General features: G+C 41.8%; 3 protein-coding genes across 3 annotated transcripts; all 3 read right to left on the bottom strand.

Moving 5' to 3' along the window:
* Positions 1-6,118: 6,118 nt before the first annotated feature.
* Positions 6,119-110,240, bottom strand: COLEC12 (collectin subfamily member 12). The gene is made up of 10 exons (XM_059466965.1): positions 110,064-110,240; positions 89,521-89,571; positions 25,254-25,376; positions 18,997-19,095; positions 15,461-16,507; positions 13,563-14,051; positions 13,316-13,452; positions 12,483-12,592; positions 10,654-10,799; positions 6,119-9,463 (listed from the first exon to the last, which is right to left on the bottom strand). Exons 1-10 carry the CDS (start codon positions 110,068-110,070, stop codon positions 9,444-9,446), a joined length of 2,229 nt encoding a protein of 742 aa, XP_059322948.1. The 5' UTR covers positions 110,071-110,240; the 3' UTR covers positions 6,119-9,443.
* LOC132087301 (uncharacterized) lies at positions 98,836-107,908 on the bottom strand. The gene is made up of 2 exons (XM_059493348.1): positions 106,560-107,908; positions 98,836-103,333 (listed from the first exon to the last, which is right to left on the bottom strand). The coding sequence occupies exon 2, from the start codon at positions 102,942-102,944 to the stop codon at positions 100,869-100,871; it is 2,076 nt and encodes a 691-aa protein (XP_059349331.1). The 5' UTR covers positions 102,945-103,333; positions 106,560-107,908; the 3' UTR covers positions 98,836-100,868.
* Positions 103,765-106,699, bottom strand: LOC132087307 (uncharacterized). Its single transcript, XM_059493363.1, has 2 exons — positions 106,087-106,699; positions 103,765-105,988 (listed from the first exon to the last, which is right to left on the bottom strand). The coding sequence occupies exon 2, from the start codon at positions 105,781-105,783 to the stop codon at positions 104,164-104,166; it is 1,620 nt and encodes a 539-aa protein (XP_059349346.1). The 5' UTR covers positions 105,784-105,988; positions 106,087-106,699; the 3' UTR covers positions 103,765-104,163.
* Positions 110,241-121,896: the final 11,656 nt, after the last annotated feature.

Raw genomic sequence — 121,896 nt, 5'->3', positions numbered from 1 at the left:
TGTTGCCAGGCTATAAGAGTTTTTAAAACACAGAGCAAATTCCACCTGATTTCCTGGAAGAACATTGAGATACCTCTAATTTCTGTTGCCTAAACTACAATGGCATTCAGATAGGGGCATGAGACAGTCTATTTTAAATCTCACAACCATGGTATGAGCACTACTAGAAAAAACTGCTGCTCCATTAAATTCAAATTCTGAAGTTAAGTGTTATACTCACCACAATGCTCTCCAAGATTTTTCCTTCTCTCTCTGGATGGTGTGTAAATGATAATTTACATGAGAATTTGCTCTGATATAAATTTGCTATGCAACTATATATAGTAGCAGGATTAGAAGGCAACTCAAAATATCCTTTAGCTGATGCTTCAATTAATATATAATTTCAAGTGCACACACTTCATGCTCTAGAATTTCATGTTTGTGCCATTATATAGTTGTTATTATATGAACCACACCAAATGACATCCAGGCTGTACGTGGTGCTGGATGGCATTAGGGACGTGTTTGGTGAGCCCTCTCTGCTGTCACCTAATGGTGCCACAGGTTCTGTGGGGTGGCTGAGATGTTCACACAGGATGACATATCTGACACAGCTGGCAACCATGCCCTTGGCAGTGGGAGAAGATAGCCCTGAGCAGTAAAGCACCAAGGAGTAAATGTCTGAATAAATCCCTTCCTCTTGGTTTTTCATTCTCAGGCAGCAATCCCTTTTGAACAGAAGCAATGGGTCTGATTCTGTCCTCCCACAGGTATTATACACCGTCTTCTCCGGTGTGTCATCTCATGTGAAGGAGAAGCATGTGGTGTGCACTCCCTCCCAGTGCCTGACAGCCCAGGTCACACTGACAATAAATTGCAACAAATACTTTGTTTTCTCTAATCTCTACTTATCACATATTTTAGCTAATGATAAAACAATTTACCTGTTCTAGGTTTGGTGTAGTTTCTATTTTTGTTTTTGTTTTCCCAGCAGAACTTCATCTTCTTCACCTCATTTCTTCAACTTCTTTTTCAAAATGTTCAAAATTAGGTCTGTACCTTGCAAGATGCTGTATGTGCATTGGAAAGAAGCTGACCCAGTGTTATCTGGGGTCCTTGAGCATGGGAACACCTCTGGCTGCAGCATCAGCAGTGAAGGGGGAGAGCTGCCTCCATCCACTGTGGTACAAGAGCCATGTACTTCTCAAATGGTGACTGAAGTGTCAAAACAAGGCTTGCCTGGGCTCCAGGAAGCTCGTTCTCCATGTGGAAGTACTGTCATTCCTCCTCCCATACTCATGGCGTGAGTAGCCCAGAGCATGGCCAGAGTGCTGTGGGAGCCAGTTCCAGATGGATTTGTGCAGCCTATTACATGGTGTACACTCATTTTCACTGTCTATCTGTGCTTGGAAAGAGAGCAGTATTCCTGGCTCTTTTTCCTGCTTTCACAGCCGCATATTCATACAAAGTTTTTACCCTGGCTGGTATGATCACAAAGGAAATAGCGCAGTAGCCTCTCAGATTAAGGGAAAAGAGCAAATCAAAACACATCAGTCTCCTGAGCCAGAGTCCCAACCAGAGGGTTGGGAAAAATGCCATGCACGTGATTTTGCTGCATGCTAAAATAAAGGGAAGGGAAATGAAAAAATATATCACCATGTCCTTTAAAAAATTGTACCTACAGAGTTGAAGCAACCACAAACTATGCTGTACAGATGGTTTTTCTCTTGCCAGGGAGAAGTGCAGTGAGGCCAGAGTCTTTTAATCTGTCATATATATAACTGAAGATTTGCAGTTGGAATCAGACTTGAAAATGTAAATGGCTTTTCAATTGCAGAGTCTGGTCCTTCATAATGGCTTTAATTCAAAGCTTTGTCTGGGTAGAACAACAGCTGTTCTGCCTGTGGTTTTCCTTGCCTTATTTTATTTTTAGAATTTCCTCATATGTAAGATGCCACAAAATGGATGCAGACTGGGAGACCTCCTAAGACCTGAAATAAATAAAGTGCTCTCCTTCTCCACAAAAAGAGTTAATTCACCTAGTGGAGAGTCCTGACCTGGACTTTTGACCACCTTCCCTCTCCTAACATGGCTAATCTGGATAAAATGGTATCCAGAGATCCAATCTGCCTTTGAAATTAGGGTTTTTTTCCATTAAATCATCAGCCGGTGACTGCTGAGAGTCCCCAACTTTTGCATCTTAAATTTAAAAATTGGGGAAAGTCAGTGATTGGTCATTTAAAAATGCTACCATTAAAGCAAATTCAAGGGTATTTAGAATTGAAGTGTCTCTGGTGTTCAAATTCAGCAACTGTCTGTTTTTAAAAATGAAGGTACCTCCTCTTTGTATCCCCTTTTTCAGCATGTGTACATTTCTGCAGCTCTTGTTTATTAAAGATCCATGTTTGATTTCATAAAGTGCACCTGTTCAAATGTTGATACCAATGAGAATTTAGTATAAAAATGGGAGCTGCAAGTCCAAATACTGCTGTGGACATATTTTCCACTGCAGACAGTGTTTTGTTGCTTGGAGACCTACTGTAGGTTCTTGCTTTTGTTCTTTCTTCCAAAGTTGAGTTTTGTACTTCTAATACAGATGGAAAACTAGAAAATATTCTGTGTTTCAAAACTTGTGTAGGAGGAAAAGGACACGTAGGAAAAACCAACTAATCACCAAAACAAAAGCCTCAACCCAGCTCCCAGAAGACCTGGAGCCACCAGGAATTTTTGTTTGTGCTGGGAAAGTATGACATGACTTCAGGCACCAACTGAATGACATGCCTCTCTTGCAAGGCAGGGATGTGTTCTTTTCACAGCTGAGAATGGGAATTACGAGAACCATGACACTGCCCCTGTTATGTTGTTTCTGAGAAGAGAGCTCCTCTGTGGTTGATCTTACTAGAAACCACAATCAGGGCTCATTATGCTCCTCAATCATTCTCTGTATTTTTTTTTCTTCCACTCCCTGAGCTGTCCCTTTCTATTTTTCTCTGTTCCCCTTCTGTCGTCAGCTCTTCTCACTTGACCTTTTCTCTTTCTTATCTCCTGCAGTTTCTTTGAAGCACAGCAGGAAAGCAGGGTTGCCCCAGTCTGTCAGATGATGGACCAGTGACAAGGCTGTGCCTGTAGGTAAGTTTGCTTCTGCCAGCAGATAGCATGAAGCTGTCTGTTGTTCAGATAGCAGTTTGTGCTGTTCTCACAGGCAATAATCCAGGAACATTATTTGCCTGCTACAGTGGAATACTGCAGTGCCAAGGATGCTTTGTCTGATTTTAATTTCCAGGCTTTTATTTTGGCATAATAAACCAAAGTGGATAAAAATACATTGTTGCCATTCAGAAAAATGATTCATCATCTGTTTTATATGAGTGTGGGTAATAGAGATGGAATTAAAGAAATGTCATCTTTGCAATATGCCCAGACTTCTGAATGAGAAGGATTCCTAAACAAAATCCTTCCAAAGTCACATTTCAGAATTGTAGCTTCCATCAGCAGGATCTCTGGCAGGGCTGACAGGAGCATGACTGCAAACATGGGAAGTTTGGAAGCAATCCTTTGAGCCTGACACTGATGCCTGAGCTGGGGATCTGTGCCTTGGCAGGACAGATAGAAAAAGTAGAAGTCACACGCTAATCTCTGAATTGGAGATTTTAATCTGTTGAAGAACAAGGACCTAGGTATCACTTGAACTTAGATTCTGCTCTGGTGTAAACCCAGAATAAGTGTGCTTAAGCTCAGATACACAGACTGATCTTTCAAATGCCTTATAAAATGTGTTACTGCCTTATAAAAAGCCAGGCACTTGTAACCTGCTCTAATTCAGTGGGAAACCACCCTTCATACCCGTGTTGTTTCTCTCTGCTCTCCTGCAACACTAACAAAAATGAGTATGGAAACTTCCACCATTCATCAAGACGCCCAGAGTGTCCTCAGATAATCCCTTGTGGGGCTGGGTGGTGGGATCAGAGCCAGGCTCTGTCATCAGGGCTCCCCAGCTGGTCAGAGGGATGGGTTTGTTCCCAACCACCCCTTACTGTGTCTCGAGATGAATGGCTCCACACTGACCACTACAATTACTTGACAGTCCCAGGAGAGATGCTGTTTAAGCTGAAGGACAGCACTGGAACCAGAACAAATGTGTCTAAACTGGACATAATTGCATTCACACTGGTTATTAAAAGAAGATTCCTAATAAAGTTTTTGGAGAGCAGCCAAAATTATTAAAGGGATAAAGCAACCCATAATTATTTTTAAAATATAAGTTGGTATGATTTTGGGAAGATTTATTGAAGTTGCAGAGGAGTCAGAGGTCTCAGCAGTCCTTTAACCTTCTTGTTTCTGACTAAGGGGTCTCTTGGTAATTTAGTGTCTGGTGTTAACTCTTACCCACACAGGACATTGCTCTGCTGCTATTCTTCTGCTGTGATCACACTGAGCTCTGCTCTCCAAAACAGCCCCAGAAATTGCTGCCTCCCGTGTGCAGGATGGTGGGGGAACGACAACCCTCTGTTTAATTTAGCATTGAAAAGCCCACTCCCCTTACTAAGGTGTATGAAAAATAATTTGCTGTGTGTCAATGTTGGTTTCACTGGAAAAAGTCAGTTCTAAAAACCACCTACCTGATAAACAAAACCAAAATCTCTAAAATGAGACCTCAAAATGAATCACATTCTTGAAAATCTCCTTTTTCTTCCAGTCACAAAATGGGGCTGGCAATACTTACATGCCTCTGGGAAGTTCCCCGGGTAAGAAAATCATCATGGCATGCAAGATCTTCTCCAAAAAGGGCATTATTTGCCTGGTAATTTGCTTTTATTGTTTTGGTCTAAAAAAATCCCAAAACATCTCCACACAAACTTCATAGTGTTACACTGAGTTTATTTTGAAAAAGAAATCAAAGAATGTTTTTTCATCTCTGAGCCAGATGGGAAGAAAAAACAAACGTATTCCACCATATGAAAGAAAACAGATGAGAACTTTAAAAAAAAATTTAGCCAAGTTTTTTAGAATTTTTTTTCCAGTAAACAACATGGAAAAAATGCAGTGGAGATGGTGAATGAACAAATAGGCTCTGGTTTTAGGAAGGCCTGGTTTCTGGCGAGCAAGGGTTTTGTCTGTAAGGCAGTTTACTGTCCCATTTATAGGTGCCCAAGGTATCCCTGAGTGTGGGTAAGCACTGGGAACTTCCTCCTCCAGCTCCTGCCCAGGCCCTGGGGAGCCCATGGTGTCCCAGCTGGGGGCAGTGCCAGGCATGGGCCGCTGTCCCACTGCTGGCCTCTCACCTGGGTGAGCCCCAGCACCTGCACAGGGCAGTGCAGAGCCTGCTCTGGGGACCGCTCGTGGAAGAGCCATGGAAGAGCTCTGGGGAACACAGGCACCCACAGAAGTGAGGGAGGAAAAGCAAAGCAAGGCTGGAGACTGCGTGTTCCCTTTGGATGCTACAGATGTGTGAGCTGCTGTGCTCTTGGGCAAGGAGCCTGCACTGGGGAAAAGTGGTTTTGTTTTCTCACATGTGAATGGACTCAGCCGCCCTGCTCCTTGCAGATCAGTTTGCTCCCACAGCCAGTGGCTGCCCTCTGACCAGCTCCTTGCCTTGCCACTGACCAGACACCAGTTCCTGCTACTTGTTAAAAGCAGGGTAGCTACTTGCCAGGAACAGAAAATTAAAAGAGGAGGTCAGCTGTCTGAGAGAGAGAGGAATAGCAAGACCAGATCAGCCATTATAAACAGATAATTTAAGCCATCATAATGGCTAATGTGGGGGCTGATGTGACTTAGTTCAGGACATCCCTCACCTGGAGGCTCATATGAGGTGTTTGGTGTGCTAGGACAGTAAGCAGCAAAGGGCTTCAGCCCTTCTTAAAGGTCTTATTCAGATTAGGCCTTCCAAACCATGTTCCTATCCCCTATGTGCTGCAAGAACAAGGCAGTAAACCTGCAATTGCAGGATAAGATAGCCCCAGACATGCTCAGAACCAGGGTGGTGTAAGTGAAAAAGAAGGCTTTAATGGAAAAAAGCTTCATCAGTTTGATTTTTAATACCTGTGAATGCTCTGGGTCCACATCCCTCTGATTTCCACATCCCTCTGATTTCCACATCCCTCTTGGTAACACACACATGCACAGAGTTAACAACTTTAATTTCTGTGTTTTCACTTAGTGATTCCTTTATTGGAACATTTGCAAGTATTAATTATAGACAACAAAGGAAATGAGACTTGAGATTTATAAGCTCTAATCAGCTGAAGGCATTTCCAAATAAATTAATGAAACAAGTCAGAAATGACATTAAGAAATCCAGAACTTAATGTAAATCACAATGACTTTGTACCTTCTCTGACTTTCCCTCTTTTTCTTCCAACAGTCCAGTGCTTGCCAGGGTATATGAACTTGTATTTAATTTTTATGTAAAACAAGAAGGATGATGGGAATGTGTGCTCAGTATGACAAGTTACAATACTTATGTGTAAGAAGGAAAGCAAAACTCAAGCTGGGGCATAAAAATTTGCTATCACTCAAAAATTTCTATAAAATCTGCATTATTACTGAAACCATACAGAAAGATTTGATGAAGATGTTTTCCCATTAAGGAGTGGCAGTGGCTTTCATGACAATTTCTTGGCCCATTCTGGTGTCCTGCTTGTGCTCCTGCCAATCTGTCCTTTCTGTGATGTGTTCCTGAGCTGTCTTAACACTCTTGGTCCTCTCAGTGATTTCAGTTCTTGCTGCCATTAGACACCTCTGTTTCCTTCCTGCAGGAATACTAGGTCAAAAGGATGGTCTGTCTCAGCACGCCTGGCTGCTCAGGCCATGTTTTAAGGATGACCGGCCACGTCAGGCACGCAACTGCAGCATCCCTCTTCATCCAGTTTTGTCTAACAGCTGCAGTGTTTGATTCAAGTGTGTGAACAGAGGGTGTGAGCCCAGTCACGTCTCATTTCTCAGTGTCCTCAGCTTGTCATTCCTCTGGCTGGGGAACACTAGATAACTCTTGGATAATCTGATCTCGTGTATGTACCATCACTGCTGTTGCTGAAGGAAGAGAAGGATGAAAACTGGGCAAGGAAGCAATACAGCTTGGGCTTAAACAGACATTTCTCATTCACTTCTTTTGGTGACAGAAGTCTGTGACATCAATAGAAAGCATAAGGAATGTAATTTAATGTGGTAGATGCTCAAAACAGGCTTATTTCACCCAAATAAGACAACATTCAAAACAAAGGTAGCAGTCCTTCCACTTCAGTGTGGCTCTTCAAGGCTCCATTCACCAGGGTTTGTGAGGCTCTCTGGGCACACAAAATACTGGTTTTGTACCCCGTTATCCAAAAATAGCAGTTTAACATTATCTCCACAGACAATGTGTAAATATATATGTAAACACTGCAGCATGTATCTACACACAACTCCTTGGTACAGCATGACAGTGCATGGCAGAATCAAGTTGTATTCAAAACCTTGTGAAAAAGAAAAGGGTCACAAAATCCAGACAAGCCCTGCCTCCACGATGGTGACACAGGGTTTCTGCAGCTGCAATACATAAACCTTTTTATGTAATACATATACCAATTTTCGCGTTGTTCCTGTCTCATATCTAATTTGTAGTCACAGGACAGTTTCCCAAATGTATAATTTTGTGTATTTTGAAAAAAAATTATAATTGAAATTTAAAACACTTGAGGGAGTGAGAGATGTAGGGAAACAGCAGTCTTTAATTGATTGATCTTAGGAGCAGTATTTGAAAATCTGAAGTACGGAATCTTGTCTCTGTTTCCAACAGAGCTGGAGTATTTCAACAAACATATCTGCATTCAGCCAAGGTAAATGGCAGGTCAGGAGGCAATGGAAAAACAGCTCTCCTTCCCAAGAAGCCAAAACAACTTCCTTCATTGTAGAGCATGTGGCCATGAGAAGGGTATAAAAATTGGAAACCAATACCAAGGTTTCTGCTAATGAATTAACCTGCTAATTTTTAAAATTCCTAATAAGCTGCCTAGACAATGGCTCATGGTACTGTGGAAGAAACTGGCTGGGTAATGATATAATCTCTTTCTGCTTTGCAGCATATTTTCTGTTTTGTTTGGGAGAGAAGTACCAGTCCAAGAAAACAGACAGATTGATTTACAAAGCACTTTGGAGAAGTGCAAGTTTATTAGATTTTTCTGAGTATGGCATGTTTTTCTCACCAAATCTTGAAATCTGTCTTAAAAACAAACATATTTCAGTGTGTGCAGCTTCTTTGTTTCTCTTTTCATAAAGTCTCTCATCTGGGCTTGACCTGCAGTATGTGTGGCAACTACTGGGGTAGAATTCCTTACAAGAAGGGAGAAGGAATGAAAACATTTCAAAATGATTATTAAAAATTGGAGATTTACTTCCATGGAATTTTCTCCTAAGAGGGAGGGAGGGAGGAAGGAAGGAAGGAAGGAAGGAAGGAAGGAAGGAAGGAAGGAAGGAAGGAAGGAAGGAAGGAAGGAAGGAAGGAAGGAAGGAAGGAAGGAAGGAAGGAAGGAAGGAAGGAAGGAAGGAAGGAAGGAAGGAAGGAAGGAAGGAAGGAAGGAAGGAAGGAAGGAAGGAAGGAAGGAAGGGCAGGCTTTTATTAAAATGGTCTTTCCATAGTACCCCAATGAAACACTGGCTGTGATCAGAGCTATAATGAGTATCTAGTCCTTAGTCAACTTAATTGTTACACATGCAGACTAGACTGCTTACAGTAAGGAAAACACTATCTAAAATCTGCTTTAAAAGTTATTTAACCAGAACAAATCATCTGGGAAAGTAAAAATATTTCTAGCTGGAAAAATATTTCTCTATAGCTGAGCTAGGCCTGATAGCAAACCTTAATGAATTATTAGTACCTTTATTGTTTTCTTTGGCCCCTGTGCACTATATTTGTAAAAAAAGTCAGTAAAAAAGAGAACAACTGTAAAAAGCAAATATTTTGTACAAAAATACAAAGTTTTAAAAGCTCTTAAAAGTATATTCCATATTACTGATAAGAGTTGGACTATATATATATATTTATATAAAATCTATATATTCGTGTATCTGTATAATTTTCCTACATTTGGGATTTTAGCAAATTAAGCAACCGTTTACACAGTTGCTTTATATGTTTTTCTATGTGAGTGACCAACAGTCTTACTCAGATTTATAGAATGTCTTTTCTCAGAAGACACAAGCTGGTTATGGATGTGGTTACTGGTTGAGAAGAAAATCTAGAACAGAATTAGTCCAACAGTATTTCCTGATGCTGAGGGTCGAAAGGCCTTAAATAATTACAGGATGCTGGAGAAGAGTTATTGCTGCATTCCTTGATGCTTTTAAATCAGTTTTCAGTGCTTGCTTTTTTTCTGTTTTCATTTTTTTTTTAATTTTGGAAGTCAGTGTTGCTCTTTCCCATGATTTTCTTCTTCTTTACATAAATTTCCTTAATATGAAGGTATCTGTAAAGTTACAGCCTATTACACTCCAAGAATTTGCCCTACAGTATGAGAGAAAACAAGAAAAACAAAGAGAAAATGAAATGCTGTAAAAAGCCTGTGAAGATTAAACAAATTTCAAAAGAGAAAACTTACAGAGATCAAGGTATGGAAAAAATTTGAGCGGACTCATACTCAGATCCTGAAAGTCCTGGAGTATAAATATTTGTAAACCTTTAAGTTTTCTTAAAATAACAAATGTATGTAGGAAAACCAGGGTAAATCTTATTGTTACTTACACATGGTCCTTCACTCTGGACATCTAAACAGAATTATACATACAAAGCTTGTTCAGCACTTAGTTGTGTCTTAGGGGACCATGGATGGGATGTAATTTTGGCTCTGGCTAACATTTATGTCTGCCTTCACTGAAATCCAACCAACACGTTTCCATTTGGAGGAGCCAGGCACCCTTGGCAGAGCAATGTTTAAACAGGTTGTATGGAGGAGATAATGTTTCAGGCAGAGCCCCAGCATGAACACAAACACTTTTGTGCCACGTTTGACCACATTCTATGGCGATGGGGCCGGGCTCTAAGCGGCCATGGGAACCACCTGCCCTCTGCTCCTGCAGAAATGCCTGTGTCAACAGAGAGAGATGCCCTGTGGCAAACACCTGGCTGTCTGCTGGCCACACCAGCAGCTTATGAGCCCTTCACTCCAGCTGCAACGGATGAGCTGCTGATGGCCTATGGACCCAGCTTCTCAGTCCCATGGGACATCTCCTGGCAGTGACGGGAATTTTAAGATCTCCTCAGCAGTCACCAAGTTTGTGCCTCCTATTGCACAAACTTTCAAAAGAAATATTTTCTGGTTTTTGAAGACTGACTCCTGAGCCACTCTAAGGCCAGCTTTCCCTGTTGTGTGGCCACTGAGCCTATAAAGGCAGCTTCCAGCATGGGTAGGATCTGGAGTATGCGCCAAATCATGCCCAAAATTTTAGGCATGTGTAAAGCCTACAGGAAATGGTCAAGATTCTGGGCATTCCATGGCTATAGCCAGCTTCGAGGCTGCTTTTTCCAAGTGCAATAAATCCAGCACTTGCATCTGGATCTGAGTAGAAGTGCCTCACATGTGATTCCCCCTCTTCCTCAACAGGGCACTGCTGTAGCATTTAGCGAAGATCTCACCTCTAGCTGCGGGACATTTACTATGGGCAAGATGGAATAATCAAACCAAGGGCCTTGCTTACCTTTGTCCATGTCTTTTTCACAAATGAAATTGTTAGCATCTTCACAGTGGAAGTCATTCCAGAGTCCAGCATAGATCAACCCAGCACAATCTTCCCCTGGCCCGTGATTGTGATCCCAGTTATCAGGCTGCCCAGGTTTCCAGTTTCTTTCCACAAAAAAGCAAGAGATATGATTGCACAACACAGCACACATGGCAGGTTTTCACCACAAGAAATTAACGAAAACATCATGAGATCTGTTCTGAACGGGAAACACACATTGAAACAAACAATACATAACTCTTGCTGAAAATGGAAAACAGATGTATTACAGAGAAGGGAATCTATTCGGCCTCAGGCTGCCAAAACTCAGAGACCTAAATTTAGACCAATGAACTTTATTTTAGTTTCTGAGCGTACATGCACACACAGTGGGAGTGCTCCGTGCTCCAAGTGCATTGCTCCAAGCCTGTGAAACCTGCACAGCGCATTCCCGCTGGCAGATGGGGCTCAGAAGAGCCCACGGGCTCAGAGGTAATGCCAAGATGGCATCAGCCTGCCCTCACTCACTGCAAAGCTCTCTGACTGCACCAAAGGTGGGCATCTTGGGAGGAACAGCGAAGATCCATGTGTTTTAGGGACACGTGCTCAGATGGGAAGGGAATTCTATTGAGTTTTAAGAAATCCACACACAGTATATTTACACACATCTTTTGAGATCGTTAGCTTTGATGGTGAAATTGAAGGTAGCAAGTAAAAAATCTTGCAGCAAGTGTTTCCTCATCCTGTTTTTGTTTAACAAGTGAGAAATGCTTCCAAACTCAGGATTTAAAAGCTCGGTTTTCCTGCAGAAACAGGTTGTTGAAGGGAGCTTGTGATTGCTGGCTGACACAGTCCATGCTCAGCTAAAAACATGCCTGCCTGACATAGAGCATCCAACCAGGCATCTGGGAGGACACACAGCTTTCCAGAAGTAATGAAATACTCCAAAAACCTGTAACCAACAGCTCTGAGGTTATGACAGAGCACCTAAAACCATGGTGCAGTGGAAATCTACTAAAAGCAGCACCTTAAGTAGAATCAGTCACAGTGCTGCCATGAAGAGAAAGAAAGATGAAAATGGGAAAGGAGAAAAAGGGGAAAATATTACGGCTCATTTGAAATGAATGTGACTTTTGCCATGTTTTTCATCTAAATGAACACCAATGAGATCATAGCTAATCATTTCGTAACATCTGACTGACTGTGTAGCCTGTTTTTCTGAAGCACAGCATGTTAACATCTATAAACTCTTTAGTCTACTTCTCAGTATTAAAAATTTGGGTGGTTGCAATCTGTTCCATTTAGGACAAATTAGGTGTAGCCCTAGGATTCCTGGAAAGCTGCCAATTCAGTTCTCAGCTGGCCAAAGCATAGACACCCTCATTTCATGCATTTTCCTTATGCTGAATACTTTCCACTTGGATTTAGGCTTTATCTAAAGACTGGTCATTTTTTATTAGAACGAGTACTCTATTTATAGCCACTTGTAATGCAAATAAGGAAAATTCAAACCAAAACAGTAAAACTGTGCTTTCCATCTCAACTTTGTAATAAAAGTCAGAAGCAAAAGTTTTGGCAAGAAACACTGGGCTGCATAGTTATGTGATTCTTTCATTCAACATTCAGTTTTCTTTCTGGCAAGGAAAGGAATCCTTGTGCATGGAGAAGGCAGAGAGAAAAAACCCCAGCATCCTCAGTAACAAATTAAATTATTGGCATCTACAACCATCTGGATTCATTAGATAATGTCTAGATGCTGCTTTTAGAAGTATCAGCAAGAGCGACAGCATTGCTTTCTATTTACGTACGTGTAAACTGGTAAAGATCCATCCAACCATCTCCATTCATTTTCCTTCTCTGTATCTGTTAGTCCAATCCAGAAGCTGCCTTTCCCAATAATCTGCCTTTTTATCCATTGCTGTGAAAGAAAGAGCTTAGTCCATAACAAGGACAATGGTTTTTGGCACCAATAAACTACACTGGTTTCATAAGCCTCTTGTTATGACAACACAGTGGGCCAGAGAATTTTTTCTTAGCTGAAGATATGTGTCAGGAGTTGGCCTTGAGACCCCTTGCCCAGATTAGAATCCCTTTCATTGTTTGCAATGAGGTAGAGAGAACTAGGCATGAAAATTGGGTTGACATAAAGCCACAGCTAATATCTTACAGACACAAATTGAAAAAAACCCTAAGAGTAAGGAATTGTATCTTGACATCTCCACTGCCATGTTGAATAGTATTTAAAATATAGTTAGATTAAAGATACTTTTGGGTCATACTAGTCTTAGGCTGCATGTATTAAATCAGATAATTTAAAATTACATTATATTCACTGTCGTGAAAAATACTTTGATAGTACACAAGGCATAATGGATTCCATCTTTAAAGGTTCAAAACTCCTACAGTTCTCAGCAGCTTTTCTGACTGCTCTGTCCCCACCACCTTCTGCTCACACTACCCTTCTGCACAGGGAGAAGCTGCTGATCAGGCACAAGAGGGTGGACTAAAATTCTAATGAGTCAATGTGTTTATTTCTACTACATGAATTCATGGTGCTCTCAGCTTCCCACTATCTTGTGGTTTCTGCATGTTAAACAGCTTCAAACTTCCTCCTTGAAAACCTGCAAGAGAGGGTAATTACCTGCTCTTCTTTGTCATTGATGATAACCAAGCGTGATGCTTTCTCTTCACAGAATAACTTTGCGTCTTCAAAAATTTCTCTTTCAGTTGAAAAGTAGTAGCACTTTTCTGTATAGTTCTTCCAGTGGGGGGAACAACCTGTGATGTGAATTTTTTTTGTGTTAAGCCTGTTATTGGTAACTCAAGGGAGCAGTGATAAATGGAGGAACCCATGCCCCTGCACAGCATGCAGTGTGGTGATGGCTTACCATTAGCCTCGGGCACGGGCGTAGGCTGGCTCTGTAGCGCCATTGGCATCCCTGGGCCTGGCGGCCCCGGTGGGCCAGGCGGGCCCTTCGGACCAGGCAGCCCAGGGACCCCAGGGAGCCCAGTTATTCCTCGTGGTCCTGGTAACCCTGGGCTTCCCACCGTTCCTTGCAGGCCTTGAAATCCAGGTGGGCCTTGGGGCCCTGGTGGACCATCCTTGCCTGGTGGCCCTGGTGGCCCTGGGTCTCCATTTGGTCCAGGCAGACCGGTCTTGCCAGGAGAACCTCTCTGACCTTTGGAGCCAGGCGATCCTCTTGAACCTTTCCCTCCTTTTTCTCCTGGTGGCCCGGCTGGCCCAGGTGGGCCCTTCTCACCTGCAGGTCCTGGTGGTCCAGGCTCTCCTTTCTCTCCTTTTTGTCCTTTTAGGCCAGCGGGGCCAAGAGGACCAGGAGGGCCTCTGTCACCTTTAGGTCCCCTTGGACCAGGAGGGCCTGAAACAATGCAAGTGTACAAAGTGGGGATATGCACAGAAAACAAAACAAAAAGCCCACGTGGGGTAGGCTTGTTTAATACATCTCAGACCAACGCCACTGGATATTTAAAAAAACAGAAACTGGGCTAACAGCTGCTTTCATCAGTGCTTGTAATAGTGCAGCTGCTTTCCAGGTCCTGTATACTGTTGTCCTTTCCTTGACCTCCACAAAATACAAGATACAGAAAATACTCTGATACACCCAGCCATGTGAACGGGACAGTGACACCGCGCCCCAGGTGACCAGGCAAGGTGCCAGTCTCTGCAAAACTCTGTGCACTTGTCTATACTGGTTTATGCACTAGTGCTGTGTGTTGTTGGTCCTGTTCCCTCACTCTGCCATGCTCCCTTCTCCTTCTATTCTCATCACTCTGCTCTTAGTCCCAGGACTCTTTCTCCTGATCCTCATTGTTTGTCTGTCAATAACAGGGTGTCAAAAAGAGACAAAATGATGGATAGTGAGCAAAAGGCCAACTATGGAAAAGACCGGAAGTTGCAAATTGGCCAGCTCTAACAAGACAGGGGACGATAACTCACAACAGGAAATGGCAATATTGTGACAGCAATAAACAACAAAACAGTTTGGGATTCTGTTCATGGATGAGCAAATCCCTTGTCACTACCTTCCCACCCCCGGCACTAATCTACATAATTCAAACTCCTCCAGAGATAGATCACCAAGCTGGAATCATTTAGGCCTGGTTGAAATGAGAATGGTTAAGGTTACTGACATGTAATCTTGGCTCTAATGCAGCCTTAGTTTATTTGGAGCAATGGATTTATATTTGTGATTAGAGGTTTAGGCTGATTCACATCTGATTGGAAATATGAGTGTTCTTTTCATTTGGGATAATATTTGGCTGGGAAAAACCTTTTAAACCTGATGCTATTTATTTCTGGAGAAAATAAAGTATCCCAGGATTAAAAACTAAGCAAAGTAGGATGTTTTCTGGCAGACTAACAACTGGCTTAAAGTGAAATAGTAACTTGTTTTTCAGTAAGGGTGGACCTTTCTGGGAATAGTCCAACATATATTTTTTAGCCATTTCCTCCTTACTGAGGATTTGTTTCTTGATGTTCCACACCTTCACTCACTTATTTTAGAAACTAAATCAAAAGCAGATCCAGTCAGTCAGTCAGTCAGACAGAATAAAATTCTGCTAAGTCAGAACCTTCTTTCATAACATCCCCATTTTAGCTAGAAAAATTAGTACGGAAAATTCAAGCTACATGTTCATTTCCAAAGTTTAGGATTAGATAATGGAAAACTTCAGGACTCTGTACCAGCACACACTAACTTCCACAGAACTAAAGAAGTAATGCAAGCAGGAATTCAGCACACACACCATCATTAGGGAAGCTGCATACCTTGTAGGATAGTGAAATTCTTGATGAGCTGGCCATGTTTGGAATCCACCAGCTTCATTTCTTCCATGATTACTGACAAATTAGCAACTTCAACATCTAATCTTGACCTCATCAAATCCTGTTGCACCTTGAGAGATGCAGAGTCTATGCGAATATTGGCTAGTGTGCTGTTCATAAAAATCAGCTCATCCGAGTGTTTACTTAAGGTGTCCGTACAAGTTGTCCTGACCTCATTGAGATTGCTCGTCAGTGTCCGTAGGTGATGAGCAGTGTAGCTGATGTTGTTGATGATATTGACTATATCAGTCTCAAAGACCTGGAACCTTTCTTCTAGATTGGTGAATTTGGCAGCAGTTCTGTTTTCATCTCCTTTATGCTGTTCCTGGAGATCCTTTAGACTTTGTTCATTGGCTTGGGCAATTGTGGTGATGTTCTCCATTTGCCCACTGAAGGAGCTGAGCTGACTGTTCATGTCTTCAAGTGTATCATTGTTGGCTTTTGCCATTGCTGAGTTGTTGGCAGCCAAGGCCTGTAAATTGTGCACTTTCTCCTTAAGCCAGTCAGTGTCCTTCCGGGCCTGAAGGACAACCTGCTGCAGATTTTGAAAGTCATTCTTGATTCTTAGAATAGCCGAGCTTGTATCTTCCATTGACTTCTGTAAGACACTGATAAGATTTCTTTGCTGTATTTGAGTCAGGTTTAAGTTGTTAAGGCTCATGATGACCACACTGTGAGAATGCTCTTGGCTTTGCAGGGTTGCTTGTATATTACTTGTGTCTTGTTGGAGATTGTTGATATAGCCAGTATATGCCTGAAGTGTCTTATTGACACTGATGATCGTGAAAGTGTTACTATCTAAGGCACTTTTCATTTGGTTCTGCCTATCATCTAATACATTTCCAGACTCTTGCAGCTTCTCCAGTGTGTCTTTGTTTCTGCTAGTTTTCTCTGCAATGTCATGAAGTTGCTGACGAAGAGCCAGAATGTCAGATCTGAAGCTGGACAGTTCAGTGTTAGTATTCAAGGCTTTTTGTCCAGCTTGGTCATCTGTTGTACAGGAAAAAACAAAAAAAAAAAAGGAAAGGCTTTAGTTTTTTTTTTTAACACAGTATGAAACAACACAGTGTTCTTTAAGAACAGTCAGGTTGTCAAACTATTCAGTAGGATTTTTATGCTATCTTTTCCAGAAAAGAGAAACGACTAAACAAAGTTCTGCCGCTAGACAGAGAAAACAAGCAAAGAGGAATTGATGGAGACCTTGTGTCTTGCTGAGGAGAACAAAATGGTGATTCTGTCATCACAAATGGGAAAAACTATGGTTAGAAACTGATGAGTATATGCAGTCAAGAATGCTGTGTTCTGAATGAAAACTGAATTGGAAACAGAATTCAAAACATTAAACAGGTACCAGCAAGTGGAGGTTTTGAAGTTACAACTGGATTTTGCTGAAAGACCAGGAGTTTATTTTATCTGTTCATGTTTTCTTCTTTCTTTTCATTGCAAGTGGAATACCTTCATTGTGATTTAGTACATAGAATTCTAATTTTTAAAATCTTGGGTTTAGTTTTCACTAAGTTCTCGTACTTATTTTAAAGCAATCTGGATTAGAGACAAAACTTTGCCAGCAGGCTACTTCAGATATGTCAGGATAAGATATATTTCTGGTTTTCTCTCTAATACATTACTATTGCTTTTAATGGCATTTATTTTGCCATTATTGTTGCCTCATGTTCTGAGTTTGAGGAAGGCAAAACCTTTAATCTTTGAGGAACATCTCTGCCTGTGCTTACATTGCCCTATGGAATACTTCTGGAAGCTTGTCCAAGTATGATGAAGCATTTGAGACTGCACAGCCTATCATCCAGGACATAGAAACCAAGGAAATATAGCAGTCAACACTTGCTCTCAGGGAAGACTCCCTTGCTTGACCTCAATCACTTCACTATCCTGCTCACAGTCCATATATTTTTGTCCTCATCTACATGTAGCTATATTTATGAATTAGATAGTCTCAAGTCCATTATTTCAGATGATGCCAAGAGAAAGCAGTATGGTTTTCATAAATTGCAGTGAATACAGCTGTGTATGGTGCTTTTGTCTGGTGTGATTGAATGAGTCATGATGCAAATGTCAAAGGATGGCTTGTGAGACTTCAGCCTGAAGTGTTTATGGAGTCTTTTGTGGATGGATATCTTCCTGAGCACAGTTCCTCTCCCTGCCATTTCTCTCACTCCCAGATCTTCTCAGCTCTGACTCCATGTTTACCTCTTGGCTGTAGCTCAAATTATACAGTGTTCCTCACACAGCTCTGACAGCTGCCAGGTCCTCATACAGCTAATCCCTGAAGGCCTGTCTTCCATTCACCACATGCTTTTATCCTTCTGGCCCTACAGCACTTCTCTTACTTTTATGTCTCCTACTCAAACTGCTCCAGAACTTTCCTAACTTCCTCCATGGCAAGGCCACCTAAATGTGAATGGATGATCCTGAGCATCTCACTGAGCATCCATCCAGCAGTGTGCAAAAATGTGTCGCCATGAAAGAAGCAAAGGTGCTCCAAGTCATGAAAATTTAATCAGCATAATATAATAACCCAAATAGAATCCAGAAGGTTGCACAAGCAACCTTTACAGAAGTGTAATATTTACTTCTGTAGATGTGTCAGTAAAAGAACACCTCACTGAATTACCCCATATTTTTGAACTAAATGTAGTGTACAAATACTTTAGAAGCCAGCTCCTTTTTGAGAGAAAAAAGTTGTAAAAATTTACAATCAAGCTGCAAGCAGAGAAGTTTTCCTAGAAATACATGTCTCAATATATGATTTACAAAGCTAGACCAAATTTATCTCAAGAATCACATGCATGTATATGTCTATTAATACTTCTACAATAAAAACTGTATGTATAGGAAGAAAAGTAAAAATGTACACTTAGAGAGTAGAATTTTTATCCATGATTTTTTTTTTTGCATCTTCCTGAAAATTGAGAACTTTGATAGTGCTTGGGATACCCAAACACATAGCAATCTTACCTCCTGTATTCCCTGAGATGATCAAGAAATAATTTATGGAAGTAATACACTTGCCTCAGACATAAGAATTTTGAATAGCTGATTATTGTGTACCTTGCAAAATGAATCTTAATTGCTAAGCAGCTTCAAGATGAGTGGGTGACAGGTGCTCATTTTATGTAGAGGCTTTTGTGCTGTAGAACAACTTCTGTTATGTTTTAGATCTCTACCTCAGAGAAGATTCTCTCCTGAGGACAACATTTAAGTGTCTGTTTATTTAAATATAAATGCTTTCAGAGTGACTTCAGTGGGAACTGTAAATTTTGAAGTATTCTTAAAATGCTTTTCTAAGTAGAGCTGATCTGAACTATTTCTAAGTACTTTCCCAAGTACTTGAGAAACTGGAATGGAAGTGCTGTATCTTGTCATAGGCAGAGATTTTTCAGACAAATTTCCTGTCTCAATCTGCCAGGAGAACACCCCAGGTCCATAATACAAAGGGGCTTTGCTTGTGGGTAGATTACCTAATTTCTTCAGATCACTCTCCACTTCTGTGAGCTTTTCTGTGTATCTTCTGTGGGATGTTTCCAGGCCACCTGTCACATTGTCCATTTTTTCTACAACTAGGGGAGAGAGAACAGTGTGTTATGAAAAGAAGAAAAGGGAAATTATGAAAAAAGACTAGTAAACAATAAAGCAAACAAAACCCCATACCATTATCACCAAACAGTAAAAAAAGAAAACATCTTAAAATTGCCTTGCTTGCCATTACACACTGCTGTTGCTCTGTGAAATCTCGGAAGGATGAGCTCCTATTTGCTGGTGGACCCAGAATTCTTCTACTTCTTCAGTCTTCCAGCAGTCCCTAATGATTTTTTTTGCCCATGAGAAATCTCTCTCCTGAATGAGGAAATCCCTCTCTGTGGGTTTTCCTCACAAACAAAGTAATTTTCTTTTAACAGTATTTCCATGCTTCCAGCACAGTACTGTGTAGCAAAGGAAAATTGATTGCTAAAGGCTCAGATGTGTGAATGAATCTTCCTTTAATTTTCCTACGAGGCATTTCTCCTTAAAAAGAATTCTTTTTTTTTCTTCTGCCTTTTCATCAGTAAAAGGCACCACCTGGATAGTAAACTTAGGACTGAGATAGGAATTACTAAATGTTTTGGGGGGTTTAAACATATTGATAATGGTACAGATCACTCAAAGCAATCTTGAAATGATTCTGCCTCATTAAGATTGAAAGGATGGTCATTCAGGTCATTCAGATTTATGACTGATGTGCCCTTTATTTTGTAATGCCAGAGTACTTTTATTGTCACTGAGATATTCAATTATTTGATGAAATTAATATGGGAATGGAAAAAGCAGAGCAACAAATAAACAGCCCGGGGTAGCCTCCAGTGGCAAAAATGTGAAATTCTTGCAAGGCTAGAGGTAGCCAACAGATTTCACAGTAGACTTTGTCTAACAGCCTTTTGCATTCAAGCCACAACTAGGAGTAGAAATTGCTTCTCATCATGAGATTATTTCATCCTTTTGCTACACTGAGAGCAGAATGGGTCTGTAATAACCCTTGGAGAGGCTACACAAGTTATTGTGCCAGCTCCTTTTTTTCAAACAGGAGAAATAAAGTGTTTCCCATCTTTTGAGGTTCTGTAAACATGTGTGGGATAGAGGTACCTCTAACTCTTTCTGTCTGTGAAATGATCTGCAGCTAGGAAAGAGTCTCATAAAAATGTTGCTATGTAAAGGTTTGGGTTTTCCCAAGAAGTGAAATTTAGCAATCTTTTGCTGCTCATGAGCAACCACGCGAATCCCAGACCTTTAAAGTGTAGTCCATCAGATGCTCCTTCTTTATTAGCATTTACATTTGTTTTTCTGATTCTGGGTACCACAGTTACACTGGAGGCTTTTACTGCTTCCCCAAAACCAACATAAGAAAAACAGATCAAGACTATCTGATGGAACATCACTGAGTTACAACAGAGAAAAAGTCTCAGGGTCTTCAGAGAGACCATACAGCCTTTGGTGAATTACTTGCCTGCTCCTTTCTAGGCTGCTAAAAAGCCAGTAAAAGAGAGACTCTACTGCTTGTGCAGAGTGTGGCTTTCTGTATTTGAGATGATGACAGATTGCTTGCTAAACACCAGACCCAGACTACAATAAAGGCTTTGCTTTTTCAGAGAGACAGTTGCTCAATATCTTCAGCTTTAGAAAGCATTTTTCTCCCCATTATAGCACTAATTTTTCACTGGTTCTTCTGCCCATTAAAGTTGTCAAAATGCTATATGCCATTTTTCCTAAATGAAACCAGAGTTGATTCTCTGTTTGTCCTGCCCTGCTGTCTTCCAGGCTGGAGCCCAGATCAACAAAGGTCCTTCAGCTACTTCTGACACTCCACTGATGCATGTATATGCCTATGCATCACATACAGAGGGGGTGAGGACTTGGCTTTTCCTTCTGGCTCCTTGTTCAGTCTGTGGTGTTCTCCTTTGTCTACAGAGAGTCACTGCCAGGGCATGGCTCACTCTGGGCACTTAGAGGGACCTTATGAAATCATCTGTATTTAAAAAGCAGGCCTAATTCAAGTGTTTCTGCTGAAACTGTGCCTTGACTAGCAATGTCACATCGCCTATGGTTCTTGTTAATTCAGTTTTAGTGTAATATTCAACTGTTTCCCCAGTTATACAACACACTTGGAGTAGGAAAATGAAGATATATTATCAGTAATTAAAAGAAAAATGTAATTTCTTCCTTTTGCTGTCCAAATGAATGCTAGTTTTGATGTAGAAAAATGTAATTTCTTCCTTTTGCTGTTCAAATGAATGCTAGATCTGAAGTTTGTAAAACTAAACTATCATATAACAAGTATGTTTTCATGGCTGAATGAAATCTAACACTGGAAGCTTGAGTTAAAATTTAACCCTGAAGAGTCCAAAGCAAATGTAAACAAAACAGTAGTAATCCTATCAATAAGTAGTTGTCTGGCAGTTAAATGAGACTGAACAGAAGTAATTATACAACAGCATATGCTATTTTCATTGTTCAAAGTGAAAAAACCCGAAGCCACTGAACTCCAACAGCAGAAACAAATCTGCTGGTCTCTGCAAATCTGACTGCAGGGCTAGCTCAAGGGCTAAGCTGCCATCCCATAGATAAACCAATGCATGTATTTGCTTTATATTGGGGTGGGATCTTATGGTCAAATAAATCATGGGTTTGGGGAATTTGATCCCCTGCCCAAACTCCTTCCCAAAGCAAGTTGTAGCTTATTTGCTTTTCTTGCTATTGCCCTGCAAGCGGAAAGGATGAATTTGGGAGAGTAGTGAGTAGCGAGAGGCCAGTGTTGTGTTTTTTTGTTCTTGGTGTCAAAAGAGGTCATGTGGACTAAAGGTCCTGTTACTGGGAATGTCTTTCCTTCCCTGGTAGTAACTCCCACTATCATCTCTGGATGGAGTCTTCAGTGATATGTGAGTGTGTGGAACACTCTTAGAAGTGGAAGTCAGCCTCTAGTGAGTGTCCCAGACTTGAACAGCCACTTTCCACCTTCTCCAGAAAAAGGCAAACAGGCAGAACAGCCGTAATATCCCACACAAAAGGCCACTCTGCTGCTCCCAACAATCTGCCCGCTCTTAAAAAGGCAAAGCTGTGTATGTCTTAACTTGCTTTTGGTTAACTTCACCTTAATTCACAGCTTGGTTTCTCTGCATTGTCATCTCAATTCCTGACAAGATCACAGTGGAAAATGTGGCAAAGATCCTCTAAAGGAAGCCAAAATTTCAAGTAGTTGCTGACCAGAACAGTGAGGAGTGTCTGCAACTAAGCCACCATGACAAAATGTGCCATTTCACCAGGATGTGTTGGCCCCAGGTAATGGCAGGCAAACTATGTCTGGGAGACAGATAAAAGAAGCAGATGAAAGTCATGGTGGGCGTTACTCAAGAAACTTAAAAACAAGGACTGACTAGAGAATAAAAACTACCAGAAATTCAGCCTGCAAGCATTCTCTTACTAGAACAAGCCACAGGAAGATCATTCATCTTCAATAGACTAATCTGACACCAGCTGGTGCCAGAAAAATTATAACTTTGTATTTTTAATTTAATTTAATAAAGTATGCACAAAAATTGCAGGTTGCTTTATTAGTGTTTTAAACAACAATTTGTCTTCTCAAAGCAGAAGAATACTAAACTTGACTAGTTATTCCTTCATGGTTTGTTTCCTTGTTATTCATTCATGTTTTGGTTTCAGGGTTCTCCAACATACTATATAATTTTTACCACTAGTTTGGAGGTTTGTTCTGTGTTGACTTTGCCTCCCATTGAGTTATTTTTTTGCTTGCCATATTTAATCCACTGATTAGTAGTTTTAATGTTTTAAATCACAAAGGATATTTAAATGCAATGTAGGAAATGAAAGTTTTAAAAGTAGTTTTGGGCTTTATAAACATAAGTGTGGGAGGCAAATTTAATGGAAACTTAGCTAAGAGACTGAAAGAATCCCTGATGCCAGCAGAATTCCTTCTTCCAGTGTAATGTTGCAGTAAAGAAGAGAAGCCAAATTCTGATACGGAGAGGCGAGTTCGAGAACAATATACTTTTATTCTGAATTTTGTTCTTCCTTTAAGGCCTAATCCTTTCTCAACAATAAAAACTGTTGCAGTAATTAATTTGAATGTGTACTTTCAGCTGGGGTTTTATCTACCTTATGTTTATCTAACTTATGTTTTCTGCAAATTACCATGTAGGTACACTGAAGACAAAGCTCTGAAACTGCAGGTACAAAGGGCAGAATTAATGTCTGACATATGACCATTTGCTGCATGGTGTTACAGAAGAATGCTTGGATTCAACAAGACTTTTGTCTCTTTTTCTCTTTTCCTTGGCATTCAAATATTGCAATCACCAAGTTGGTGAGCAGTGGTCACCAAAATGTCTTAGGGTCTGCGAGCAAGATATGCATTATCCACCCTCCTACAATCCCTTTTCCATTTATTTTTTGAAGAGGGAATTCTTTTGTCCTTGTCCTGGATAGCTGTGATTTGGTACTGCTGTGGCAGAAAGACTCATCCCTGATGAGTGACTGCTCATTCAAAGAAGTAAGTTTAGAAATGAGTGAAGCAAAGTTTGGGCCTCAAGTAAAGAGCAAAGCCTGGGGAAAAGATGGTGCTAGCAGCCCCCACAGATAAATAAGCTTGAAAACTAGATTGAAATGAGGAAGACAAAATCTTTCTCCCAAAGTCTGCTGGACAGTTTCCTTATTGATTCTGCCTCCTCCACACATGTAAATCATTTGCCAAAGCAAGATAAAGAACAGTAGTTTCTCCAACTTGATATGCTGCATCTGATGCTGAGTGAGGGCTCTGAGAAGCCCCAGAAATGATAGTTTTATGTAAAACTCTTGAGGGAAATTCTGCTAAATTCCAGTCGTTTAGTGGCTGGGTTAAGTTGGGAGAGACCCCATTCTCATCTGATGTAAGCAGATTTCTGCAGATTTATATCTGCAAAAGGCCTCCCCTAATCCATTTGACCAAATCATCTTAGATCAATAATAAATTTTTGAATCCTGGAAGGCTTTTTGTCCCTCAAAATCTGACTTCCAGAGACCAGTTACTTCAGGAGATGTATCCACATAGATGTACTGCATTTTTTTTTTTTTACATTTGATGTTAATTTACCACCTTTTGTCTGGTTTATCATGAAACAAGATTACCTAAGTCTCTCTATCTGTTCCTCACATTCTCTCTTTTCCCTGGATAAATCTTCCATCTAAACAAAACAGTTTTAATTTTCTCCCACTCAAAACTGTGCCAAATCCTCTTAAATAATTATTTATCCTTTCTATTTCTACAATTTCCTTTTCTTTCCCTGGCAAAGGACCAGAGGTGATGTCAGCTCTGCTATGAGTGCAGCTGTTGGCAGCACAGGACACACTGCATGCTAATCACATGAATATTTACTCAGCTCCTTGGAGGGGTTTTGAAGCTACTCTCAGAGCCATGCTCAGACAGGTAATTTAGAACTAGCTTGGTTTTCTCTGCAACAAGCTGTGAAGCCCTGTTATAATGCTCACAATGATGTTGTTCACTTTCCTTTCCATGCCAGAAATTCACATCTTATTTATTTAACTTATTATAGATGTAACTGCACAGTAAGCAGGTGTTTACATCAAAACATTTTTATAAATGCCCAAGTGGCTGCAGTTAATTCGTGATAAGGATTTATGGGAATTTTAAGCCATGTTTCCCAGTGTGCCCAACCAATGACTTGCATAAATGAAATTCTCTCCATTACTGGGTTGCTCAACTACCAGAATCTTTGAAATTACTGTTAAAAGCATCTAAGTGTCTTTGTTCATCACAATTATTGTGAATAGTCAATACACTGGTACCTCCTGGTTTAATTTTTCTTCTTCTAGATATTTCAAACTAATATTTATACTACATTTTGTTCCTGTGATAAATATTATATTAGTAAGATATTCCTGGCTGTTGCACATGTTACACAGCTTTGTGTCTTCTGGTACTCCTTCTTGGTGGAGGAATGATCATTTTGTTTCAACTTCCCTTTCAAATCTCTAATCTGGTTTCAAAAATTCACAGTTATTTGAAAGTCAAATTCTAATGTTGCAGTTTGTTGTTATGTACATACAAAAAGCCAACACTGCCCAAGTACTGATATTTAGGCTAAAATGTGACAAATTGCCTGGCTAGCTAATAAGTGACAACGTGTTTGGACACTTGTCTGAAAGTGAAATGTTGGTCTCAATGCATACATACCTTTGTATCCCAGAATGGCTACTGTGATTGTTAACAGGGCACACAAAATGTATAATAAGATGATGGAGAACTTCAGTGCCCAGTTATTTTTACACTTGGTACATTGGCTCCCCTCCTGAATACCTGCAACAGAAAATTTAAAGAAATTTAAAACAATGGCAAAGAACACATTGCTGGGTTTCTCTCCTCATCTCCTTTCCTCTGTTTTCTAAAGAGCAAATTATTTATCTCAGCAGGTGATGTTTACATATGGGGTACCTATTTGCCTGTGCTGCCAGGATAAAAAATCACAGTGGTTAGAAGATCTGCTCTGTGAAACAATCACTTTGGGATTTTAGCATGTGTAAGAAAAGTAGGTTCTGCTTCACTGGACAACCTCTGGCTTTCCTGTGAAGGTGGCTATTTTCTGATTGTGCTAACAAGATTCTGGTGAGTTTTGGAAATAAAACCTTTATTAGCATCTCCTCTGTCAGGCATCACACTGCAGCAGCTCTTTCTTAGCATTAGGTATCCCTATGGGGGCAATAGGACACAATAAATGTTCTGGCAGAAAAAAACCACAGGAAAAAAAGAGCATTGTGAAAGACTGGTAGGAGTAGTTCTGCTTTGTGACAATCACCACAGACAGTTACCATGCAAACACTTTCTTTCCACAATGAGACTTCTTGCATATTTTTGGGGGGTTTTGGAGAACACTATTTCCACAGAAAGAAGAGATGCTTTACTGATACAGTGATCTGTTCATCCACAGAAAAAGTGCTGGTGAATTTCTCTTTATGGACAAGTTAAGAAAAATGGCCTCAAACTGATGAAAGAAAACAGAGCTATACTAGTCTATATTTAAACTTTTTTCCAGAACAGCTTGGTATCTTTGAGTCTATTATGGAAGCAATTTTCCTATTTTCCTCTTTTGTGGTCCTTGGGAATAGCTCAAGATTGTTGGGAGCATGGGTTATTAATCAGAAGCACAAATGTGTAAAAACCTGAAAACTGGAGCGATGTGCTGGAAGAAACAGACGGGATTTATCCATCTTTCCAAGGTGCACTAAGCAGGCCAGGATTAACCTAACGTTCTGTGTCTGTCAGAAAATGCATTTCTTTGATATTCACTCTATTTGTGTACTATTAGGGGAGTCCCACAGGAAAGCTATAAGCTCTAATAAATTCTATGTACCAGATTACTTAACTAATCAAAACTTGCTCTGCAGCTTTTTATGAATAACTTTTATTTCCCCCAAGGCCTAACACACAGATGATTTTACTTTTCCAAACTCATAACCTTCTACAGAGTGGTTTTTTCTTTTTCTTTTTTTTTTTTTTTTTTTTTTTTTTTTAAGAGAAAAGCACAGGCCACTTCCCCTGGGTTCAAGAAGGATGGGTGACCAACATGAGTTAGGTCAACTGCATTTCTCTCTCCAATGACATTTTCCAATGGCTTCCTTTAAAGCTAAGGTACTTGAAGAAGGAAGGATTACCATATTGGAGCAACTGAGGAAGAGGATTTACACAAATTTATTTGACAAGGCATTTTCTTCAATCTTCTCTGCACATATATACTCGCTGTGGTTAAGGTGGAAATGCATCTTTTTCAGGTTTTTTCCACATTACATCATCACATGTTTTTTCTAAACTTTTCAGGTGTGACATCACATTCTGTTGCCATGTGATGAAAGTGATGCCATGATTTGGGCTCCTTGTGGCTTAGGCATAAGACCAGCTGGGAACATCTGGTTCTTTTTTCAGGAACATTATGGGAAAATGAGACAAAGGCTTGTAAGCATAAACTCAAGAACAGAAATTCCAGAGGGTTAAGGCTTCTCTTCTGCGTGTGGGGTGAGAAGGGAGGGAGCTGGCACAGAGACAGGCAGCTCCATAGCCCACTTATTGGTGACTTGGATTTGGAAGGGGGGTAACTCCTGCACCACAAAAGAAAAGGTGAAGGGTCCATATTTCAGTAGTCAGGTTTGCTTATGGATCCTGATGCACGGGCTGACTTGCTTGCTTTGGTCTCAAGGAGTTTGCCGGTGAGGAAGCTCTAGCTGCTGAAAAAGCAGGAAAGGGAAAGTGCAGTTTTCTAAAGGTTTGCAATAGGTATTTAGAGACTGAAATGATCTCACAGTGGGAACTTGGTGGTGTCTGGAGCACCATATTGCTGGTCTTAGCCAGTACTAATGGGCTCATTGAACCCCTGTGCCCTAAATGCAAGGCACCTTCTCATGGAAGGATTTAAAATTCCAATCTAGTTGTCTTTAAGAGTCCACATATCCAAAAACAAGTTTGGGGCAAAACTCACATCACATTCACTTTCTAAATACTCAGACAAACAGAAAGCTTGATCCTCCTTATTTTAATGTTAATTGAAGCAGGCCTAGATACTAATCTGGGAAAAATGATGGACTGCAGAGGTACAAAACACAGAGAAAGGCAGAAGTAAAAACAAAGCCTTTGGCAGCAATTGCCAATGAAAAGTTTCACTTGATAAGTGTCTCATAGTCAGATGACTCATTTTATGACATGACCTGCTTTCTGTCATTGTACTCCGGCTTCCTGGGTAGTGTAATGAGCTGAAACTTCACCGATGTCACTGGGTGTATTGCAGTTCAGCATCAAGCATCATCTATGTTCCAGTGCTTCACAGGGATCCAGTTTCACTTGTCTCAACCCACTCTACCTCTGGTTCAATAAAACAGCACTTCAGCTTTTCATAACTTTTTGTTTCTGTGTGTTTCAAACTGACACCAGAACAGCACCACAACAAAAGCCAGACCTCTCCATCCTTTTACAGCCCAGCACGGTTGGTATCAATAACACAGGCACATCATACTTAAACAATCATACAGGCTGGAGTGATTCCATTAACTAACTGGCCTGGAACTCTGCACTGCATTCCTTACTGGGGCTTTCTGCCTGTCAGCCTAAAACTACTTCTGATTGCCAATGAACCCCTGCTACCCTCATCTAACATGACCCAGGTCCAGGGCTGGAGTGAAAAGCCAGGGAGCTATAACAGGGTCTTTCGTTTTCTTTTACCTGGGATACAGTAAAGTCTTTCAGATAAATTATATTTGCTCTTTATTACAAACATGTAGTGCTTAACTCTGCTGCTAGTTTACTAAACATAAAAACTACCGCAAAAATACCATATATAGGTACCCCTTGAAGAAGAGATTTGGAAGACTCATTCTGATGTCTTTCTGAGCAATTAAATACATCAGGCTACATGCAAAAGCCATGAATGCAACCCTCTCTGAGTAGGGATGAACTCCAGTATAATCAGACCTCCCCAAATTCCCAAGCACACACCCTGACTTCAGCTTGCCCTATTTTTTATCCCCACTACCTCACTTAAGAATCATGCCCAAATAAGATTGTTTTGATATAGGAGATGCATTTAGTTCATGTTGTGAAGACACATTTTTATTCAAAGGTGGTTCTCAAAAGATGTAATAGCCAAAATATTAAGCAACAACAAATGTGAGTCAATTAAAAATGCTTACTGTGATTACACAAAACCCAGCAGGCTGGCATAACATCATGCAGGTTTACCACAAAAGCTGTGAGTTGAGCCTTGAAGGATCCCATGCTTGGGCTTTTATTTGGCAGAAGTTCCCCAGTTTTATCCACTAGACTGCTTGCTGTTATGACTGACAGATAAAAATGCAGAATTCTTCCAGGAGATGTATCACATTCCATCTAGAAAGCTGCAGACTAAATGGAAAGGGAAAGGCCCTACACACACATCCCATTGACAGAACAAATGTAAACCTGCAAAAGGGCGTTCTCAGCTCAAGTGAGCTCTTCTCCATCTGTTAGTGATGCTCCTAGTGCAGCACACTCCTCTCTGTGTCCTGCACACGTGTTTTCAATGCTGCTCTGCTCCCAGACATTTGTCACTGCCTTCCAAACCCAGGGAGCTGGGGTCACTTCCGCATGACGTGCATTTCTCACTGCTGATTTGATCAATGTTTAATAAATATCAGATGGGACACAATGTGCCTCGTTTCACTGGACATATGCTTTTTTCCATTCCTTTCTCTGACTTATTTTAATAAGAGCTCTGGTTTTTCTGCCTCACTGTTGGGAAGACATCTGGCCAAACAGACAGCAACCTAGTACAAAGAGATCCTGCTGGCTCACATGCTTTGGGGACCCCCTTCTCTGCAAACCAAAATGCTCACAAAAAAATATGCAAGTGAGACATCCCCCTGTTACCAGGCTTTGTAGTATTTGTTTTTATAGCATTGCATTCCAGGGACTGAAGACTTTGTTCTCACGCAGGGGGTATACATCTGCAGATTCCTTTTGGGCTCCAAGAAGAGGTTTTGCTGAAGGAGGACCTGGGTTTTTTGGGTTTTATTTGTTTGGGGGATTTTTGTTGTTGTTGTTGTTGTTGTTTTGTTCCATGGTTTCAATGAGACACTAGATAGCTTTGCTCTTTGTAACCACCTTACAAAATACCTGACTCCTCAACTGTATTACACTTCAGGAGCACATCTTTGAACACTGGAATAAGACATGCACACACTTTTTAAAAAATTTTCTGAATAATTCTCTTACAAGTATTTGCCTCTCTGCTCTTTTCTTGGCTCTGGCTGCAGGATCATAAGTGGCCTCATAATATTTCTGCTAGCAAATCAATTTTGACAAAGATGCAAGGTTTCCTTCATAACCCCGACAAGAAATGAGAATAATAATGATAAGATAAAGAAATGCAGTGCAGGAAATGAAAATACATTAGTTCGGAGGGGGCTTCCCCTGTGTGATTCACTGAAAAGAGATAACAAAAGGAAGACTGCAAGCCTACTTTGCAGCCTTCAAATGATTGTTTTCTCAAAGTCAATGTTTTCAAAACAGCAGTGGATCTAATACCTATATTTAAAGGGACCTGAGCAAACTATATACTTCTAATTCAGGACTCCTGCCCTAGAAGGTGGCACTGCTCATGGCAGGGAGGCAGAAACTACATGATTTTGGGTTACCTTCCAGCATGAACCATTCTGTGTTTCAGTGTGTAACTAGGAGTCAAATACTGAGATGTAATTAACGTTGCAGAGTTGCAACATGCTCCCAGTGGTGTCTATCTCATAGCAAAAAGTAGGTGATCCCATGAGGAATCCATCTCTAGGTTTACATACCTAAATGTTTTGAAAAACCTGGTTTAAAGTGCTTAAATTCAGGCACCCAAGTGTAAAATGGTAGGTGTTTACTAATATGCATGACTAGCAATTATGAAAGGAAGTTTGTCTCACAGGACAGAGAGGATTTTAAGTTCAGGCATATAAGTGTTTTCATATTTACATACACATAAACATAATTATGTTCAAATATATGGAAAAATGAGTGTATTTTTTTTACAGAGAAGCTTTGGTAATGATAAAACCCCAGCATATTATATCAGCACACTAAGAAAAAGCAGGCAACAGCATCTTTGACAATAATAACTTTGTATAGGTTTGAGACTACGGGATCCAGCCAGCCACAAAATTCACAGCGACATTTTTGTCTTCTCTTTTGTACTGTGTCACAGGTTATTAACCTACCCCTCACAAAAACAATTCCCGTGATCCTTCAGGAATGGTTTTGTTGGAGTGAACAAAACTGATGGTTTGATAGTTCCATATGCTGGCCTACTTCAGAAAACAATTGTTCTTTATAACGGCAAAAATTGAAACTGCTTCATGCCTTTTAAAATTATTCCTTTGAGATAAAACTAATTTCTTCAGTTTAGAGTCTATTCTCACACTGTAAATGCTGTAATTTGAGCTACATGTAAATAGATGTCCTATATATTTCCTAGCTAATGTGTAAAGATCCACACCTCCTCCCGTTCCACAGTTTTGGCAAGCCCTGTCTCCACAATGGCAGTGGTCCTGCTCACCCAAATAGTGCAGTGCTGGCTTGTGGCCAGGTGGATTGCAACAGCCTGCTTAACTTAATCATCAGATTTTTACAATGCCATTGGAAAAAATATCTAGCACAAACATGCTGTCATTTGTTCCGGAATTTGCTAGTTTTGCTTCTGGTTTTATAATCAAATAGGGATAAATGCAAGCATGCTTGCTTTGAAAAAGTTTCTGGTTATTTATTAGGAAGCAATTAAAGCAGCTAAACTTGAAATCCAAGCAGTGGGTATGTACCCACCTAACTCGTGCCAGTTTTCCTATGCCAGGTGGAAAATTATGAAGCATGGCAGCAAGACACAGGCTGAAACAGCCACTCTATATTCCAAGTAAACACTGCAAGACACAGAGCTTCTTTCTTCCAAAATGAATAAATAAATGGACCCAACCCAAACCACTCCATCTCCACAGGTTTCTACAGCATTCAGCATAATCTGATTGCCCTGCTACACAGCTGGCAGCTGTGCCAATAACCTCTGGAGAGAAGAAAGCACACCTCAAAAGCCTGGTCTGAGAATTTGTGCCTTGTGAGGCTGTACAATCCCTGCCACAGACAGTGGTACCAGTTCCTATGATTATATCCTGAACTTCACATTTGAGATTTCCTATTCACCTGGTGCCCCTTTCTTTCCAAGTACAAGGTTGGGGCAATCCCTGGTATCACTATAGGTTGGGGCATGAACAGATCAAGAGCAGCACTGCCAAGAAGGACTTGGGGATGCTGGTGTACAAAAGCTGGACATGGGTTGGCAATGTGCTCTTGCAGCCCAGAAAGCCAAACATATCCTGGGCTGTGTCAAAAGCAGTGTGGCCAGCAGAGGAAGGACGCAATCTGCCCTTCTATTCTGCTCTGGTGAGACCCCACCTGTGTACAGTTCTGGGGTCCCCAGCACAGAAAAGACATGGACCTGCTGGGGTGGGTCCAGGGGAGGAACATGAAGATCAGAAGTGCTGGAGCATCTCTTCTATGAAGACAGGATGACTGAGTTGGGACTGAGTTCAACCTGGAGAAGAGAAGGCTTCAAAGGAACTTTATTGTGGCCTTTCAGTACTTAAAGGGGGCTGCTAAGAAAGATGAGGACAAACTTTTTAGCAGGCTTCTTGTCCTAACAAGAGGAAATGGCTTTAAACCAAAAGAAGGTAGATTCAGATTAAATAAAATGAAGATTTTTACAATGAGTGTGGTGAAACAGGAACAGGTTGCTCATAGAGGTGATAGATACCCCATCCCTGGTAACATTCAAGGTCAGGGTGAGCAGGGCTCTGAGCAAACTGATCTTGATGAACATGTCCTTGATCACGGCAGAGCATTTGGACTAGATGACTAACTTTTAGGGTCCCTTGCAACCCAAACTGTTCTATGATTCTTGTAGCTATGTAATTATGTGGGACTTTCAGCTTGCATTCTAGAACAGATTCCCAGACTCCTAAAAAATAGAAGTGGGGAGGAGTTGTTCATTAATGCTTAAGAGAATCAAAGACTCCACCAGGACTTTCATAATTCCACCTCTTCAGAGGAACTCTCAACACTGAGGGTGCAATGCTGGGGCTGGGGCTGGCAGGGCTCACCCTGTCCCTGCACCCCCTGAAGTGGAAGGGGTGCATTTTTCCCAAAAGCCCAGGGTATTTCAGTAAACATGAGGGATTTCCTTCTCTGGGACACTTTGGGAAAACCCAGCCCTTAATGATCAGCACACTGCAGCCCAAAGCTCTGCACAAAGGGGCCATCAAGCAAATTCTCCTCCACACAGCAGACTGAGCCTGTTGGAGGCAGCGGCCACTTCCCATAAATCAGAATCCCACATCTGACATAACAAAGAGTCTCAGAGGGCCAACACTATTATCTCTGGAAAGCTTTCAGCCTAAGAAATACTTTATTCTATGTAATGTACACAAACCCTTTCATTAAAGGAGGGGAGAACCCTCATTTTCAGCCTGACCATCATCTCTCACTTATTTATATAACCCAGGCAGCATTTTCTCTCTGGCTTTGTTCTTCTTTGCAGCAGTCCAGAGAATCACAATGAATTGTCAGAAATCCTAATTATACACTTCAACAACCACCACCATTTAATTATATAGTATTACCAAACAATGTCCTACTGTGATTAAACACTAAATATTTTAATTGAAAGGATACAAAAAGCCCAACCACAACACAGGGTAAGCAAAGACTGCTGCGTATCCAAACTGTATGTTAGGCAAATATTACAAACAGAGCTGAAGAACCAGTGTGGTAAATTTTATGAAAAATCACGGATTTGCAATAGCTTAAGGTCCAGCCATAACAATGTGGTAAGAATATCACACCAGCAGAGGGTCCAGCATCCCTCAGGCTATTAGATTTAAAGACAAACTCAAACCAGAACAAACCTCAGAAAGTGCTGGTGCTTTTAAATAACTGTCTGGAATAAGAGAGATGTGTCTGTCCTCAGTTATGGAAAATCAAGTAACGGATCACTCAGTGCATGTCTCTGGAACTAAACCCAGAAATCTAATTAGGCTGTTCAAAAGATGAGAGAAAAACTAAAACAGTTAAAGGAAGATAAAAATTATGTATGAATTAAAGACCTGTTCAATGACAGGCAAGACAGCCATGACACATGACAATAAAGAGCCTCTCTCAAACTCTGTCTCAATACAGGAGAATGTAGACTGACTGGCAAGAAGAAATATAGCCAGACCTATAAGGAGATCAAAGCCAGGTTTTTTGTTTGTGAAGCAGTTTCCTAAGACAACCTGAAGATATTCCATTCAATGATTTAAATAAAACCAGAGGTAACAAAGCATTAGCAAAGTCAAGGACGGGATCCCTCCCTCAGAGTTGTGCCAGATGGCACAGTAATGCCATTTTTGTCAAAGTCCAAGCCTTCCATTCTGAAATAAATATGCTTCCTAATGAAATATAGATCCTAATTAAGATTATATAATTTGATGACTAATGTAACTGATTTTCCACCCTAATTCAATTTACATTCAACTGAAAGATGAAAAGAAGTAACATATAATATACACCCAAAGTGTGTATTTTCCTTAAGATTCTCTAATTTTATAACACAGTATTTAGGTGTTAGTGACCCTAGTAATGGTGCTAAATGGTAGGCAGAAAAGTGGTTAATTCCACGCTTTGTGGCTTTTAATACATTTCTTGAGGGGGGCAACATGATCCCCTCTATGGCTGGGTGTGGTAGGTACCAAAACCATGGCAGTGCCACCTGTGCTGCAGGGCCACTCACCAAGGACATGATGAAGACATCCAGGGCACAGATGCAAAGATGATGCTCTTCACAGAAAGCTTTCACCTGTTCTTTTACCAGTTCTGCAACTTCTAAATTTAAGGGCAATGCTAAAAACATTGGATCACTGTTATAAAGAACAAGAAACAATGGGAACTCCAGCCATGCACAACAAAGCAACATTTCTGTATCCACTGATGTTGCCACAAAAGCTATTCCATTTAACTAGAGAAATTAAATTTTTTATGTGCCTTCACAAGTTAAGTGGAAGTATTTGGCAGCCATCTGTTCCATGTAAGTTTCTGTGCACACACGCACCCCTGACATGGCTGAGGCAGGTCATTCATTTAAGAGCATTGTAAAATACCATGTGTTATAGCAAAGTGTGTTTTAAACTCTTGTAGCTCATACGAATCTAAACCAATTTTCACTCAGTAGTCAGAAGAACAACCAGCATGCCCTCCTCATCAAGATTTTTTCTCTCATCTACTACCTGGTGGAACTGAACAAAACAGAGTTTCAATCATATTTGATGGCATAAAACCCATATTTACATTTTTCTGTTAGGGAAAAATGCAGATATACTTTTGATGAGGTTTTCAGCGGGGAAAAAATTGTTGCCTGAGACTGAACAAGTATACCCAGAAAATCTAACCTGCAGATGTATCTGTAACTACAGGTTTTGTTATGTTCCATCTGAAATGTTGCAATAAATGCTGACATTAACAGGATTGAAAAAAATTAACCAAGATATGATGCCTCAAATTAATATATATACCTTTATACACTCTTTTCTGGATTTAGTGGTAATGGTCCTGTTGCCTTCTTTAAGGACAATTCTAATATAAAAATCACCTCTTTTCCAAATGAAAAGTTTCTCTGAGGACATTATTTGAAATTTAAAAGATTCATGTGCATGAAAAAAGAAGAGGTAAAAGTTTTTCTGTCCATGCTGGGTACTTAGCAGTTTCATAGAACTGTTACTTGGAAGGTGACCCCAAAAACGAAGAGGGCCACAAGGAAGAATGCAGTAGGACCCAAAAAAAAAAAAAAAAAAAAAAAAAAGTGAGTTCAGAAAACAGTAGGTATAAAGAAGCCTGCTCTACTCTTTTAATTATGCAAATTGCCACTTCTGATTAGCCTTTTCCCTGTGATATCCAGAATCCTTGGCTGAGGTACCAATACTGAATTGAGAAGAAAGGATCCCCATAGGCACTGCACTGAACATAGCTCATGGTCACAAATCCACTGGCTGTAAATTCATTCCTAATCTCCTGAGGCTACATGCTCAACTACAGGAGAGAAATTATGTCGAGGTATAAGCACTGTTCCTCTACAAGTGTGCTGCCTTACTCCCCTCAGCTGAATTGAGACTCTGCATTAAATCACCTCCAAAGGAGAGGAGCTGTCAGGGCCTGGATTTATTTTCCACCTCACTGCCCTTCTAAAACCACTTTCTAAAGGTAGAGCTTTTTCTACAGAAATATTGCAGGCTTGATGGCAGACACAATAAATCTTGTTTCCACCCTCCAATATAACCAACCTCCCCCTCTGCCTCCTTTTCCAGAATCTTATATTTTCAAAGTGGAAGTTTTCCCCTGTGAAGCTGGATCTCTAAGTTAAGGAATGATTATTTCTCAATGCAGCTCCCATCTTTCAGTTTTCTCTCTCTGTTCTTCCCTTTCCCCCCTCTCCTGTCTCCTTGTGTCCTGTAGATTCTCCGACCTCTGAGGTCTCCCTAACCCTGGTTCATTCACACCTCACTAGCATCCAATTTCCTGGATAAAAAGCAGACTTAGAATGAATTCCTCAGGCAACCAGAACAGTTTTTTAAAACGCCTGTGCCAATGTGTAATGACTGCGCAATGAAAGGAACAAACAGCCCTGATAAATGGATTTTTTCCACCTAATATCATCACAATTTCTGGGATTTTTCCCTGGTTAATATTCACTCTTATCTAGAGAGGAAATTTTTATTCTGTGAACTACTACAAGAAATTTTCTGTACAGAGGTGGGGGCGTGGTTGAACAGAATTTGTGTTTTCCCTCCTAATAAAACACCAAGCAAATCTGCACTTTCTTGACAAATGCTGGGAAATGATGCATTAAATCTGCTTGTTACAAGTGAGGAAAAGCCCTGCAGAAGGACATCCAGAGCACTGCAGTCAGAAAGATAACGAATTAGCCAACAATTAGACAACAAGCATATTACCTGCCTACATAGCACCCACCCTGCTGTGAATGCAATCACTGTGGTAAGGAGGTGAAAACTACTGCAATCACGAAAATACAGAAGCTGACAAATCCATTAAACATGAAAAATTTGCTACACTTTCAACAGCAACAACAATAATAATACTTGCAAAAGTAATCATCTTCCTGAAACATACATTCCTTGCTATAATCCTTTCCCTGATAGCTTATGAAATCATGGAGAACCAAGTCTTTGCAAAATATTATTTAACAAAGCCTGGCAGTTTTAGGATCCCTGTCTTCAGAGCAGTACAAGGGGAAGGCTGTTGCCATGAGGCCAGGCTCTCCTGAGATTCCACATCTGCAGATGGAGCACTAAGAATCTCAGAATCACAGAATCATTTTGGTTGGAAAAAACCTCCAAATTCATTAAGTCCAGCCTTTGACCATCTCCACTTTGTCACCTACACCATGGCACTGAGTGCCACATCCAGTTGTTTCTTGAGGACCTCCAGGGATGGTGACTCCACCACCTCCCTTGGCTGTTCATTCCAATACTTGACAATCCTTTCCATGTAGAAATTTCTCCTGATGTTCAGTCTAAACCTTCCTTGGCAGGGGACATATCTTGAGGCTTTGTCTTCTTTTCCTGTCACTTCTTGCCAGTCAGAAAAGGCCAACCACCAGCAGGCTCCAGCTACTTTCAGGTGGTTTTAGAGAGCGATAAGGTCACTCCTGAGCCTCCTTTTCTCCAGGATAAACAACTCCAGCTCCCTCAGCCATGCCTCATAGGACTTACAAGTCTTTTAAGTTTGATTTAAAGTCTGACTTAAGTCAAGACTTAAGTACAACTTGCTAGTCTTCAGTCTGGTAAGACTCAAATCTCACCATGCATTTCAGGCTCATTTCTACAAGCCTTATCAGGGGATTTAGGCTGACAGTAAAAGGCTTAAATTGAACAAAATAATTTTCTTACCCAAAAGACTAAATGAAAAACTTAGAACTTTTCACTATAAAATATGTGTTCTTTAATGGAGAGAAAATCCCAGAGCACTTTAATTAAGAGGCAGAAGGCATAATATAAACCTATAGTTACAAGTGGGAATTGGCAAATTTTAATTCAGACAAAAAATTGTAAAAGAGACCTTGGGGTTTTTTTCCCTAGTTGACACATAAATATATTATTAAAAGTTCTTGTGAAAGGTCCAACCCTGTGCAATAAAAAACCCCCAACCCAAATATTAGCTTGTGTTTCAGTGAAAGCAATCCCAAGGTAACTAAAACTTCGGAGGACAGCTATTCAGGGGGGAGGGAAGAAGGAAGCTGAGTGAACTCAGTCAAGATGTCTAAGCTCATTTTGAAAAATTATTCTGCCTGAAGTTAATGCCAAAGACTTTTGGACTGCAAACCTACATATCTGCTTAAATCCGATGTTCCTCTAGACTTGTAACTTTACCACACTTTTAACTCTCTGAGGAATGCTGAAGTTCTCAAATAATGGCTGTAATAATCAGTTTCCTTGTTCTGATATGATATACCACTAAAAATAGAAAGAAAATAGTCCCTTTCTGTACTTTCTGTAAAAGATGGCAAGAACTTAGAAAGCTAATAGAATTGATCATATTTGTGTCCAACCTGAATTTGCATTTCCATTCTTGGGGTTTTTTTGCCAAATACCAAGATTTATTGGTCCTTGAAGAGAAAAAAAAAAAGACTGAAACAAATCTGGGGTCAATATTTGACTTCAGGGTCAATATATCTTGCCTTTTCACTCTCAAAGAGGTCAATATCTGCTGTTATTTATGCCATACTCTGCAGCTGCTCTTTTGAACTCCAGCAGAGAAATACATCACACCCTTGACCCACAGCCTTTCCAACTAAGTGTGGAGACACTGTAATTTATTTATTCAAAGCAAGTGTCAAATGTTTTTAGCACTAAACTGCACTAAACACTCTTGTTCCTTATCACAGCTCCAGTTACACAAGTGCAACCTCTCTGGCTTCCACAGACTTACATGCAATTTCCACCAGTGCAGGTGTATCACTCAGCCAGGGAGCTGGAAGATGGTTTTTGTTCCATGACAAGCTAAAAGCATAAAACAGAAGAGCAGGTGAAGCAGCCAAATTGGCAGCTCAGTGGAAGCTCTGCATTAAAAAAATTAACACACGGTACTGTAACCTATTTAGGAAAAATCCAATAAAATACAAAATAACTCTTCCTTGTGTCTTTGGAATCCACAGGCACCAAGTCCCAGTAGTGCTCTGAGGTTTATATGTAATAGGCTGAAGAATAATTTTCACATATTAAGAGTAAAAATATTTTCTAAAAATTCTGTTTCTCCGCAGTTTTATTTGACTTGGTACATTTATTTCTTGGCTAGTTCCTACTACAGTAAGTTTCAGTCCAGTACAAATTTTTTCCATGGCTGAACTATATCCTCCTGAAAAGCAGAGGCGGAAATGTTGAAAACCATAAACTATAGCTAAAGGCACACATCACAAAAAGCAGAGTTCTCAGTGTGAGGAGAACCTTATTTTTCAATGAAATACGGACTTTGATAAGCACACTTTGTACCTCCTCATACTTTGAATCTTACTCCAGTCTCCAAAAGGAAGAATTATTTGAACATATTTGCTGTAGCTTTTTCACTTAAGAGACTAAGAGTTTTCACTACTTTTCATGTTCCTCTTGTTCTGCACTTCTTTCCTGATCCACAAGAAAAGATGGCATCTTGTTTGCCATCTCATTTGAACAATGCATCATTCTATTTAAATAGCTTAGACAGACCTCAAAGCTGTTAAAACTAAGAGCTCCAAAAATATTTTTAAGGAGAATTAATGTATTCAGTTTCTTCATACCCTACTATATGAATACTATTTTTTACTGGTGAGATCAATGTCTGTAAATTTTTAGATGAACTGTGTTGCACAGTTAAAATAGATTAAACTGCTTGATAAATGTTCTGGTAGTTCTTGTGCCAAAAGATGAGAGAGGATATGCCCAGCAAAAAGTGTTACACTCCTGCAGAAATTGGGTAGTACAATGTTATGCAGCTTCTTCTCTCTTCCACTCCTTGTTTTACTGAGTGCTTTGTTAAAGAAATTTAAATGAACTCACAGAAATTTCCTCTAAGTGTTCTGCCAAGGTGCATGAGCAAACTCAGGTCAAATTTTTACTGTACATGGACAGAAGCCAGAGGACAGAAGAGCACTTAATTTTTAATCATTATTTCATTAGTTAGTAAACTGCTTAGCTGCTCCATAATATTTTGGATTGTCTGAAAATGGCACGCTTTGCAGGAAATCCTTCTTTGGCCACTCTCAGTCGCAGACACAAACCTTACAGGTTTCCCAAGGGAGCACAAAGCTTAGTGCATAACTAAAACATAATGATGAGTACAGGGCAGCCATTCAAGCCAGATGAGTCACAGGATAAGCTGGGACCACATACAGGAAAGTGAACATCAGGGTATTTGGGAGAATGGTGTAAACAAAATCACGAATCCTGTGTGCTGTGTGTGGAGAGCAGTGGCTCCAAAGAAGATAACGAGTGAGATGACAAGAAGGCCACTGTGATGTTGAGGACAAAAGGGCAGAGCCAGCTCCTTGGCTTGCTGCAGCGAGCTGGCAGCTGGACCAGCCTTGGGCATCACAGCACTGATGAGAACTCAGCTCAACACAGGGACTGGGAAAGCCCAACTCACTGCTGCAGCTTCCAGGTTCTCGTGCTGGAGACAGCACTTGGAGGCTGGACAACCTTGGACCAGCTCTACAGCTCCAGGGCCACACCAGTCACTCAAAGGCTGAGAGAAAAGGTCTCCTGGAGGTGGTGGCCAAGGGCAGCTTCTAATGGGGTCAGGAGAGAGCCATTGGCTCCAAGGCAGCACACACTGGAGGGAGCTGCCACTGAGCTCATGACCCTGGTGTCCCTTTGTGGGGAGGCTGCAAGCCACACCAGGTGTTTCCACCACTATGAGTCTTACCAGGAGTCTGGGGTTTACAGTGAGAGCCTTAAATTGAGCCAGATGCTTTTCATACTTGGAAGAAAACAGTAATTAAAAGAAAACCAGAGGACTTGGCTGCAAACTTGGGTTCTTTAATGGAGCACTGTCACTAAAGGGCACTCTGATGTAGAGGTAGGAGTAACATATGTTCCTGGCTACAAGCTGGAGGTAGAGACTCTTCTTGGAAAAAAAAACAGAAATTGAAGCAGTGGGGGTGATTACAACTGGAACAAATTACCATCACAGGGGATTCCCTGTACTTTAGTGCCTTTAGATCAAGCTTGACTCCTCATTTAAAAGATATGCTTCAGCCAAAAACAAAGTCATTGGACTTTGTACAGGAGTAACTGGATAGAAGTGCACAGCCTATCGCACACAAGAGGTCAGAGTAGTTAAGTGCCTTGGCTCTAATCCCTACAGATGGAAATACGTGTGGCTGTGCTCTGGCCTGCTGCACAGAAAATACGTGTCTCTAGGGGAAGTTCATGGTGATGACAAGATGCCTCACTGCCCCAAGGGGGATGTGTCTTTCAGATCCAGCTGAGCTCAGAATTAAAACAGATAACCCTCCCAGATGTTTTATGGCACTGGATGGAGACAGCAGGTGATAAGGTTTAGTGTATGCTGGAACACAAGGGGGTTTAGTTTTTTTCTTACAAATCCAGCAATAAGTCTGTTCAAGAAACAAAATAAAATTAATCCAAAGGTATAAAGACTGGAAGCTAATTAAAAGCCTACTTGTATTAATAGAGAGGGAGAAACTGTTCCAGAATAGTTCATTATGTTGAATAATGGCCCTCTAATACTGCCAGAAAATGCTAAAAGCTTTGGTGAGTTATCTTTGACCGGGTTTGTTAGACAAAACTACCCTGTTGTAGCTTTTCTTCAGAGAGGGCACAGATATCCACATTGGGAGGCAACAACCAAGTCAAGTATATGTCTCTCATGTAGGGGTGAAAGGACACATTTCCCATCTTGACCTTTTTTTTTTTTTTCCTTTAAAGCTGGTTCTTCCAGTCTGACAGACTTTCTTCAGAGCTCTCAGCCAAATTTTGGAGAAAAACTCTTTTTGCTGAAGTCCAACTTTTTCCTTGAAGAGCACAGAAGTGAGTATGGAAAAGTACAAGTATTTCAGTCAATTAATACAGCTTTGGAAAACGTAATTATACTAAATTTTTACTACTTTTTAGTATGAGTTACTATTTAAACCAGTGAAAATTTGCTGATAATGCTAGTGACTACTAAAAAAAGACAGTATGGAAAGTAAGGATTTAGGACTAGGATATGAAACAGAAGAATTATCTATAAAACTGAAAAGGGCTAACTTGGACAGGCTTGTAGAAGCTGTTTACTGAAGTACTACATAAGATGAAACTCACTTGACATTCACAGAAAACTTCTGAGATGCAGCTGGTCCCTGCCATCTCCATCCTGAGCATCCCTTCTGTTGTATTTGCCCCATTACTTCAAGAAAGAAATTAAATGCTGCATTTTGGGACAATTTAGTTACAACCAAAAAAGGATGATGAATGACACAATAAATCAAACCCTGGAAGATTTGTAGAAGTACTGGACAACCGTGCACAAAAGCTTAAGCATTAAAACTTGTTTTCTTGCAAACTTTCCTTAATCCACACGTGCTGGGAAGGCTCCCGGAACTTGCAGGAGAACAGAGACAGAAACGGGGGACTTTTGTCAGCTTTCCATGGCATTACAGGCAATCAACACATCAGCCTTTCACAGCCAAGAAAACTGCCTCCCTGTGTGCTGAGCCTTGAATCATTCCCTGTGTAAGTCACAACTGGGGGCGGCTTTGCTCTGCTTCCAGCCACGGCTGCTGCACTGGGGAAAGGGTAAGGGAATCTCTAGGGAAGCTTTTGGGAACTGCAGTGACTCTGTCACGGAAGGGGGACAGCCATTGCAGGGAATGTTTGGCCACCTTCGTGTCAGGGCACTGCTTCAGGGATGTTCACACTCACGCTGGGTTTCTCTGCCGCCTGGAGGTGTGTTTGTTTTTTAGCACCTTTTTCCAGCAGGCAGCAAACTGTGGAAGGCTGAGCCCCCAGATATCCTATATTGTCCAGTCTGACACTTATTAACAGGGAAAATGCCACTGTAATACTGAGAGTGCTTCTTAAATGAGCACTGTTAAACTTCAACAAGGATGCTTAATGTATTGCAAAAAGGAAGAATGAGGGCCTGTGTCTTCTTAATTCATCTGAACAGTACCTGGCAATCTTACAAAGTGAAAAAAAAAACCCATTGCCCTGAATTTTCATTAAGGCTCAGTGTTTGGATTCAGTGCCAGTTGTCATTGATTCACCCCGTCTTCAAGATAAGTTGCAGACTAATCTATTTTACTTTCATACAGCACTGAGGCCAAATTACCCTTGTACTTGCTCTGGTGGAGCCTCAGAGTTACTGTCATCACACAGATAAAACTCAGCCCAAAATCTGCTGAGCTGATTGATGTCCACTCCCTGGTTTTCCACCCTTTATAGCAAAGGAAAACAGCTCATCCTTCAGCTGTGTGTGAAAACTAGCAAAGACACAAGTTCCAAAATTTGTATTTTTTATTTAGCTTGACTGGAGACTCTTTAGTGAATGTACATTTATTTTAACTGATTGAATTTGATTAGCAGCTATTACAGACTGAAATTCGGCTCTAAAAGACTATTACCATAAATTGAGACAATTTTCTGTAGTGGAAATTCACCTCATAAATCAAGTCTGGTATTCATATGGCAGCACAGATGCGCCAACTCAACTTGCAGCTGCAGGCACTCAGAAAGCAGCAGAATTTGTCCCTAAATTTGCAATTGTTTGATGACAAAATGAATATATTTTGACTTTCAAGTGAACAGACTATTGGAAGATGTCTTCTAATACAGAATTTCAGGATATCTAGTCCAAAACACCACTGCTGGTAAAAACGAGGAGACTGGAGATTAAAGGGTTTTCCCAGTTCTGTCTGTACTGCAGTTTTTCAAATATATGTTCCTCTGCCTCCAATGTGCTGGTCAGCAGGACAAGCATTTCTTCAGTATTGACACACCATCCAGCTCCATGTCAAACATGGAAAAGGGTTGGTTTTGCCCCACAGGAATGCAAAGCACTTCCAGGTCCAGGGGAGTTACTAAATAAACAGCTTACATTTCAGAATTACCTGGGAACTCCTGCTGAAATTGGGACCATTCATCAAAGACAGAGTTCAAAATTAAATACCTGGGTAGGAGGTTAACTAAAGTTGCTGGTGGTTCAGCTCTTCTGAAATTTGGTTTATTATTACTATAAAGCCAAAGGTCCCTGTTTGGAAGACTCTAGACTAATCCCACTTGCTTACTTATTTTTTGTTAATCAAAAAGTGCCTGAGATCCTGATTTTGGCTGACCAGACAGAATAAAAACCAAAAACTCTAGAAAATGAAGTTTGTCCCCTACATGTCTGGGACAAAAACAGAACTCACAAGAAAAAAAAAAAAAATCTGTGATTCAGCAAGCACAGAAAACAAAAGTATTTTTTCTATAATTATAACATTTTTTTTCCCAACTGAAAATTCTTTATTCACAATAACTTTTTTCCTCAGATTTAGATTTTTAGCATAATCCAATTTTCAGCCATAAAATATGCCACATTGGCTATTCTTTTAAGCTTCGTGGTGAAATTTTGATGATAATATTTTGTATTTACACCCTTGTCCTTAAATACAGACAGCCAGTCCTGCTGTTCATCTTAAATAGCATGAAACCAAAATTTTACTCCCATCAGGTACTAGTTTGAAATACATGGTCCCTCCAGTGCTGAGATACACTGAAAAAAGGTTTGCAGGTTTTCATGGAACTTGCTGTCTTTCTGAGCAATTTTTTTTTTTATTTCTTAACCAAAATTTCAACTCTTACATCAGTGTAAATCCAGGATAAGTTCAGTGTAGTATCTCTAGGTCTAAATTAGTACAAGTGAAAACAGAAAGCCCTAGAATATGATACTGCAATTAAAATGTTACTTGTTGAAATAGACTGTAGAAGCCATGTCCAAAATTTCTGGTTTTGTTGCTTTAATATATTTTGTGGAATATTCAAAAGGACTTCAAAAAAGGGGTCACCAATGCAGAACAAGAACTGTGTTAAAAATCAGCTTATATCTTCCCAGAACCCAGTCTTTCTGTAGCCCTTCTTGTTCCCTGTCAAGGCAGTGCTTCCAGGAACACCCTAAGAAACTCTGAAAACCTCAATATAAAGCCTGGGCTGTGGGGAAAAATATCATTAGGAGAAACTAAAGGAAAAAGGCATCTTTTTGCAAATTCAACACACACAACTGGAATATCTCCTGTACATAAAATTCCTGCTTTATGAAAGTGGTATATGAGGAAAATCTGAAAGCTCATTTAACAGTTTAGGATGTGATCTGCATTCAGAACATCTCCTCATTAACACCACATCATTTACCCCCATGAGGTTTAAGAATAATGGGATTCTGGCTCACATGCCTCCATCCTGACTTAGCTTCCCTGCTTCTCCTGTCCCAGGCCTCTCTTCTAATTCAGCTAGTCAACTTGGTAGATACCAGACACTTAGGAACTAGGCTGGGATAAATCAACCCTCTGAAACCAATTTAAATTTTAGCCAGACGAGGTAAAACCGTGTGACTCATGTTGTGCAATAACTCACTATTCAGTTATCTCCAGCCTTCTCCACACATCCCTATCTCCCCTCTCACAAACACCTTGAGATATTTGCAGGACTCACTTTACCTGCCGTGCCTATCACACATCAAAGCTCCCCTGAATGAACACATACACAGCTAGATATTACCCAGTTCCTGCTGGTATCCCACCTGCTCAGCAGTTCCAGCTGTCCCTGTGAAAACTTATGGAATGTGAGGTTAAAACTGCCAGAAAGCCTTCCTATAGGCACTTAAACAAAGTCTTAATTTCCCACATTGTTTCAAAAGGGTGCATATCAAGAGTTCATTCCTTGCTGGTTTATAAATACATCTCAGATTTGTAACTCAGGCTGAAGCTGTCATTAAGTCACACAGGTTCTTTCTTTAGAAGTTTCTACAGTTAGCTTTCTCCACATTTTTACTGCTGAAATTTTGAACCCAAGGTTGGCCACCCCTAGACTCAATGATTAAAATCCCTTTGCCCCTGGATTCCTTACATTTTTTTTCTGACCTCTTCCAGAAGAACTCCACAGCAGCTGCTACCTCCCTTTCCCCCACGTGACTCCTTCATATTTCCTGCATCCCTCTGCTATGTCCCACTTCCCCACTCCACAGCACACACATGGGTCTGTCAGTAACACCAGATGTCCTGGGGAGTCATCCTCCCCTAATGTCTCTCTTTTCACACCTTGGCCTTCCCTTCCCTCCTCTCACTTGTAAAACTTCATATGCACAAGGGAATCTCTCCATTTCTCAAGAGCCAAGCAGCACCTGGTCCTTGTGCAAAGAGCCCAGACCTGCTCCATCACATTCTTCTCCTTCTGACTCCTCTGCAGAAATCCCTGGTGGCCTCAGGATTCAGTGGCTGCACTGCACATGAGTCTGCCACCTGGCTGCCTGATGGGTCAGCTTATGTCCTTACAGCCCTGTCCTTAACCTGGAAGTGATTTTGGACAGGGACTGCACTGAATATGTTACTGTTTGAATGCTGTGACCTAAAATGTATTACAAATGACTTGGTAGTCCAATACTTATAGCTACTTTGCCTGGAGTCTGCCAGTGAGGGCTGTTGAAACATTACAGAGCAAAGTTTGCAACAAACCCACCCCTCCAAACTTCCTCCTCTCTCAATCTCCCCAAAAAAGCAGGAGATACAGTTAATCCACCCATTTTCATGGCAATACCACTTCAACAAAGGTTCAGAGATGTATCTGCCTTCCCCATATAGCATCATGTCTTGTAAGGAGGCTCTGACAGAAACAGATGTTGACTGTATATCAGAAGGAGGTTGCCACCATGCTGATTCACTTGTTATCTGAGGGCTGCAGCTGTCAGAAGTTTGGTGCAGAGTGCAAGCCCACCTGGCCATTGAATGAGGACACATCAAAGAGGTGCCGAGCCAGAAACAGCCTGACATGATGCCCTTATTCAGCACCACATCCTTGCAAATGGCAATATAATCTCCAGAAAGATGCATGAGGATATGGAGAGTATGTGTGTACAGCATAAAATGTCTGGCAATTGTAGTGCATTCACCAGTCTGTGGATCATGGCTGAAAGCCCCACCAGAGGACACAAACTTTGGAAAACACAGCGGGGTCAGAACTACAAAGCAGTTGTGAGGCAATTGGACTTGCTCATGCAACACTGTCTTCTTTTAAAATATTGCAAGCTAAATATAAAAGGCAAGAGCCCAGCCCCGTAGGAGGGATAGGTGACTGTGTTTTAGCAAGCAGGGAAGGCAGTGTGGGTAACCACCAGAGCCTGACAGTACGAAACCCTGTAACTGAGGAGAGAGCAAATGAGGAGAGAGAAAATGCAATGCCTAAGTCTGTAAGCAAAATTAGAGGTGTGGTGTGTCTGGTGATGGTACTGGAATCTGGTAACTGTGTCTGGTGATGGTACTGGAATAGTTTATGCTGTTTCTGCATCCATTCATTGAGCAACTGAGATGCAATAAAGAATTGGACAGTACAGATGAAAGGATGATAAGAACTTTCCTTAAAACGAGGGGTTAAAGAAAACATAATTTTACTGAGTTTAGCAAAGATGAGACTAAGCTGACTTATTCATGTTTTGTTCATAAATGAAACCCTTTCTGACAATACAAGGCTTTCAAATAAACAAAACATGATAAAAGCCAATGTGGTGGACAGTGAAGTTAAACATATTCCAGGTAGACACAAGCTGATAGTTCTTGTGAGAGATGATGATTAACAATGGGAAACAGTGAAAAATACATAAAAGGGATTTTATGAAATGTTAAAATTAGGTCTCATGTCTTTTATTAAGAAATGCTTTAGCTACAGGAAAAAAAGAATGATGGGAATCGTTCAGCAATTCTGCTGTCTTATATTTTGTAAAAGGTCAGGTTTCATTATCATGATGGTCCCCTCTAATTGTAAAGTTCTGAGCCTATGCATTTTTAAAGCATTCTATGCTCCTGAAAACCATTAATTGCACCAAACTATATGACCATAAAAAGGAGTTTTGATGGACAGGCTGAAGAGGGTAGCTCACAACAGCCAGTAACTGTGCTTGTGCTTATAGAAACCAACTCAACAGCAAAGAGCAAACATACAGATGCCCCATGGATAACTTTCTGAGTACACAGAGGCTGCCCAAGATCCCATGCTGGAATCTTCTCTGTGTAGCTGATCAGAGAGGAAAGCAGTAATAATATGCCATGCTTGTTCCCTTACTGCATTTGAAGAGATGTTTATCAGAATTCAATTTTCCTGTTGCACCAGGAAAGTCACCCCAGGTACCTCTCTCTTGCTTGTAGTACCTGTGCTTCAGCTGGGACGTGTGCCTGTGAAATGAGGGGTGTCAGGCCAGCCATGTCCAAACTGGGCCCCACAGTGCCTGAAGACCTGGCTCCTTGCACCCTCAGACACGGCCTGAGCTCCCACACAGGCATGTGCATCCCCAGGGAGCACCTTTGGCTTGGGAGCTCACACCACAGGAGGAACAAGTGCATTTCTGCTGGGAAATCTCGGACACAGCAGAAACTGAAGAGGCACCAGACATGTATGGCAACTGATGAGCCCCAGTAGGCTTTGGTGATCTCTTTCCATTTCTCTCCCTCTCTGGCCCCTCAAGAAGGGTAGGAACAAACTTTTCCTCTTCTACTGCGGTTTCAGGAAAAAACAAGGGGTTTTAAAGAACTGTGAGCCATTTAAAAGGAAACTCCTAAACATACAGAAAAAAATGTTTTTTAAAAAAATCCATCCCCACAACTATTCCAACATGTTTCAAAGAAGTCACTGTGGATTAATGATGTCTGCAAACACTTTTCTAACTAAATAGTTCACTCTCTGCTTGAACACTGAAACAGCTTTCATCTCACCTTTCAGTTTGCTGTGAACTCTTGTAATTAAGGAAAGAATATTGACATGGTCTTTGGCTTTTTAAATAATGCCAAGAGAGGCAATTTCTTTATATTACTCCACTTGTGCAGAATTAGCAAAACTCCAAACCTCCCTGAGAAAGAATGGAGAACCTGACCGGGGACACTGACAGATTTCCTTTGATGCCTCACAAATGTGCTGTTCTAGTGCTTGTGTATCAGTGCTGGTGATGTGAAACACAGGGCTGGGAGCCCCAGGTTAGCACTGAGCCTCTCCCTGCACTCCCAGTACCACAGCATTACTGCACCTGTCCCACTGAGTACAGCCACATCAGCTCAGCACCTTTCTTTTGTGTCCTCCTGCCTGGAATGATGAAATACATCCTTCAACACTTGGGCACCCTCAAATAAAAACCAAACCAAACCAAAGAAAAGACTTATCCATATGCAAGTTTTGAAAAAGCTTTCAGAAAGACACTGGCAAAATGTAAAATAGATTTTGAAATTATACAACATTCCTAATCCTGAAAGGTGAGGTGCCACTTTTGTCTTAAATTCAGAGAAAGCTTTGTCTACAGCTATCCCACTAGCCCTGACAAGATCTGGTTTAAAACAGCATTACCTTCATCAGATACAACTGAGTTCCTCCTCTGAGAAAAAAAAAGGCTTTAATGATGTTCAAATATCAGGCTTTCTGAGGTCCATAAGCCAAAATCTATTTGACTTTCCCCCTCAGCCTCCCTGTCTTGAAAAGCAAACTTCACATCTGCTTGTTATCAGTAGTTATCTCACAGCATGCCTCTGAATCATTTAGAAAACTCAAAGCACATGTTTATCCCTGCTGAGGAACCAGTCATTATGATGCTATTTACAGGCCCTTGGTGACCCAAGCTCACTACATGGTGTAGAAAACTGCCAAAGATTTTGTCTCAGGGGTTCTCACTGCTGCTAGGTTTAATTACTTACCATCAGCTTTCAGCCAGGAGGCTGCACTCCCTCCTTTCAAGCTGCATTGAGGCATGCCTGTGTGAGGACATGTGGGAAAGCTGAGATAAATCAATTAGACATATGAAGCACGTTGCATGTGACTTAAAGCACGTTAAGTCCTCATGTGGTTATTCTTATTCAGAAGAATAAAAAGGCTTTCACTTTCCTGTGCAGGCAACTTCAAAGCTGCACCATTTTACAGTTGTGGAGTGTAGTTAAAAGCAATGAGGGGCTAGGAAGAGATGCCAACAGTCTGGGCAAATGCATTTAAATCTGAAAATGCAAACACTGATTGTTTAGTAATGTGGAAGGATGATATGTCCTTCTGAGACCAAATGTGCTTCTTCCAAGATGTTGTGCACGCAAACCTCTCCAGAGCCTTTCTGCTTAGATGGCCAGACAAACCTTACATTTTTCTTAGCACAAGGATAAAACTATTTCACTACAAGATACTCAAAATAAGCCTACTTTTTTGTGGGACATGAAGGTTCATGCAAGTCTGCACTTCCCCTGTCTGTTGAGAGTCAGCGGTTTTGCTCAGTATTTTCAAAATTCAAGAAAACCATTTAAAGGTCTGATCCTACAGACAGTGTCCAGTTTGCAAGTGCTCCTTAAAACACCATAGGGGAAATCTGCAACATCAAACCCAGACCTTTGCCACTCTGGTACAAAAGGCTAAGAATAGTAGTGGTTCCTCCTTGTGCAAAGAGCAGAAATCTCTTCATACGATTCTTCTTAACCCTCTTGAAAATCTGTGCAGGGCTAGCCCCAAATGTCATTTTTCACAATTTTGAATGAAAACAGAGCCCTATGTTTTTTGCTTTTCATTTAGTAATTTCAGCAGTGAGCCATATTTTAATTTTTTTTTTGGCTACAGCTGTTTCAACAAGTTAAAAAAGTTCTTTCTAAAGCCTTCACAGCACTTCAGAAACAGAAGAATCCCAATATGGCGTCCTCATCTCATCTTGCTAAAGAATCTTTTGGAAAGGTAACAACATCAGACACGGATGTTGCAGCTTTGGCTGCTTTCAGAGAATGTCTCTGTGAGGGGACATACACAGAAGTGACCTACAATGCCAAACTCCAAGTTCTACTTGTGACAACTTGTCTGAAGCTACTTGCTGTGGCATATCTGTGTGAAGTACCAAGTACAGACAGAGCCATCCATTATAAATTCTGTGCAGAAGTTGTACGGTGTCTGTCATCTTCTTAATTAAACTAAACCCAAAACCAATAATAAAATACCCCAACCCCAAACAAAAATACCTCAGCAGACCAAAACCAGCTGAATGTCACCAGTATTTCCATTCCTGCATGTGGGTAAGTATCTGCAGCTGACAACTTCAACCACACGTTCTGCAGGCTGCCTTGTTCCACGCTCTTGGGGGGATGTTTATATATCCACTCACATGCCTTACGCTCTTTAATAACATAATATACAGAATGGGGAAAATTTAAAGAGAAAGCACTTGGCTACAGCTAGGTCCAAACCAAAGCTATGTCTAACCTAACTATGCCTCAATTCCTTGTGTTGCTGTCACCAAACTAGCATAAAATTTGATTAGACTTAACATTTCTGGCTTTATCTTGAGAAAACCATGGAAACTTGGGGTTGAAAAAAAAAAGGCTTCAAATGCACTGCAATGTGACCCTGGAAAAAAAAATCTAGAGGCTATAAGGGTATACAAAACATCTGTTCTGCCCTCTAAATAGATATTAAAAGCTTAATTAACATTTCACAGTGGTATGACAGAATCTTTGAAGAAATCAAATCAGAAATTAAAAATACGTATGACATTTATTTTGAACATCCTAGTGCCATAGGTCCAGTTCACTAAGTGTGAAGAGTCTGCTACATTACTCAGAGGTGAAATGTGTATTTCAACTCTGCCTTCATTTAAGCAGTGCAGCTCAGTTTCCTCTGCTTCTCCAGTTTCTGACTCACATTTGGACTGGACTGACACTTTTTGCTGAAGCGTAGCTTGACTTAGGACTCAACTCCAGATGTCTACATCACTGACACTCAGGAGGGAAAGGCAGTGATGCACTGGAAGGGGGTGTTTCTGCTGTTGTTGAAGACTGCCATTCTCTTCTCATGCAAAAACTCATGATTCTGAGGTGACACTAATCTCCTGAATAGGTCCCAACACAGCACTTGCTTCACTGAAGGCTTTAGAACCTTTTGTTCAGGCCTGGCACAGTTAGCCAAAGCTTTCCACTTCCATTTAATTTTTCTTCAAGATGTAATTACTGCAATGCTCTCAGGCTTGGAGCTACCCTTGAAGATCAGTCAGAGGCAACAGCTGCCACACACTGTGGCTTCCCACTTGCTAGGAATTGCTCACCACAGGCGACATGTCACAACAACTCTTTCAACACACTGTACAGATTTTCATTTCTCATGTTCAAAGTTGCATTCATCTGGATTAGCAGAGACATGGGGAAGCTGGCACCACTGTGCTAGCTTGCTGAGGCTGGGAAACCAAGGGCTTGGCTCACACAAAGATTAGGCACTTTTAGGTCCAATATATTTCCAGGCCTTTTAAAGATGGACCTCACTGCTTTTTTCCAGTCCTTTGCTGGTTCTTTACTCCAGGATCATCTTGGTGTCACCTCATCAGCAATCTCCTCTGGGATCCTGTGCCTTGCCCCTGTGGGCCTTGCTGTATCCCTGCCACACCAGGAGGAACTACAAGCCAATGCTCCTGCAGAGCTGGCTATCTGTGCAGTGCTCTGCTTGCTGCTGTGTCTCCTTGGACTGGACAGGAGCTGGCAGCCTGTAACTCAGGCTGGGCATGTTACTCACCTTGGGAAACCAGGATACAGCTCAGAGAAGGCACTGGACTAAGCAGAGCCTCAGGTATTCAGTTACCACCTCAAGAGGTGGGATGTGGTTATCTGTAAGGTGCTGTGCCAGAACCAGAGAGCCAAAGCAGAGCCACAGCTTCTCAGGGCTGCACTCTAACCTCCAGGTCACCTTAACTGCAGCTCCCAACAGTAAACACCATAATGGAAAGGCTGGCATAGCCATGCAGGGATAGGGTCATTCAGACTACAAACCAACCTCTTTTGCATGAGAATGCAACCATAACTGAATTTAGCTAGCCCTTGTTTTGATCAGAACACAGCCTGTTTATACTGCTTAATTGTAGTCATTCCTGTGGCTTTGTTTATTTGTTTACAGCAGTACTCCAAAGTTTGGGAAAATGTTGCAAAAGTTTCAAATAGCAAACATGGCAGTCATTCTTTAAACTAGGGTTTATAGTTTCTAGGAGGACTTCAACATGCGTTATAATATTGCAAAACCCCAGCATGTCTTTGCATAATTTGTCAGTACAAATCTGGGGACAATTTATGCAGTGCTGAGAAACAGCTACTTCTGGTACAGCTGCAAGTTTTTGCAGACACACAAGATAAATCACCTACTCAAAGATGATGGAAACACTCCCAGGAGTTTCAAACGAGTTCATAATTAATTAATATCTACCATCATCAAAAATCCATAAAAACAATTCTGAAAATAAAAAAAAAAGGATGTGACACCACCCTCCTGTTATGTCCCCACATATTTATTTGCATAAATAAAGGACTTACAGCAGCATTACATTATCTTTTTTTCCCCAACACAAATGGGCTTTCTGAAAATATGTTGTGTTTCTCATGCTTTAGTACATATATTCCAAAAGTGTTCCTTTTCCCAGGATTTGTCAGTCTTACTGATACATCAAGATAAAGAATCTCAACCTTTTCATAGTCTGGTTGGAGCTAGACCTGTTCACTTGAAGAAGCAAGGGTCTGGCACCTAATTTAGCAAGAATCAGTAGGACAGTTTAGGAACAGGGAGTTTGAAGAGCTCTATGAGAGTCAGGAACTCCAGTCCAGCAGAATTTGAAGAGGGTATTTTGCTTCTACACTCACTAGGTACATAAACTTGAAAATTTTCCTTCCCTTCTGATGCAGGGCCCTAAAGGTACAATTCTGGTACCATGAAACTGGGACAATTCTTTAAGTGGGACATGTTTCTTTTAACAGCAGATAAGTGCTCTGAGACATATCAAACCTCAGGATCTTTCAAAATAACCTCCTTGTGAATTCTTTTAGGTGATATGCTCTCTCCATACCCTTTGATCCAGCCTAAATTTTATATTTACACAGCACAGACAACTTTTTGCTGTGACATGGATGACATCAACTTAGTGTGCATGGTGTATTTTTTACAAGGCATGAATATTTAATTTATGATATCTGTTCTCTGTTGCCTGAACCTGGAATTTTAACTCAGAATTGCACAGGGTTTTGCCTTGCTTCCTTTTGCCCTTTATTTTGTGGAACCTCAGTGTGCTGAGATTTGCAGCTTCATGTTCCCCCTCAGTATCGAGGACTTCACTGGCTTGTGGGGAAATATCCATCTTATACTTTCTTTCCTCTCTGTTCACATCTGGAGCGAGGCATGATGTCATCAGTATAGCATGTCATCTGCCTCATCTCCCCTGGTAAAAATAAGAAAATTTGCTTGATTTTCAAGCGTTCATTGAGGAATCTGAATGCAACATGAAGCTGCTCGGAGTGGCCTACTCATTCTGGCCAGTCTGATTAATCTGCACCATCACACAGCTCTCTGGGAGCATCTGAACAGCCATTGCCTTGTTCTGAGGAAAAAAATAACTCACAAATTCTTATTCCTCTCTGCCCTTCCCCTGGCCTTGAATCCCATTTCTGTGCCTTTAAAGGTGAATTATTTTTCTGTTTCCCTTTCATTCCAGCAGAAAGATGGCCCCTTTTCTGTTTCAATGGGACCCGGGCCTTCCTGCCACAGCTGCTCCCTCTTGGCCAGCGGCCGACTGCCTCATCTGAGCTCAATCTTAATGTAGTTTATTTTTCTCTGTCTTAGTTGTTTTGTTTTTTGCCTTTTCTTCGGGTTGGACCTCTCTTAATCAATCTCAGTCTTAGCCCTTTTCCCTTTCAATTCAGCCTTTCTTGCTCTGCTGGGTTTGGGGTAAAAGAAACAAGGCTTCCTTAGAGTGATTTGCTTACTCTCTTTTTTCCTGATTTCCTTACCCTTCTCTTCCTCTGCCAGGGAGGTCAGGTGGGCTCTGACCTTGGGTAACAGCGCAAACTGGAACATTTGTGATTGCAACAGAAACACTTTTTAAATCAATTTAACAATCCAGCAGTTGCAGAGGGAAGCCAGCAGGGTTGTCCTGCCTGCTGGGCCCTGCTACACGATGTCTTAGATTGCCTTCCATGCTGAAGTTCACTCTCACAGAATGAAGTCATGACTCTGATACATCCCTCCTTGTCAGTCAGCAGCAATACAAGTCAAACATCTTTATTTATGTATATTTGTTTTTACCTCTAAAAAAAAATTCACTAAAATTACCACTTAAAAGTCAAGCTGTGTCATTGTGAACTCTTACTTTGCTTCATGTGGCTTTTGTTTATACAGCTGAAGAGTCACAAAGTCGATGAACTTGAAATATCTGAAGAATTCTGTAAGAAGTTATTATATGAAATCCTAATTGGAGAGAAGCAGTGTGTTTGCTTGCTGCTACGGATGGATGGCAGCAGGGCACGTACCATTGAGTCCTATGAAACAGAATGCAACCCTACAGTTTCCAACTGGAATGTTTAAAACCATATAGGCCTGAATGGGTTCTGAAAATTTCTCCTATGCATAGGAGAAGGAAATTGTCTTTAGGAGGCTTTTTCATCTGTTTAACAGATGTTCATAGAGATCAAGCCATGCTTTCTAGGAGGGTCAGGGCCACTGAACCAAGTAAATGTGGGGATATGGGGAAAATACAGGACAATGTCAAAACACCATTTCATTATGGCGGAGGGTTATCTCACCAGCTCTCAAGCATCTAAGCCAAAATTTTCAGCAATGCCAGCTGACATAAAATTTAGGGCTGAACATTCTGATATAAAAACATATTGACTGGAAATCGCAAATAATCCATGGAGAAATCCATGGTCCTTAACTTATAATCACATTGCTTTAGATCCTCAAGTTTGCCATGTGGTGTTCGGTAGTCTCCTTTTATGAGTAGCCACACTTCATCATGCCATCTGCAGAAGAAAATAACTGCATTTAACAGAAGCCTCTTTTTATTTAGAGCTGCAGGGGGAACTAATTAAAGGTAACTGAAACCACAGCTGCTAAAATAATTATATGGCATGTAAACTATTTTGGAAAGCTCTCATTGCTTCTCAGTGTGACAAAGTGGAGTATGATTGAAAACCTACCATCACCTTAAGCAATACATTTGTAGTAAATTATGTACCTAGAACTCCGTAGGATACTCCCTAACACAGGCATGTGAAACAGCCATGCATGTTTTAAGTGTACGTATACACAAACACACACACATATTCTATAAATTGACCTTTTTTAGTGCTCTTACTAGCTGCATATAGTCTTCAAGACTTAGGAAAGAAACAGGTACTGTCATTATAGAACTGTAATAAAGAGATGCCCACATTATTTTGGAAAGAAAAGCATTTTATAATCACACATGGAACTGATTGTTTGGAATTAAACACACTAAACATTATTCAACCAGTCATCAGTGAAAAAAGCATTTCTTTCAATCATTTTCATGTAAGAAAAAGACTTGAACTTCATATATATACATATACACACACACAGAGAATGGCAGTACTGAAGTTTGGATAAAGAGTTTCAGATGAGGTTTGAATTATTCCAAACTCAGGGCTCAGTGGGGAACTCAGATTTTACATTTGCACAGGGATGCAGCTGTCAAAAAGAAGTAAAATCAACCGACAAAAAGCACCAGCAAACAAATCTGATTGATTGTGTAATTTGGAACTCATTCATAAGAAGTTCTTTAAAATGAAGAAGAGGAAGGATGTGCATTTGAACTCCCTTCTACTTTAATTTGTTTCTCTCCAAATGATGTTCATCATCACGGCATTTCAGCCTCTTTTGAAACTGATTAATGCAAGCAAGCCTGAAAAAGGCAGGCATTATCATAGAGTGACTCAAAGCTGGACCTGGCTTTAATTTTACAAGCACATTCTTCTAACACCCTTTCCAATGTTTATTACAGATCACACTAAATGTTTTGGGACAACAGTGTTTCCCCAAAAAAGCCACGACCAAGTGCAAAGCAGGGTGCACTCCCCTGATAGTGCACACACTCCCTGGCCCCGCTAAAACCCAGATCCTTGGCTCTTCCTAGAGCAAAATCCCTGTATCCATCTCCATTTGTTGACTTGTACTCAGTTTCAAGGAAAGAGAAATGTGGTGGTCTACCATAAAGTTACCACAAAGTTTATCACCAGTTAAGCTGAGTTTGCTGATAGACTTTCTCTTTTAAGTGACAGCCCAGCCAGTATGCAAGTGAAGCATTCAGCTTCACAAAACCAAAGTACTAATAGTCTGTCACGAAGAAACCCCAACAAAGTGAAGTTATCCTCAGTGACATTTTAGTGCCAATACTGCTTGGAAATAAGCATGAATACCAGATATTAAATAATTTCCATACCTTGGAAACAACATATTATCCCCTGGAGATGCAGAAAAGGAGATGATGCCAACTTCTTTGACAGGATATCAATTGACAGGGCAACAGCCACATTTACCATCTCAAATAATATTTGGTCAGCAAACATCTATTACTAAAAGACCAGAATACAAATCTCCAACTCAGACATTACTTTTGTCATCACATGCGGATGTGCAAGAGGGAAATCTATCAAAATCATAGACAGACTCTGAATGATTTAAAGAAAAATGCTTCAACAAATACTAGGCAATAAATGGATTTCAAGGATAATATATAACAAGATATGCCAGAGCATCCAACAACTGGTTATGTCTTGAGTGAACTAGAAAAAGCCCCTTATGAACAATGACGAGGAAATAAGTAAAGAATGAAGCTGATTTGTTTGCCATAACAGACATTGCATAGGTCAATGGGTAAACCCTCAGAAGGCCTCACTGAAAGAATTCCCTCCTTCAAGCCTCCTGAAGGAAGGGTATTGCACTTAGGAACATGCTCAGCATGAAAGCAGGAATTGCAGTTAGTCAGGGGCTGACATGACTCTTAAGTGCCCTAAGAAAAGTTGGGTGGCTTAAGGAAAGATTGAGACCCAGGTGTGACAATTTTCATAAATTCATTTGCCTCATTAATTTTTTTTCATAGAAAGTTTAAGTTATCCCATTGACCTCCTGTACCCTACCTAGCTTCCTTGACATAGTCAAGGAAAAAGAGCCCAGGAGCCAGGATCTTGGTCTGGAATGGACAATGTCCTTTCATAGGCCGTTACTGGGGCTCAGAGCAAGTCATGCAGGTATAGGCTACTTTAGGGTACAATATCATCTAAAGATGCAGGTGCAAACCTCCTGTGACTTTAAAAAGGGCCTTAGCAACTAAATCTTGTTGAACTCAAAGAGGGACTAAAGGGCAAACAAAACCCATCACCCTGTGACTCTGAAAGCAAGCATGAATTAAAAACGAAAAATTTCTTCAGAGTCCTCTAGTCAAATAGTCTGTCAAAGCAAAATGTATTCTGCACATTTTCTTTATTTTTCCCCAAACTTCTCTCTTGTTGTTATTCTAATGGACCCTGTGTGAAAGCAGGAAGCACACAGGCCTAAAAGTATATGAAAACTATAGATAAACTGCATGAGGCTGCTCTCAATTACAGCCAAGCTGGAAAGAGCACAAATGAAAACCAGACTGACTGTCTGGCTATTTTATGTCTCAATGAGACCTGAAAATTTAGATAGTTTCAAGAATATCCCATATAAAGAATATCATATATTTTATTGATAAACAGCTCAGAGACTGAATGGTCCCAGCTTGTAGTCATCTTCATTTTGACCTGATTGAAAACATCCTTCCCTGTCTTGGATGGTATGTGGGTCACATCAGTGGAAGGATATTAAGTTCACCCTGTTGGTGCCCTTTCACATCTAATGTGTTAAGAATGACCCTGACGTGCCAGAAATGTTGACTGACAGTTGTTTTCGTGCAGATGCTGGAGAGGTTATGCAAATCATGGTGTTTATGAGCTGCTACACAAGACCCGAGCCAAGTTTGGCAGAAACCACCCCTTCATTTTGCTGGCTCGTGAGCCCACCCAGAGTAGCTGAAAACCTCAGACAGTGTTCCTTTCTTATGGAATGAGAAAATGCCGCACTGAACTGAGAAACTAAGATTGACTTGGGCTTCTGCGCCAAGATCTTTATGTTTGTTTCAATTGCTTTTTTAATGGAACAGCAGATAGTTTCCATTTTCCTCGAGGCCATTTGCAAACAGGAGAAAGGGTCTGAAGAGTGAGTTACAGCCTGTGCCAGCAGAGAAGATTAAAGTTGTCAAGATACTATGATAAAAATTATGTTACTTTTACACTAGGATTTGGGATTTAAAGTATTAAAAGAAGGTCCTTACAGAGAAACTTGGGGCCTCCCCTCATTTTCCCTGCTACACACTGTTCACAGCTGCCCCACTTTGTAATACAATAATGATTAGAACAGAGAAGCTGTTGGTTTTAGTTAGGAAACCAAACAAATATCAACAAAATACCAAGAAGATGTAGTTGAATACATTCTCTAAAGTCCTAAATGTGGAGAAAAATTTCCAGTAAGAGTGATAGCACTGAAATGAATGCATCCTACTTGTGCAGAGGTAAGGACTGGCACCGCTCAGAAAATGTCTGTCAGAGGACACACGTTTGTTGTACAAAATATTTCATCACTCAGCGCTGTGCTCTCTTCATCTCATCTCCTCTCATCTGATCATCTAATCTCATCCATCTTTGCTTGTATTTCAGCTACAGCCATACCAATGCTGATCATTGTAAATTCTCACTTCAAGTGATAGAGTGATAGCAAACAGTCCTATTTATGTGTCACTACGTGAGAGTGACATGGAACTATCTGGACATTCTCCATGCTACATTAGCCATGCCCACAGGCTAATCGACAAACAATCTGAGGCACTGGAACAGACTCTGGCCTCAACCAAACTCAGACCCTATGAATCACAGTAAGTGAGAATGATGCTTCTAATCTATCTAAATGACAAAATAATTTTGAAGTCTTTAGAAAATCATCTACCAACAAAAAAGTTTCTTCCTGTTGAATATCACACTATGAAGCTGGGATCCTGCATATGTGGGTAAATTATTAAAACAATCAAAAGGAACTGAACAATTCAATTATGGAGTCAATCATACATGTTGAGTAACAAATGCCTTCAGAGAGAAATATTTCTGAATAAGGAGTAAAAATATTTTCAATATTTCTGAGTAGAGAATCTTTAATAAATAACTTCACCTGTAAATTAATTCCATCAAAAAAGTGACTTGGCCAAGCTTGGAAATCAAAGGAAGTAAAAGAAGGACACAGAAGTTTGACATTTAAGCAGATTCATAAATGGAAGATATGTGGCCTTAGATGAACAACAAACTCCCTTAACATGCTGGTTTTCTAAAGAGAAAATAGCTGCAAGTATTTTAGATGATTTCGGGACAGGCTGCTATGGTTAGGGTCTTCATTTTTGCAAAGTATTAAAAAAAAGCAAGATATTGAACATAAACACGGCATTTTGCAAATAAAGCAGATTAAGGAGTGAAAATTCCTCTTGCTATTAAAACTATTAGTGTCTTGAACACCAAGGAGAATATAATAATCAAAAATGCAAAAGGTACAAAACAGCTGGCAGGATGTGCCAGGTTTATTTGCCCCACTGGGCTCCACACCCCACGCCCTCACCCTCAGGCCAGAAGCAGCAATAAGCCAAATCCTGGGCCCCTCATGATGGCATCACCTCACAGCCAGCCCTGCACTGATGACTTCCAGACTGGCCCTTCCCAGTGGCTGTCTGTAGCCATGGGCTTGCTGGGGGATACAGTCAGAGCCTGCACGTGTGCTGAGCCCCAGGGGCCCAAGGAAGATGGGTCTTGCCCAGCCACATGAGCAGTAGGGCTAGAATGGGAATCTTGAAAACTTGGCCCTTCCCAGCTTAAATAAGAGAGCTAATGAAGAAAGCAACAGTGGCTCTGATGTATGGTAATAATTAAGACATATTCAGATGGTGGTAAATGAAAAGGGTAGTTGAAGACTAAAGAAGTAAAATCGTAATTGTAAGTAGCTGGGCTTCCACTTCATAAAAAAACGAGACACTATGAAGGATGCCATATTGCACTTGGCTCCCATCCTAAAATAATTCCACATTATAAATATTTGACACAGCACTTAAGACTATTGCCTCTACAGGATTTAATGCAGTATAATGTAACACATCTGTTAGCTACCCACATGGCATGAAAAGAGTGAATGGGGAAGATAGGAACAAAAAGTTCAAAAACATATTGTACACTATTACTTCTGTGTTGGTGCTGATCATGCTGCATTCATTAACTAGTGAGCTAGGATGACATAAAATGTTTCACAATACCTAAACAGCACAATCTTGTCCATTGCTTTTTTGATCTGTGAGACTACATCAACCCAGTTCCTGACTTAACTTTCTATACCTGAAAAGTACCATGAGAAGTCATGGTATGGATACTAGATAGAATGTATGGATACTAGATATAATGTGAAAAATTGGAGTACCTGTATGAAAATGCAGCAGCATAAGCCACTACTTGTAAGGTCAAGTAACCTGGGGAAATGCACCTGCTTTTTATGTCTTCAATTTACGTACTAAAAATCTATTGTCATCAGTTTACACTACCTAAAAATTGGTAAATGGAAGAGATGTGTTAACCAAGTTAATAAATCCTTTTGTCAACCACATGGTAGCTGAGTAACACTTTCTTGCTCTACTTTGAAGAGTTGCAGGATTGCCATTTGACAGTTATCTCCTGTGTGAGTTCCTCTGCTCAGCATCCTTCCTGCTTGCAGGGAAACTTTTCTTAAGGGTATCTTTCTCAGGAAAAACTCACAGAGTATCTTTCTTAAACTTTAAGTGCTGTAGTCAAAGAAAAATGTTAAAAGCCACAGGTCATGCTAACAAGCAACCAAACTAATGTACAAACAACACTTAAGGGTTGGTATGCACTTTCATCACTGCAGGTCCACCAGTCTGCTGGTAACAAACTCCACACCAGCTTTTTGTTCTCCTGAGGGCAGCTTAGATTGATTTTGGAGTGACCATGCACTGGAACAGATTGCCTTGAAAGGCTGTAGAGTCTCCCTAACTGAATATATTCAAGAATTGTATGGATGCAATCCTGTGCCATGTGCTCTAGCATGGCCCTGCTTGAGCAGGGAGGTTGGACCAGATGTGGTCCTCTCCAATCTTACCCATCCTGTAATTCTGTGAAAAGAAAGCTACACTGAAAAAGTAATTACAGAACAAACCTTTGGTTTTCTCATGGTTCCATAATAGAAGTGCCAATCTCTGCTCTGTTCCCAAATTTAACAGTGAAAAAACAAAGCAGAACAAAACAAACAAAAAACCCCAACAAACAAATTAAAAAACCCAAAGAAAGTCTTACTGTGGGATAGAGTTTAAAATCTTTCCAGAGGCTGGAGTCCTGCCTTTATTCAGGTTTTATTTTCATCAAAGCATTTTCATGTGGTGCTAGACCCAACCAGGATTTTCAAAGCTGCAAACCAGCTTAACTGTCCTTTGCTCATTTGAAAAGGTCAGTGTTGATCTGCAGAGAGACCACGCACAGCCTGGGCACTGCTCTATGTGCCTGTGGCCCAGCACACAGCAGAAAGCAGGAGGTGGCCAGGAGATGGTTCAGCCAGGAGCTACAACAGTGCCAGGTGCCACCAACACCGAGTGACCTCTTTCTGAGGGCTCTGAGAACTCATAGTGGGTGCACTTTGGTAAGCTCAGTATGTCTGTGATACTCTCTGATCTCTTATTCCCCATGTCTAAACCACAACATTTTGTTTTCTCTGAAAGCTGCTGATGAAGCAAACATTAGCTTTTTTGGGAAATTGCTTTGGCATTTGTCAGACTATCAAAATGAGTAAATCATTTAGCAGAGAAAAACAAATCTAGGCACAACTTTGCATACCATTATCTTGACTCCTCTACTGTATAACTTTTCATAACTGTGCCTCATCTAGGAAAAGTCACAAATCTGTTGTTTGTGGGAAGCTAGATAATTAGACACTCTAAATGACAACTGACAAACTATAGCTAAAAGCTAACCAGCCTGGTAAACAGGAAACGCAAGACTGATTTTTTGCTTCTTTACTCAGAGATTCACACAGATTAAATAAATGCTTAATTCAGCCCTTCTCTAGCAGCAGTTCACAAACCAGGGGTGGTTTGTGAAACCACAGAGCCTGCTTGTGGAGCCATGTTAAATTCGTAACACTTCCCAGTTTTGATTGCCTGCAATAGTCATCCCTCCCAGAAACTTGCTATGTGCTGGTTCATTCATCCACAGCTTGGAGATCCCTAGGTTTCAGTCAGGTCTAATGACCAGAAATTTAGCCAGTTATTCATAAACAATTTCCCACTCAAAAGCACAAGAGCCTGACTAGGCAGCCCCTTGAGATAACAGCAAAACTCCTAAAAGAGCTAAGAAATCAAGGTAACAGCATCTTGAATAAAGTATTAATTTTTTTTACACTGGTAAATGTTCACATTTCCCACAAATAACCCACGCATACGTACTTGGTTATGAATTTCTGATTCAACAAACACTGTGGGCAAACCCTGTGGTCAGAGGTTGCTAGGAGCATAAATGTGTATAGCTGTTGGTCATCACGTCCTCCTGCCTCTGCAGAGGACAAAATTCAGAGTATATCATTCATCTCTTTTGTTTGAACTATGGAAGGACCTGGCTGAGAGCAGCAGAAATGAACTCAAAACTTGGGTCACGAATGTGAATGATTAGAAGAAGGATCTCAGCTAGCATATTTGATCTCCTGAGCTTGGAGGACAATTAGAGCAAAACTGAACAGCTTAAGTTTTCTTTAATTAGCCTCCAGTCTGCAGTGTATGGAGGTTCAGAGCTTAAATAAATTCTTACATAACTCAAGGTCCTCTTTTCTTTTTCCATCAATATTACTATTTCCATTGAAAAATATTTAGGTTTTAGAAGGAGGGAAATGTGATAGTCATTTATTGCCCCCACACTGCTAAGAAATTCCATGCTTTTATGTGCAGGAAGCATTGTGTTGATGTTGGCTTCCCCATGAGTTAAAAATCTTGTTTAAATGTTGCAGAATCTAAATGCTCTTTGAGGTTTTTCTGTGTTGTTTTATGGAAAGGCTTCTGCCTGATTATTTACAGATGCTGTCTCTGAGAAAGCCAAAAATAGTTATTTACTAATTCAAATTTTAAACTAGCATTTTTATTATTTTATTGTGTAACCAAGGAACTCTGCTCCGGGGTCCTGAGTTCAAAGAGAAGAACGAGCCCTCGGGCTCTGTGTTGGCATCACAGGCAGCAACATTCCCGCTCGGCCAACAGCAGTGCCAAGCCTTGGCAGACCACAGGGTCCTCCCCAGCAGAAATGCAGCCTCCAGAACATTTTGCAGCACAGGCTCCCTAGGTAAAATGACCATGAGGGACTCACATTATTTCGAAAGTTGCTTCTCCCACAGTAGCACAGGGTGTTTAAAGCAAATTTAGGAATTACGACAGCCCTTCAAGCCATGCTGCTTTTCCATGGCCACCTTGGCTGAGCATCAGTAAGGGATTTTTTTTCAATAGTTCATGAAGTGCTAAGATGTATCTTGAGCTTAACAAGCAAGAAATATTGCTCAGCCAGCTCAGCGAGCAAGCATTTCGTCAGATGGAACACTCATTCAAAGTCCTCTTCACTTCTCCAAGGCTAAGGAGAATTGTGAACACCAAACAATAGGGGGAGTACCCTTGTTAAAGAGAAGCCAAGGAGCTTGGATCTCATCCTTGCCAGTCTAAAGACAGATTTTACTCTATATTCTCTCAGCAACCAGGGCCAGATTGAAAAGCCTGAAGCTATGGCTTTTCAATCGTGTATATACCTTCTTGGTGGGTGGTTTCACTGATCTGGTGTGTTAGACTACTCCCATCCTATGGATATGGCAGTCTCAGCAGTCCTGGGAAGGGACTGGGGATCAGCACAAACTAGCAAAATGAGAGAGAGGTGGGTTACCAGACATTATTTCTGCCTCACCAAGAGCATGGCTCAAAATAGCTTTCCTGACCCATGTGAACTCAGCTTCTCCAAATCCATGAATCGTGATATGGTTAGGAGGGAGGGTGATGTATCAAAAACTCAGCATTGCAGTAAACAAGTATTACAGCATATTACTGTTTTCATTACAAAAGGTTCTACATAAAATATTGTTGATAAAACATTTGCAAATGTATTTTTCTGCCTGTCAGCAGGTACTCATACCAGGTGAAAGCTGCCCCTAACTCAGTTTGCACAAACACTTGCCTACCACAATGTGGCTCTGAAACAAAACAGGAGCTGTTTGTGAGCCACTACTTGTCTCAACCCCCAAGTAAAGTACCACACAGATACAGGACAAATCTGTGGGTTTCCATCATAGATTTGCCTTCTAACAGACTGACTTTCAATTTGGATATCTCTCAAACACATGGCTTGGGAGGTTTGTGTTTATTTCCTATAGTTCAACTTCTTATCTAAAAATAGCATTATAGATTTTGTGAAAACAACAGCAAACACCCCTCGGGTGATTTCTTTACAGACTTCTGTAGTTGGTGTAGCATTTGTTTTTAGTTGTTCTGCAGTTTCCTTAAAAAAAAAAAAAAAAAGCAAAAGATGAGCCAGCTACATTTGCTTCCTCCAGTAGAAAATTTCCTTCATTTCAGAGCTACCAGTGGAGATTGGAAAATTTGACATTGTGACAAATAAATTAGGTTCTTATTTACATGATCCAAAATATTCTAATTTGCTTTGAATGGAAGAAACCTCCTGACCACAATTACCATTTTAAGGTGTTAACTTTTTGCAAACTATAGATTTTTCCTAGACATGAAACCACTTGAGAACCAAGATCACATAGTCAAATTTGACCTAAAATTGAATTCTCATCTTTCTTTCCTGAAACATATTTGAGCTTGCATTCTTACTGGTTCTGGCTGGATGCAACTCATCTCTGGCACTGATAACAACATCTGCTCTTTCTAAATGTGGAATTCTTCTACAGGAAAGGCTGCATGATTTGTTTAGTTATGTCAAGTTTCTTAGCCCTACCACAACCTGGCAACATAGTTACTTCTCTCATTCCTTACATCTACACGTGGAAAGAGAATTTATATGACCGATAATTTGTGCTTGCAACTGAGTTTGCATAGCCTTGCTACTTTTAATCCAATAATTTTAGGTGCTCTAGAAACGTCTATAAATTTTCCTAACAGTGCCACTTCCTACCATTGGTGCAATTTAAGAATCTCCCACAGTAACACTAAACTTTTAAGAAGTGTCAAAAAAATTTTTGGCACTTACCTCTTTGGTTATAAATCACTTGTTCAATGTATTCTGCATTTTATTTCCATGCTAGGATCATGGATCTGAAATGCATTTGGGTAAAGTTACCTGGGTGTCCCCCACCAGCCCTGCTTTGTCTCCAGCTCCCTCGCTTTCTCCTGATGTCTGTGCTCTGCTCTTCTCAGAGGCAAAGAACCACACCATCTGTGAAGCATGTTTTCTCCTTCTCCATCTCCATTTTTCAAATGGAGAACATGTGAATTTTCCAGCACAACACAGGCATTTGCACTAGAGCTGGAAGACCATTAGGACTTTCCTCCTGTCTTGTATCACAAATTAATTGCTAATTTCTCTACATGTTCCTCAGAAATCTGATCTGCATGACCACAAGAAAATTTCTTACCTTGGTTTCAGCCTCACCTCCTGTACCAAAAGGATGATGACACATCTTTACCTTGTTGCAAAGATCAATGATGACTGAGATGTGACCAGTGAATTCCTACTGTTGTTAAGGAAAATACTTTCTATAAAACTCTTCACCTCTCCTCACTTTATTGATGAGTATGCAGCTTATCCATGACATGATACACAAGAAACCAACATAATTGTGCTGAAGAGAGTGTGATTTCTCTTTTTCTAATAAAAAAGAGAAGTGACTAGCAAAATTTTTCTTTGGCCTCAGATGTCTTTAGTAAATCAAATGGATGTACAAGATGTAACTGAGTATCTTCCTCTGGTGAGAATTTTCTGAAATACGGTTGGATAAAGAAAATTTCTTAATCAGTTTTGAAATCCAGTTTTGAAAGAAAAGTTGTAGGATAATGGCCTCTGATGAAACAGTAATAACAAAATTAATAATAATCCATGTATTTCCCTAATTCTACCAGTATTATTTCCATCACCATCACATTCAGTACTTGTGTCTGTTGGTCTTAATTCCTACAACATTTTGCTGTGTTGGAACACATGAGGTAGAAACTAAAGTCCACAGCTGTTTCTTGCTTATTGTGCTGGTTTGCAATGGGCTAGAGGTAATTTTCTTCCTAGTAGCTGATACGGGGCTATGCTGTGGATTTGTGCTGGAGACAGTGCTGATAACACAGGGACGTTTCATTATTGCTGAACAGCTCTTATGCAGAGTCGAGGCCTTTTCTGCTCCTCACATCCCCCCACCAGTGAGCAGGCTGGGGGTGCACAAGGAGCTGGGAGAGAACACAGCTCAGGAGAGCTGATCCCAACTGATCACTGGGATATTCCAAAACATATGGCATCATGCTCAGCATACAGAGCTGGGGAAGATGGGGGCATTTAGAGTGATGGTGCTTGTCTTCCCATCACTGTTAAAAGTGATGGAGCTAAGCTTTTCTGGAGATGGTTGAACACTTGCCTGACCAGGGACCAGGGGAATTAAATTATCTCCCAGATATTTCACAGAATATTCTGAGTTGGAAGGCACCTGCAAGGATCATTGAGTCCAACTCTCAAGGGAATGGCCTGGATAATGATCAAACATGCAACACTGGTGTTATCAGAACCACGCTGTAACCTACTGAGCTAGTATCAGGTGGTGCATGAATTCCTCGTTTTGCTTTGCTTGTGCACAGCTTCTCCTTTCCCTATTAAACTGTCTTTATCTCCGCCCACAAGTCTTCTCACTTTTACTTTTCTGATTCTCTACCTGGTCCTGCTAGTGGGGAAGTGAGTGAGTGGCTGTGTGGGGTTTAGCTGCCACCTGGGTTAAGCCACGACACTTACTAAAAAGAACAGGAAGCTTCGGAAGCTTCTTTTAACAACCATATCAACAAGGAAAGCTCACACAATTGATTGAAAGAAACGTGAAAACTGTATCCTTTTCATCATTATTATGGTGGAATAAAACTGCTACATTTCACCCAGTGTGTTGCACTGATATCAAGAACATTAAGTGCCAAATGTAGTGCTGAGTTTCTGAGGTATTTTCTCTCTCTGGATTTCAGCTTACACATTTAAAGGTTTCCAGGTGCTAAGAGGAAATCTGTCTAAAATTAAGTACTTGAGCATGGTTATGTTGGCAAGACTTATACCTAGCTAGAGCCTAAAAACTGATCCCTTATTAGAGCACCTCAGTGGACTGAATTTATTGGCAATCTGAGCCAGAGTGCAAGCCATGCACTGAATGCAAGTCAGTCAGAACACAGGCTTGCTGCTTGGTAGGGTTAGGGATTACTCAGGCTGCAGAAATGGAGCATCTCTCCCCTGGATGCTGATGGTATAGTTCACCATGTGCTCATGTGTCTCTGCTCTGCACCACAGTTACACAAGCAGACTTGTGAGCACAGCATCAGCCACCTGTAGCCCAAGGAGATCCTACTGGGGTCTGCTAATAGTGGTCTGTCTGGCTCCTGTTGTTTTGTTACACAGGGTCAGCAGATTCCCCAGGACTTCACATCCATTCCTGTGACAAAGCAGAAGCACCACCCTGAAATATTTTCTGTCTTCTCTTATATTGGGCATACGCTCACTATAGACTACAAAAATCTGTTCTTCCGTGCCAGGCCAGGTTTTATTTGTCATTAGTAAATGCCTGCATAGCCTCAGCACTTCCCTCTCATATCTGGAGAATGTTAAGCCAGAATTAATGACACATGGCTAACAGGCATTGTGGCTAATATGTCACCAAGGCTATATCTCCCAGAGCAGCAGTCTCTGCTGAGCATCAGTCCTTGCCTTCGTGACTCTGCTGTACTCCTCCATGTAGCTTACTAATTCAGATTATGTGGAACATCTTTTGTTATTTAACACTAATAGGATTCAGTTGAACAATGCTTAATTACATCCAGGTCTCCTTCAATGGATGGCTTGTTCCCCCTGTCAATGATCCAATAAGTACTGAGACATACCACAAAATGCAGAATGAGTAATGCACACGGAGGTGATTATTATGCTGTGGTGCTCATGATAACAGCTGGAACAGATCACTGGATTACTGAAGCTACATGGACTTTGGGATAGCCCCTGCAAAACATTTTCAAGAATCTAGAGTTTCTCTCAGTGCCCAGGTTAACATAGGCTGCTCTATCCTTCTTTCCAAAAGACTGTTTCCTTTACACCATTTACTGCATCCTGATTTAAACTCATCATGGATTTATCCTCATGAAAACTGGGGAAGACAGGATGAAGTTTGCAGCTCACTATTATTCTTAAGTAATAGTTGATGGTAGATCCAGGACACCAAATTCTCTTCCATCAACACCTACACAGTTTGGTTAGCCATGACAGAAGTTGTCAGTAGGCATAAAAAGTGTGATACCTTTTAGATTGGTGAGATGGACCAAGTGAAAATTCCCCAGTTTGATAGAGCTGGGGTCAAATGTGGGGGCAGCCCCAAAAGCACAGCTTCAAGGCCACTGCTGTTGAACCCAGGCATGGCAGACAGCAGTCTGCTGCCCACCCTGTCACCTCACTGTCCTGGGCAGAGGACAGTGGGCCATAAGTCCGGATGCCTGAGGTATACTGGGTGTAAGTCTCTGAAGTGCTGTGGCCACCCCAAAAACGCTCTGGATAGAAAAGGAAATGGTGCATGCCACCCACCCAAACCCATGAGGTGTCAACAAGGGCTTAATTTACACAGAATTGGACCATGGGCTACATAACTCAGTGTCACCCCTCAGCATGCACAGCCAAGGACAGCTTCGCCTCATTAGTGCTCAGCAGTGAGCACACACTAAACTCCACTATCCTTCCTTATGATTCAACCCCTTGAGAATCCTTGGGGATTCTCTAGCTCCCCTAAGTCATCCAAAATATTTTGGAGAGGAGCACAACAGGCCAGCCAGACTCTTTCCACACTCGACCAGAAAAAGCAAAACACTCATCCTGTTTACATCACATGTTTTGGGAGCTGGGGTGCACACCACCTCAGCCAGAACAATGCAGCTCATGGACAGTTTGCAGCCAATTCCTGGACCATTTTCTAATGTGGAGCCCTCAATGTTGAGAGAAAGTGAACACAGTCAGCTTCCATCTGGAAACACCCAGCAGGGTGGGCTGCAATTCTCAAAAACCCTACTGAATAACAGTATGAAAAATTCTGCATCATACACAAGCATGATCTGTCCAGTGGGCTGTCTTATATCCCTCCACATCACATTCAACCTAACTCAGACAAAAAAACACCCCAAACTAGGCAGAGCTGATGGATTCAGTTGCCAGAATAATCCAAGGGAAAACTTTCATCAGACTGAGTGGGCAGCCTGCCTTTCTCCACAGTGACAAGACAAAGATTTAATTGCTTATCATGAATTTCTGTCAGGAAAAATCTCTTGCTCCTTCAGTTTGCTTATTTCTGCTGAAAAGAGTCTAATTATATGAGACTTGGTAAATGTACTACAGTAATAAAAGAGGGTCTGTGCCATCATTTCAGATGACAAACAGAATAAGTTAAATATCAGAAAACACTATAACTTCAAGGTTGTTTTTCATCAAAAATACGTTTTCAGCAGATTCCATCTTCCTTGCCTTTAGAGTGTTTCAGGAAGAAACAGTCTCCCTCTGTTCCAGACACGTCACACTCCTGTTTTGTCACAGCTGCGAGCACTGGTTCCACCCCTGGAATTTGTACAACCTGAACTGGTCTGTTTATATTTGCTTATAAGGAACTGAGTTAACTCTCACAAATGCTGATGTGGAAGCACAGTGGTACCACAGAAGCCTCAAACTTGCCCAACTCCTGCCAGAGACATGTTGAATTAGCTGCAATACCTTCCGTGATGCTGCTGCAGCAAGGAGTCTGTCAACAAGTCCTTTTTCAGCACATAACACTCCATGCAAATACAGCCCTGATCTGTGTGGGACACTGAGCAGTTTTATAGCCACAACACATCACTCGGTGATAAACCTCTGCTGAACTGAGCAGAAGAATGGGAGTGCTACATCCCTCCCATCCTTCATCTCTGTGCCCTATACTGCAAGTTTTAGAGAGGTTTTTATTCTCTAAAGCATAATGTGGATGCATCTAGAAATTGTAATTTGAGCTCTACTACATATTCTCTTGGTGATTTTTTAGACTGTGTTCATTAAACTCACATTGCATTCTGATACTCAAAGTGAAAAAAACCCCAAACAACTGGAAATCCCTTAGTAAAATGTTCCTGTGGTAGTTCCAGATTAAGAAGTTAAAATGAGAGAAATATGATTGACATATAAAGACTCTCCCTGCCCTGTACCAAAAGATCCAGAGGTGTTAAGATGAGAAAACTTAAAAAAGGAAAAAACAGCATTTATGAATTGGAGAAGAGTTCAGCCTCATGTTTACTAGCTGGTTATAAACAGGGCTAGAAACCCTTGCCTGTTCTCAATAATTTTTGTGGAAGGCAATATAGATGAAAATATGCTTTTATATGACAGCTAACAGATGAACTAATTTATTTATTGCTCATAAAGACTTGAGGACTTAGTCATCCAGTGGGGAAGGTTCTCCTGGAATCACGGATGCTCCTAAAATGCTACTGCTATCTATTATTTTAACTCTTTGGATCTCAAGTCTAGAACAGAGCAGATGTGTGAATTCCTGCTGTCACATCCTTCCCTTGGCCTGCAGGTTGTTACCCACTCTTTGCTCATCTCACCTGCTGAGACCACAAGATCTTGCACGATTCTTACTATGAATTTTTTTGTTGATGAATTTCAGATGCTATGAAATAAGCACCATGAGTAACAGCAGCAGCCCATCATTTAGACACTGGAAAGGCAACAGTTGTTCACTGATTTTGGTCAGATCTTCTCAGATTTTCTGCAGATAATAAATACATAGTTTCTATAAATGGAGGAGTAGTCTGCAATATATTTTTGAGTAGGGCACTGCTGAAGAAACCACAGTGAAGAATCTGACACTTTTTTTTGGAAATTAAACACAGCAGAAATTTTTACTAGATTAATGTGTCTCTGGAAGAAGGCAGTTCCATTTGAAAGATTTAATATTTACAAACACTTTCAGATTTTTCTTTAATGAAAGCTAAAATAAGCTGTGGGTAGTGTTTAGATTCTGGATAAAGCATAATGAACAAGCATCAAAACATTCTGCAAAAGTGAAAAATTGCACTACTCAATTGAAATGTGTTTATTTTGAGGTAGCAAAAAGGAAACACTGGACAGTATTCCTAAATAAACCACTGTGATACCCGATGCATTTCTGGCTTGGGAGTCCAGCCTCCTAGTGAAAACTAATTTATCTGATCTATTTTTCCCATAAAACAAAAGAACAAAATTTAAAATCACACAAGAATAAAGTAGAATAACTCAGTTGCTCAGGAATTCTGAAGCTGTTCTTCAGCTGAAGACCTCAAAATAAAGCTGTATAAGCTTTTCCAAGATGATCCTTTCTGCAACTGTCCCTTGTTGGGGGGGGTAAGGTGGGTGGGAATCATATGGTGCCTTTATTCAGAGCAAGAAAACAAAAAAAATGAAATGCCAGCACTTTTTTCTGGGACAAAAGAGTCAAAAGTTTTTGACAAGCTCTAATATTAGAGCAATACATCAGCACTGCGCTAATCCTGAACAGAGGTATTTCCGTATAAAAACAAACTTATATACTTGGAATTTAACACCAAATTCAGCCTCATGCAATGCAGCTGTATTTGCAGTATGCAATCCCACATGTGAAATCTAAATGAAAGAAGCATTTCATGTTTTGAAACTTCCATATCACAAATAGATGGGCCATGAATCATGGTGACAACAGACAGAAAAAATATATTTGCTGCCCAGTCTTTCAATAAACTCCTAATTCACTGCTAGATGTGATTACCAACCAGTCAGCCTCCCCTCCATGCCTGGTGAGAACTGATCATCCTGGAAGTTACATTGAAATATAAGGAAGAGAGGGAGGTGATTAGAGACAACCAGCATGCCTTCACCAAGGGCAAATCATGCCTGATGATCTGGTGGAATTCTATGATGGAATGCCTGCATTGGTGGTCCCTCATCATAGGGAAGGGACGCCATCCAGGGGGACCTTGACAAAGACTAAGGAACAGACCCACGTCTGATTCTGTCTGCTCTCTCTAGAACATGTCATAAATATGTGCATTTTGTTTACAGATAGTCTGAGAGCATAGAGACCCTCCAAAACAAGACCTGAGTTGCCTGATGGGTGTCTGATGAAGACATCAGCCTATATGCCTTCATTTGTGAAGCCCTGATGACAAGAAGGTGAAAAATGCAAATCTCCTTGGAGAAACTGTGGTGAACTGAAAGAATTTACCAGCAGTTGCCTCTGAAAAGCTTATGCATTTACAAGCACAGTTTTCCCATTTGTTACAGCACTCTCTACCACAGTGCACTGACCCCAAGTTATGCTCGGATGGCCTGATTGTAAAAAATGTGTGGTGTTTATAAGAAAAACTTGGTGGAGGATTCACCCTTTCAGTAGCATGCTATGAATAGAGGCTATTGAGGACCCAAATTGGTAGGCATGCACGAACATGGAGGTGTCTTCCCACTAGTATGGTGTGGCAAGGGCATCCACAGAGCAGTGGGCATGAGGATGAATGGGCATCCTGCTGTGCATGCAGCAGGATGAGCAGCTGACACCGAATCTTCTTTGCCCCATTCTCACCAACCATTTGCAGGTTGTGCTCTGGGGTCGTGAATTTGGACCAAAACAAACGTGAAGAAAAAAAAGCAATCCACATTTTGGGATGGGGGATAAGGGAGATAAAATTTCCCTAGACATTTTCTCTTTTCATTGGCAGGCTCTGGACACTGCTCACAGGTTTGGTGTGTCAGACATGATCCCAGCTAAGACTGCCCAGCCCAGAGGCTGCAGGTGAGGCAGCTGTTTCAGCCAGGGCTGTTGCCACTACAAACATACTGCTCTTTTGCAATCTATTTGGTACTTGTCCTCGTCTCATCAAACACAGGAAATATTACCAAAAAAACCCTAACAAATCATATTATTATTATTATATTTTCTAAACCCAGTGATTTATTGTGACAAAGATTCTATTTGGCCAGTCCTGTCTTCATAGTTTCTTTAATTGCAGTTTCACTAGAGGAAGGCACATCACACTTCCTATATTCTTCTTACATAATAGAGAAAAACAAGCTCAGGCTCAAAATAACCCAAGAACCCCATACCAGAGGAAAGAAACCAACAGAAAAATTAACATTCCACATGTTTCAAGAATGTGAACAACGTCATCACACAGACATGCAGAAAACTGGTGTTACTCAAACCAGGCACTGCCAATTCTCCATCTAATGAGTTGTTGAATCCTGAGACAATCAGAAACCACTCATGAGAGCTTAGTGAACAACAGCATTTGTTTCCCCTTCTAATTTCTCCTTATTAAAAGCTACAGGGAAAGCACTGGGCTAGAAAGACTACCTCAATTACTCTTCATTGCTGTCCATAACGATTAGTTCAGGCCACAGTGATGCTGCAGCAGCCAGCACAGGATACAAAGCAGGTGCTCTGTCTCCTCCTGGTCGCTCCCTCTGCCTGGAGTGGAAATGCCATTGGGAGAATGAGTATGAGCTCACCCTCCACAGAGGCTGGTGATACCCATGACTGAATTTCGTGATAAAAGGAACGCTTGGCCTTCCTCTTTTGCTCAACTGTCTTTTTTTTTTTTTTTTTTTTTTTTTTTTTTTTTTTTTTTTTTTGTCTCTGTGTTTTAGGCATTGTTCCAAGTAATCTCCTGAGTGAAACCCCACCTCTCAGAGCAAGAAGGCTGCTTCTGCTTGGATGGGGGGGTGAAGTACATGGATGTGGCAGGCAGCTGATCTACAGAGCAGGGACACGTGTATGGCCCAGTGGGCCAGGTACATAAAACCAGCAAGAAACACTTTTCCAGAATCAAGATGAGGACAGAGGACTGCCTCAAGGGAGCTGAAGGAACATTGAAGCTTTTTTGAACAAAACAGAGGAAGTAAGATACTGCTTATTCCTGGTCCTTGCTATTTCTCCTTTGGCATAAATCTGCAGGACAGTTGTGGCACGACTCTGAGTTTTCAGTCTGCTTCTGACAAGGTTTTCCCCCTTAAAAGATAAGAAAATACCAGAAACATAGATACTGGGATAATATATATTCTATATATGGAGGAGGTGGATATGGCTTCAGAACATAAATTATGATAAAATCAATTTAACTGTTAGCTGTTTTATCACCCAGTCATCTAGGACCCCATTCAACATCTCTATGGTTCACTAAAAAATTAAGAATACAGCAATGAAAACGTTAGAATGTCCATCTCTAATCAACCTGTAGTAAAGACCAACGTACAAGTTTGGTAGAAGGAAACTAAGAGTCTTTTAAAACTGTCAGTCAGTGAGGAGACCCAGTACTGAACAAAATGTTATTTTTATAAATCCCATACCAACCTGATGCAAAACTTCATGGCAGGACTAACTTTACTACTGCAAAACTTTAAAAACTTCACAGTGAGATGCAATAATTCTTTGATGTTAACAAACTTCCTTATGCTCCTCTGACAAGTGTTAAGGAACTGCATGGTGCAAGCAACTACAGAGGAAACTAGTCTTGCTCACTGAGATCCTGGTTCTAATTCACTAAATACAATGAAAATAAATGATTGATTTCATTGTGATTTAAAGCAATATACTTATTTAGGCCTTTCAGCTGCCTGCACAAGTATTGTTTAACTCCCTGTCTTTTAACAGTGGGATGACACAAATCTACCCAAATAATTTCACACTTCAACACTGTCAGGGACAACACTGCTTTAATCAGTGGAACTGTACTTATTTGCAACAGAATTGTCTGTGACCTAAGAATGTAACTCCTGAGAGATAGTCACAAAATTCTCCACTCTCCTCCGATTTCTAAAAGACATATAAAATTATTATGAGAAAATTATGTTACAGATAGCTTCCATGAATTTCAAAAAGAGCCTGAAGCAAGAATCCCAGAAAAAATGCACAATGTTTTGCTTACTGTACTACAAAATGAATAACCAGAATTTTAAGGCCTGGGAAATCAGCAGAGATAATCCCAAATCCTTGTAACAAACCATAATCTGATGAGAATGACCGTCTGCTGTGAGTATCTCATCTGCACCAGGTAACGCTGCAGACAAATTACAGATCATCCTCCTCCCAGCTCTGTCTTTCTCCTAAGCTTTCCCCATGCCACTGCTCAAATATTTCTAATAAACCACTTTGACTTAAATGTCTAATTTACTGGAAATCTGCTGGCAACATCTTATGAGTTGGCTGAAAAACAAGCAAAGTAATCTGCAAATCTTTAAAACCAGCGCAGTTTTAAATGGGGATGTTTGCTGATTGCCTTTTCTCTCTCTCAGTAGTGGTCAGCTCTGGCAGTGAAATGCTTTGAAAAACATGCAGCCCGTGCTAGAAAAAGATCAAAAGCGGATCAGATGTCAGCTCCAGCTCATGCCAGTCGTGCAAGAAAGAGGAAAAAACAAAGTGAGAAGATTTTTTCTCGCCATGCATCACTCTATGTTCCTCATCTGCACACAAGGGCTCCTGGGCACAACACAGCATTTCTGCCAGGAGACCTGGACCCACAGCATGACTGGGATCGTGCTGTCCAGCACTGCCCCACCCCTGTCCCCAAAGAATTGATCAGCCTTTATCCTGGCAGCACCAGCACTTTCCTCCCAGTGCTCCTCCTCACTGGGCTGGCAGTCCTGGAGAAGGCAAGGAGTTCTGGGTGCTGGTTTGACTTGACAGCAAACAGTGAAAGGGTTCAGGGGGAGGGCAGCCCTGCTCACAGGCAGGCAGTGTTGCCCACGCAGGGCCTGGCTCTCTCTGGGAGTGGGAGGTGAAACTCCCTGGATTTGTGAGCAGTGCCAGGTCCTGGCACCATCTCCTTCCCTGCCCTCGCTACACTACATCCCATTTCACCTGTTTGTATTTGCAAGATTACCCACACTGTGCTGGGCTAAAAATGTGCAGGTAATGCTCTATTTTCTTTAAGAACATAAAGTCTTTTAAACATTTTGGAGGTCAACATCAAAGAAGAGTGCCCACCCAAGAGTCTTAAATGCCATATCCATTTTCTGTGGGATTTTCCTAAAGGGCTGTGTTGGGACCCATGTAAGAGCGGTGGGGTGGGTTCATAGCCCTGGATATCCCTTCTGGACAGGCACACAATGGCAGCTGACTGGGGACCACTGCCTACACCCTGCCTGCCTCCTCTGTGGTCTGTTTGATGCTTGGGGGTGAAGGTGGTGAGCATCCATTGATTTTGGGGCAGGATTAACCTGAAAACCTGCCAGGGATTTTGGAGACTGGCTGTGCTGACGCGAGGGGAGCAGCAGCAGCCCATGCCCTGCTGACTCAGCTGGCAGGGCTCACTCAGGCTGCTTGGTGGGCGAGATTGGGTTACATGGCAGAAATCATAACAAAGGCAGGAAACAGATCAGGACTCCCTGGGTTTAACTCCCTCTCTGGGGACCCTGCTGGTTTCCAGACTGCAGATTGTTTTAACCCTGTCCTGAAACCTGCCTGTGTGGCATCTCTGCTCTGGTGAATGGCACAGAAATATGAACCCTGCTGAGCAGTGGTAAACCCTGCTGAGCAGTGGTAAACAGACTGCAACAACAGAGTCCCTTGGTAGGGTTTTGGGATGACCCCCTCCCTGCTGAGCCCTGCCAGCTCTGTGTGGCTTTGCCTCCCCACAGCCACAGAGCACCTCTGTCATCTTGAGCCTGGCTCTCCTGCTCTTGTTCTCAGAGAGCACTTCCAGCACAGGACAGGAGGAAAACCCCATCTGACTTCATGCAGCTTTAGTAATTCCAGTACCAAAATAGCTGTGCCAACACTGCATAGTTTTGGTGGCTGAGTTGATGTAATGTGTCCATTGGAAAGGGGATGTCTTTCATAAAACCAGTCAACTATGCAGGATTGTATTTTATTTTAAGAAGCTCAAAGGAAATTATACAAACACATTGCTGATTCTCTCAAGTACTGATCTGATTTCAGGTGGTGTTTTTTTCACTTTGAGGCAGGATGCTTAGGAACAAGTCCTACCTGTGAATGTGAAGTGGGGAAGTGTTGCTCAGAGCAGAGGAACAGGAAATCAAGCTTTGCAATCTCCAAACTGAAGGTGTTTGGGGGAAAAGAAGAAATTTCTCATGAGATCATAATGACCACAGCACTACCTTCGGTTCCCTCTTGGAACTCTGATGTTCTAGAAACAGCAATTTTGAAAGGTGAAACATGGCCACCTGGAGGCTATGAAACCTTTTCATATACAGATCTGATAGCAAAAGGAGAGATAAGTGACCACCAAAAAATTCCTTGCTGGGAATTTGCCTGAGAGAAGGCTGCAGGACTAGGGTGGTATCATGGCTTCCCTCCATCAGGACTTCAAAGAGTGTAATAGTCCCATAACACATCGTCCTGCAAAGCTCCCAAAACTGGTGGAATAAGGAAGAGTTTCTCAATTTAGTTTCCCCTGTATTAAAAGCCTATGAAAACTATTTAAAAAATAACCACATAGGGGTAGTGTAATACAAAAACCCAAACAAACCTCAAAACACTCCCACCCTGGAAATGTCTCCCATTCACAGCTTCACCAAGTATTTTCTTTTAACTCACCACAAGACTTCCCAGAAGAACAACTGAAAAGACATTAGACATTATTTTTCTTTTAAAAATATTGTTTTAGAAACCTCCCAGAAGGGAGAAAAATAAAGTAAATTATTATAGTACCACATCAGCACAATTGCCAAGCTCAAAATGAAGAAGGCTACAGTGATCTAAGTATCCCTTTGACGTAAAATGCTTTTTAATTTCACAGTCAGCTGTTCTGCTTCCTCTTACAAAGACACTTAATGTCTTCTAAGTCACCTTGAATACCCACATATACAAATTCTTGGTAGCTCTTTCACTTATTTGGTGGGTTTGTTTTGGTAATCTGGTTTCATGCATGGGAAAGTTCATTCTTTGTAGTAAATGAAAGGCTTTCATAAGGGGTCTTCTTTCCATTTGAGACATGATTAGAGGCCAATTGCTATTCAAACCAGCTGTAATAAAAAGGGCTCGTTGTGAAGAACACAGCTCTATTTCTTTTTATTAAAGCACAGAACTACTCACAGTAACCTTTTGCAAGACAACTGAGAATAAAAACAGCTTCACCACGTTGTATTTCACACAGCAGCTTGCCAAGAGCATGAGTTTCTCAGGAGTCAGAGCTGCAGCAGAGGAGCAGATGTGGCTATTGCTGCGGAGGTGGGCCCCTGCCAGCACCCTCCCGTCCTGTGGGTCAGCACGCACGGTGGTCACAAAGGGGCAAAGGGGCTCAAAGTGACGCTGAGCCTCATCTGCTCCTGGCCCAGAGTCAAGGCCTGCTGGAGCAAGAGCCAGCTGTGAAGTTTATGGGGTTTATGGAGTGCCAATCACCCTCTGACAAGGGCAGGCATTTCCTGCAGCTACCAAACTTCCCTCCTGCATCCTCTCCATGGGCTCAGTACTGAAATGAGCTTTCTACCTTCTGGTGGACCGCTCCAGACCTAACTGATATGGGCAGGGGGAATAATGGACAGAGTTTCAGCTAAACACGGAAAGGACAGGAGCCACATATGCCTTGCTCCTATCACCTCTTAAAAAGCCAAAGCAGACCACGGCACCGCAAACCAGCATCTCCACAGAGCCTGCAGTTTTCTGAAGCATGATGAACTTGAGCGATGAACACCACACAAAGCACAGAGATCTTTCACAGATGTGGCTTCTTGCGCTGCTTTGGACCTTTGCAGAAAGGATGGTTCTGATCTGAGACCAGAAGAGATGGTCTCCGAGGGTTAAATGACAGGTCTCTGAAAAATGACCTTTACTTTAGATCTCTTTGATGAGGCAAGAGAAAGACAATGAAGACATGTTTAGTCTTCTTCCTCCTCCTGCAGTATTTCAGCTGATTCAGACCCTTACACATACCAAACTCATTACTTTGAGTCCCCCAAGTTTTCTCCTAATTTTAGCTACCCTTGATTAACTATTTAAACCCACATTAGTATTAAAACTGTCAATATTATGGAAAGTTTTTTCGGCTCCTGTGTAATGAGCAGAAGAACACAATATTGGTTTATTTGCCTTCCCTTAAAACTGAGCTATGCTGCTGCTTTCTGCAAGGCGCCTTGAGTAAAGAAATATTATAAAAATCGGAAATCTGCACATGGTTATTTTTATAAATTTGCTAAAGAGGTTAACATGTAGTATCATTAAACAAGAAGAAGCCTGTTTTCTTAAGGAGACAAGTTACTTTGTTTGAGGCAGCCAGAATACTCATGAATGGAGCCTTGGAATACAGTGAGCACAAGAGCCACCTCTCAGATTTTTGGCTTTCCAGACCCAGGAAACAATGTTTGGAGCACAAATTTCCACATGGAACCTACATGCAATCTAGTCCTACAGGTCTGTGTCTGAAGTTGTGCTGTTAGGTAGCCCTACACAAGCCTGAGCCAAATCCAGCTTGGATGTATTCACACAAAGCACACAGGTTTAAATATAAACATCTGCGCATGCAAGAAGGGACAGGTGGTAACTTCTGGGGACAAATGAGTTTAGCTGTGCACAGCTGCTGTGCTGAAACCTGGACAGTGTGTGTCTGGATTAATTGGCTTCAGACTGTGCAGTCTTAATTAAAGACACGATCTCTCCCACTCCCAACTCAAGACTCACAGGTTAGATTTAAAATTAAATCACCAGTTTTGTGGGGAATTATACATCAGATTTCCACCTGAAGCAAATAACTTATAGAAACAAATGAAGAAGGAAGAAAAATATCTTTTGGCTCTATGTATTATTATTTCTTGTAACCAGACTGTCCCCTATCATATGACAAAGCAGAAATATATGTAAGGAATCTTTCAGGCAATGGTTGTCACTACATACACAGATGGTTTGAAATCATAACTTCACCCACTAACAAAACACAAAAGGGAAGGTTTTTTCTGCCATTGAACATGAGCAAATGTAGGGTATATTGATCATAACAAGCCTGGTAAGTAAAATCTTCCAGGTCCATTCCTGGACTAATTAAAAATATAAAATTTGGTGGAATTCTTCATCTTCCCTGACTAAGACCTTGAAAAACAAGCTCACAGATATATGCTATGTAATGCAAATCAATAAGCATAATCTAAATATTTAAAATTTCAGGTTTTGAAAAATATGCAGTGAAGCCCTGTTAAGCAGACCCTCATGCTCAGATATCCTTAAGGGAAAACAATTCTGCTCTGCCTCTTTGTGGCATTATGAAACAGCTGCCAGAGAAAACATAAAGTCCTGCTATGCTAGGTGTGAATGTCTGCACACAACTTCAAATACAAAATCTCCTTACAAGCCTCAGCCGGGCTGAAGCAAAGTGGATCCCTGAGTCTCACACTCCACGTATTACAGAGAGTTCAGCTGCTTCTATCAAGAGTCACAAGCTGAACCACAAAAACACATTCACATCTTATTTATTTAAGGCATCAATCTCTCTCTCTGGCTGAGTGGGTGGATTTTCCAGATGCATTCCTGACTGAGCTGGAGTGTCTGCAGGACAGAAACCTCTCCACACCCCCACTGCACAACTCCTGTCCGGGCACCGAGCAAGACTCCTTCCCACTCACGCCTCTCTCCCAACCTCTCTCCACTTTCCAGAGTCTCAGCCCACTCACTTAACCCAGGCTGCAACAGGAGAAATGGAAATTTTTTGGCTCTTGGCTGCTTCACCTAAGATTTACCCATAGAAGGCTAATTGAGACTGGGTAAAATTTTAATCCAAGCTTTATTTTGGCTAATATTCTGTAGTGCAGAACTGTGGAATTTGGATTGGTTTTGACTTAGCAAAGCAGCATACTGTTTCCTTGTTAGTGTCTGAAACAGGAAAAATCATCCTCAAACACTTACCCTGTTCTTCATTTGTGCTATCTCTTATATTGTTCTCTCTCACAGGCTTCTTTAGGCTTTTCCCAGCCTTTATATAAGACATATTACAGAGGTATGGAGTTGACAATATTATCTATGTTGTAACTCAAAATTATCAGGATGGTGATGCTCTTGCTCAGCATGGAATTCCTTCATGCATCATTGGCCTCTCCTTGCTATTGCTAGTTTAAGGACAGGTATCTTCAAAGAGGTAGTTGCCACAGATCCCTAAAAGTAGATGACATAACTCCTACCCTAAATCCTATATTCAGATTTTATATGGAAGTCAATCTTCAGGCAGAAAATTTTCTCTCTGAAAATTATCAAGAAATTTGTCAAGTGCAGCAATGTCACATAGCTGCATTCAGTGTTACCTTGCCAGGACACTGGCCAGGCTCGGGGATGCTGAGTGTGATGGTAGAGGACAGCAGAGATATTTAGGTCTGGGTCTAGGTCCAGGTCCCACATTCAGGTCTGGGTGAAGCTGTTTAATTTTCACACCTTCCCTGCTGTGGCTCCCACAGGAGCATGGAAAACCCAGCACCAACCACGCACAGAGCTACAGTACAAGTTGAAGAAATTCCTAAGAAATAAAAAGAATCCAGGATATCAAAGTAAGCAGCACATGACAGGTATGTGATTAATTTGTGTGTGTTGTTAGGTTCACCCAAAAAAATAGCCTCAAGGGAATACAGCACTCCCTTTCTCATGGGAAGCCCAGTGTCCCTGTGTCACTTTCAGATATAATCATTATGAAGAAGGTACAGAAAAGCCAAAGATCAACTGCAGACATGTGAGCACTTGAAAGCTAAAGTTCAGCTGGCTGTAGTAGCAGCTGGCTACAAATACAGATTTGTATTTGGAATAAAGCTTAAGAGGAGCTCAAGAGTAATGCTGGTGCATTCTACAATCCCACGGCAGTACTGGGAGAGTCCACTAATGTGTATTTTCCATTATTGTCTCCTTCCATCTCGTGATGGCTTCATATCTGAATTTTTCATTTCTGCCAGTTTTCCTGTGATATTCCTCTGCATGGAAACATAATGGTACCAAGCAATGAAAACACAGTGCAGAGTTTCCTTCCAAGACAGTAATTTCACAGGTAATTTTGCTACAAAGTTGAACAGCCCAAAATGCAGCCTAGGTGTTCTGGCAGCAAGCTGATGTTACCAAACATCATTATTTGTCCAGCTAGTTTACAGGGAAATAAAAACAAAATCCCCAGGTGTCGCTTACAGTGTAGCCAATGTTTTTCATTCCTCCCGTAAATACAACGTGCTGTTCAGCCCACACACCTATTTTACAGCTCTAATGAAAAAGACAGAGCAAAATTCACACATCATGGTGACCACACTGCCTTTCAATTTACCCCTGTAAAAGACAGAGATTGATCAAACAGGTATTGCTGCAAGCATGCGAATGCAATATATGAAGAAGCATGTCAAGAATTTTAATTGTACTAAATAGGAAAAACCCGTAACTAAGAGAAAATAGATTGCCTACATAACAACACACAGCTGGAATGACTTTAGTCCCCACAGCACTGCTAAGAGGCCTCTTTATGGGCTTGGATTAGAAGTGCCTTTAGCTAGGCACAGCAGGACAGGTTGGATGGGGCAGCCCCAAACCCACAGACCTGAACATCTCGGCTCTTTCAGCCCCTGACTAAGTTAGCACAGGGCACATAGACCCGATAACTTTTTGGATCTTGCTATTACTGCCTGACACTGATGGATTTCTCAGGGTCCACCAATTATTCTCTATCTTTATGAAGACAGGTGGTTTCAGATTTGTTGTTTGGATATCCCATCTATCACATGTGCCATGACACTGCAAAAGGCAGAAGGTACTGACAGAGGAGGGACACACACTGGTGGCACAGGGGCACCTTGACAGTTCCTGAGCACATTCCTCTACATGTCAGCATTCTTTATTTATTTATTGAGACTTCAATTCCCTGACAACTGCTCCAGGGAGCAGTACTGGGAGTATCTACTGGAAAAGAAAAGAAAGACAAAGAAACTGTATATAGGTGGTCCCTCTCCATGCAGCCCCTGATGCTGGGGTTGAAGCTCCAGCACAAACCAGGACCCCTGAGGGTGCTGGATTCTCTCATCTGCTCAGGGCTCACCCTATGAGAGGGCAGGCTTGACCCCCTTCCACCTTACTGGCCATGGCAATTAAAAGGGTCATTTCAAATGAAATTTCTTGGCCTGAAATGAACAGCCACATGGGCACCGCCATTCAGTGGGGATTTCATACCCCAGGACACACGCAGGCAAAATCCTCATCTGTCAAATATGGCCAGATCAGTGAACTGGAAGCAACAGTGCCTGACTTTCCTCTGCCTTTGTGAGTGTGAGTGACCTTGTGACTTTTTATTAAGCCATATGATTACACACTGCAGGCACACAAGTGAAAGAATGCCCAGGGAGGTATGTGGTTGTGGCACCTGAAATCCCTCACTGGTCGTTTACAAACCATAAATAAAAGTCGACAAATTCCTAAAGCTTAGAATTTACTTTTTTTTTTCATAGGGGCTTAAGGTTTGTGTGCATATAGCAAACCACCAGGCTGATGCCAGACATTGTTTTGGTGCTTGTTATTAGAGATATGAACAATGGCCTGGATTTATTCAGAGACAAGGACTAAAATTATTCCATCTGTTCAGTGTTAATGAATAAATGCTCTTCTTGAACTATCACAAAATTCTGAGCCATGAATTTTGATCATGTTTGAGCAGTTATTTATAGGCACAAATTCCTCTGTATGTTTTAAAATCCTTTTCAGAAAAAGCTTTGTATCTTAAAGTTTTCAGTTTTGCTGTAACCCGTTCGCAATGCTTTTGTCAGTTGTACACTCCTAAAACTCCATAGTTATATGTTATCAAAGGTGAAGAAAGAATAAATAACTTCTTACCATACAAAATTCTATAAAAAGTGCACAGCAAGAAAACAGTTAAATGGATCTTGTTCAGCTGTTCCCAGGCCACTCATCAAGGGGAAAAAAACCCTATTTTACAAAAATGTTTTTAAACATATTTTCCCCCTCACCTTTTTTTTAGTATGGCAGATTTCATTACTGCATAGCAGGATGATTCATCCATTCCTGGTCCACAAATTCCTAGACTTTATTCTTACACCTGGAATCATGCTTAGGAGCTAGATGGTTGTAACTGCATGGAAGAGGTATCCTAACCCAGTCATATCCTATATGCTTTAAAGAAGTACCTGCCTTCCTTGAGAGAGCCCCATAGTAATTTTTATCCCTCCTTCCTTGGCAGCTCTTGACCTAGGGGGTGTGGGGAAGGTGGGAGGATCAGTGCCTTGGTGTGCACTGGACCTCCCTGGGGACATGAGAGCCTGTCCCCTCCTGACAGCTCAGCAGGGAAGAGGAGAGGGCATGGTGAGGAGTACCCTGACTCACCATCTAGAGCATGGAGGTGGCCAAGATGGGTGTTTCTGTGGAGAACAGGCTCACAGTCTGTAATTCTGGCTGTGTTTGTCAAGGGCAAAGGGTAATTATCTTGCACAAGCTATTTAGTCTTCAACTTATCTATAGTGTACTGGTCCTATCTTCTGATTCCATGGGAAGCTTCTCTTCATCAGCAGGGCTTTCAGCTCATTTATTTGAAGCCTGTTTTCTAAAATACTACAGTGTGCTTTGCAACAGGTCAAAGACCATCTTCTCTGCTTCCAGCAATCCCATATTGTACCGTAGCTTCGTATTATGCAATCAGTAATTTGACAGGAAATTTCTACTTCAAATATTCTATTTATTAAAGCAGAGATATTAAGTTCTTAAACATTACCATAAAGGAAAAAAAAAAAAAAAAGCACAACAAATTCTACATCTATTACCTCAGAATGCCATGAGTTAGGAAGATCAGATCTTCTACCTTGGAGTCCATTTGATCCCTTCAATTCCCTTGCCTAGGGAGATGCCCAGAGCCCAAATCTCAGAGGAAAGAGTCAAACCCTGCCAGAAAGAGGTCTCATCCTTCTGTCGACATTTCAAAACTAGTCTTAGCTCTCATGCTTGAGATTTAGCATCCCCAAAGTGTATCATATTGGAAAGGAAGTTTTGCCCTTTCCTTATTCATTGTTTCCCAAAGTGAGTTGCATGAGGTGGTACAAACCAGTGACACTGATTGACCAGTTAATATTGGTGGCAATCTGGTAGAGGAAAGCCAGTGGAGAGGCTTAGCTTCCATCTGGAGCAGATAACTTTAAGACAGCCTGAGAAATGGGATTGAAGATGAAGTAACTGGAATAAAAAACACACTTCCTCCCTTTTTCAGTGCAGCAATCTGGAGGCATTGCAGCTGAGCGACTTCTGGCAGCATCCCTGCACATCTGTAGCATTCATTGAAAAGAAGTAAACAGCATCAGTGAGCTGGAAAGACTGTTTTTCTTACTGACCCCCTGCAGCAAATCTATCCCAACCTCAAAGGAGAAAAAAATCTGATGTGTATTTTCCTAGGAGTTGTCTGCATCTGTATTCATTATTCTTTAATATGTTAGTGTGTTATGCTTAGTATGTTTGGCTTACTATGACCAGTTAATGTTCTATTGACTAAAAATACAGTAGCTTGACAAATTCTCACAAATTAACTTATTTGAGAAGGAAGGACAGAATGATTCAGAAAAAGGGGAAGTGGTGCAAGACAGTGCGTATTCCACCCTCTTTTCAAAAACTTCTTCCCCAAAATGAGAATTGCTGGAGAATGCCTCCCTCCTTCCCTCCTTCTGCTGATCTCTTCCTTCCTTGAACCAAACTACAGGCTCTGGGAACAAGGCAGCTAATAATAAACTCCTCAGCTGAACTCTAGGAAAGGAGCTTGGTCAAGGCTTTGCCTGCCAAATGCTGACCAACACATGTTCCCAGCTGCCAGCAGTGACTGACTGCTAGCCACGTTTTTTAAAACAGTTATACTTTAGCCTTCTGCCCCTCAGAGCACATTTTGCTCCAAACAAGACCTCCCAATTCCAAATGATGGAGTCAAAGGTACTTGACTCATGGTCCACCTACCATGCCTCATGTCCATGGAGCATACAGGGAGTTCTCCAATCATAATATATTAACACAACTGCTCTTGCACTATGACTCCTGAAACAAAAACCCCACTGCTGTTTTTATCCCTGCCCACACCAACAGGCTGTAACAGCAACAGGGCTGGCATTTCTACAGTGCCAGCCAGCAGACAGACAGCACTTCTTTCAAAATTACCTTTTATCAAGGTTTGTGTAATAAAACTCGGTTCTTGCCTTGAGATTCCCCCTTATTGCCTTCTTTTACCAGAAAGGACACAGGGCCAAGAGGGAACACCAAGACAGCAGGAGTAACATTTCCTACTGGTCAGGCAGGAGCTCAGCTGCATTTTGGCCCCAAGAGCAACCTCTGGTGCTTCACTTGAAATGCTGACCCAGCTGTCCACTGAGTCTGGAGTCTTTAAAAGTCGTGCAGGTCCCATTTCAGTCTGGAGGAGCCCAGTGCCAGGAGAGGAAGCAGCCAGCACTGCTGAAGGTATGAGGCTCCCACTCTCTCCAGAGGCTGCTCAGAGGCTGCCTGGAAACGCAGCAGAGACTGTAGAGGTGGGAACTCACTGAGTCAGGTTTTCTGAAGAAGAGGAAATAAACCCTTTAAGGCACACAAAAGCATGAGCACATAGCATCAAACACCATGGATGCTGGTGCAGGGGTGTGTGGAAACCAGGCCAGCCTAGCTCCTCCCTGAGCTGTCTCCTGATGCTGGGAAAGATGAGGAGGGTATAGGAGGAAGTCTGGGCTCCAAAATATTATGGACAAAGGCGGCTCCTTGGATTGAGACCCTACTGAATTACACAGCTCTCACCAGTGTCAATGCTTCATGATCCCATCTCCCCTTTAATCAAGGCTCTTCTGTACTGCAGATATTTGGGATACCTTCCTGACCACAGCAAGGGTGTTTTCCTGAGGTATAAGGCACTTAGGGTTGGTTCCTAAGGGTGGAGCTACCCTGACTCCTCCTCCGGTGGTGAAATCTCCTCCTACCACTTCCAGGCTGTAAGTCCTCTCCTCCCTCCATGCTGCCCCACCAGGCACAACAGCGCAAGCATTTCTGGAAATGGTCTGTATTTCTAAGGGGAGAAATAACTCACCTTGGTAGCATCACAATACCCAGGAGAAAGAAAGAAATGACAGCAAGTTAGTAGGCAAAAATCCCATCCCGTCTCAACAGCACACTTACTATTGGGACAGTAAGGATAATTAAGTGCCCACACCTCCCTAAAATCTTGTTCACTGCAAAAGTGCTGATCAGGAGTAGCCAGGTAGAAGACAACACCAAAGGAACTTATATTTATAGCTGTTAATAAATAGTAATATTTTTTACTTATTTGGAGGTGACAGAAATGAACAGTTAGCATTTCTTCCTATTTCTCAAGATTTGTTTTGCTTTTTTGCTATTCCAGGGCTTAATGCAGAACAACAACAACAACTGGAAACAAACAAAAGGAAAACAACAAATAAGAAAGGAAAAAACCCTATGTGCAGCCTTATGGAGGACTTCCCAAGCCACAGATGCTGGCTCTGTGGTTGGCTGGTCTATCCAAAATAAAGCTCAGCAGCAGGGAGCAATGGAGTGGTTCAGGGGGTAGAAAAGGTCATGCGAATGTGATCCCCACCTCCCAAACTCCACATCTCCTTATGCTGCCTCCCCCTGCTCCTTTTGGGATGGAAGGAATTTTTTACTTACTTTTCATTTTTATTTTCAGCCTGCCTTTTTTATCCATTTGCCAACAGGGGTCATTGAAAGTGACTCTTGCTGCAGCTACTTTCCCATGACAGAAGAAAATGAGGTGAACTATTCTGATGGCTCATAGGTGAAAAGGCACCAGCAGCTTTGATGATGAGCCCCTTTGGCTGTGCCAAGACAGAGCTGGCACTGTGGGAGCTCAGAGGCCACCATGTCACCTTCCCCTTGCCAGAGGGACAGGCATTCTCCTGCCCTGGGTGAAACTGTTGACTGCAGAGACTGTTTTCCCAACAGAAAGAGATCACAAGAGCCTTGAAAACAGGGGCCCTGAAGGCTGCTCACCCCTGTGCACAGATGCGTGGTACTACCCTCCTCACAGGAGAAGGCCATTTTGGGTGAACAAACATAAAAAAAAGAGGAAAGTGGAAAAAGGAAAGAAAGTGAGCAACCTCATTTTAATAATTTATGACATCAGAATGCACTAATACCATATACTTTTCCTTTGAGAGGAGTGCACAGCCTGTGTCATGGCTCAGCTGCTGGTACAACTGGGCCATGTCTACAGGAGATGCCATGAAACCACTCTGGGGAAAACCTACAAACTCTGCTGCGCATCAGTCTGGGGGCTGAAGCAATGCCCAGCTCAGCAGAGAACATGTAAGAGGCATGGCCCCTTTTTTTCACAGCCAGCACATTCATTTCTCTTCAGGTGTGGGCTTCAATTTCCTAATGAAAGAAGTATTTTGGAAGCCTTATGTTTGCCAAGAAAATAAACCAAGTCTAAACATCACACCTTCCTCTGGGAGGACATTGGATGTGGATGATGGGACTATACCTGTAAATCTCAATGCTGCCAACAGGAAGGTTTTTCATAGCAAGTGTTTGATTTACCCTAAGCAAGCTGAAAGTCTGCTTTTGGTCAGGTCACTTACCAAACCTCTTATAGCCGAAGGACTGCACCTCCTCCTCCTCTGCAAAGTCGTCTGGAGAAAGAAAGACACAGCAGCAGATTATTACTACTACCACTAGAAAAAGATGAGAAAAAGGTTTTACAGATGCATGTTCAAATAATATAAGTTTACTTGGTTTGTTAGGCATGCTACTGCTCTTCCCCTCTGCTACTCCTATCCCACCTCTGTCTCCAAGTGCAGAAGGCAGTTCAGAGCCTTTCCTCCAATGAGAATCCCCAGCAGAACTCTGGATTACAAACTCTGCAGATTTATCACCTGGCAGCCATCCTGAGGCCTGCTTGGCCACCTAAGAGCAGACCAGAGCAGAAATGTCCCTCATCACAATGACAGCCACAATTGTCGCCAGTGTGCCACTTGATCAAGCTTGCCACAGGAGTCTGAGGGGATGGTTGTCCATCCATCCATCCATCCATCCATCCATCCATCCATCCATCCATCCATCCATCCATCCATCCATCACCTCCCATGCACACTAGCTTGGCCTGAAAATGTCAGATCCCATAAAACATGGGAAACAGAACTGGGAAACTCAGGTGAGAAAAATAAAAACTGAGATGGTGAAGATTGTGAAAGGTCTAGAGGGGAATAGCTGAGATCACTTGGTTTGTTCAGCCTGGAGAAGAGGAGACTGCAGGAACACCTCACGACAGTCTACAACTTCCTCATGAGGGGAAGTGGAGGGGCAAACCCTGATGATGGGACCTGAGGGAAGGGAAGTTGTAGGGAGGTTCCACAGGGAAGGGGTCACAGCACCCTTCTGCCTGAGTTCTGGAAGTGTTAGGACAATGCATTCACACACAGAGTGTGATTCTTGGGGCTGGCCTGTGCAGGGACAGGAGTTGGATTTGATGATCCTTGAGGGTCCCTTCCTCAGGATATTCTATCATTCCATCATGCCCTTTGTTCTCATCTTTACAGTAAGCAAGCAGTAATATGCTAATAATCACAAGGTTATTTTGTCGGAAGCTGAATTTCTCTCCATTTCCTTCCGTCAGCAAAGGAAAAGGCTGGCATCAGCAAAAAAGAAATACACTCATGACTATTTATTAAAAAAAGAATATGTTTGTGTTCATGTGTTCAGCCTCCTTCCACCAAGACAACCCCTTGTTAGTCCAATTTCCTGCTGAGCCAGGAAAGGCAAAAGCTCTGCCTTGTCACCAGCCCCAGCCCAGGCCGTTCTTCTCCCACCTCTGTATTTCCCAGAGGGAACATTTAATGACTGGTGGAGGAAAAGCAAGCTCAAAGCAGATAAACACGTGTGATGGTGTGAGAAGTCTGTGTTTAGTTAGATCTTTTTTGCCCACAGACTTGCTGCACATGATTGAGCTGCTCTGCATCATGAAATTGAGCTAACTGGTGCCACAGCTACCTTGGGACAGCACACAGCCTTGGGGGGATGAATTCAAAGGCAAAGATACAGTCTGCATCCAGCTTCAACAAAGCCTAAACTATTTGTGTGCATGTCTCCAGCAGGAAATCTGACTTGTTCTTCCTTCTGACCTGTGAGGTGCCACACACAGAAGTCTCTGAAGGACACTTTGCCTGAAGCATCAGCAGTGTCCATGAAATGCATCATTTTGCAGAACATCACCCTTTACTCAGACAGAACGATTGATTAAACAGCTAAAAACATATTCTTCACCAGGTAAGACATTTTGCTTACTGCCAGCAGTGCTCCTGTCCATATGTTTAACTAGACCCCCAATTCAGATGTGCATTTAAGAAGTGGAAGAGCCAGTGGATGCTCCTTAGGCAAAACAAACACATCCTGGTTTTGAAGACAGAAAGAAACCTTTAAAAGACCAAGCCAAACAAACCCTCACAATTGTCCCAAATGTTATCTGAAGACAAGGCCCCACAGCTAAACATGACAAATACTAATAAACCATAAACAGTCAGCAACCAACTTCTTATCCCAGCAGTGAGCTACTCAGGAAAGATCTTCCCCTCTTGCACGAAAGATAAAATGCTGCACAAAATAAGATTACAGCTCCAGAGACCTTAGCTTCCTGCCCTCTCCTGCTATCAGGCTGCAACACAATTGCCTCCTTTGTTTCTCAGGAGTGTAACCTGGTTTATCTGATCCACAGCTGATCTATATAGCCAGGCCATCTTTAAATCCTGCAGCTTCATCCCACACCACATCTCCACATCCTTCCTCCCAGGCTGACAGCCCCTTCCCTAGTTTTCTTGTTTTTCATGCTTAGACCAACAGCATTGCCTTTTACAACTTTAATTACATTTTTGTTTCTTTGGGCATTTCAGTATATGCAACATGTTTATATATGTACATATTATACATTTCTATACACACATATACTTTTAAATATATATATATATATATGTGGTTTTCAGTATTTGCAATGCTGCGTGTTATTCTTTCTGGGGATGGGCTTTTTCCTTGAGCTTTGGATACATTATAATTATTTATTCACCTCCTAATTTTGAAGAGCACTTGTGATATTTGAAACAAAGATGTGGAGATGAGCAAGGATGGTTATGTCAAATGGTGACTCATCTCCCTGATCAGTAAAATCTCAAACATCATCTCTGTGAGTAGATCCTGCAAGGGGTAGTCAATGTAATTTTAGGGGAAATCTTTAAAAATTATTTAACAGACAAAGCTCAATGTTCTTTCAGTCACAACTGCAACTTTGCTGAAATTATGTGCAAATACAGTACTTTAAAATATTAACTGTAATGTAACAAGTTTAAGGAAGAAAAAAAGATGGAGGAAATTAATAAAGCAAGCTTGGACTAAACATTCAGAAATCACAGCACTTTGGAAAAAGAGACTAAGATGGATTGAAAGTCCTACCTCAGAAGAAGTCTATGCTTGAAATATTAAAAATGAAGTGGACAAACAAGCCTATAAATTTAGGTCCCAAGGCAAAGCCCTGCACCCAGCCTGTTCCTCCCATGTCTGTTGGGCAGTATTGTCCTCACTGGAGGCAGCAGAAACGATCCTCAGCTCCCTGTTACAGTGCTGGAAATATTAAAATTTTGTCACAAGTTCTACAAAAATCTCAAAGCTTCCTGATATCTTCAAATCAGCAAAATACAGGAGAACCTAAGTTTTCATTTAAAAGGTAACAGGTTTTCTAGTGAAAACTATGAAAATGTGATCTGTTATGAATTACAGAGGTTAAGAAAATATACACCAAGTAAGAAGTCAAATACTAGGAACACCTCTAGTATGTTTTAATGACTTATGGTTTTAAAGGCAGTATCAGAAATTGTTGTGGCAGAAATTCATGAGCTTTGAGCACCAGTGACTGATCTTAGAAATGGAAATTCTGCATTTTCACATCAGCGGTGCCCACACTTGAGTGAGGCTGCAACTGGTGCAGGAGGGGTTTGCTGGACATTGTGAAAGCCTTAAGTTAGAAATAGTTTACTTTAGTTTAAATCCAGTCCTCAGTTACAAAGAGGACTGGAATGAACACAGTGTTTCTGTTACATACACATGCATTAATATGCAGGCAAGGCTTATTTTCATAGGTGAAAAATATCAAGGGCAGACTCCTCCTTGAAGGAGACAATCAAGTAGAATTTGTTGTTATGTTCTGGTCACAAGAATTAACTCTTTAGTAGGGGGAAGACCAGCTCTAACTCAGTTATAAGACACTTAACTGAGCTCTCAGCTGTGAACCAAAAATCCAGAATAAGAAAGATGAAGAAACATGAAAAGCTGGTCTCCTATTTCCCTGACTTGTACAGAACTCTGGCAGCAGGAAGGTCCATAAAAAAGGTGAACTTTGGGCAGAACAGAAACATATGTGAGCAACCAATTGTATTTAACCATGTAAGGGAAGGGCCACCAGAGATCTCCTGTTTTATTGGGTTTACAAGAGACTCCTTGGATGCTAGAACAGATTGTCATGGGGAGATTACAGCAAACTGCTACAAATCACTGTCTCACTGAGGCTGAACAGCAATACATCAAATATTCTATGGAGTCAGTGCAAAGTAAGAGTTCTGGTCCAAAAAAGTAAAAAAAAAAACCCTCTGAGATATTTTGGCAATATCCATGCCCAATTGAGTAGCAATGCCAAATTCCACTTGCCCTCCAGTTATAAGCTATTACTGCAACACCTCTAGTAAATGCAGTTGTAGAGTTAAATAAGTTACAGTACAATGCTTCAAGGGAGTGGGAATTATGAAAAGGCAGTTCAGCTGGGGATTAGCACAGCGAACAGAGGGAATTCATTTAATCTAAAACAAATTAGACTCTCATTTGATTAATTTGCCAGTGGCAAAGCAAATCTGTGGAGTAGAACTGTTTAATTTCTTGTTCTTAAACCTTAAATAAATTAATCATGGATCACTTATGAGTCACTCTGAGGTCAAGAAAGAAAGAGCTGGCCTGGAGCCAAAATGGATGCTAAATCTGCCCCTGAGACAATACAGGGCATAAAACCACAGCACCAGATCTGAGGAGCCTTTGGTGCAAGGTGATTTTAGGGAAGTTGTTTCCATTTTAGCCCCTTCCTTTCATGGGTGTCATTGTTGGCATGTGGAAGGTGTTAAAGAAAGCTGCTAATGTACGTGTCCAGCTGTCTCCTTTTAACAGTACACCTTGCTCAGCCATTTAAACCTAATTAACTAACGAGGCAAACAAGACCTCAGAACCATTAGAGATGCTGGGTCATATGGTGGCTGCAGACACGTGGTATCCAATAATTTCCAGAGCACTTGTGTGCTGCAAACATGGATACAAAGTCCTTGTTTAAGGACCTTGTCTGAAGTCCTAAATAAAGAAAACAAACCAATATTCTACATTGCATTTCAAAATCTGGGAAAATCTATTCCAGGAGAGAATGAGGCATCTGGGCTGAAAATGGTCATGCCAAGTTTCACCTCAGATTTTAGAAGTTCCTTTAAAATCCCCTGAAAACTCAAATTACAGTACATTAGAAGTACCAGTCTGGGAACTCAGACTGTAAGATTAATTTGTAGTAAAAATGACATCCAGTGTAAGAGTTTCCTCTAAAATAAATCTCTCTTTCAAAAGGCTTTAATGGTTAGAGCCCTGCCTTTCCTGCTGACTTAATGGGAACTATAGAGCTATATCTCAGTGCAACTCAGTAAAGCTCATTCTAATATTATCAGGGAGAGATTTTTACTTGTACCTTTTGGAAAGAAGGTGTGCCTATTAGCTGAAAATCACAATATTCCACTCTTTAACCCATCAGCATGGATGAAGAACTCTACTCAGAACTGTGGAACAAGTGCCTCTCCTTCATGAGAGACTGCCTGCAGTGTCAAAAAGCTGCTTCTGCCTGCTCTCTCCCTCTCAGCACTTTCACTGAAAGGCAAAACCCATCCACTTGTGAGGTTTCTGTAATATTAACAACTGTTCAGGCAGACAAGAACAGCGACACCAATATCTTTCTCATATCACATTTCAAAAGCTTTTTGAGCTGCCACCAGATTTATATGCATTTCTGCTCACTATTAACTGGGTCTACATTCAAACTGCTGACCTAGAGGTGAAATGGAGTCAGCAGAAGCACAGCAAGCAGCTGTGGCCTTCAGATGTTGATGACTTCATCAGTCTAATTGGTTTCCACTGGTTTTCATAGCTTTTTATTCTGAACAGTCTCCTGCTTGTGCTAATGGGCTGCTCATTCCCAGTTCTCTTCACAGATGCTTTATTTCACTTGTCCTCTTGTTCTGCCTTTCTCCACTACTTTTTCTTTATAGGTCCTTTTCATAGTCAAGTCTCTCTCTCAGCCTCTATTTTGATAAGCCCTCCCTCACAAAATCCTACCCCCCACTTGAAGCACTTCCTGACTGAGAGGATCCCGAGCTGACATGTCACGCTAACAGTCACTTTGGACAGGGATGACACGGATTCTGCACTTGCAGAGTACCTGGTCTTTAGGGCAGCCATGGCTGAAGTTCAGCTGAGGCTGTCCTGGAAGAGAGACCACCTCCCTGCATTGCAAAGCATCCTTTGGGATGTTGTTTGAGCTTGGATTCTGGCAGCAAAACTGAGGCTTTTCCTCAGCTCTGTCCAACTGAGACTGCTGATCTGGGAATTTTTCTGCTTATCTCAGTGACTGAAAGAGGCAATGTCCTAGATCAGAGATCCTCCTTTGGTACTATCCTGTGACTCGGTTAGTGTCTACCATCACTTAACACATGCATAAAAAAAACAAAACCAGTAATCGTGACAAATGGGTGCACTTTAATGTCTTGGTCTTCATCTGTTCCCCTACTGCTGTGCCCAAAAAATGTGAGCACTTACATTAGGAACACACACAAAATGACGGAAGATTGTGAAATTTAGAGGTATAAAAACAATCACTCTAGTTTTGCTTTTTAGGCACAAGATGAAGACAGTAAATAGGGAGATTTGAACAAAACTTGTTCGCACATAAGTGCCACATTACCGTACTGGGGTGAGGAGCAGCTGCATGGTGTGGAGGATCGACCTTAGAAGTTAAAAGTTTAAATCATATCATATTTCAGAATAATGATTTAAGGGCAAACAGATATGTTCTCATTAGTGCACTGAAAAATCGTGCCTCCCTGTCTGTATGTCAGAGGAGGCAATTAACAGCGGTATTAAAATGGCATACGCATTCCTAACAACACATGTCTCTATTACCTCCCATAACTCATTCACTTTGTTCCCCAGTGATGTCCCAGTCTGCACCTTAAATTTATGCACCAAAAGGGATTGCAGTTTTAGGTGGAAGCGGTCAAACTCCAAAGACAATTCATCTTAGGTTGCTCCCTCGCTCTCACAGACCACACTCACATTATGAGGAGGATCAGGTTCACTTTCCATGCCTTGTAAAAAGTGTCTTTATTTTGCTTTCCAAGGGGGAGGGCTGGAAGGAGAGATTCTCTGTTCTGACATACAGAACCTCAGGATAAGGAAGGTTTTTTGAAGCTGAAGATAACTGGGTATGCATCTTTTGCAGTACTGAGCTGCTTTCATCCTTGACATTTGTCCCAGCTCTCTTTATTTTACTCTGTTTTATCTCTGCAAGGCCTGATCAGCTCTGTCTCTCTGCAAGATTACCTTTCCCTCCTTATCCTGGCAGTCAGAATCTGAACCTCTGGGCACAACAGTCTTTCAGTGTGGATCTAAGTTAACTGTGTAGTGGTTGTGACAAAAAAAGGGCTCTGTTCAGCCCTCAGCTGTAGCAAAATCATTCTAAAATGAATCTACATTATCCAAAGTAAGAGAAAAAGGATACTTTAAACAACTCCCTTCTCCATAGGGAGGTTTGTCTATGCTATTCTTAGTTGCTAGTCTTAGTCCTGTGTGGCTGGGAAAAGTAGAATTGAAGCAATAACAAACAATTACAAGTTCTTCCTGAAAATGCTCCTGTCATAAATCGGTTATATGCTAATTCTTCTCAATATCCTTTGCAGTTGTATAGTAATATTTCTATCTGTGCAAGAACAGATTTCTCTTATAATTTCATAGCTCTGTTGTCCTCTGTATTAGTAAGACCATGCTTTGACACACACTTGCATCTTTCTCATCCATATGTTTAAAATCCTCTGTGCTACCAATCAATTCAGGACACACACTGACTGTATAGTAGCGTTGCTCAGGATTTGTTCTGTGTTTTATCACACATTTATTATAACTGCTTGTGCCTTTGAACTTCTGCTGTAGGGTCCTGTGACATGTCCAACACACACCACTCAGACCTCCTGCATATGTTTCATGTTTATGTCACTATATTCATATAAGCTCTGTTATAAATGGACTAAGGAAAGGTTACTGGATCACTCCACTTCTAATCCTTGGTTTTCAGATGCTTTCCGGCTTCTGCAAAATGCTCTGGACTGGATTTTTAAAAAAATTCTTGGTTTGAAGTTTCTATCCAGGAAAGACCTATTTGCAGATGACTCTTCATTTGATTTTGTGCACACAAAAAAAAAAAAAAAAAGAGAGAGAGAGAAAGTCTTTTCTGCAATGTTCCAAAATTATAACTTTTATTCCTTTATTCTTTAAAATTAGCAGTGGCATCAAAACTGAGAGAAAGACAAAACCTGTCAAGAAGGTAACCATCATATAAATAAATTTTTAAAAATTTTTCAAGGTAGTCAAGAAAGAAGTGAGCTTGCATAAACAGTCAGCTTTTGCTACTGTAAGCATTATTTGCAATTACATCCCGGCTCTAAGTCCCACAGAAGGGACAATTTTAGCAACACAGGCTGGTATGGTAATTAAATGTCTGCTAAAGTGCTCGCTGTGTAAGGCAAACTTGTGGCCAGCTGAACTGGCACATCCCAAGGGAGCTGGGTGTGCTCTCCTCTCCTGCGCACGGAGGGCACAGAGCGCCTCTGAGGCAAAGGACTCAAGGCTAAGCAGGACAGGAATTCGGGCCAGGCTGGTCCCCAGGCACCAAGGGCTTCACTGCTCCAGTGGAACACAACCAAGGCCACACCTGCTTCTCCCCCATGCTTCCTCTTGTATAGAATGAGAGAAACAGCACAAAACAGAATATTTGGCCCACAGGATCCCAGATGATTTGTCCTCCAGCAGCGCTATACAAGTACATTGCTCCTTCTGCATTGCTATACAAGTGGTACACAGCAAGGTGCTTGTGGTGGCAGAGAGGGAGGAGGAGAAGGAATGAAAAGAAGCAGCTAAGCTACTCTAAGCATCTCTAATTAAGAGCTTCTCTGTCATCCTGGAGCAACAGTCTCAAAATGACCACTTTGGCTTAGAAGCCAAATGACCACATTGCCTGATTTTGGGCATTAGTATTGAGTGGTTATCCAAACAGTATCCATATTTCAGAGGGAAATACTTATCACCAGCACTGCCATTGACAATAGTGATTACAGGTAGAGTTTAAAGTAGCAGTTACAAAATATATTGCAGCTATATGGGAAGAAGCTCTCAGCTTTAAAAATGCTTGTCCCAGTCTTAAATTAGGGCCAATGTTTTTGACCATGTGGTGATGTTTGACTATGAGGAAGTTGTTTTCATTTGTTTCCCAGGCAGCAAGTGCTCCTTCATACCCAAATAAATAACTACAACTTAGAAGTATCATTTGATAAAGATATATCTGACCCTAAAGCAGACAAATCCCTATATAAATCACATGAATTATTGCTAAAAAAAAATATGACAAAGTTTGTGAGCTCAGTGTTGTTTGCTGGAAATAAAACTGCCAGCATATTGAACATAAACTTCAATTTATTTTACTGATTTAAAACATAACACATTACAAATACCAGCTGATGCCGAATTTGCCCCAAAAGGCGAGAATAACTGCTTAAGAGACTCAGCCTAAGTCAGATAAGCAGGAGGTATTTTATTACGACGCGTCGGAGAAATCACGAAATGGATTTCTAAATTATGCACCGCAAAAGCGGGTTTTTATACAATTTTAAACAAGGATTACATCATTTATTACATGCATATTCATAGGCAGGCGGAGTCTTCTGGGAATTCTTGGTCTTCCTCAGTTAAATTTTAAGCTTTTCCTAATTTGGTCTTCTTCCTGTTATCCTTGGCATGTTTTTCCATGACTTAGCTGAAGTAACTGTTATACTTGGCTTGATCCTAACGGGTTGGCAGGTCACTTTAACTTATTGGCTTCCACTTCTTCTTCTTCAAATATTCTAATTCCAAAGTTTCTTCTGAGAGTGTATTTTAGATTACCTATCCAAATATTGTGAGTGTATTTTTACATTGCCTTACCTAAGTATCTGATCAAAGATCTTCCTGAAAGTGTATTTTAGGTTATTTATTAACTGCTGCAATTCCCTTAATATATTTTGAGTGTCTTTAATTCTTTTATTTTTCAGAAGCTATTAACCATTATAATAAATGGCTTCATTTCCCCCCTTTTCTTATTACTTACGAATTCTTTCGTCAAATTCTAACCCTGTAGGGCGCTGATATGCTCGTACCATAGCCCAGATCATTTGGGTTCTTTTCATTATAATTCTCAGTCTCCACCACATGCAAATATTTGTAAGAGTTAATAGTAACAGAACTATGATTATTATTAGCGTTGGGTGCACCAGATAGTTAAAGACTTGTGTAGCTGTTGGGGAATATCCTACAAAGATATCCCACCAATGATGCTGGCCTACTTGTTCTACTTTAGTCAGGACATTCTGTATTTTTTTCTGAATTATGTTCTACCTGCCATACCATTCGTTTGGTTGTTTGATTTACCTTTTGTATTAATTCCCTTACTTTAGGATGTGTGAGCATTGCTTTAAGGACTTCGACGTCCATCCCTATTTGTAATTTCGGTATCTCTTGATATAGGTCAAAATCTGCATTAATTAGCTGTTGAGTAGTTATTGGGACAGTATAATGAAAGTCACAACCTACTATCTTGGTGAAGTTGCATACACAAAAGTTAGTATTGTTAGTCTTTTCTTGGCAATTATCTATGGTGACGTTATCGCAAGCTGTCCTCACACAAGCGCACCCATTCCCTATATAATAAACTTGTGATTGTGTTCTATTATGCGGAAGCATTTCAAAAGTACATACACTGTTTTCAGCATCTAAACATAGATCTTCCGCTTCTACTACAGCGTTTTCACAGACATAGCCTAATTGTCCTCTAGGAATACATGCTTCTGTGTTAACCGATTGCCACCTATTTTTGGTATTATCATAACTAGCCCAGACATTATGGTCTATGGGCTTGACAATAACATCTTGATGTATTGTCCCTAGAGTGAGGATAGGAAAGATAGCTCTTTCCTCTGCTGCACTAATGGTGAGGACATAGGCTTCAATGTGTTCTTGTTGAGGCTCATAAGTGAAATTTACTAATTGCCACCAGGCTTGGTGGTCCTTCTCAAATTGTGTAGTATGATTGTCCTTTAGTATTGTTTCTCTTATCTCTTGAGGTAATATACCTGACGTTCCTTCTCTCATTATTCCTGCCGCTGCTGATTGTACCCATTGTTGTGTCTGAGGGCACTGGATAGCTAGTGCAATTTCTCTGCTAAGTTCCCCTGTATAGTTAGCGAACTTCAAAAAATCCTCTTCAGTATGGTTTGCTACCATGGTTAGTAATTTTACTACAAGTGATTATGTTTCTGCTAATGTGAGCATGGATGAACTGAGGGGCATTTTTAGCTTTCCTAAGTTCGAAGTAACGGTACTTAATTTATTCACTAATACTTCTTGATCTATCGTGTTTAATATACCAAATCCAGTGCCAATCCATCCACTTAGATCTCTTTGTACTCTTCTATGATGAGACCTTGTTGCTAGCCATGCATTCCATCCCTTAAGGCTTTGCTGTATCAATGGTTGGCAACCCTTTTGCAAATACGTAATATCGGTGTGAAGGTTAGTGCCCTATCACCACAGTAGCATTCTTATCAAACTGTTTCCCCACCGTAATTACATAATCATAAATATACTGATTACCGATTTGGTCTATAGCGTCCCCATTTACAACTTGCATAGCATAAGGTCTACCATACAAAATTTCAAATGGGCTTAACTTTTCTTTTGATCTTGGTTTGACTCTCAGCCTAAGCAGAGCAATAGGCAAAGCCTGATACCACTGCAAATTAGTCTCCTGGCATATTTTGGCAATTTGCTGTTTGATGAGATGATTCATCTTTTCCACTTGCCCACTGGCCTGTGGGCGATAAGGTGTGTGTAGTTGCCATTTGATTTGTAATGCTTTGCTTATTGCTCTCACCACTTTTGCACAGAAGTGTGTACCTCTATCCGAGGAAATGCTCTTTGGTACCCCAAACCGTGGAATAATTTCATTCAACAGTACTTTGGTCACTTCTCTTTCCTTATTTGTCCTACAAGGGAATGCTTCAGGCCACCCAGAAAATGTATCAGTTATTACCAACAAATACCGAAACCCCCCTTTTCTTGGGAGTTCAGAAAAATCAATTTGCCATACTTCACCTGGGAATTTACCTCGATTTATGGCTCCTTGATGTACTTTGGTTCCTGTGTTCGGGTTATTTTTCAGACACCGCTCGCACTGGGACGTAACGTGTTTTATAGTAGTAAATAATTTTGGTCCTGCTATTCTGGTCTGCAAATATTGGTAAAGCGAATCTAGGCCCCAATGGGCCTTCTCATGTTCTGCCTTCACAAACTGCCACATCACGTTTCCTGGTATCACTAACTGTCCTGTTTCTAATCGACCCCAACCATTTTCTAGTATTTTGCCCTTATTCCTTTGAATCCATCTATGATCTGATTCTTGGTAATCTGGCTGGATATTGATATCCAGCTCCCCTGGTATTAGGGCCGCTATTTCCGCTTCCCTATTTCTTGTGGCCGCCAATTTAGCTTCTGTGTCTGCCTTCCTGTTCCCTATCTCTGGTATAGTGTTACCTTTCAGATGTCCCTTACAATGCATTATGGCCACTTGTGCTGGGAGTTGGACCGCCTCTAGCAATCGCAGAATCTCTTCTGCATGTTTGACTGTTTTTCCTTGTGTAGTCAATAGTCCTGTTTCTTTCCAGATGGCCCCATGAGCATGTACAACAGAGAAGGCATATTTAGAGTCTGTCCATATATTAATTTGCATGTTTTCTGCCAATTCCAGGGCTCGGGTCAGAGCTATCAGCTCTGCCTTTTGGGCTGAGGTCCCTGCAGGCAAGGGGTTTGACTCAATTACCCTTTCTGTAGTGGTGACTGCATAGCCAGCCATTCTTACTCCTTGCTTCACGAAGCTGCTGCCATCTGAGAACCAGTTGTCCGCACCTTCGAGCGGCTCTTCTTTGAGATCTGGGCAACTGGAGTAGACGGCTTCAATTGTTTCCAGGCAGTCGTGTTCGATGGGTTCTGCTGGGGCTCTCCCTTCTAGAAATGAAGCTGGGTTCACAATGTTAGTTACCTGAATGGTTACGTCATCTGATTCAGCCAAGATGGCCTGGTATTTTAGGAATCTGGATGGGGACAACCAATGGTTGCCTTTCTGTTCCAGCACGGCTGACACAGTGTGAGATACTAACACAGTCATCTTTTGGCCCAGTGTGAGCTTTCTGGCCTCTTCTATGTTAATTATCACTGCAGCCACTGCCCTCAGACAGCCTGGCCATCCTTTACTTACTTCATCCAGTCGCTTGGAGAAGTAGGCCACAGCTCTCTTGTGTGTTCCCAACTGCTGTGCCAGGACTCCTAGGGCCATCCCTTGTCGTTCATGGGAGAACAGCCAGAATGGTTTTGATACATCTGGGAGACCTAAAGCCGGTGCCCTCATTAGCTCCAGCTTCAACTTCTTGAAGGCCTCTTCTGCCTCGGGAGTCCAAACTAGAACATCCTTGGTTTCTTTCAACAAATCGTACAGTGGTTTAGCAAGTATCCCGTACTGGTAGATCCACAGCCGACACCAACCTGTCATTCCCAGAAAGGCGCGCAGGTCTCTCACCGTCTCTGGTTTGGGCATTTGACAGATGGCCTCTTTCCTAGCTGCTCCCAGGGATCGCTGTCCTCTGGAGACTTCGTATCCCAGGTACACTACTTCTTTTTGCACCAGCTGTGCTTTCTGTTGAGAGACTCGGTATCCACTTAAACCCAGGAAATTTAACAAGGAAATAGTCCATTCAATGCATTCTTCCTCTGTCACTGTTGCTATTAAAAGGTCATCTACGTATTGCAGAAGGGTGCCATCTCCCAGCGGCCTTTCCCACTGTTCTAATTCTTTGGCTAATTGATTCCCAAAAATCGTAGGGGAGTTTGTCCATCCTTGGGGCAATACCGTCCAGGTAAGTTGGGTCTTTCTTCCTTTATCTACAGATTCCCATTCAAAGGCAAAAATCTTTTGACTCTCGGGAGCTAAGGGAAGGCAGAAAAATGCGTCTTTCAAGTCTAATACGGTGAACCAGGCCAAATTATCCTTGAGTCTAGTTAAAAGCGTGTATGGATTAGCAACTAAAGGATGTAATATCTTGGTTATTTCGTTTATTGCTCTCAAATCCTGAACTAGTCTATAAGCTCCATTAGGTTTCTTTACTGGCAAGATTGGTGTATTAAAATCCGATTCACATTCTACCAATAACCCCAGTTCCAGAAACCTTTTGATTTATGGGCTCAATCCCCTTCCTGTCTTCTATTCTCAAAGGATATTGTTTTCTTACCACCGGTCTTGCCCCATCTTTAAGTTCAACAACAATCGGTGCTGCTTGTTTTGATTTTCCAGGTATATCAGTAGCCCATACTAATGGGTATGCCTCGCTCAGGATTCGCTCAAAGTTGTGATTCTCAGGTTTAGGTTTCACACAACTGATTGTTAGGCTTAAGGCTGTAATCAGTTGTTCTTCTTTTACTTGAAATTCAAATCTGTCCTTTTTGAACTTTATTATAGCTCCCAAGTTTTCTAATAAGTCTCTCCCTAGTAGAGGTTTTGGCGAATTTGGCAAATACAGAAACTGGTGTATTCCCATTTGTTTCCCAATTTTGTATTTGATAGGTTTCAAAAAGTAAGCCTTTTCTGGTTGGCCTGTTGCTCCCACAACTTGTACAAATTCATCACTTTTAGGTACCAATTCTTGATTTAAAACTGAAAAGGTTGCTCCCGTATCAATCAAAAAGTCCAATTCCTTTTTACCTTCCCCTAGCTCCATTTTAACCAGTGGGTCTGCTAGGGTATGGCCCACCGGTCCCCCTCATTCACTTTCTTGCTGTGTGGTGGTAGTGGTGACCATTAACCTTCTCTTTAACTGGGGGCATTCCTGTTTCCAGTGTCCCGTCTGTAGGCAGTATGCACATTGATCTGGCCCTACTCTAGCTGGGTGGGGTTGGAACCTTCCTCCCCCTCTCACCGGGTAGCCTCTACCCCTACCCCTGGTTCCAGGTTCCGAGTGACCTGTCTTCTGAGCTGCCACTGCCACAGCCACTACTCGAGCTATCCTCCTGTCCTCCCTTTTCTTCTCCTCAACTTCTCTATTATTATATACCTTCCATGCCTCATTCAACAAGGCCTCCAGGTTTTTATTTTCTGGATGTTCGAGCTTTTGCAATTTCTTTCTGATGTCTGGGTTACTCTGTCCCATCATTAATCCTAACAGGTGTTGTTTCCCTTCTTCCGTTGCTGGGTCCAGGGGTGTGTATTGTCTCATGGCTGCCCTAAGTCTATCCAAAAACTCTGACGGGGTCTCATCCTTTCCCTGCCTAATGTCATATAACATCGACCAATTGATAGCCTTAGGGATCGCATTACGCAAGCCCATCGCTATCAGCTTTCTGTACTGCACCAATCGTCGATAGTGCTCTTCGTTGCCCGGATCCCATTCTGGTTTACTGCTGGGGAAATTATCTTCTAGTCTCCCTGATAATACTTGAGCATGTCGTTTTCCTGTTTCCAATACGAGTTCCCTTTCTGTATCTGTCAATTCTGACAACATCACCTCTATATCTTCCCAATCAATATCTAAATTCTTTGCCATTAATTCAAACCTCTTCGCTACTCCCTCTGGATTCCTCCTGAAGTTCTTTGCCTCATCCCTCCAATTGTTCAGATCACTTGTGGAGAACGGTACCTTTACCCTGGTCCTTTCTCCTACCATTGGCATAAGTTGTCGGAGAGGAGCTATTGTATGGTTCCGTTCCTCTTCTTGCTTTGCTTCCCTCCGTGCCACAGATCTGGTATAATACGAATGACTAGTCCCTTCCCCAGGATCTTCCTGTGCCTCAATGTCTTCCCTATTCTTTCTCTTCTCTTTTCTCTTTCCCTTTCCCTGTTCTTCATCTTCACCTTCTATTTCTGTTAACTCTTTTCCTACTACCCCCCTGGCATGGTTTACACAGTCCAGCCGCGCCTCGCTCTGCATCTGTCGCCTTTCTTCCCGCATCTGCCGGCGCCTATCCTGTTCCGGGCTACTGTCCTCATCTTCTGTTCCCCTTCCATCTCTCTTATCCTCTATCTGAATTATTATATTCAGCTTCTGTGAGTTGTTCTCTGCCTCCCTTTCGCATGTCTCAGTGTCATTCTTCTCACTATACCTTAGCTTAGAGACGTTGCCTCCTAGTGAGTTATCCCCAGTCCTCGGTGTGCTGGTTTCTATTCTACAGGTACCTGATTTCCCAAAACCTCCATTTCTGGGTGTACTACCATCCCCATATGGACTTAGTTCGGGGAGGCTGCGTGTCTCCCCTCGACTCTCTGTTCCATGTGGGCTGCCTTCTTCCCTCTCAACTTCTAATCTGGGTGGGTTGTCAGCATCCCTGTAGCTTCCCGACCCCTGTGGACTATCTGGTCCCTGCGGGTTGCTTTCCCTCTTGTCCATCCCCGATTTTAATGGACTATCCTCCTCCCAAGTGTTATCTAGTTTCTGAGGACTGTGCCCAAACTTAGATTTCCACCATCATTCCAGCTCCTTTAAGGGGCTAGGATCCCCTTGTTCCTCCTTTGGCCTGGGAAGAGGCCCTTCCCGTCCTGGGGCGAATGGATGGTATTCCCACAGGCTTATTTCGCTCTCCTTTCCACTATCTCTTCTTGTCAATTTAAGACATGGTTGCCCAATGCTACATGCATCACAGCACCGTTCTTTAGGCTTTGAACCTTTCTTATCTTTTTCCAGGGCTAGCACTAGGGGGTCCTGAGGTGCTACATTTACCCCGCACTCTTTTTGCCACTCCGGTTTATTTCTTAGGGTAAAGAACATATCAGCATACATCACTTCGTCCCATTTGTTAAGTCGGCGAAGGAAAAGCATCAATTGCAAAATAGTATTATAATTAGTTGTTCCCTCCGGCGGCCATTTCTCATTGTCATCTAACTTGTACAATGGCCACCACTGCGTACAATATTTAAGGAGTGTCTTTTTACTTATGTTTCCCCCCGGGATCCCTCCCAAGTCCTTCCAGTGTTTTAGGATACATCCTAAGGGGGTTTTCATATTTACGTCCTTACTCTGTTGACTTCCCATAGTTATTCCCTGTGTTGGTTTAACACTTCACACACAATTTTCAGTCGCTTTTGTCCTGGCTTCTCGCGTCGCAGCGATGCTGCATCTTATTCACTCTCAACCATACACGCGCACCTTTATAAAGGAATTCCTACCTTATGGTCTATATCAGAACAGACTGTTACCGGGTTTGGTCACGCGAGGTCACCTACAGACCGTGAGACACCGGTTTGCCAGATTCGTGCAATCGCAACCATAGACAGTGTAACAATTGCAGGAGGTCACAATTTTCTTCCGGATATCTATCAACTTATTCTCTTCTAAAAATTATAGAGAGAGCAGCAAAATATTTTTTTTGTAAGATTTTGCAACAAACACATAGAACAGACACAAAAGATCACCGGCTGACAGACCTCTTCAGATAGCAGTTTCAGTTCTTAACCCTTAATTCACAGTATTACAACATCAAACACAATGTTAAAACAGTTTCCCATACAGACCAAAAAATACCAAGATAAACAAACACTTCTTTCAGCAGGACTTTTGTCCTTTTCTTTACAAAAACAATGCCGGGAATCTCCTGGCAAACCAATGCTAGCAACAACCCTGGCAAACCAATGCTAGCAACCCAATGGGATTCGTTACCGGGGCGTCCCCCAGCTTTCCCTTCGGGCGGTCACGTCTGACCCCCGTTTCCTTACCAATAAAACCAATAAACAATTAAAATACCTCTTAATTGAAGCAGGAGATGCAGGGAACCCTCCGTCCACCAAGGCGCCAGTCCAGGGGGGGTCTCTTCTTGACAAAAATTCGTCAGGGGCGCCCAGAGAATCCCGACCCCGGACCCGGCCCGGGAGGACCTCAGGGCCCGGATCTCCTGTCTGGTCCCATCTGGGTCGCCAGAAAATGATGCCGAATTTGCCCCAAAAGGCGAGAATAACTGCTTAAGAGACTCAGCCTAAGTCAGATAAGCAGGAGGTATTTTATTACGACGCGTCGGAGAAATCACGAAATGGATTTCTAAATTATGCACCGCAAAAGCGGGTTTTTATACAATTTTAAACAAGGATTACATCATTTATTACATGCATATTCATAGGCAGGCGGAGTCTTCTGGGAATTCTTGGTCTTCCTCAGTTAAATTTTAAGCTTTTCCTAATTTGGTCTTCTTCCTGTTATCCTTGGCATGTTTTTCCATGACTTAGCTGAAGTAACTGTTATACTTGGCTTGATCCTAACGGGTTGGCAGGTCACTTTAACTTATTGGCTTCCACTTCTTCTTCTTCAAATATTCTAATTCCAAAGTTTCTTCTGAGAGTGTATTTTAGATTACCTATCCAAATATTGTGAGTGTATTTTTACATTGCCTTACCTAAGTATCTGATCAAAGATCTTCCTGAAAGTGTATTTTAGGTTATTTATTAACTGCTGCAATTCCCTTAATATATTTTGAGTGTCTTTAATTCTTTTATTTTTCAGAAGCTATTAACCATTATAATAAATGGCTTCACAGCAATGGAAATATAATTTATTCCTTACAGATATTTAGTGATGTAATTATTTAGATATTCCTCCATTCTCTAGAGAGGGTAGATACAGAGACAGCTGCAATCAACAGATCTTTTTGTTTTTATTGAGAACAAAAACAAGTACGAAACTATAAAAAAACTATACTACAGTCCTACTATTATCACTACCATCAAGTTTAAAGAGAAAACATGAAAATCCAAGTCCATACCCAGAAAAGGAAATCACTGAGTCAAAATCTGATTTGACTCTCTGACTTCTCTAACACTGGCAGAAGCACGTGATGTGATGTTTTGTTTGACTCTTTTCTTTTGCTATTAGCACAGTCCTTCAAGTGTTCTTCTTTGCATGTTTTATGACTGATTTCTGTAACTCTCTGGGGGAAAGAAATAAGATGGCTGCGATCACTCTTAGGGAAGCCAAATGGTAAGGACTAGCACTCCCTCTTGATGGAGTGTGGGACAGCAGGGAGTGCTCCCAGGAGCAGGAATTACATCCTCCCTTTGAATGCCACTGCTCTGCTTTGCAAAGAGTGATGTAAGTAGAATGGAAGGAGACACAAATTGCATTATATGTTATTCCCATCCTTGTTCCTTTGCATCCCACCTCTCCTCAAAACCCCAAAGAATGGAGTGTAAGGCTTTCAGCGGTAACAGGTTTGTTCTATCTACTGTCAGATCCCCATTATTTTGGTTTGTTCCTGCCCTTACACTTATGCTGATAATGACGAACTGATGACAAAATTTTTGGCATGATCAGCCTATAAATAAAGAACATTGTAAATACTAATAATACAAATAATAAATTATTTGTCGTATGTTGCATGGCTCTAGAGAGGCACCATTGCCACAGTGTCCGAAGTAACTTAAATAGTGTGTGTGTGGGCTTGCAAAATAAATGCCCCCCAAAAGTTTTTCCTCCCTTCAGGCAGCTACTCTGGCAAGTGAATAAATAATCACATCATTTGGTGTCCCAGACTCTGGAAACTCAGTGTAACTATCATGATGTTTGCTGGCCTCCTGGCATCTGGAATAAAACTGCATTCCAAGAACAGGCACAGTGGTGCCCAAAAGCAATTTTCACGTATGTATGTCTTTTCCTTAAGCTTATTTTTGCCTCTGAAGAAAAACTGAATTCAACTCTCACAACATCCCAACTAACTCCTAAACTTTCCATAATGTCCTTTGATGTTTTCATTGTAAGTATTCCCCAGTGTGTAAAGCCTCTGCCTTTTGCTGTAAGGCTATCAATTTTCATAAACAGAAGGCTTTCTTGCACCTCCCATACATCTTTACTAGGTTGCAGAGTAGCAATTCGGCAATCTGCTTCATTATTTCAATTTAAAGTATGTGATACCTCTCTGTCACGGCTATGCAGGACAGAGACATTCCACTCATTTAAAACAGAGGAGGAAGGGAGGAAAAGAGAGAAAAAGGAAAAGAAACAAAGTTTTAGTTTGAACAGATGCAAAGTAAAAACCAAAAATTTTCCAGGCGGTGGATGCAGAGAAGAAATACGCCAAATACATTTCACAAGCCAGTTAGGCTTCTACTGGCACCTAATCACTGCCAGATGTTTAGAAGCAACACCAAGAACATCGCAAAACGCTGGCAAAAAATAAACAAATCAACCAGGGAGAAACACAACTCTTCTTCTCGGGGTACTGGCGAGGGAGAAGATAAAAGTTGGGTGCCGAGAGAGACCGTGCCGGGGGCAGAGCACACGTGCCGGGACACACTCACTCCCACACTCGCAGGGACAGCCCGCTCCCGGAGCGGGACTGACGGACACACGGCGCAGACCCCGCACCCGGGGTGGCGGTCAGACCCCGCTCTGCCTCTCCCGGCACCGGCCGCCCGTGCCCTGCCCGCCACCTGTGTCCCGCGGCCACTGTCCCCAAGACCGCCCTGCCCGCAGCGTCCCCTTGCTGAGACTGTCCGCGCTCCCGCCCCGGTCCCGCACGGCATTCCCGCACGGCATTCCCGCACGGCGTTCCCGCACGGCATTCCCGCACGGCATTCCCGCACGGCGTTCCCGCACGGCGTTCCCGCACGGCGTTCCCGCACGCCGCCGGTCCATCCGCGCTGCCCGGTGCCCGGTGCACGTGTGCGGGCTCCCCGCTCCGTGCCTACCTTTCATCTTGGCGCCGGGGCGGCTCGCATAGGACGGTCGGGGCGCGGCGGGGCTGCCGCCGGAGCGGCGGGCGGCGGGGCGCTCCCTGCCTACTGCCGGGCCATGACCGCCGCGGGCCCCGCTGCGCAGCCCCGGCCGCTCGCCTCGCTGCTCGGCCGCCGCCGGCACCCAGCCCTCGCCGCCAGCCCCGCCGAGCCCGCCCGGCCCCGCCTCCCTCCCTCCGCCCCGGGGAAGGGGCCGCGGCCGGGGCCGGGCGGCGGGGGCGGGCTCGGGGTCCCGCCGCAGGATGGGACAGCGGGTGTCGCGCCCCGGGGCTGTCACAGCCCGCCCGCCGCGTCCTAAGGGACCGCGGGGCTCCCGGGATGCCCGTGGGGAGCAGCCCCGGACGGAAGGTACAGGGCACCCGTCAAGGACCGGGGAGCTCAAGCGGGATGTGATGCTCCCGGCAGGAGAACGGTCCTGGCTCTGCGCTTCCCACAGCCCTGCAGGCACCCGGGGATTCCTCGCGAGTGTGGTGCCTCCAGGCTCCCCGCAGCAGCGTGCCTCACTCGCGGCACGCCGATGGAGGGACCCTGGAGCGGGGGTGCATAGCTGACTGCTGCAGGATGTGCCAAATTCACCCTGGTGCTGAATGAAGGGCCACGAGTAGTCCTGTTGGATTCAATGGGACTGCGTGCACTACAATGCATACATGCACTACTGCGTGTACTTCAGTGGCACTGGAGAGTGTGTGTAAATATTTGTGGGATTAGGGATATACCGGCCAGTCATCTTTTATTTTTCTAGTTCTGGATGTTGCCAGGAATAAGGGATCGTTTCCAGGCTCCTGTTTTCAAGAAAGGCATGGTTTGTTTTCCGGCAAAGCTACCAGTTTTTAGGCAATTGAAGACGGTGATAAATGTTTATGATCCAGCTTTGGGTGTTAACATCAGTGCTGATGAGGCAGGGCAGGTGCAATGTGTCCCAGTTCATTCTGGGGATGAACAAAGTAGTGGAGGCAGAGAGGAGTGGAGGCACCAGAGTCACTCCTGATGCAGTGAGAAGATGCACATGATTTTGCCTTTGCAGTTAGAGGTACCACAGCCTGTGGGATGTGGGGATTCCCAAAGAAATGATTATACTACATGGCCTTTCCAGAGGGTCTATAGCTTCATTAAGGACCACAGTGTACCAGAAAGGTCATGGCTCAGAGTCACTGCATTAATTTAACACCAGGTCAAAAAGCACTGGAAACCTATCAAGTAAGATCTCATATCAGCAAGGATTGGAGGATTAAATCTGCCAAAAGTAGTCATTCTAGAGGAAAAATGAAAGAACATATTCAGAAATCTGAATTCCTTCAGTTGGTCTGATTACTTGAGTTGACGTCAGCTTGAGCAAGTTTCACTGACTTGGAGGCAGTACCTTTAGTTTGGGACTGATGAAAATATTGGAATACCAGCTGCAGTAGCCATTTGCTGCTTTAAAGCAGGGCTCAGATATCAAAGAGACTTGACTCAGCTTTTAGTTTACACTCTAGCAGTTGGAATATCAGGAGTAAAACACTTAAATCTGAATACAGTCATCAGGTAATTACAGGGTCCCTGTAGTGCTGTGTTGGCTTAGGACTGCAGTGTATATGAGACACACTTGTGCTTACTTGGTGGTGTGAGGCTCCTAAGTTAATTTACAATTTTTATTTTAAAGAATCAATAAAATTCTGTTTTCAAAACTGAAAGCCATCAAAACTCTGATCCAAATCCCATGAGTATGTTTCCAAAAAGAAACCTTTCCATCACTTTTCATTGACTGTATGAAAGCAGTGAATGAAGCCCCATTTCTCCATAAGAGGGTACCTCTGTTTGAAAACACTGTGCAGAAGGAGTGCTTTAAAAAAAGATGGGGAAAGAAGAATATGACCTTAAACCTGTGTCATCAGGTGCAAGGAGCAGGACTGTGCAGGAATTTAGAAAATTCCTCAAAAGCAGTAAAAGATAACACTTTTCTAATTTTTTATACAGTAACCTTAATGAACTGAAAAGTAGCAACGAAAGCTGCAGAGCCTGATGAGTTAACTTCTGCATCTGAGGAAAATATGTTCCTTATTAATCGAAAGAAAAATTATTAGTATTTTGAATTCATACAGAGCTTATGATTGATTTAGTAGGCCTGGGGTCTACCTTCATTCTTGTGACTTGAAAATATTTATTAATTTGTGAACACAGTGGGACACTTCATATTTCTGGAGTAAGCTTCCATATGGGCTTTTAATCATGTAAGTTGTATTCCATACTGGATTTCCTATACATATGTTAGGAATGTGTGAGAAAGTATAGGTAAAAATACCTTAATTTAAATGGCTGATGAGCTTCTGCTAACACTGCTGTAAAAATCTAGTTTTAGTAAAGAAGTGCAGGAAACTCATGAACTGTTTTACATGTCAAATCTTGCCTTTAAACCCAAGTATTTTATGTTTTAGTTTCTAAAGTGATCATTCTTCTCTCCTTCTCACCAATCCATGTCTGTCCACCAGAGGATGTGTAGGTGTTAGACACTATCACCGCCCTTAGCAATCCTGGGACTAACAGATGGGAAGACAGATTGTTGATGGATCATGGAGATGGGGTAATTGATCAAGCACTTAACAAACATCAGTGGATAATTGATATTATGGAGCATATTAATTATTGTATATGTTCAGCTGCATACATTCATATTGAGGGTGCAGTACACTGCATAATACAGGTTTGTATTATGCTAGGAAACATAATACTGTGTTGCTCAGTCACAGGCCTTCACAAACTTTAGCTTTTTATACACTCTTTCATATTTTTCAAGTTTCATTTAAATCTATGGTGAAATTTGCCAAACACAGTTGCTTTGCTTTTCCGCAGAAAACCACGGATCTTCTCAGAAAAAGTTTCAAGTGTATTTTCACATTCTTTTATTTTTAGGAAACTTTAGACCACATTCTAGGGAAACTAATTTCACAGAAATGCTTCATTTTAGGGGCTTCTTTGTTAATCTAGTTCAGGACATAAATTATGAGGCCTGTTTTTTCATCCAACAATAACAATATAACAGCAGCTTACTGCCACAACGGGCTGCCTGTCACAAAGCCATGCCATGTTGCAGCCAGATTCAGACTCAGAGAAGGGCTAAAGGATCTAAACAAATCATCCTTCTTCAGAAATGTTTACATATTGCCTTAATATGGCCTGTTTATATGGAACTATTACAATTTATTCATCAAACGCTGAAGTAAGGTACCCAAGTGAGTGCTTTGCAGATGCTGTGGCACGGTGTGACTTTAAGCACTTACCAACCACATGTGCATTGTTTATTTTATTTTTCTTGCTACAGTCTCCTCTTGAATATAAAGGAAGTTTGTTTATAATGGGTCTCACTCACTTTTGCTTAGCAAAATATGTTGAAATTCAGCAGTAATCCAAAAGAGAAAGATGTCAGTGTTTAATTTCCCCGTGTGCACTTTAGAATAAATTGTGCAGGCTGTGCTAAAGTGATTGAGCCAAGGTAATGGGCTCAGTTCTTGTTCACTTTGATTCCACTTCATAACGGACCATTACCCTCACCTGGCTCATTCCCAGAGCCTAACCTACAAAATTTGTGCTCTTTGGCAAATCTTGGAGACCCTGGAAGCCTTGATCCTTGCACATGGAGGCATGTGTGGCATTCTCTTTTGATCAGCAGCTTTCTCATAGCCCGAACTCACATACAATACAAAGAGCCACAATTGAATTTAAAAATGTCTCAAAAAATAATTGCATGCATCATTGAGGAGAACTGCATGTGACACGGGAACCATATGTGGAGGATCATTTGTCTGAAGTAAGTACCATTTGGGTTCCATACAAAATGTTCATTTGAAAAGTAAGAGTTGAGTATTATAACATATTTTAATGATAAATCTTTTTCTGCGCAACAATTTCATATTGTTGTTAATGACCATTTTGGAGCTGTGCCCAGAGTGAAGACATTATCCTTGGATCTGGGTAATGAGTTTGTAAATGATCCTGAACAAATGGTGAAGCTATTTGCTAAAATTTTTTGTTAAATCTACAGATGAGCCTTTTCTTAATCTGGGTAATTAGCATCATAATTTGAAAGTATTTACTTATCTAGACTTGTCCCTGGCAAGTGAGGTTGATTTTTGTTTTTCCTTTCCTATTTTTTGATTAACTGTGAGACTGAGGGGGATTCTGAAAGCAGCAAAACACCTGGTTGTCTTTTCAGTCTGCCAGAATTACTCAGATATACAGACTTGTTCTAGCTATGGTTTGGATGTTGATCCTGCAAAGGCTCATGTGCCAGTTCTCTTGTCTTTCAATTGCTGTGAACTTTTTATCTTGGAAGGAAAAGAAAGGAAGATAACTCTAGAATAGGCTGGACAGTCACATTGCACTAAATTTAAATAAAAGCAAAATGCAAGTAAAAGTACAGCTATTACGCTAATGTGCGGGTGAGATTGAAGGACCACTGTTTAATATTTTTGATATTTGGTAAAACACATCATTGTGGTGTTTTTTCATATTTTGCATGAAGAGAGATTGTTTACAGTTCAGAAAGTTTGTGAAATTTTATTCTGGCAATTTACAGACCAATTTCCTTGCACAGTTTTTTGTCAAAGTTGTCTAAAACAATTGTGTAGCCGTTGTATCTGCTGAATATCCAAACCAATGAAATATTTGTCATTTGCACTCCAAAATTTCCATAATGAAAAGTAATTCCATTACTGCTAGAGTGCTAAAATGCTGAAGACACTAAAACCAAGACCAAATAATTTGTGCCAATTTTATTAGGATCCTTGCAGAAGCAGATTTTTATACATTACTTATGACATTTTGTTTGCTCATAGAATGTGTTTCTTTCAACACACAGAAAAATAATTCTGATTGCCTCAGGAATAGATTGTTATTGCCTGAGGTCTAACCAGGTTAGCTGTCTCTTCAGCTGGATTATATAAAATTGATACTGGCCAGAGTTTGATTTATGTGGATAGAAAGCAGCAAAGGTCTCTCCATGTTTTGAGACTGTCCAAATGCCAATGACATTCAGTTTATGGCTATCTTTAGTGGGAGCAAGCCAGCAGGAACCCAGAATTGGGCTGTGTCAGCCCAGAGAAGCATCAGTGTGCTGTCATTACATGCCACACATCTGGGTTTGAGCTGGGTGTGTTCTGCATGCCCCAGTCTGGCTGTGCAACTTCTCCCAGAGGCAAAGTGGTGCACAGAGCTGTCTCTGTAAGGGCACCTGGCACTAGAGGGAGTGGAAGCCGGTGTAAATAACTTACAGACACCAACACAGCGTGGTTCCGCTCTGTCCACTCCCCAGATTTGCTGGTTATGTCAATAGAGACTCACATGGTAAGTGCAAATGCATGATACAATCATACAATCATAGAATGGCCTGGGTTGGAAGGAACTTCCAAGATCATCTAGTTCCACCCCCCTCCTGTGGACCAGGACATCTTCCACTGGACCAGGTTGCTCAGAGCTCTGACCAACATGGACTTAAACACTTCCAGGGATGGGACATCCACAACTTCTCTGGGAAATCTGTTGCAGTGCCTCACCACCCTCCCAGTAAGGAATTATTTCCTATTATCTAATCTAAACCTTTTGTCTTTCAGTTTGAACCCCTTCCTACTTGTCCTGTCACTGTGTGCTCCTGTGAAAAGTCCCTCTCCACCTTTCTAGTAGGATCTCTTCAGGTACTGGAATACCATATGTCTTCCTGATCCCTTGCCTGGCAGTGCAGATCTCAGAGTCAAACAGGGTCTGAATGTGGCTTGTATATTGCTTGGTCACAGGAGAGGATCCTAACAAGAAAAAGCAAATAAAAATACAGTGAATCCTCCCTATATTAAGTTAACATTATTGCAATGTATTTTGGCTCCTCAGCCTGTGAGTTCCACCCATTAGGACTCCCTGACGCTTCAACAAGTGGGTGTAAGTAGGTCCAGGGGAATATTAAATTACAACTCTTCAGCTCTGACTTTGGCCCAAAAAGAAGAGAAAAAAAACCTTTGAAAATCAGGGAACATCATGACTGCAATTGTAAAGTATTTTGCATGCTATGTAGAACACATCTGTAAATTATGTAAATTAATATTTATGGAGAGTGTTGAACCTTTGAAGTTTTGCTTTTTGGAACATACTGAAAATAAAAGATGGCCACTCTGATTAGTATTTTTAGTAGAATTTACCAGGTTTACACAGATCTTTTTTTTTACAGCAAATGGACTTCAAAAGGAAGAAATGTACCAAAAGATAGGAAGTGATTGCTTCTGAGACCATATTATCAACAATTGCTTCTGGTGGAACAGGTGTTCTGCTTCTGTCTTCTTTCAGGTAGATTACAGAGCATGAGATACTCACTGGAAATATTAATGAAGGCTATAAAGAGATACCATGGCTTTTTCATTTTGTAAGGCATGCACAAATAGTTGTGGTCAAAAAACATTATTGAGGTGGTGAAATTGAGCACTCACAATAGGAAATGCCAGGAGAAAGATTTCCCATGGGACTTCAGCTCACTTGCCTATGTTTGGAATTATTGGCAAGACATACATTCCTACTGACAAAAGGTATCAATATGAATACTAGTTTATAATGGCATGTTATTTTCTTCTCTCCTAATTCCATTTATCTGGTACAGAGGAGGGACTGAACCCATTCAAGGAGCATCCCTTCAATATTTTATCTTTTCTTCATTGTTCCTATAGGTCCCATTCACTGCAATGTTCATGCTCCTCTCTGAAGATAAAATTATTGATTTCCTCTGTCTGTCATCAGGGTAGCATTGCCCAAATCTTAATTCAACTTTGCAAGCAATAAGTAGTATTAATACCTCTGTTTTATAGGACTGAGTCACAGTAAGATTAAAGCCATTCTCTCCTAAGAAGTGAATCCCTAGAAGTGCAATGATTTCTTGAGCTACCCAATGTTGTTGTTGATGTTTACACTATACACCTGAGGACACCTTCCACTTTCCGAGCCTGGCTGAAAGACCCAGTGACAGCCCCACGAGGCTCAGCTACACACAGTGCTGCCTCTGACCTTTCTCTCCCATCTTTCCATGCATGTGAAACCTGCAAAGAGCAGCCCTGGCAGTCTCTGATTGAATCCCCACAAGTGGATCACTGGGACATGAGGGGTGCTGCTGATTGCAGAGGACCAGCAATCCAGCTACAGTCATGCCCAGTGTTTCCATGCTTGAAGGCTACATCCCATTGTCTTCCATGTCAGGGGGCAGTGCTCAGCCCTTCTGCAAATGAAGCCATAGGCTCCTATCAGGATTGTTGAGAAAAACATGGGTAGTGACAGACAGGGCTGAGCTGGATGTTGTTGAGTGGCTGGGATGGGTGAAGGCCAGCTGGTGGCAGCTCAGCCCCCACCCTGTTGCTCACTCACTTTCCCCCAGAGAGACGGGGGAGAGAGCTGGAAAGCCAAAAGTGAGAGAAACTCGTGGGTCAAGATGAAAGCAGTTTAATAAATGCATGGGGAAAAGAAGATCCCAGAAGATCCCAAAGGCAATCACTCATCACCTCCCACCAGCAGTCCTGTGCCCAGTCAGTCTTCAAGCAGCAGCTGAGCACAAAAAGTCCCAGTTTTATTGATGAGCATGCTGTATCTGGTGTGAAACATCCCTGGGCAGTTTGGGTCAGCTGTCCCCTTCCAGCCTCTTGCCTACTCCCAGCCTACTCAGACTAGAAACAGAGAAGGCCTTGGTGCTGTGAAAGCACAGCAACAGCAAAAACATGGATGTCTTACCTGCTCTCTTTTGGTCACAAATCTAAACCACAGCACTGGGCTGGCCGCTTGAAGAAAGTCACCTCCACCCCACCCAGACCCAGCGTAGCTGTTCCCATCACATGGGCACTGCCTGGCAGAGTCAGAGTCCTGTTCTCTAGTTTCAGCTTTGAAAATCAGAAATTTCTTTTTCCCTGTCTCTTCTCTGTCCTTTACAATGAGTGAGGTAGAACCCTTAAAAGACTTAAAGTTTTCCTCACTCTACAAACCTGGGGTTGACATCTTGCTTCTATGCTGTGCAGACTCACGCTGGGAAAGAGAAAATGTTATTCCAGGCACAAAGATCACCTACCCACCAGATTTCAGGATTTTGATGCAAAGCCTGGGAAATGAGAGTTTTTAAAGGAAAACATCCACAGGCTTTTGACACAGACAACAATATATACATTTTCCCTTAGGTTCTTTCTTGGAAATGACTGAAAATTTTCCAAAAAAATTATCAAAAGAAGTCCAAACAAAATCAGCCAGAGGCATCCAGCCAGCAGGAGAAATTACAGCTAGGATGACTGAATTTTGGCAAGGCTATAAGGTCCTTATAATGGAAAGTATTGGGTAACTTTAAAGAAAGGCCAAAACCAGTTCAGGAATGAAGAAAGAATGGCCGTGGTGGCCAGTGATTTTAATCTTTCATCTACCATGTAACCTTATAAAGGGAAGACATAACCCAAAATGTGTTTGGAGGTATCTGTGGAGAGGACACAGGGGAACAAGCTGATATTGATCTTTCTTTTGTCAATCCAGGCTGTCAAGTCTTTTGAAAGCTCTACAAAGCTTTCTCCCACAATAGAAAAGTCAATTTCTCTACATGAGATATTTGTGAGGAATGAAACACATGCATCCATGCCTCTCTCAGATCCACATAAAACTACCTACAAGCCCAGCTGAGCAATGAGTTACAGCCCTTGGCTTCCAGACTCAGCATCAGCCACTCACACACCCTCAGGTAGAGTATAGACCTCTTTTCTTGACTTTAAAGATGACTGCTCAGCACGCAGCTGGCTTCCAGAGTATTGTGTAAAGGGTATTCCAAACATTTCAGGTTAAAGTTCAGGAAAGAAGTGCTGTTATTAGCTCATTTCAGTGCAGGTGCTAGGGCAGAGTATGGAGACTGGGAAAATCTCCCTCCTGCTCTGGCAGAAACTCATCTGCTGTGGCTGACAGAGCTCAGTGAGGTTTCCAGCTCTGCCTCCCAGGAAGGGAGCAGCACAGAGATCAGGAACAAAGCTCTGCACTATTCACCAGCTTTGTTGTTCCTGCAGGGGTGCTTGGGATGGAGAGGAAAGAGTTCTGTCACACATTTATAAAATAATCCTTGAAGTGCAGAGTTTTCATGCTGTAACTTGTCATGCTGTTTTCTTCATGGAAAGAGACCAGGCATGCCTGCTGACAGTCAAAATCTGTCAAAATCAGCATGAACTGCAGAAAAATTATATACATACACCTGTTTGTTCAAACTGTTCCCCTAGGACCTGGAGATCTCTGGGGTTTCTTGGGCAATGGATAACTGCAAGGGCAGGGAGAGCTGTGAAGCATGGAGCAGCACTGTGTTCAGTCCATGTGCCACTTGCAATACATGCAAAAATCATTTTCATGGGGAATGAAAATGAAGCAAGGCACCAGAGGCACCACCTGACCATTGTTCCTGGGGGATGTTCATAAGTTCAAGTAGGGAAGAGTTTGCTTCTTCTGTTACCATGTATTTTTCTGAGTTTTGGAGTGTTACTGGTTTTGCTTTGTATTAGATTTCAGAAAATAGACTTCAAAATTGGTAACAGGCAGCTAGTCTGCTTGTAATGTTCCTTTTTTTCCACCCTTGAGATATTTGCCTGTGTAATAAATTCCCCTTTTTTAATTTATTAAATGAACATAGTTAAGGTACTTGCAAAGAAATTAATATCCAAATATATGCAGAAGTATCAGAGAACAAAATTCGCTGGAATAGCAAAATTGCAACATGGAGTCATTTATACTGGAGGGAGCCATGAGAAGGTGTCTGGTCCAGCCTCCTGTTCCAAGTAGGGTCAGATGTGAGACCAGACCAGGTTGCTCAGTGCTTTTCCCCTTTGGATCTTGGAAGCTCCAAAGGCAGAGACTGCACAGCCTCTCTGGGCAGCCTGCACCCCTGCCTGGGTGGGACTGATCACTCAGGCTGAGCAAGTTTCTTCTTGTGTCTTGTCTGAACCTCCCTTGTGTCAATGCGTGCTTGTCTCTCATCCTCCCAGCGTGGAGCACTGTGTAGAGCCCAGCTCCATCTCCTCCCCAGCCTCCCAGCAGGAAGCTGCTGTTACCTACTGGGCTGCACCTCTGCTTCATGCTCAGCTTGCTGTCCTTCCTGTGGAGCTGCTCCCCATGCTCCCAGCTTGTCCCATTCCAGTAAGCTGGTCCATCCCCGGAGCAGAAAATTGAACTTGCTCTTCGATTCAGAACGTTTCTGTTGGCCCAGTCCTCCAGCCTGCCTAGATCCAGGGCTGCTTCCTAGCCCAGTGAATGCACTCCCCAATTTTGTTTCATCTGCAGATTTAATAAAGTGTACCCCATCCCCTCCTTCAAAGCAGGAATACAGGTATAAGACAGGACAGATCTCACTTGTTACTAGTCACCAGACAAGGTGGCAGGAATCATTAACCACTATCCTTTGAACCTTTTGGAACCCTTGCACAAACCCTATCTAGTTCCATCGACATAGATCAAAGTTTCCTAAGGAACCTCTGACTCTGTTCTTTTTCCTTTTTTTTTTTCTTTTTTTTTTTTTAGTTTCTCTCTCCCTGACCATCACTTCTGGGCAAAAAGGTCTGAGACACCTTGTTGCTGAAGACCAAGGCACAGAAGCCATTGCTCAGCCTTGCAGCTGCTGGTGCTGCTGCATTCACCAATGGAGAGTACAAGCTGCTCCTGGCAGTGGTCTTCTCTCCCTTGACCTTTCCAGACAAGTCCCAAGAAGAACCTGCTGACCTGCTGGAGATATGGCCAGGAGTGGGGTGTTTGTGGCAAGCAAGGATGCTTTGAGGCAGTTTGCCTTGACCCAGCTCATAGGAGCAGTAGTGTATGTTGTCCTAAAGGCAGGACATCTGGAGCCACTTTCTGTCCACCCCTGCAAGCCTCCATAGACCCAACCAAGCAGCCTAACTTTATGTTATTATCTTTCATTTTACATACTGGTAATATTTGTGCTTGCAATTAAAGAAACCTGAACTTGTAACCAATTTTCCTGTTATTTTGGCCCAGATACTACTTTTTTCACAGAACTAAAATGCAGAGTGCAAAATTTTGCTGCTGGTTGATGTGGCCCCTCGGTCTCACAGGAAAAGGGAGGGAAAAGTTTTGAGTCATTCAGCAACAACCACAGGGAAATATAGTCCCATCCACATTCATTTCCAGAGAGGAATTTGAGGTTTGGATGACACAGAAGAGGAATTACTGTGGGGTAAGGACTTCTCAGGATTTGCTGGTAGAAGGACGTTCCAAAGCGCAGAGGATTTTTATAGTTTCTGTAATTCCTCTAACTCTGTGTTTCTCATTTTATGAGTGTGAGCTGTCTCCATTTCCCTGCCCTTTCCCGTTGGGCTCGTTCGCCTTTGTGCATCCCTGATTCAGCAGCAGCAGCAGCAGCTCGGTGCCTCGGGATGAGGGTGAGAACTGGCTGCCTTTGCTGGCTGCAGGAACAAGCATTACCTTGCCTCGGAGAGACTGGCTGAGCTGCTGCCAGAAACCAGACTCGGCTAGCAGAGCCTTGGCCGTGACTGCAGCCACCTCTCACTTCCCCCTCCTACAGGGAATGAGCTCCTTGTGACTAAGAGAGTTTTCTGGTAACTCTTCCTAACCTCTTTGCAGCCTTGGGGTGAAGAAAAGGGATGTGAAAGTGCAGCCTCTAATTTCAGAAAAACTGTTCAACATAGAGTTATAGAATCACAGAATGGTCTGGGTTGGAGGGGACATCAAAGATGATCCCATTCCAACCCTCCAGTCATGGGCAGGGACATCTTCCACTGGACCAGGCTGCCCAAAGCCCCATCCAACCTGG

The sequence above is a fragment of the Ammospiza nelsoni genome, chromosome 1 (assembly GCF_027579445.1).
Source record: "Ammospiza nelsoni isolate bAmmNel1 chromosome 1, bAmmNel1.pri, whole genome shotgun sequence".
Classification (NCBI taxonomy): Eukaryota; Metazoa; Chordata; class Aves; order Passeriformes; family Passerellidae; genus Ammospiza; species Ammospiza nelsoni.
The sequence above is the reverse complement of the archived record's forward strand: the minus strand, read 5'-3'. Positions and strand labels throughout refer to the sequence as shown.

What these genes read in the sequence shown, in the direction of transcription:
- LOC132087301 (XM_059493348.1), bottom strand. Translation starts at nt 102,944, where the DNA reads ATGCCCAAACCAGAGACGGTGAGAGACCTGCGCGCCTTTCTGGGAATG.
- LOC132087307 (XM_059493363.1), bottom strand. Translation starts at nt 105,783, where the DNA reads ATGGACAAGAGGGAAAGCAACCCGCAGGGACCAGATAGTCCACAGGGG.
- COLEC12 (XM_059466965.1), bottom strand. An exon ending in AGCCATTCTGGGATACAAAG is followed by an intron (nt 19,096 to 25,253) that starts GTATGTATGCAT and finishes TCTCTCCCCTAG; the next exon opens with TTGTAGAAAAAATGGACAAT. An exon ending in TGAAAAAGACATGGACAAAG is followed by an intron (nt 9,464 to 10,653) that starts GTAAGCAAGGCC and finishes CTCATACTGTAG; the next exon opens with GGCAAATTCTTGGAGTGTAA.